The following is a 144,179-nucleotide window of genomic DNA, read 5'->3' on the forward strand; positions in this document are numbered from 1 at the left end:
TTGAAAAAAGATCTATTGAAAAAAGTCATTTTTCAAATTTCTTCATTAAATTAGCATAATCTTATGATGGAAATTCAGCATGCAATTATTTCTTCAGGGAGGTGTGGTAGCCAAGGGATTAGATTATTCAGTTTAACTCTGAAGGCCCAGACCTGATTCCTGATGACTTTGAAAAATTCCCAGCTTCACCATAATTCTATTATTTTTAGGGTACTCAACATATAAACCACAGGCAGCCCAAGGAAATGAGCTGCCTCATCTCTGTTAATTTTGGCATGATGCCCTAATTTGCCTAACACCTTTGAAGCCAAGCGTGAGGTATTCTGTCAAACTTTTTAATCCCACATGCCTTTGATGTGTGTGAGGTTAGCTGCACTCTCATATTTATAAAAATCAACCTTTGTGCACTGTGCACTGTGGTTACTCTTGTTTTATCATTTGGTTAGTTTGATTTTCAAATTTGACTTCAAGTATCATGGATTTTGGTCTCATCATATTATATACTAAGCTTATGCTGACTGGGATATTATTTTCATTTGGGTTATCCAACAACATTAATAAACTTGTAGGTTGTCTTTCACATACCTCACCTTGTACTATGCCGAATTTTAAGTGACATTCATGAATCAACAGGGTAATAATGGGGGCCAGTTCCTTTTCTCGTGCCACTTTGTGATTTCCCATCAAGATCTGTTACCCGAAAAATCCCACAGCATTGATGAAAGGCAAAGGGTCTCAAGAGGCATCACTCGGAATCAAATCCAGGCCCCCAGGGCAGTAAACCAACACGCTACCCATTGGACTACCACACCTCCTGCTTAGTTTGTGTGTAATATATTTTTAAATGAGTTAAGGTGAACCTAATTAAAAATGATTTCAGTAAAATCAGAATTAGCTTTAATTCCTCACCTTAATTTAACAAAAGTATTTTTAACCACAGTAAATTTTATGTCAACAACTTGATCAATTTCTGTAGGAGATAAATAAAACATTAAGAAAGCTAATGAAAATTTAAATTACTCTAAATAATGTGAAAGTGTCATGCTAGGGTTGGTCTTGTCATTCTTTCATCTTTTCTTTGTACTGAATAATGATTTCAATTACAATCACCTCTTGCCAGATGGATTAATTTTTGCTTAGTTCCTTCTTTAAAAAGGTATTTTGACAAAATTTCAATAGTAAAATAAATTAAATGACTAGAGGTTACTCAACTACGTAAATTGTTAACCTTTTCATTTTGGGTGCAACTATCAAAGTCTCAGCATACTTACATGTATATACTAGTTTTGCTAAAAGACACAGGTCCTTGCATTAAATCATGCAATATCGCAAAAGGATATTGATTTCAATCTTGGCAAGAAATAATTATACATACATTTAATACCAAGGTGTGCATGTTTAATAAACTGGTGCGTGGAATATTAATGTTAATAATGTGCTCTAAACCGTACACTTTGATGTAGTACACTATTTGGTTCCTGCATAAGTCTCTAGATGTATTAAAACTCGTGTAGCATTCTACTTTTTTCTCCAGGGGAATCATATGGAATAGTGTTCTGGGGATCATCTGTATGCATGTTGTAAAGAGTAATCTTCAATCATACAGGCCCTTATTAAAAAAATTTAACTTTTCTTACCATTCCTTCAATGTAATATATATTTGCCATATCCGTCTTTACCATAAATACATAATATTCATATATTTCACGATAATAGCAATATGCGCCCATTTTCTACTAAAATCATTACATCCACATAAGTTATCATAAATCAGCAATATGGGTTGGTAATGGGTGTAATAATTTAGAGCACCCTAGCAATCTCATTGAAAATGAGTGATAAATTATATGGTGTCAAATTGAAACTTGGGAAATTCCTTCTAATGAAGTGTTAGTTTTCCATTGAATCAATTTTTTAAATAATAAATAATTGTAATGCTTGTCTTTACATTTCCAAATTCTCCATCCATGTTGTTTGTCTTTTGGCGGCAACAGTTTTGCTGGCCATACTGCCTGCGTCTTCAGGTCGAAGGTATTTTTCAAAGCTTTCTGGTCCAAGAAAATCAAAGAAATATCAACATGGATGATGGATATCTATTAGACAGTGCTTGGAAAAGGACTATCCAATCAGGATGCAGTACTTGACTACCAGCTCTATATAAAGAGGACAAGAAAGCTTTGTACATGATATGTATGGTCTATGGACAGTAAAAATATTATTTGATCACTCATTCCTTTGGTTAATGTACGTGCAATTTCTTTGTTCAATTCTTTTCCTGTTTTTGAGGTAATATGTGGTTTCACCGAATGGTTAAAAAATTTCTCCCATGAATAATGTTTGTCCATGATGGAGATAATTTTAATCTTGTTGTTTACTAGGGGTTTTCCTCCTGTGATGTTCATTTGGTCATTTCTGTCAAAGCTGTGATGTTTACTGGGTGTCAGGTTTTCGACCACACAATTTTAACACCTATTTTCAATTTTATCCAAAGTATCAACTTGCTGTTTGCTCTGACTTTTAATCTAAAATGCCTTTAAATTAACTCATAAGCATTGGTTTCTTAAATTAATCGACAGTGGTGCAGAATGACTTTTGCTGTTGACACACCCTGAAAACATAAAATTTACTTCCTTCTACCTCAAATACCCAGCATTCTCCCTTCTATCACACACATTGATTTTTTTATTTCCAGTCAATACGCCCTGCCTAAACCAATAAATGTTTCCTTAGCCCTTTTGAACACACAAGTATTTATATTTTTGCTTAAAACCTCTTAAATGTAGTTTAAAATAACCACATTAACTTAAAATTCATTATCATATTAAAATTGTTTTCACTCAGCTGTTCAATTGGATACTTATGCCAGGTGAGAAAAGGAGCATCCATGGGAATCAAGGTTGATCAGGAAGCTTTCTCATCAAAGGATATAAAGAAATGCACTTTTACGTGGGCATTAACCTTAAATGAGGCCTCTGAATAGACTGCAACTGCATCACCGCTAACTTTGTGGATAATGGCTATGAGGGTGTTTCAGTAAAATATTTTGGTTAAAAAAGGAGGATATTTGAAATACTGATACAATTCCTAATGCACATTTATCTCAACAAATGTATTTATTTAAACAATAAAAGATGAAAGATGCAATTATGAATGTTGTCTAATTTTTAAATCTTTCTCTTTGAATAACTTTCGAGTGACTAATTATGCCTCAATATGCTGCTTAAGAATTAAAAAGAGAAATACAGGAATTCATCTAAAAAAATAAAGATATTTTTTTCTGAGGTTAACACTTTAAAAAGTGGATTTGAATTGCTACCTAAAGTACGGATAACTGTAAATGAATATATTCTAATAATCTCCAAAAATTAATAGCAGTCTGAATGTGTTTACACCCTCTGCCATACTCACATTCGGCCATGTTGGTTATTCAATTCGTTATGAATTAAAACCGAATTAAAAGTAGATACTATGATTATGAGTAGATAGTATTAGAACTTGAATGGAATGTCGGTATTTCCTGCAGATGCCTATTTGAAACAAATTGCTATGGAATTGACTTTTTAAAAGCCAGTAAGCTATAATTAGAAAAAAGAAGTAAGCTATAATTAATCATTGCTTTCCATGCAGACATGCGAGTTCCAGAAAACATCACATGAAAGACAAAACATCTTCTTCATTATAGATTACCTTTCAGTGAGATTATGCAGCAGGTGAACTGACTTTCTCGGACAATATGACCGAGCAAAACAAGGTAATAAAAAATAGGCTAGTGCAGGGAAAAAAGCTAAGATTTGAAAGGAAGATGTGGAGAGAGGGGATGGGGCTGATACAGAGGTAAGAAAATAGGTAACAGATGGGTTTAAGGTATTGAATTGCAGTATCAGATGGTTAGGCAATGACTGGGAAATGATGAATTAGTCATCCTGGGTTTCCACTGCTCTAGTCTAAAAGCAGTTTTGCAATTAATCAAAAGAATTTTATACTTGAAAACATCCCAGGAGGCATTTGCAAGGTGAAAAGTTAATGCAGCAAGTATTACATTGTCCATTCATACAGAACTCAACTGTCACTTGCAATAAAACAATGGAGACATTGAGAAAACAAACAATTATCTTGGTTGGTGATTCCATAATATACGTGAAGTGACCTTTACTCAACATATCATTTGAAGAGGCAAAATTAATGGCCATTGAAAGATGATTCTAACTTGAACTCGTAATAGAAGCCACGCAAATCATACGAATAAGCTAAGGGTATCAACAGAGGATGCCCACCAACTCATGGAAGTGAACATTAAAAGTCCAACTAATAGATTCTTACTTAGTACTGGGCTACGGACTGGAAGGCCTGGTTTCGATTTTGGGGAATGCATCAGCTTCACAAAAGTAGGGAAATTTGCCAAGTTAGTGCCTTATCTTCCTGGGAAGCAAAACTCTATCAGACTCTTTTGCAAAGTGCAAAAAAGGTGTGGATCCTGAGAAGAAGTTTGGAGTTTGTGCAATCTAGTGTTTTGAGTGTCACTAGTGTCTATGATGGGCAAACTGGCCACAATTTCAATATCAAGGCAAAGAGCACTTCCATCATAAAAATGAGAGAGACCAAGAAAGGAATTTTGTGAATCATGTCTTAAATAATGATTCAAAATGTTCAACTTGAGCTAAATGCAATAAAACAACTAGAAATTTTATTTTTTATTAATATATACCCTGCAAGCCACCCCCAGGGTGTGTGGCAGGGGGTGAATACACACCAGAATAATATTACCCGAAGATGTCCCTATGGCGGTCGAACAAGGTTATCATGATCCCCTATCGTTTATGGAAAAAATGACATCTTAAATCTATCTAATCTGCAATTAATTTCTATAATTGTATTAGTATGATGCCTCCTACCATAGTCTGATGGGGGTAATAATACATTTCCGCATCACTGCTAAAGAGACGTCCTTCCAATTTATGCAAAAGATTTAATCTATGCATAATTTAACCTTTCCTCTTCGAGTGATTTCCAGCCTAGCTGCTCTAATATTTTGCATATGCTACTAAGTTAATGTTTTACAAATTTTAAAAAGAATCCTTGACCATAAAGTCACTCTTGTGAATGAAGTCTTTGATTCTCCATCATCCATGCAATGATGAAATTACCCATTTTCCCTCTCCCCAACATTCTTTGTAAAAGGAAGACACTGCACGTTAAACACCTAATAATAATGTTTATTCCATGGAGTGAAATTTTATATAAATGGTCACTAAAACTTTCAACATGTAAATAAACTCTTAAATAGACATTCACAAAATTTCTGGAGATGGTATTGGTTGTACTTATTCGTGACTAATTAGCCTTTTGAAGTGAATTGCATGCATGGAAATGAGCAATCTATGTAATTTCCTTTTATTGCAGTTCACCATTAATTTGAGATATTGCTTATTGTATATTCAACTTCAACATTCCTCAATAAAATACATTAAAATTACTAATTCATTCTAATCTAATTCATTGGGGGGTCTGAAAAGTTTCTAACCTAACAAAGATACAAGACATTTTTTCTGAAATTTTCTGAGGTCGGAAACTATTCAGACCACCCTCGTATTGTTCACTTACCTGCTGAATTTGCAAGTCATATCCCATCAGCAAACTATGCTATAGGGTGGCCACAACTACCAAGTTAAAGTACATGAACAATATTTACAACACGACATGCAACCAAACATGCAACTATCAAGATTTTTTTTCAACAATTTTTGTCATAGAGATCTCATGAAAGCAAACCAATTACATTGCCTTTTTAATAATTAAAGTCAATATAGATTTTACTAGGAAATTTTTGAGAAAGAGTTTCTTTTGAACTGCCACAGTTCATTTAAAATTTCCTTTAATCTATGAAATACATTTGAAAATGGTTATGATAGCTAATTAGCCGTGATTTCAGTGCAACGGCTTGGCAATCAAGGTAATTCTCGTAATTCGAAGAAGCAAGTAATCACCCTTCATCACACACACATTTCAATGGCCCAATTTTAATTTAAGGCATTTCCAGTCATACGACCACCCTATACTGTCTTCATCAGCTTTACTCATTGATCAACATACTCCTCCAAGCTACAGCTTGGCCGGCCATCAAATCACAGTCCTGAACAAGCTTCCAAGATCATTAGTCTACAAATTGTGTACCTCTTTCAAGCATTCAAAAAAATATAATTGCTTTGTTTAGCTTTTTGGTCTGCAACAAGGTCATAAGAAATATAATAATTACATTAATAATGGTTAGAGTATTCTCAAAAAGAAATATAACTTGTTATGGTCATGAATTTTTCAGGAGGTAAGTTGGAAACTACTTCTGTAGCTGACCAATTAATAATTATATGCACCACCACTTGATTACATTCAGCTTGACTAGATTAGTTCAATGCTGTTTTATTGAGGATAAACCTAGGATCGACAATTTGAAATTGTTTAAAACAGATTAATTCTTTAATGAAGTATACTCAAACTGGGGGAACACTGAATGCCAAGATGGTTGCTATTTTGTGTAGCACAGCATAAATATATGCAAGATTAATTCAGCCAGCATGAAAGTAACTTAATTCATCATCAAATCTCTTCCTCCTGATTGAATGATTATGTGGAAAACCTTGGGATTGACTCAGACTAGACAAGAAAAAGACTGATTTCTTGGGTAATATCAGGATTCTATTTCTAGGATTGCCAGCCAATTCAAATTTAAAACCAAAAAAAACCTTAGTTTTGCCAAATTCTGTAGAAACCTACTTTTGTCTTCATCTGAGTCTAAAGTGTGTTACAGTATCAGAATATTGATGTAGGTTACAAGGGAATAAATTCAAAATAGTACTGAGAAAAGTGGTTTGGTGTAATTAAATAGATAATGAATTAGTTTTCCATATAGGGAGAAAGGAATACATTTGAGCAGGAGTACTCGCATTACATTGTTCATTCATCTACTTAAGGAAGTATTAAAATAATTTTTAGAAATTTTTTGAAATCAATATTCAACATAATTTGGGACTAAAAACTTCTTGGTCATTATTTCTAAAAATCAGACTTAGGTTCATTCGCTTTAATTGCTTTGTTTTCCCTTTCATCCAAACAACTCCGTTTAATTTTAAGAAGACCATATCCACTCTCATTATTGGCAGCAAGCATTTTTTTTGCACGGAACACCAGGATGTACACGTGGGTAACACGATAATAAAATCCACCATTCATCATGAAAATGTAATTTATTGATGTTGGTGCAATGACTTTTTATGATAATTGAAAATGGATAATGAACATGGGACATTCACTGTATTTACCACATAAACTGGTTTTCAACACAAAACTGTTCACAGAAAGTACAGAAACATTAGTTTTGAGAACACATCTTCACATTCTACACATCATCTGCATAAAACAAACCTTTTTCTGTGAGTTTTCAATCCAAAAAGTGAGGTAATATAATGTTGCTTGTACTTCAACATCAAAAAATTCTCCATTCGGCAACTGTCGACGGTTCCTTATTATTTTTTTTTTAATCTTTGACTGATGCACAAGCCATCAGTAGACACAAAAGCTATGCACATAATATTGATTCTATATATATATATATACCTCACTTGAAAACCCCAATGTATCCCAACTCAAACAAAAATGAGCCCAAATGATGCCTCCTAGTTTATGTCCCACTTAAATGCACCATCTCAACTATTTTTTACAAGCCACAAGTTCTCCACTAAAACTAAATAAGGTGGGAGACTGACTGGAGTAAATAAAAAAGGAAACGCATATCACAGAACATTTATGGCATGGGGCTTTGAGGGAGGTGATGATGGGAAGGGGTGTGGAGAGGGTGGGAACGGAAGGGGATGCTGATTAGGAAACACTTAGCAAATCGGATGATTGGGAGGGGAGCGAATGAATGGATCGATTTTCTCGGCAGGGTTTGAGGAGCCATGCGAGGACAAGAATGGACTCACAACAAGGGACAATGCAAATGGGACGAGAGGAGGGAGGCTGGAGGGAGGGAGCAGGAGGAGTCAGCATGGGGGGAGGAAGGGCGGGAGACACGAGGGGACGCTGGTGATTGGTAGCAATGTTTAAAGTGCATCTCAACAATTCCATGTTCAAACAATGTAACTTTTTTTAAACGATTAGATTCGAACTAAAATGACAGGAGCAAATCTTCTTTGTAATTTAAGTAAATTATTCGCAGAAATACTGATTGAATTTACTCTCCCCACAAGGGGCAATAATATGTTCTGAGGGGGGACTTACAAGGAATACAAAAACAAATTTGATTGAAACATTGCCACAGCAGTTCACCACTTTTGAATTAAAACTTCTGTAAGTACCATTCACTTGGCAAGATGACCTCAAATGACAATACTGTCACTTGGTCAGCAAGACAAGAGCCAAAACATGAGGTCTCCTCAGACAAAATCTTGGGAGTCAGCATGGACACATGAAAACATTAATAATGCAGACGTTATCTCTACATGATCTAGCTAACTACTTCTCACATTACATAAAAGAAAACATAATGAAACAAACAGAACCTGTCCTTGGCTAGAAAAATGCCTTGATTACCAGTATATCACATATGAATTTATTACAATGAACAGATCAGCCCCACCATGGCCGGTTATTCCATTGGCTCACTCTGGTCAACACAGATTAAATGCATTCTAAAACAGAGGGGATGAGCAAAAACTCATTCTGAGTACCCAGACACCCATGTCACAGAAGGAGAACTAACTTGACAAGGATCCCAAAGGCTTACACAGCATTAAAAACAAGCCGCTCAAACCCAATGGCAGACGCATGCTCTCAAGGAATGATGAGCCAATGCTAACACGACACAGTGAAAATGAAAAGTGCATTACACAACTGCCAGATCAGGAAGTGAAGAACAATGATCAAATGTTTGGAATAAATTATTTTCCCCAGTAGCACTTCTCAAATGGGGGAACCAAAACTATATAAAAAAAAAACAAAATGAAGATGAACAGAGATCGAAAGTGAATGATGCCAGGGGGGTTGCTTTGTTTAAGTCCATGGTCCAAATACTTGTTGCTCTGGATTCAACATGACCAACTTTCAATTTGAACTAATTTAACAGCAATACTTAAGGGTCATGACGAGAAATCCAAGCACATCCTGAAACAGCCCACCGATTGGGAGGACACACTCTTGTCTCCAAATTACCGGAGAATTCATTTTTACCAATTTTCAGATACAAACTGGACTTGGAAAATATGAAATCAGGACACACGAGACTATCTTTGTTACAATTCACCTGGCATCTTGGTGGGAGGATCACCTCCATCCACTCTGTGGAGGACTTTTGGGAAAAACTGGGATGTGAGGTCCTTGAGGCCTTCTTCAAACCACAAGCTAGAACACATTTTCAACTTAAATGGTAAAAAAAAGTCTTGGATCTCAACACTTAAATGTTTTGCACGGATATTCCAGCTCAAGGACGCTGGATCCCATGCCACCATTTTGTGGAGTCCACATTGCATACAATTGTACAATCCATGTAATACATGTCCACTCACAATGAAAACATTATCACCGTGATCACACACGCACACAGCTCACGTAAGCATCCACACAGTTCACTGTCACTGTGATTTCACAGCAATCATCTGCATTTTCTGCCCTCGGCGAGAGCAAAACTGAAACTAATTATTTTGGCATACTCTTCGGGAAAATTTTGGGATGGCCAATTAGGTCTCTCTTTTTCTAATTACTCCCACCCACTCCCCACCAATTGGTCACTTTTATTCTTGCCACACTCGGGCAAAAAAATTGGAGAGTTGATGGGGGGGGAGGGGGAGAAAATGGGCATCGTATGAAAGTAGGGAAGAAGATGGGGGTGGGAGGGGGAACAAAGAGAGAGAGAGAGAGATTGAGATAGAGAGAGAGAGAGATTATATAGAGGGAGAGATCGAGGCAGGCGAGAGCAATTCGTCCAACTTTCTAATGTGAGATCGACACCAAAGGCAACTGAGCCTGAAACCATTGGGGACCAGCCCCGTCATTTGTCCCAACAGAGATGTTGTAACCTGAGAGACGCACTTCTTCAAATTGGGGCACGCACTCTGGTGGCAATACAATTGACATAACCAGGGCACACAGACTGGGCCTTCCATCACTCCCAAGCAGACTTCCCAGTGCCATGACGACTTTTGTTCTTTAAGAGGTAGATGACATGAGGGGGGACGACTCTTGCCCTGAAAGACCACTGCATCTGCTGGACACAATCATCCCGGCAGGACCAGTCTGCAGCCAGTTTGAAGGCTTCCCCATTGTTCGAGTGTGCAAGCAATGGAATTATTCTGAGTCTGTCATGACCCATGGGATGAAATGCCACCACTCAACTGACCACACACCCCTCCAATGGAAGCAACGGCCACCCCCTGTCGGGTCAAAGGTTGCAGCAGGGCCTGCTTTGCACCCACTCAGCTCTGCTTCATCCGCTTGCGTGGTGGCCCAATGGGAGGGATCTGTTGGGTTGCCAGGGCCCGAAAGGCCTCCGCTATGAGGTGGGGGTGTGAGTGGATCATCGACTTCCAGCCAGCGGTCTCCATCACATCGGTGGCATGCCTGAAACCAAAGGGACAATTGGCTGTTAGTTGCCAGCAACGACTTCTGCACTGAATGATGCTTGTTTGTTTACTAAGAGGAACCTCTCCTCATCAACCACGTCCAAGCCATCACATCATCTTCAGATCACACCAAGACATGAAATTCTTACTAGTTTGATTTCCACCACTCAGAAGGTCATGGATTAAATAATTCAATCAGTGTGGATAGCAAGTTTAAATTTAATTTGAGATCATTTAAACAGAGTGACCTACTTTCAGTGATGAATTAAGAAAATGCTAAGTTGCAAGTGAACAAAAGTGCATACAACGAATACTTGGATATCCAATTGTCATGTGCATTAGACACCCATGGCAACTTCTTTTTCCAGTACTTCTAAAATCAACGAATACTTGTATATCCAATTGTCATGTGCATTAGACACTCATGGCAACTTCTTTTTCCAGTACTTCTAAAATCAACGAATACTTGTATATCCAATTGTCATGTGCATTAGACACTCATGGCAACTTCTTTTTCCAGTACTTCTAAAATCAACGAATACTTGTATATCCAATTGTCATGTGCATTAGACACTCATGGCAACTTCTTTTTCCAGTACTTCTAAAATCAACGAATACTTGTATATCCAATTGTCATGTGCTTTAGACACTCATGGCAATTTCTTTTTCCAGTACTTCTAAAATCAACGAATACTTGTATATCCAATTGTCATGTGCTTTAGACACTCATGGCAATTTCTTTTTCCAGTACTTCTAAAATCAACGAATACTTGTATATCCAATTGTCATGTGCATTAGACACTCATGGCAACTTCTTTTTCCAGTACTTCTAAAATCAACGAATACTTGTATATCCAATTGTCATGTGCATTAGACACCCATGGCAACTTCTTTTTTCAGTACTTCTAAAATCAACGAATACTTGTATATCCAATTGTCATGTGCATTAGACACTCATGGCAACTTCTTTTTCCAGTACTTCTAAAATCAACGAATACTTGTATATCCAATTGTCATGTGCATTAGACACTCATGGCAACTTCTTTTTCCAGTACTTCTAAAATCAACGAATACTTGTATATCCAATTGTCATGTGCATTAGACACTCATGGCAATTTCTTTTTTCAGTACTTCTAAAATCAACGAATACTTGTATATCCAATTGTCATGTGCATTAGACACCCATGGCAACTTCTTTTTCCAGTACTTCTAAAATCAACGAATACTTGTATATCCAATTGTCATGTGCATTAGACACTCATGGCAATTTCTTTTTTCAGTACTTCTAAAATCAACGAATACTTGTATATCCAATTGTCATGTGCATTAGACACCCATGGCAACTTCTTTTTCCAGTACTTCTAAAATCAACGAATACTTGTATATCCAATTGTCATGTGCATTAGACACTCATGGCAATTTCTTTTTTCAGTACTTCTAAAATCAACGAATACTTGTATATCCAATTGTCATGTGCATTAGACACCCATGGCAACTTCTTTTTCCAGTACTTCTAAAATCAACGAATACTTGTATATCCAATTGTCATGTGCATTAGACACCCATGGCAACTTCTTTTTTCAGTACTTCTAAAATCAACGAATACTTGTATATCCAATTGTCATGTGCATTAGACACTCATGGCAACTTCTTTTTCCAGTACTTCTAAAATCAACGAATACTTGTATATCCAATTGTCATGTGCATTAGACACTCATGGCAATTTCTTTTTCCAGTACTTCTAAAATCAACGAATACTTGTATATCCAATTGTCATGTGCATTAGACACTCATGGCAATTTCTTTTTCCAGTACTTCTCTAATCAACGAATACTTGTATATCCAATTGTCATGTGCATTAGACACTCATGGCAACTTCTTTTTCCAGTACTTCTAAAATCAACGAATACTTGTATATCCAATTGTCATGTGCATTAGACACTCATGGCAACTTCTTTTTCCAGTACTTCTAAAATCAACGAATACTTGTATATCCAATTGTCATGTGCATTAGACACCCATGGCAACTTCTTTTTCCAGTACTTCTAAAATCAACGAATACTTGTATATCCAATTGTCATGTGCATTAGACACTCATGGCAACTTCTTTTTTCAGTACTTCTAAAATCAACGAATACTTGTATATCCAATTATCATGTGCATTAGACACCCGTAGCAACTTCTTTTTTCAGTATTTCTAAAATTAAGGAGAACACAAAAGCAACCATGTTATATACAGGGCAACAAAAAGCTGACTATAAATCAACAGCATGCTAATTGGCAAAGGAAAAGGATTGCTCATTAGAAAATGAATGGCAACCCGCTTTGGCATCTATCAAACCAATTCTTGTGTGAGAGTGGATGATGGATCAGCAAGTCCTATTTAACAACAACAGCTATAATCAGACAAAATCCCCAATTGATCTCCTTTCTCTCATTAATTCCTGATTGGATGAAGCCTTTTGCACATCCCTTTCGCTTGTCTCTTGATATTGAGCAGAGATCGCAGTTTGAGCACTAGACATAAGGTTGGAAATCATCAGACCTCAAATTTGATGCTGATATTCTTACATTCAAGTTCCATCAATCAATGAATGATTATAATCATACTCTTACTAGTATCATTTGGGAATAACTTTGCACAAGCAGTGTGTGTTCAAAGAAGTGAGGGACATGGTACTTATCCACACTATCAAAAGAATATGCAAATATAACGCACAATGGGTGAAAATTAGCATTGTCAATAACTTCTTTGAATTATCATGTTCTCTGGGTTTGATTTCATACCCTAGTGCATAGTCTTCAGTAAAAAAGAATAATTCTTCTCAAAACCATGACATGAGCAAACACAAAAAGGCTGCCAATTGTGGATTCAGCTAGTTAACACATGTGTCAATACAGATTTATGTGCACCCTGAAAACAGAGAGTACATCAACTTCCACAGATTCTCCACCATGAAAGCATTTTTCATATTCATAGGATGTTAAGTAAGCTTACGTATTGATGAAGTCAACAGCTTGGGCCTTTAATTGGTCTGCACTATGTAAATCTGCAAGAATCAGGATATCCGCTGCATTCTCAATCGATAAATTGGTACAGAGTGCTTCTTCACACATAACTTTCAACCTCTCCAGGGCATACTGTCCATGAAAGAGAAATGAATTTGTTAGAAAAACATTTTTTTAAATGGACAAAAAAATAAATAAAACGATTTACATGCAAGGACTGATAAGCATCACTAACCCAATCGAAGAAATTAATAAAGTCAATGAATAAAGGAATAATTTCAGAGCGTAAAAATCATTCGCCTTGACTGGGACTCGAACCCAGATCCCTCAATATCCGGTCGAGTGCTTTAGCCACTTAAGCTACCGAGGCGTCCTCTTAAACTCTGAAATTTTTTTTTTTTTTAAGAGGACGCCTCGGTAGCTTAAGTGGCTAAAGCACTCGACCGGATATTGAGGGATCTGGGTTCGAGTCCCAGTCAAGGCGAATGATTTTTACGCTCTGAAATTGTTGCATTAAAATGCACATTAGCGGATGACTCCGTTAAAAGTTACTGTTGCGGCATCTCCCGCAGTTTCTTTGAAAGTCAATGAACTTGACTTCATTAATTTTGACCAAAAATTAAGACATCATTTGGATGATAGTTTTGTGTCTCTAGTTTCAGATTGAACAGAATTTCATGCAGGAGCCAAATTTAAAGAAATTGAGTGGAGTGATATTCTACTGCAAATCATAATCAAATGTAACACTATATGGTGTGAGAAAAACTAGGTCATCTCACCTTTTTAAATAATTCATGACAATAAGGAGACATTTAGAATTTAAATGAGTTTTTATTGTGATATTTATCCTTTTTGTGTCCAGTAAAATACTGTTAAAGACATTTGGCATTTATTTGCCTACTCAAGAAAGAAAGTTACAAAATCAAAGGTGCTTAATTTAGCAAGCATGTAATGCATAGTATAAAAAATTAACAGGAGAGTGATTGATGGCCTGCATCACATTTCACAATGCAAAATCAAGAATTAGATACCATTTCAGGTTTATTATATTTTGACCTTTTGCATAGTATGATCTGTATTTCACTTGGCTCTAAATTTGTACCAGTGATAAATAACAAAGTGATTAAAAATTAGGAATTGCTTCGCTGTTCGTCTTTTGAAAATGATAACACTTTTGACAATCTATGAAGATTTGCGACTGAAATTTATTAAAATCACAATAATACCTCAAGACATATATACACCCTGAATATCAGAAGAAGTCAGCAACATCTTTTTGACTAGTTATCATCTCACATTGTGAATACAAAATCAAATTACTATTCATATAGGTTCTTCGATTTCATCTCCATTGCATTGGTTATTTCTTTCAGTCTTAGGAACAGTTGAAAAACCGAGCACTTGACTGATATTTTGAAAGTATTTCAATGACATTTTTCCCCAGCCCCTTTGATTATCACATTCTTCGGGGTTCACTCATTCCCACAATTACCTTGTCAGCAGCGGCAAGAAGGTCATCGGCCATCTTTTCTAGATTTGCTGCTTTCCCGGTGTAGATGAAACGTAACATCTCTCGTAAAACCTCATGATCAACATCGGTGATTTCGACCCGATTATGCTTGCGCTCCTCCATTTCGTGCTCAAACATGGCAGCAAACACAGGACTTCTCGCTGGGATGAAAGAATACCATGGTATTTTTAGCATGTGCAAAAATGTGGAATCAGATGTTCAAGAGACAAAATTATAACGACAGCATAGACAAAATAGACTTCAACAGGTAAAATGGAGATATTTCAACAGTGAATACATGCACAACACTATTAGTTAAAATAATACTTCACGTGCCATAACCATTACAATATACACACTAATACCCGTACATTATTCTCACAGATGGATGCACACAAAACATCAAAAATTAATATCGTGGCAAGTATACCAACCTGCAAGGATTGCTTTATGTGCCTGGAATTCTCTCCCGCCAACCGCCAACGTAACATCACTAAATTTTTGATTTTCAAACAGCATGCCAAGGTCATCGGAAAGTCTACACTCAGGTACTTTGAATTGAATAGCATTTGACTGGCCTGAGATGTTTACACTGTCTGCAACCACACTCACCTGAAAACATTATGAATCAAATTAACAAAACGAAAATACCTTCCAGTTTTGTTTCACTAAACCCAATATCAGTGGTATACATACATAAATTCTCTTGAAAAAAATCACAAATATTCGCAGTTATACTAACCTCGCAGAATATTGTCAATTTGTCATCAGGCAGTAAACCATTTGCTTCATCTAGAAGAAAATCCCTGCGTATGAACTTCTTGAACCCCCAGTCTTTGCCCTGAACAAATCTGTAGGCTCGTTGACTCTCTGTAATCGAAAAAAAACATGCATACATATGCATAAGTGTATTCATATTCCTCTTCACTCAGTGCAAAATAGATATACAGAGTACTGTCACCCTCTCGACAACACCATTGCAAAAATATGCTTATGAGGTAAAAACTAATTGAAGCTTTAGGTTTGTTGCAACAACAATTCAGGAATCATATTCATTGAATTTGCTCTTCATTGCCATACTCTTGCATTCAATGGATAAGCTTGCGAGAGTCTTTAATTTTGGGCCTTTAAATAGGTTCCACAAGAGAATAAGTGACAGAATTGAATTCAGAATCAGGAATATTTCATGGAAATTAATAAAAAAAAGATATTTCAACTTACCCATTGCTTTGGTCTCTTCTCTTTTGGCATTAAGAATGGAAAATTTGAACTTAGCCCTGACTTCTGATTTGTTACAGGAGACTAGTAATAAATATAATGAGAGGTAATCCTTACTTTCTTCATCTAAGCCTTTGGGATTGACCCTAAGACACCTGTCAATCAATGAACAAAGACACTGGATTAGCAATCATCTCGAGAATTTCAAAGGAAAGCCACTACACTTTTTTATGCACCAATAACATTCATGTGCACCAATTGTTTTTGGTAATTTTCGGAAAGATATCTTAATATTTTTTATAAAGTTTTTGTTATTTCTCAAATTAATCAAAACTTGTGAAAATTTTTGAGCAAGCTTACTATGTAAATTTACTCACACATTGTTTTAACAGTTTACTTCCACTTTTAATAAGCTGTCATTACAGTAGAGCATGGGGAATAATGGAGAGTTTTGATTCAAACCTCCAATTCCTCCATGTATTACCATTGCTACTCTACTTCTGCAATTATGTATTTTATATTCACTAAGTAAAATCACATTCATTCCCTCGAAGAATGGTGAGAATTATCAGCCAAAAAAAGATCGGCTTCCTCCGAAAGCAAAATTACTCGGTTCAATGCATGCATCATTAATGCTTTGGTCGCCCCATAATGGGAGTTTAAAAACTGCTTCAAGCTTTTAGGTGGGAGAAAATATAATTCCTCCAATATTTGTCAGATCAAAGGAGTTATAATAAAAAGCGAAAAAACACACTGATTTTTCTTATTACTTGAAGTTAAAATGAAGTCTTGTAAATTACACACACTAAAGTACAAGAGACGCATTGCTTTGCCCATACGGCAAGAATACTTACCATTTTAGTTTATCGTTTGCCCCTGCGGAGAAAGTTGAAGATTTTAAGACTTCGCCCATCTCTTCTCGGCAAAAACTGAAGTTATTAATGGTCCACATGTAGCTGAATTTCACCACTTTCACCTGAAATCAAAAAGAAGGGCGCATTTTAGTACACGACATAACGAGGATTGGGTGACTTCAACACATGTGGACACACATGAACTCAACAAGAGGTTAATCTAATTGAGGTGGCGGTCCCAATGCATAAAAGTTGGTGGCTTGCTTTTAAGGGCGTGATTAAAATTCGAGCAATCATTACGGAGCGAGCGAGTGGATGCGAGCAGCACGGCACTCGATCGATCCCCGCCCAAGCGACGTCCCATGCCATTCCAAACGCATACAATGCCAAAATGAAATCATTCGGAGTAATGCCAAATCATTAGGTGTCTAATAATAATTTATGCCATAATCTATAACCGGTAAACAAAAGTTACGCATGCAATACTATCAAAAATGCGTTCCCACCCAATGTAAATCATTTACGCGATTCGAGCGACAATCTTTCTTCCATCTCTTACCCATTAAGGTAGTAAAATCAAAACCCTTTGGGGATACTGATGTCCATTGATCACCCATAGATGGTGTCTCAAGCCTCAAGATGGAATCGACTTCAAAGCTAATTAAATTGACGTGAATCGTCGCTGGTTGCATGAGCAAAGGTTTATTGAGCACGAGATTCAAAGTCTTAAAAATCACAAGGCGATTTGAGTTTTCCTCATAAATAATCGCAGCAAGTGCTTCCCGGGTGCCGCCTTGCGGGCATCCTATTGACACAAACCCGGTGATATATCACGCACGTCCAGTGGCGGCCCTGGTAATTTAAAGACGACCCTGATGGAAGCGTACCGCTCTTGGACTTGCTCCCAGACTTGCGACCCTCTAATGAGAGATACGTTGAGGTAAAAACGTTGATGCGACTTAATTTTCTTCTAAGAAACCGGAAAATTAGACTGAACCATAGCAATGCGTATGATAGAGCGAAACCATTACGTATCATGTTCAAATTACTCGGTCGAACTACTCCGCACGAGAATATCACCCGAGACCCTATACAAGATTGCAACAAAAAAATAAAAAATCGATCATATTTTTCCATTTTTCATTCAATGTGAGAATGGAGTGGTTCAGCATTCCAGGAGATTCCAGGGACTCTCCTGTAGCTTCGGACGAGGCGTTCTGAACACACCGACCGACGACAGCCGCGGCCTTCGTATCTTAAGAGGCGCATGTTACCAAAGCATCCATTTCTTTTTAGTACTTAGAGCAAGTTTAAACGCATCACAGACATAATATTTCAACTACAGAACTCGTGGTTCACGAGGAATTTTTTTTTAACTTTTAAACGATTTATCAGAATTGGGAAAAACCAGTCCAATAGATTCTGCTTGGCGTATTTGTCCAGGCTGTCCAGTATAAATATTTAGACGATGAGTTTATGACGGCAGGGCCCTCTTTAGAGTAGCGCGGATCATGGACCAAAAGCAGTCGTCGTCTCCTCCACCTGCCCTCCACCTCCTCCTCCCTTGCAGGGTAGGGAGGGGCGTGGGAGTTGGGGGCGGGGGAGGAAGGGAGAGGCGGTGGCACGGTCGGCTGAGGGAGGGGGAGGTCGGAAGGAAGGACAACGCAGGGCGGCGGGAGCATGTATCATCAGAGGGAGCGTAGAGGGGGGGAGAGGAGGAAGAGGGGTATTGGGGGGGTTGAGGCATAATGGGGAGGAGAGGGGAAAGAGGAGGGAGGGAGGGGGAAGCGGAGGACGGACGGACACACACACAAACGGATCGAGTCGGGAGTCACTGTCCTCACGGTCAACGCCCCTCCCCGTGCTGAAGAACAACAGTCGTTCACCCCAACGCACGCACGCACGCGCGCAGAAACAAAAGAGAAGCTCTCAGCGATGAGAGTCAACCCTTCCCTCCCGATGGCGCCGAAGAGCGTAGGGGAGAGAGAGGGAGAGAGGGAGTGCGTGTGTGTGTGTGTGTGTGTGAGTGTGTTCGCCTCGTGGCCGAAGCATCACCCACGCATTCTCTCATCCATGTTCTCGCAAGAGTCGAAGTAGCCGAAACAGTATTGTGGCAGAAGATAAATAACGCCGAAAAGAGGGCAACCGCATTCGCCATGCTCCTGCCGCGGGGAACTAATGCACCACGGTCGGCAAATATTACTATCGGTTATCCACTGGTTAAGGTGCGTTTTGATGGACAAAAGCTACCAACCGGTACAGAGACCATTTCCTTGCCTCTCTTAACAAAAAAACGCATAACCAGATATCAGACCCCCTCTTCAATTCTAAACACTTCCTCCCTTCATCCCGCCCAGCATCCCTATCCTCCTTTCCTCGTTTGCCTAACACTCTCTCCTACATCAAAGTCTTCAACATCCCCACTGCCAATCAATATGCTCTGAATCCAACCTTTTTGTCTCTTTTTGACTTCTCCCAACAATCCTCTCTCCCACCATGCCAATTCACTCCCTCATTTTGTTTCTTTTCTGTCCAGTTAAACTTTTCCGTCCTCCTCCACATCCACATCTCAAAAGCTCCGATCTACGTCTATTATCATCCCACTTCCATTAACATTTTGTCCACACCGCACGCACAGCTGCGCTCCCCATCAAGGTTTTCACGAGTCCTTTATTAACACACTTACACCAAGTGCCCGTCATCTACTCCCTCCTCCTGGTATCTTGAGATGAATGTACATGACAAAGTCAATTCTAGCCTAAATCTCTTATTTTTTAAAAGTCCGGAGAAAGTCAATCAAAGGTTCGACCGGCAACCTTTAAGAGTCGGCCTCGCATCGCATGGTTTGGCGTCTTCTCTATCGGCAGAGAGCAGAGGATAGAAAGAGGGCTCAAATAGTGGACAAAGGTCGAATCAATAGAGGACGACACCGGACGATGCGAAAAAAAATCCCCCTCGCCCTCGGGGCGATAGCATTCGGCCCGTTTCGTCGCGTACTTGTCATCTTGAAATGACCCCTGGCCCAAATCCCACGTCTTTCCCGAAGGTTTCCGAAACATACTATAATTTTCATCACGCTACTGCTCCTTCAATCGTAACCATTACTCGGAAAGGGTAGACAGCAGAACAGGAAGGTTTACAATGTCACGTTTCCGCAGACTACCTCACCGTACACTATGCCTAATAGTCTCCTAAGTGTGTCCTTTGGCATGGCCGCAAAAACATTCTCAAATGATTTAATGCACACGTGTTAAGTGATGCATACCATTTGAGGTCTTAAGAAAAAAAGACGAATCTAAAAATAATAAATTAAAATGAAGAGTAGAGAAGCAGGTCAACTTGGACAAGAAATTGAGAAATGAGGGGCGAGAGGGAAGGAAACTGCTACGCGGCGTGTCAGGTGCGTGGTATGTGGTCTACCTCGTACGGAAAAATAATGTGCAGCGTTAAACTTATGCGCTTTAGGTTGACATATTTGAACGCGCAATCGGTCTGCCCCGGGGTCGACCGGAATGGTACACTCCGTGTCTCGGAAATTCGGCAACCACAGTTAAGCGGTAAAAGATTTTATTTTTATGGCGCACCACTATTTTCACTTCCGGCTTTTCCCTGAGCCCAGAGGGAGGAGGGTGTGCCCGCAAAGATTCGCGTGTTGCGGAAGGGAAGAGGAGTGAATGAATTCGCGAAGACCAAACACGGTCGTCGTCCGCCCACCTTTCCCCGCGAATCGAGTCGTCCGATGTCGGCGAAGTGCCGTCCCGTCCGCGGATAGAGAGATGGATGCTCTCGGCCCCCTTAATCCGCCCCCCCCCTCTCCAGACGCAACCGAATTCCCATTTCCCGCTAGGGGCGCGCGCGGCGCGGCCGACGGGCGGGCGAGGACTTGAGAATTGGATTTTGAGGGCGGCGGGAAGGCCGACTTTCCTCCAATCTCAAAAGAGGCGATCCCCCTCTTCTCTCCCCCCCCCCCCCCCCAAGAGAGAACGGCGCCCGCGAGTGGAGTGGTGGGCGAGGGGCAATGGAAAGGCGGACACCCCACGGGGGGAAGACGCACACACACACGCAACACTTAAAACACTGGAGGTGTGCAGGGAGATGAGGGAGAGAAATGGATCGAGGTTGAGTTCAAATACTTTCATTATGAACGAAGAATCAGAATAAAATAACTAGCCACACACCGAAGTACAATACAACTAGGTTTGGTTTAGGTCCACCATTCCATTGACGTCGAGCACGTGTGTGTCAGGTCTGGTTAAACACGAATACGTATGACTTCGAGAATTGTCATCACCTTATTCGCTACATCCAAATGACAAGCTCCAGGCTTTCTTTACCCCATTTTCCCTACGATAGCGATAAAACGCCTAGTTCATAGCAAGAAAGCAAAAAATATACTTTCACCCGACGCGAGTGAGACACTATCCCACGAAAGACAATCAATGCATATTTCACCACTCGGCCGACGAAATTAATTTAGTAAAGAAAAACGGACCACTAGAATGATGATCTTATTCGAAAAAAATCTATAACTGTGTTTTTATATATTTGTGCGTCGCCGAAGAGCGTTCTATTTCGAAGATATACTCGTACTTTCCCGACATGAGTAGCATTACCACCCATTTAACGGAGCAATAACCTAGGATTGATAAATAGATCAATTTTTTTTCAACTCGGCCACAAATAAGGCTTTATCATCAGTTCATCACGGCGGTTGTCTCTCATGTGGCATCTGCCAGGAAAAAATATGCTTTCACCCGACGCGAGTGAGACACTATCCCACGAAAGACAATCAATGCATATTTCACCACTCGGCCGACGAAATTAATTTAGTCCAGATAAACGGACCACTAGAATGATGATCTTATTCGAAAAAAAACATTGAATAAGTCGGATTGATGAAATTATAGGTTAAATCTAAAATATTTTGTTCAATAGCGTTCCCAAAACCAGAATAAAGGCCTCCGGGACAACTAATGATTCCCCGACGCTTTTGAGAGGTTTGCGACAAAAAAAGAGAGGATTGCAGAAGCAGTCCATCGCCCCTTTATGTGAACACGGAGAGAAGATTGCATGCGTATGAGCCATCGCATCGAAGGCGGACTCACCACCCCCAGGTAACAGGCTTAGACGCCAATCCAATGAATCGAAAGGTCGCTGAAACCAGCCTCCGGCCGTCGGATCTGTTCCATCTGGGGCTGGGGTGGTGAGGGAGGAGGCTAGGGGGCTGGTCGGGGGCGGGGGAGAGGAAGGGGGGGGGCGACAGAATGACAGACTTAAATTTACAGGAACAATAAAACCCATCTCCAAGCGATCAAATATGAGAATTGAGTAAAAACAATGGCGAATTAAATTCTGGGCAGGAAGGGAGAGAAAAATGCCTCTGGATTTAATCATTTAGGAAAGAGAGAAGAAGAAAACAAATAAATCGGACCCATTATGAGTCAAGAGCAGTCCACGGAATAATATAACAGGAAAGGGCCACGGATAAACCATGCGAAGTAGGTAAATGAATGTCAGTGCAAGGAACTTAAGGGAATGAAGAGATTGGAAAGTTAATGAACAGTTTGAAGAACTGCATTCCAATGGAGGCGTTTATATATATATATATATATATATATATATATATATATATATAGGCGTTTATATATATATATATATATATATATATGTGTGTGTGTGTGTGTGTTGTGTGTGTATATATGTATATATATGTGTGTGTGTATATATACACATATATATTAAGATTACTTCTATTTCTTCCGATGAAGACGGAGCCGAATTCCGGCGAAATGATCAAGACATAACGTGAGAGTGATCTTTTTATGTGTTCTTGTATTTTATGTGTTATTGTTCTTGCGGGTGATATATATATATATATATATATATATATATATATATATATATATATATATATATATATATATATATATCACCCGCAAATTAAGCACTAAACGATCGGATTCAATGTGACTTTTTTACAGTCTCGAGGGCTAGTACACGCAACAAACATTGTACACATAAACGGCGGGAAAGATCCGAGATTAGAAATACTCCAATGGGAAAGAGGAGAAGGAAGATTTGCATTGGCAAGTAAAATAAACTAACGCTTAATTATCTGCCCGGATTAGTCGGGAGGCGAGAACTACGAAGGACATCTCAGCCAAAACAAACGTGCATCACTTTTATCGACACGAATGGGCGTGTGACTAAGACCAGTGCATCCGATTCTGTATCAGAAAAATGTAATTCCATCACTGGATAATCCGCAACTTTCAAAATGAGTGCAACAATTTCAGAGTGTAAAAATCACTCGCCTTGACCGGGATCATTGCGCCTATCCCGGTCAAGGCGAATGATTTTTACACTCTGAAATTGTCGCATTGAAATGCACATTAGAAGATGACTCCGTCCGAAAAAGTTACTGTTGCGGCATCTCCCGCATTTCCTTGGAATTTGTCAAAATGAAGTTGAATCTACCTCAAAGTGGCGAGTCATCAACGCAGTCACCAACCGATTTCACCCGTTCCTGCACAGTTTTCACTCGAGGGATGTCGTCCCACATCCACTAACACTGGCTTACAAGTCAAACAGTGTCGAGTTAAAACGGCTAGTCTCTCCTTTTCTCTCCTTGGGGTTCTCAGCTAGGATCTTCTTAGAAATGTAGACGGGAAGCTAAGCTTAGCTACTAACCTACATTATGACTTTAGTCCCCATTTAAAAATAAACTGGATCGACGTTATTAACTGCATAATTAACCAGGTTCATGGAACTCTCCGAATTACTTCAATATCTTCTACACCAAGATGGTGTGTTGAATCCGACAGAGGCCCTACCGTAATCTTAGGTCCTCTGTTTTCATGAAAAAAATCATTATTTTTCAACTCCTTATAGCCTCACAACTCGGAGAATAATCGACATTGCACTCTGAAGTCCATTATTACACGGATAATATCGACGCAAACGCAAGAAAAAAACATGATGAATAAATATGAATCTCGAACTACGCCCAAGATTTCCTCATTCATTTGGCCGCTGATTAAGCAATCAAAGCCAATTTCAACGATTGAAATGCAAAAGCGTACGTAAGCCTTCTTAAGCACGCAGATGACGTTTCGCACGATTATCTTCCCCATATCAACACAAAAAAAATGAAAACTGCTCGCCAGCACTGGTCTACATAGTAGCGCTCAACTGAACTGAGTTCATTGCCCTCCATACTTGCGAGGATTCAGGCAAGAAGATTTTTAAACTCTCGAGTTTTGTGTGCTATCTTATTGGCTGAACATCTACTTCCCGCAGGGTGACTTCTTTGACCCGATAGTTGGGCGCAATAATATACACAGTTGACGGATGTGAAATGTGGAAGTTATTTAAGAAATTTATGTCGAGCCCATGACGATGATGGGAGAAATATCATCGCGGCTTCCCAACTATGCCCATTTCGGAAACGACTGGTTTGGGCGTGGATGCAATATTGTTTTCTGGACACTGACAGACAGGGTGGCATAGGCACACGGCGGCTGGCAACCAACCCTCCGGGTTCAAGACGGAAAACGAGCAGCAGGACATTGGGCGAGGAGAGAAGTAAAGGGGGGGGAGGGGTTTGAGAGTGCGCATATCGCCGTAGAGGGGTATCGCCACGTGTCCTTTCTCCCACACGAACCAATGAAGGGGTGAAACGGCGGAAAGGAATTTCTCGTGACTACTTACGACAACGCCATCGCTGATGTTTGCTTGCTCGCGAAAATCCTCCCCGGGAGTTCAATGACCGGCGATATTGTGCGAACGCCTCGCACACGGAAACTGATCTGGTCAGCGCGAATGCCTAATTAATACCGCCCACACGTTGGCTCGAGCTCCATCCGTCGCTCCCCCCCCCTCTTTAGGCCCCACCCCTACCCTCTCACCCTCCCCCTTCTCCCACGAGTAGTATCTCGCCCCCTCGGGAGAGAAACCTCGACCCCGCGGACCACCGACAGACAACACAACTGGAAGTCTATTGTCATCAATAAGACACGCCTGCCAAGCGCAGTCTAATGTTCCAGTCAGTCCTCCCAGCCTCACACGAGGGAAGGGCCAGTCACATTCCCTCCAAGATACGTTAAGTTCAAAACAACTCCGGAGTTCATTAATTAGAACATTTCCATGTTACTTTGGCGGCCATTCATCTCTTGGAAAATGTTATCATAGAGAAACCACAGTAATGAACGAGAGGATTGGTTTGATTGGGCAGATCTCACCTAGTACTAGGGCCAACGTAGTGAGAAATCTACTCATCCAAGGGCAATTCCTTTCTATACATTAGTATCATAAAGAGTGCCCAAAGTTTCACGACGATTTTCGATTAACTGAACCACAGCGATATAAGTATAGACCTAGTGAACGCATCGATATCTCTTGAGTGATTCATTCATTATGGTAGTAGCACTTCCGTTAAGTTCACAATTTCATTTGTCTACGGAAAAACGTTTATGTTTATTCATGATCACCCAAAAGTTGACCAAACGGGCATTTTTCTTTGATATGTCGATCACTACGCGCCGTTTTCTCTTCTCTAGGGCTTTATTAAAGTAAACCTTAAGTCAATATTTTTGTGCGATGTATTTGGCGCATGCATGAAGATTTCAGAATCCATCGAATAATTAATTAGCTCTACGACTAAGGTCACGGGAATGGAACCCTCTCGAACTCTCCCCCCCCCCCTCTCTCTACAACGGCAAGTCCATCCCCCAGCAACGGACCATTGTAGGGAATAAATAATACCGTAGCCGAAGCAGTCCTGAGGTGGTGAAAAACTCTTAAGCACATGATAAACCTATCAATCAAACACCACAAATTGCAAAAGTGGTGATGTTCCATGCTCTGGGAAGCACCAAAAAATAAAACTCACCAGGGAGAGTGATTGTTTTGGGTGTCGCAGCAGGATTTGTACGTAATGGCCGGTGTTGTAACCCGGAAATTAGTTCCAAATAATAAACAACAAGGAATGAACAAAACCGTCCCAACTAACTAACTAAGCAAGGGCTTTGATTTGTATAAAGATACGCGATGTGACCTTCCGATCAATACTAATGGTAATGGTTGCACAGGCCATTAGGAAGTCTCCCTGCAAATAGATAAGTCAACCCGGAAGCCCTCATCATCCCTTACGGGCTCTTCCACTCCGCAACTGTTCGAAGGACAGCCCTCAGGAGGGAGGAAGGGAGGGAGAGGAGACATGGGAACCATCTGCAGTGCACGCACGCCGAATGGCCAGCCACTCGGCCTTCGCGATCGCCATAAACTCTCAATTCTGAATCCGTTGGCCGCCGCAACCCGCCCCACCCTTCACCCTCCCCGTTTCGCGCCAAATTCTCCACAAGGCCTCTCGTCCCTCACTTTGCTGAAATCGGACAACATTTGCCACAATCACCACCCTCCGACAAGTACCTCGACACACACTCTCTCTATGCGCCTTCGGCCGCACGCCTTCGGCCGCACGCCTTCGATGAAATCCTTGCTCCTCGGGTTTCTTTTCCCAGAGACCCACCCACCCGACCCCCACCAACCCAAAACAGCTTTCATTTCGCATTAACACTACGCAAAACATTTCACGCGTGAAAAAAATTAGACATTGGTACCTCCTCCTCTTTGAGTTTATCCGAAACAATTGGGCTTTGTGCCCAATTATCATTCGTCAACCTTGTGCCCAATCAGTTTGTGTGTCAGGTCAACGCGAAAGTTTTTGAACGCCTGTCATTCGTACGAACTATTTCTTCTTCAAGTCGACGGTTATTAATTTAATCTCCGTGCGTCTTGAGGTAGTTTCTCGAGTACTTCAAGACTTTCGATTGTAATTTTTTTCATCAATGTAATTTCGTGCCCAATATTAGAGCATGCCGAATCACTAAACTCTTAATGCACTCGGATATACGCCCGCGGAAGACACACGTTAAATCATGTAAATCACGTGACTCTTGTCAAATTCAAACGACGATCAACGTACGTACAACTGCCCCTTGAACGTGAATGAGCACAAGCACCCAACCGTGAATGGGGAAGAGGAGCCGTTGAGGAACGTGCAGCGGAAGGGGGTGCGGCATCACCTCCCCCCTCCCCCCGAGGTCATACCCAACCTAAAGGGTGCCCGCCTCCCCCAAAGACACCCCCGCGGAAGATGAGGGGGTACTAGGGGAGGCCGCGCGGCCCACGGCCCCTTGGAAAACGTCGCGTTCCCTCCCGGGGCGGGGGGGGGGGAGTATGTGGAGAAGGGTGTTGGGGGGAGGGAGGGTGAGGCGGCCTCGACCGCCTTCCGCGCCGGAAGCAAGGGGTGGGGGTGAGGAGAGGCTCGGCAACCTTCCTCCCTCCGCCCCGAGGGAGGAGGAGGAGGGGCAAGGCGCGACGAGAGGGGCGGGTAATCCACCTTTACCCCTCCCAGATCGCCTTGGAAGAACGCGACCCAAAAATACACATCTGAGGCGAGGGTGGGGCGGAGTTGGGTGGCGGGGACGACACTTCAAGCAGCGGAGGGAGCAGTGGTGAGCGCGGAGACTAGAATTACGCCCATGGATGGGGAATTATCGTTCGCCTCCTGCTTCCGACTGGGAATTGAACGACACAAGCCACGCTCTGCCGTGCCACCGGACGGGTCAAAGGAAAAAAACTACCAATGGAGCGCAGAGAAACTGCTGACGTCGATGGCCATCCCATTCTCGGTTCTTCATCGGTCGAATCTTGTCCAGATTGGATGCGGTCGAACCAACGGAAACAATGCGCCCGACGCCCAAAGTGTCTCTCGAATCATTGAATTAGTTTCAGTTGAACTTTTAACGAGTTTAAAAGGAAATTCAAATGCACACGCGCTCCTCCTCTAAAACCTTCATTCTCACCGACACAAAGAGTTCACACAGCAAGTGTGCGCAAGCTCAGAAAAGAATCGCGGATGAGCGGAGACAAGTCGTGGGTAGGGGGTCACGAGCAAGGCGCTGTTTGACTTTTCACAGACGCCGCCATAAGGTGACACCGCACTGTTTGTGATCCGTTAGAGCAGATCACCCGTAAAAATACCAGCCTCATCTCTTTCTGCTACAGACCTTGTAAATGTAATAGCATTACTATATCACAATTTCCCGAGGTGAAATCAAATATCAAGAGTTCGCAGCGGCAACGCGAGCCGCAGGACGCACGCGATTAATGCCGGGGCGGGATTAGAGCACGGAGGCTGGAAAAGGAAGGTCAAAAAGATTATGCCACTACTCTAATAAATCCTGCTGGCGAACCGTAAGAAAAGAGAGTAACTGCCGTTGCAGCTAAAGCCCACCCTCTTTCGAGATTAACTGAATTTTACCTCGGTCCTCTTTCCGACGACCTCGGCAGGCAATTCCACCCGTTTCAATACTTCCCCTCCCCACATGTCCGTCATCCTGACCCGCTTTTCCCCCCTCCCCCCCCTGCGGAAGCTTTCACGGTGACATCTCAAGTCCGGATTTGCCCTTATACCCTCCGTCAACTTCGCTAACACCGGCAGCAGGAAGCGTTTTGAAAAATGGTCGGCATTGTTACATCCCGCGAGTGGGAGGAACTCGGAAGAACGATAAGAGCCAAAACATATGATTTCATCTTGACAGACATGCGAACGGTTATTTCTGTGCTCCTGCTTGGCGAAAGAAGGGACTAAGTCTCAAGTCTCTATCTCGCACCAATAACGTCGTTAAATGAATAATTTAAAATATCCGCGGGTGGTCCTTTCCTCGATTTTGAATTAATCATCTCTTCGATTTGCTGGGATGCTGACGCGACCCCCGGGGGCGCAAGGCTCGCCCTCAGCTGGTCACGGGTGAGTCGTCCCATGCCGCGTGTGTAGTTAAACGCTCCACTTCCTGAACACCTAGCGCGGTCTCTCATGTCAAATATCATTCCCCGCACCTCCAAGTTTATAGCGAGCGTCGACAATCAGCGAAGGAGGAAATGGGGGCAGGTCATAAATGACGCCTGCGTAATTTCCTCGTCCTCCAGGACTTCCGGTTGCTCACGTCACCCTGACGAGAGAGCCTTTACCGAGTGCTTGGAATATTTCGCTTCGTTACCAGAGAACAAGAAGTGATTTCATATCCTACTTCGGTGTATTTTTTCAACAAGGAGATTACATCGCCGTGGAGATTATCAATCGGTCGACATGCTCGTCAAACGGCTAAATTCGCTCCGAATAAGTCTAAAATTAAATCCGAGATCATATCTTTGCCTGAATTTTAAAGTTTCAGAGAAAACCTTATTATTTAATCTAGAAGAAGGCAATGGGGAGATACTCACTAACCTATTATCTCTTCCAGGCAAATATGTTAACAGAAAAAAATCCACATCTCAAACCCGAAAGTATAACCCCGCTTGTCAAACACGAGGACATTGGAGTAGCAATAGTGGGGAGAATGATTAGGAGTATCAATCTATAATCACAGTTTAAAATTTTTGATTTCAATACATTAACAAGTTTGTCATTCTGTGTATTCATTCGCTATAACGTTAGGGGAAGAGAGAGACACAGTAGGGCGAGGAAGTTGATGAATTAACATAATACCAAGTATTTGAGACCTCTTGGTACGATTTATATATCACTCATAAAAATTAAACGTTAAATTTATGGTAAAAATAACCATATTTGCCCCCGATAATGGATGGACGGTGCGATATAAACTGAGCTTTAATAATTGAGCACGGTTGCAACGAACGTATTTAAAATCGGTACTCTGGGTTATTTCAGAAGACTAATGCTCTTTTTTTTTAACGGAATGGATGCGGGATTTTGCGAAATGTATGTCGAATGGCGAATTAGTATAGAAGCAATTGATACAATGCGAAAGTAAACTGAATTCCATTATTTCAACGGACTCGAATAAAAATATCGAGACATAAAAAGGGTCATTAGTTTGCGTTCAGTTACCCACTAAGCGTGAAGGTAATCATCTACCTCATGTTGATCCCTAGGAAACCGCCAATGCCATGAAATCAGTGAATTCGCTAAATTATTATGACAATTTATGTCACCAATAGAAATGAGCACTGGTTCCTATATGTAAAACGCACGGAAACATCAATTACGCTGATTATATACATACCGGGGATCGAGTATATTATATATATATATATATATATATATATATATATATATATATATATATATATATATATATATATATACACACACACATACATATACACATACATACATACATACATACACACACACACTCACAAGAACGTATATGAGAGCGTGCATGGCAGGATATATTATAAAGGAAATTTTCGGCGCGACCATTAATTTCGTTTCCCTGTTCGAAAAAATTCCAATGAACTAAAACGCATTCAACATGGACATAACATTTCTATATTGATTGAGATTAGGCTACCTTACATCTACAGAGAAACGACAGAAATGCATAAACGCACCGCTCTGCTCTACCGCCAACAGCACTTCCAGGAGAACACGAGTTGAAGCTTTTTTTTTGGATTTTCAAGTGATAAACTCAAAGAGTAGAATGGGTGGGCGGGGTCCGGTGGAAAGTTGGGAGGGGGGGGAAAGGGGATTTGACGGACCTCTCTTGATTTCAGTGCCGAAATAGCGAGGAAGGAGAGTCGACGCGAAAGGAGGGCGGTGGGTGGGTCAGACTCCAGTTGCGTCAATCGCGCAATCTCCCGTCGAGGGGGCAGGGCGATCGCCGCCTCCCCCCCCTCCGCTATTTACGGAAAGGCAGTCCCAATTTCGCCGAGCGGACCCCATCCTCGCCGCCCGCGTCGGGTCCACCCCGATCCGAACGCAGTCCTGGTGACGGAGTCGTCGTCGCCAACCCGCCCGGCATCCCCCTCATTCATCGGCCGACCGGTCGCCTATCACGCGCCCGCTCATCCCTCGCATCCCCGGGATTGATTTCCCCTCCAGCACGCCGTGTTCCACACCCATAAGGCTCGACTGACCGAGTTCGGACCCGTGGATTTGGTGAGCGGGGAGACGCGCTTCTTCTCCCCGCGGACACCTGCGGCCCGACATCAGGGAAGGGGCTAAGGTTAGCACGGTCACCACCACCGAAGAGTGCTGCTTTCGTCATCAAGAGGAGGAGGTCACGCCGCCTTTTGGGGTCATCGGTGCGTGGACTCCACACAAAATATTGGTTAACGTTGGCCGCGATGGTTCAATCGAGGATGCCCCTGTTCCCAACTGTAGTTTAAGGTGCGAGGGGTCTAAAAAAGGAATACGGGCTACAACCCCCCCGAGTCGCCTCTGGTTTCACACTCCTGGTGCTCGAAATCCGAACTGCTTTGATGTTCTTGGACTCGCAAGCGGCGTCGCCCCACTCCCGGATCCCTCGGCCATCGGTCCGATTGGCTCCGGATTACTCGGCCGCCCTCTCGCGGACTGTCTCGATCCCCTCTCCTCTCCCGCATAATCTTTTCTTTCGTTCACATTCATTCTCATCCCATACACATGGCACCGACTTTTCGATTGGATCCTCATATCGTATCGACTCTCTTCGTTGGTGGTGCGCGCTGTTGTTACCACCAACCCGTTGATCATCGAGACGACTGTTGCACTCCATCCTCACGGGAAATGCATCAGCGCCGTCCGCATGACGACACGACACGTGCGCCGACCACGGGAGAGATCTTCGAATTCTCGAACGAAGTGATTCCCGCTGAGCGACCCCATAACGCCCAAGACATACACCCGAAATAACGCCTTTTCCAATGACACTCGCTCAGGAATATCGGCCTACGTGGGACCACCACCAATTTCTACTTTCATTCCCACTATATCCGGAGAATGCGTCAACGGACTAGCCTCTGCCCCACACGCACCCCCTGCCACACAATCGCCCACCCCTCGTGGAAAGAACGGCGAAGGCAAAGAAGTAAAAAGAAGTTCGCTTCTAACCTACTTGGGCGAAAGCATACGCAAAGCGAGATGAGCAATTGCAATGATCAACCTTCTTCACCCGGAGGACTCTCTCATGTTTTTTTTTTCATCTTTTGCATCTCATATTTTTTCCATTTGACATTTTGAAACATTTGATAGGATTTCAGGAGAGAAATCCCTGTAATTATTTTTTTCCAATACAAGAAAATAGAGAATTTTTAATTCAGAGCGTAAAAATCATTCACCTTGACCGGGATTCGAGCCCGGACCCCAGGAATGTCCGGCCGGTCCAGTAAAGCTAACGAGGCGTCCTCTTAAACTCTGACATTTTTATTTTTTTGAAATTTTCGCATTGAAATACATATTAGCGGATGCCTCCGTTAAAAGTTACTGCTGCGGCATCTCCCGCAGTTTCTTTGGAATTTAGAGAATTTTTGTTCGGAATGATGACATCTCGTTTTAATTTAAATATGCTGTTTATTGACGCCGCTATATACATTATAGCTAGATTACCACAGACAGACATTTTGAGTTCGAAGTTCTAAGCACTTGCACCTAACTTTCCGTTAAACAGAGCATCCATTGGCAAGATACTATACCAGACAATTATATTACGAGAACGGTTTCGCTCGATTGATAGTTCTCCACAAACAAAAAAGGATGCGAATGTTGTGATCCAATTTCTCCTTCGCTACCAGCATCACCTCAGCCTAATATAATTATAACATAGGCCCACCTCTTGAGTACACGAAAACACGCACAAATGAAATTCATTATCAGTAGCACTACGCGAAAATAACATTGAATGGGCACAACAGGATGGGTCCAACAAAACCATCAAAGATAGTATCCTTGAACAAAAAAAAAAGAGTGAAGGATACTCAAAGTTCAAGATTATCGTGTTTATCAATGCTGATACAACTATCACCACATCAGCACTGCACGAAGGAAATGCATTATTAAAACGGTATTTCTAACAACGTAATTAATTCACAATCCATCCATGCCCTCTCTTAAATCAAGACCTTAAAGTGGTCCCAGCCTGGTTCTTTGGGAGGCAAACAAATTAGTAACCGCTCGGTAAAAATGTTATTTTTTAACCCTTGACACACATGCCAGTCGATTGAAAGTCAACTACGTTGAAGGTACACGCTTAAGGCTTTCCTGCGAGGATGCAAAGCATTAAAAAGAAAAGGGAAAAATTTTCTCAAAATCGGTTACTAATTCCTTCAACAGGAAATCCTCGAAATAACCAGAACTGGACCACCCAACCAGCGGCGGTTTTCATGATAAACATGCAGGGATTCTGTCGAAGGAGGTTTTTGCCCAGCAAGGCCGAGCAACATCAATGTAAATTTGGAGTGGACCCCTTTTTTTTAAATTAATCTCGAGGAAGTAGATGGCATTGACGTCAGACAGAGGCCAGCAATCTGCACTTTAAAACGCACTCGTCCCCACCCAGTGCCCACTCCCTCGAGTTGACCAAAAAAAGGTCAGGCCCACGGTGTTGCAGGCTCCGCCTGGGGTCGGGCGACCACTGGGGCGTGCATAAGAAAGAAGTAAGTCCTTACCTGCGTGTAGCACCAGTTCTCGGCGACGGGCGTGTTGGCCTCCGGGGGCGGCGGACTGGGCACCCGAGAGACGGCCATCCCGCTTCCGGTCGAGTGGCTGGCGGCAGACGAGGCCCTCGCCGCCGACTGCGGGGGCGTGGTGCAGTCGCTCACCACGGGTAGCCTGCGGGCGGAGGAGGGTGGGGGGCAGGCGTGAGACGGCGCGGGAGGCGACGAGGAGGAAGACGGGGGGGGAGGGGGAGGCGCCTGCTGTGGGGGCGCCACCTGCTGCTGCTGCTGCTGAGGAGAGGGGGGAGGAGGAGGCAGCTGGGGAGGGGGGCACGACGGCTGCCGCGACGACGGTTGCCGGAGCTGGAGGAGCAGCGATGGGTCCCACAAAGATTCTCTGGGGTCGCTGCTACAAAGAGAGAGATTGGCGTGTGGCAGGAGGTGTGTTCGTTTAGGGAGCGGGGTGGGGAAGGGGAGAGAGAGAGGGGGGTGGGAGCCATGAGTGCGTGTTCACGATTGATTGGCGGATTTTGATTGTCTAAGCAAACAAAATAATACCAACAAAAAAAAACAACAAAAAAAGGAAACAGTCTACCAGCTTGTGAGTTTTACACAAAAAAAAGAACAAACAAAAAAGTCAAATGAAAGCGTGACCAAAAAAAAACATAAAATGTGCAAAAAGAAAAAAAAGATATAACCGATGTCAGGGATTAAAAAAATAAAGTGTCAGTCCACCCAACCAAACCATTTAATGGTAAAAGGTTTTTTTTTATAAAAAATGTCAATTTGTGGATAGATTGTTGTTTTGGGAATTTGGGAGTAATTCAGGGTGACTTATTTTCTCCTAGCACTTAAAAAGAATCAAAAGTCTAACGAGACAGGATAGTTGGGAGGACGAGGCCCACGACGCCGACTAATGCAATGACCATTGATTCTTTCCAAGTGATCCGAGGTCGAATCCCACCTTCCCCAACTCCACAACATCCAGGGCGAGACGGCACAACATGAATTCCTCAGAAGTGATTCGAACGGGGTATGCAAGCTCAATCATGTATGGTTCTGAAGTGCTTGTAAAGGGTACGATTCGAGGGAAACGCAACGATTCGGAAGTAGTCACTCCAAACAAACCAGGAGTGATTTAAAGAATGAAGCAACCGCAGGTATTTGAAGTCTGACGGGAAAAGAAATGGTATTTATACGGAGTATTACCAAAAACTGTAGATACCACCGTCTGACAAAAAATGTTGATACACTAAGTATGGTTCGCATAAAATCACAAGTAATATAGAAATCTGCGGTGAAAACAATTTGTTTGCCATTTTTATACTTTCCTTTTGGAAATTAACAAGAATAAACATAAGTTTCCATCTCATTCCTCAAGAGTTATACAATGCTAATATGCCTACCATACACAGTGAAATGATCATATATATGAGTCATGAATTTTTCGTACAATCGCCCAGCTCCTACGCCAGTTTTAGCTGTCACCTGTTTCGTACGCAGAACACGCACAAAACAAGGCAAGGGGTCGCAAAACAAGATTATGTTTGTGCGTATTCATTTTGGTAATTGAAATTAGGAACGGGAAAACTTGTGTTACTTATGCAGCTTATAAGTTTAAGTTCCCTGGTAAGGAACCCGAGATTCGCTTTCCTCACGCAACAATTCCGATAGAACTGAGTGTGAAGAATTAGAAAGTAGATAAGCCGAAGGAAAGTACCCGTTAGTTTAAGGAGCCAAGAGAAATAACGCCACCGTTGTCTTCGACGCGAGGGAGAAAACGAATTCTCCACGAACAAGACTTCGCTCTCAGTAGAAATTTTGATGACCACGCTACGAAGTTTCACTTTGTCTGTCCCTCTGTCAGATCGACGGACACACACTCAAGTTCTCTCAAGTCAGTACGAAAACCTCGCGATGTGGAAATGGGCACGACGGTTAAGTGGCGCGAGGCTGGAATCGTATCGAACAGTAATTACCCGAACGATGAAGTGAAAAAAAAACTAAACCGGTCACCCGAAATACCACAGGGACAAAAAAATGATCAAATGCCCCCACAGGGACATCGCGGACTGAAAAATATAAGTAAGTTTCGGAGAATCAATATAGGGTTTTTAAACACCCGAGGATTCGCGGTGGACGGAGAGGAGGAGGAGGAGACGCGGATGAATCATTCCCTGCGCTAATGTCGCCGCCGGCGGATGATTCAAATGACGAACGCCGTCCGCACACACAAATTAAAAAAAAAGAAACTCGCAATCCGAGGCAGGCGATGGGGCAACGAGAGTAGAGGAAACACTATTTTTAAAAGTTCCCGGCCACCGCGGTAATCGCAGCTTAAATTCTCGCTTCTGATAGTCGAATCAATTTCTCAGGGCATTTCCGCAATTGGTAACCTCTCGGCGCTTCCCTAAACCGCCACTTATGCATTCCCTGCAATCCACCTAGGGCAAATGCGGTGTGTACGTGCACCAAAGAAAATGATGGGGAAGGGGAGAAAGTGTGTCTAATGAATTAATTAGGAATGCCATCTAATTGCTATCACGCTCAACCTCACACCAAAACTATCGCAGAGTTCCTTCTTGTTTAAGACATAACTTTCTTCTTCATTGGATATTTCTCCATACATTTTTCGAAAATCCCGAGATATCCAAATTCGACAGTGAACTAGAAAATTATTAGGGAAATCAGGCGAACTTTGCCACCCCCTGACAAAATTTATCAACCCGAAGATGACTTTGGCAGGCGATGGTGGTAGAGTTCACCCAATAATAAGACCAAAGGCGAATGAAATTCACACATCGGTAAAGGAGGGCAGATCCATTCCCTCTGCAGGCGAAACCTATGACAACTATTGAGGAGAAACACCCGTCACAACAAAAATACCACGATTTATTTCTACAAGAACCACTCTTTCGCACTGATCGGTTAATATATATTTTACTTCGTTTATCTCAAAAATGGCTCACGCCAAGCTTCCGTGATTCGCTGGTTTCCCAGTCCGCCGTTGTAAACATTTGAGCCGAAGCGATAGAAACAAACAGACATGTCCAATGTGCCCGTGTGAGTGGCGAGACCCTGAGAAGAAAAAAGAGAGTTGGGAGACTCCACCGAGATCACGTTCCGTGTTCTCCTCGTTCACTGGACTCGCGCACACATTGGACACAACTCGACGTCCTTCTAAAAACTGATCCATTCTCTTCTTGGATATCAACATTCTCAGACGAAAATATTCGTGGGAGCACGAAGGCCCCTCGCCCCTTTCACTATTACGCTAATAAAAATTCCGGAAATTTCAAGTCCGAGTTAATCTGCCTGACACCACCCTCCCAGAGATAACCTTTTGAACAAAAAGTCAATTACTATGTACATGCACTTTCATTTTCTCATTGATACGTATCCCTAAATGAGAGAGATAAAATAGGATTTTTTTAAACCTCATGAAATCGAATGATCCCGAACACATGGGTATGAATGAAACCAACTTCGATCAAGAGCAGTCCCTCGTTACGGGGCGTGGTCCAAAGCAGGCACAGAGACGTGCGTACACACACCTTGCTACTATTCAACGGTATAAGCGTACCATCCGACGTTTTTAAGGGTGGACCGCCGATTGAAAGGTCTCAAACCTGACCGAAATGGTACGACGTACGGAGGCTAATTCAATTAGGAATGGGGAACTTTAGATGATGAGACATTAAAAAAAAATACGGACTAGATAACGAGCGATGTATCTACAGAACAACAAACACCCTTACCGACAATAAAACCCTCAAACTTAATACAGATTGAGCCGTTTAAACGGCCGGCGTCGTCGATGACCAATCAATGAATGCCCAAGTCTCGCACACTCCGACCGACGATTTCAAATTAGTGGAAAGGAACGAACGAACGCGAGATATTTTAAAATGCCGTGGCCTTCGAGGGTCAGGAACGCAATTCTTTCAGGATGGAGAGGGGGGGCGCGACTGCTGCTAGGAGCAACAGACCACGCAGCCAACCCAACGCATAGGGGTTGGTGCCCCTGGATGGGGCTAAAATTAGAGGGGGGAAGAGAGATACAAGGGCGGCGGGAGGGAGGGCGAAAGAAAAGGGGAGAGAGAGGATTTGACGGGGGTGCGTGGGGTGAAGGAGGGGAGGAAAGAGAAGGGAGGGAGACGGGCACGTGCTGGTTGGGGGGGAGTGGGTGGGAGGGGATGGGTGGGAGAAGGGAGGACGCCACGCCAGCGGTCGGGGGAGCGGGGGAAGAATTATCATCCGGGTAGGAAGGGGGGGGGGGGCGATGAGGATCTCGAAGGAAAAGATCGATTCACGACGGGCTGAATACCGGGCAGAGAGCCTCGATTCATCGAAAACGCCCCGAGGAGTCGAAAGTGAAACCATTAGTTAGGCGGATTGCCGTAATATTCTCAATAGTTAGCCCTTTTTATCCTTCGACGGGATTCGAGTGAAATGGAATGCGTCGATGTGGCACTTACACCACGCACACAATGAACAGAGACAAAAACGAGAGGAGAAGCGAAATTTCGATTGCGGATTTGACTGGGCGGAAGTGGGGGGGGGTCATGAAAACGTCGATTACACAAAAAAGGAACAGCAATATTTCACTAACAAAAGATGGGTGAGGAGGATGAAGTTACAGGTTCGGCGATGGGCAAGAGTGAAACGAAGATTTGAGGAGGAGAGACGATACACGGGATTAATGTATTGTTTACAATTCAATTAGTTAGTTTTTCCAAAAGGAATTGACAGGTGAAAAAAACAATCATAGTCCGTCAAAAATATAAAGACGAATTATGCAACGCAGGGACTACGGCGGAACGTAACATTGAACGTGACTCAATGACCTTCGTGCACCTAATCAATATGGTTACACTCCCCTCCTCCCATAGAGGAATTTGATATGCGAAAAAACTACATCCGCTGGCTCAAAGCAGTGACGAGACGTGCTGGCGGAAAGAAAGTGAGGCGATCATCCACGGTGTTTACAATTACAACGCCTTTGTGCAGTCTACAGAGAAGCTTCACAGTGGAAGGTAGGAAATATTTTAATTCTAGACATCCTATAAAATTATTATTCTGAAGAGAGTTATTTTTTTTTCAACCCGTCATTAAAGTTATCCAATGAACTTTGGAATCCCTCATCAAAATTGTTTACGGTTGCTCTTAATTTCCGACGAGCACTCACTCAAAATCAAGCCAACCGATGATATATGCTACGCAGCAGGATGGCTAATCGGCTGCATCAGCCCCGACGGTCGTCGGCCCCTTCCCTGCCCCGCACCGACTAAGGGGCAAAGGGCTCTCCACCTCTTCTTGCGGGACAACTGGCCAACACGGGAGCCATCTGCAAACTACTGAGGTCAAAAGGGTGCGAGGAGACTGGGGCTCCAAGTACACCACCAATATTATAATGCTGCTTCCGTTGGCCGAAACCTTTCTCGCACTAAAATAAAATATGCTCACCAAACAGCACTCCTGACTTCGAGAAGACTTTCAATAATTCTTAAATAATAATAAATAAGAATAAACGGGCAAGCTGATTCCAACTGATTTATATTCACGACCACGGGTTACCCAATCCGACAATATGGTTAATATTGTACCTATGAACTTCCCTTACTCTTCTTGAGACATGCCTTAGTTATCAACTCGGATGTATATTGAAAACAAACTTAAATACGAACATCACACCAAAAACCAATCGCAAGGAAATGACAGGACATTTAAACCGTTAAATGCGCCTTTTATAACTGCTCCGGACATTTAAACCGTTAAATGCACCTTTTATAACTGCTCCGTTTCGACCACCCGTCCGCCGGACAGTAATCCGACAAAAAGACCACGGCAGGGATGCGGGGAAATTAAATTAATAATGCAGTTAAATATTTGGCTTCCAGGGAGGGCATGCTTTAACGCGTCCTCCTGTCTAAATGGCCTACACCTCAGACTCAATAACCAACAAACCCTACTCCTCGGCAATATACGCTCATGGGTGTTCCAATTTATGAACAAAATCATTTTATTAATGGAAAAGGTATTCATAACAAAATATTGCTTAAATAAGCAAGTTTAATAAAAATGATTTGCAAACAAACCCTCACGCGCACACTTTTTCTTTCAGCTAAATGATACGCTAAGCTAGAAGAGAATTAAGGAGATATTTTAACTGCGAATAATGTGAAATATAGTAGAGTCCCGATTTGACTGCACATACAAATCGTGTCCTTAATTCACTTAATTAATTTTTTCATACACCAAAGCTGAAAACAAACTGACCGGTCGCATTGAAACTAGGAGAAAGATAACGACAGTGATTAAAAGGGTGTGCAACAACTCCCATTTTAAAATAACACGAACATAAAAAATAATTCATTTCACCAGGATGTTAATCGAACCGTCAAACGGCGTGTTTTAGTTCTTCCAGTTGATCCCTCCGATGCCTTTGGGGATGCGACTAGCTGGAAGGATCGCAATATAAATTGACGCTAACAGTATGGAAAGTAAATAAGAAATCTCATACCAAGTCGTATCCACCGCCATCATTTCTGCTCTTCTCTCGGTCGGATTAAATGTGCAAGGAGGTAAAAACTCGTAACACCGAACAGCAAAAAACAAGATCAACTCATTCGCCAATAAAAAAATCAAGAAACAGCTGTCCAATTCCTACGCCACAATAACAAAAACGAGTGCATACTAACGATATATAATAGGAATCAACAACTCCCGTTGCTGGGGCAACTGCATGTTCCAAGCGTAAGGTGAACTAGTTACGAATCATCCAACGCACGACGTACATAAACATCCCAATAGAGATAGTAGAGGCCGAAACTTTGCGGCACTCCACTCATCATGCTATAAAAAGTAACAGAGTTATAAATTTGCGTCTTACAGTAAATATAATTATTCCTCAAGTGGTTCCCGCTCGATTGCAGCATCTCCAGGATTGAATGGATCTATTCTTACAAGATGAAAAATGACATCTTCGGTGAAGCTGAGGATGCCCTGAGGCGAGAATCGGGGGTCCAGGGGTCTATCAAATCGACTGCCAATCCTCTATAAACGAAAAACGAAGAGGAACTCACTCCAGAAGAGGAACTTACTGGAAGGGGAACTTAAAATTGGATAAGTAAGCGAATTGCTGCTCGGAGAGGTCCACACATACACACACAACCAAGCCCAAAGGCAATATCTCAATTCCCTCGCTTTTGAACAAACGCGCAACCTCAAACACCACAGAGAACGGACAACGCTGTAACCAACGAAATCTCCGGCCGATGAAAAAAAGGCGAACTGGTTTCATCGGGGATATATTTAGCTTAATTTTGAAATCATTAATCCGTCGTCGGTCAATGATTAAGATCACTCATTCACATCTGAATTGATAATTATACGCCGGTTGGATAGTTTCAACGACAACAACAACAATGGCAACCCTTAAGGTCAACAAATGACGTCTAGGACACCATTGATGGCACACCTCAAAATCAAAGGATCTTTTAAGCGCGATGGTCCGGAAGGGCACATATTGGAGGAAAGGGTAGGGTTACATTCTCATGATAAAAAAAGAAGATAAATTCGAGAGGAGAGGCGATGAAGGGGAAGAGAGGAGAAAAGGGCTCTCGGTCTCTCTCTCTTTCTCGTGCCTTCGAGGCGGTGACGAGTAGGAAGCCAGCCCGTGGACTGTGCGAGAAGGGGAGGGAAAGGTGGGGGTTGGGGGCAGAGAGTAGTGTCCCTTGAGGGAGAGATAGAAGGGGGGAGAGAGGGTGGATGGAGATAGGCGATAGAAAGGACGGAGGGAGGTTGGACGTGGTGGCGGAGGAGTGGGATCAAGGGAGGGAGACCTTGAGAATAAGACAAAGAGGGGAGGTGGGTGGGTGGGTGCGGGGAGGGGTGGAGTGGGGGGAGAGGGTGTAGAGAGAGGAGAGATGAGCGCAAGGTCGGAGTCGACGACTTGTGAGAGAAAGAGAGAGGGAGGGAGAGATGGCTGGAACGGGTTGTGCTGGGAGGAAGGGCGTCACTAAGGGGGGGGGTTCCGTAGGACAGCGTGTGGTGGGTGTGGGAGAGAGGGGGTGGAGGGGGTTGGGGTGTAGAGCAAAGATCAATAAATATGTGCGGGTGTGTTTCACGTTAAGGCTTTGCGACAAACGCCGACGTTCAAAACTCGTTCCTCCTCTTCCGACGGGTCAATCGGGAGAGCGGACGAAATATTCGAACTCGGGAACCCAAAGACCGGGGATCAACTCCGGGGGTGGGATCCCATTCTGGAGATTGAAGGGTTGAACAATTAAAAAAAATCAGCGTAGCCATTTAGGGGAGGCGCCTGGGCACACCACTACACTACCAGCGCAGAGGGGAGACCGAAAACGATGTGGACCCTACGGGTGGTGTGACCTTGGGTTCTTTTGAGGGCAGGCTGACCCATCCTCACTCCCACAGAGCGCCCACGCTGCCCCAAGTTCCCCGGGGGACGATGGACGGCCTCGACGAAAACTCTAGACACTACGCTCGAGCTCTTGTCTCTCTCTCTCCTCTCGGCAAGTAGCTACTGGAAAAATTGCAACGGTCCAATACACGCAAGAATATATAGACTCGCTCATTCTTTCGCTCTTAGGCGACCCCCCCCCCCCCACATTCATTAACTGACCTTTTTAATTTACTCGCATCGACTCGGCCCGCTCTCTAGGATGGCGTCAAAATGAATTAATGCTTCGCCTGCAGCGTCAACCTTCTTTGACCTCTCTCGTTCGTTCAGACCCCCGCCTGCCCGGGGGCTTCGAAATACAGGTGGAGGATTGATTAGTGGGGGGTAGGGGTGGGGGGAGAAGGGCATTCCCGTCACCTCCTTAGCTCTACCGTTCAATAGAGGAACGGTTTTTTTACGGCGTAAACATAAAAAAATGCACAAATTCGCTTTAAAACAACGGAGAAAGTGCATCAATATGCATTAAAAACCTTTTGTTTAAGACTAACAAATGGAATTCATATCTCGCAAACAACTCCCTTTGGCCTATTCGGTCAAGCAGACAAAACAGAACAATCGAGCCATTTCAAAGAAAATTATCATCCTTTGAATGTTTTCTCATCATGAATATTCAAAATTTTCACCGAGCGAAAGCTGAAACAGCTGAGTTCAACTCTCTCTCCATTTCCCAAGCAACCAGAGACAAATTCAAACATTTCTTTCAGATTCGCAAAACACATATTTAGATCTGGGGGTAAATAAGTTCGACTTGCCGCTAAAGAGAAAGGAGAAGCAGGAAGTGCATCTGCACTGTACTGCGCTCAAAGGAGAGGGCGAGGACGTGTGAGTAAAAAGGTACATACTCGATTGGGGAAAACATGTGTGCTGCCCTCAAACAAAATGGCCAAGCGTGTTAATACCGAACCACGTCGTCAACTACTCAGTCCCGTGCGTCGTATCCGACCGAAAAATCGACCAAGAGGACACTGCTGAAGGGATCTATCTCCTTCACAGGAAGAAACAACGAGGTCAAACGATCCCTCATCACAACTGAAGAATCAAACTCGGCGATTGAGTCGCTCCAAGATGAGGATACATCATGTATTTATTAGACCAAACGGCACCACGCCCAAGTGGGAGAAACATTAAATACAGGCGGCGTAATCTACGGCATTCCTGAATGTGACGACGGTTCCGAACTAATTATCCCATTAAAACATTAATCGAGGAAGGAAGGTTGTTGGATATGACCGAACAAAATAATAAGCAAGTGGGAATAATAGTAGATAGGAGGAGGGTTTTGATATGTAGACTTGAAGGACGGAGAAAGCAAACGAAGTGGCTGGGTGAGGAGGGGAAGAGGAAAAATGCAAAGAGAGGAGAAGTTGACGCAGTGTGATTTCGAGTCACCGTGGAATGCTGCTGAAGGTTGCGGCAAAAGGGAGAATGATGTTGGATCCGCGAGTCGGAGAGAAGCGCAATAAATACACATGTTGGATTTGAACGAAGGAAAGCAGGAAGCATGTAAATGGAGTTGAAGATTGGCTCAGTGAAATTCCGCGTTTTGAGATATCCAAGGCAGTAGCAGCGTTGATGCATATATTAAAGTACTTAATTATCCCTTTGTCCATCAAAAAACGACCTCCACCGATTGGTTTACTACTAATACTGATCGCAAGCCCTATAGCATGTACCAGTGCACACCTATTTCCGTTTTTAGTTCGATGGCATGTACGCGGTTAGTTGGTGCATATTAATCGGGTTTAATCTAAGGATTCGCGCCATCTAGTGCCATGGTAGATACTGCTTGACAGGCGAGCTAGCCGACATAAATACCCAAGGGCGAGAATCGTTTGGGAGGGGGAGGGGAGCGAGGGAGAGAGAGAGAGAGAGAAGCTGATTGCGGGTCAGATAAAAACAGCGATGGAGAAGGAGGGCAGCAGATACCTGCGAAGCAAGTCCGAGGAATCAATTTCGAGGCCTACTTACGTCAGACCTTTTGCCTCACCGGTAAACACGGAAAATATTTGGCGTTGAGAACTCACCCAGAGAGCACAATAACACACACCGTTATCGATTGGGAACCTATTCTTTTCTCGAGGATGACATTGGACATACTTCAATTCCCACACCTTCTATCCCCGACGACTTAATTTACCTATTTATTCTTCACATAATAGTATAGAGTAATCGCAACAGACATCCATCCTCATGAGAGAATTCATGGCCTTCAAGCCGTCTTTCTAACGATTATTTCGTAGCGTTTGTCGGCATTCTAATTCTCTGATTCCCCAATTTCCCCCGAGGGGAGGGAGGGGCGACGGAAAAATGATTTTCTTGGCAACGGAATTTTTTTTAATCGAATAAAAAAATGTGTCAATGTCCGCCTCTGGGCGCACACAGCATTGTCGCAATCCACAATCCAATCAGAGTCGGCAGTTCGCACGGAAATGTGTCATCCGATTGACCGCTTTAATACTGAGTTTTCGGATTAATTAAAAAAAAAAGACTAGTCCCCCGAGAACGCGACTGAAGATAAGGAAGAACCACGGGGAAACGGGCCGCTTCGAGATAAGATCGCGCGCCACCACGAGCTAAACGTGCCCGATCTCATTACTCCCATCGCGTTTCATTTCACACATTCTCCTTTCCTTTTTGAATCCCACGGACGACGAAATTAAAACTCCTGGAACCAAAAAAATGCGAAAGACTTATATGCGAAACTCTTTCGACTCATTATATGTTATGTTGCAACCTGAAATGTACGTAAAGAGACTACTACCTGACTTCCCCCCTTTACCCGCCGCAAGAGCCGTGTCACCATATCCATCACTTGATCTATTGCAAAAATGTAAAAAAAAATACAGCATCACCTTCGACGGTGTGATTATGTCACCCCGGCATTGCTCGGTGAAAGCAAACAATTCCGTCCGCCATGAACAAATTGAACACAACACGCATAATATTTTTTTTACAAAATATTCGATCGTAAAAATATAACAAAAGGTGTTTTAATAAAATGCCATGAGTTTTAACAATATTCGCGACGGCCCTGAATTCAAATCTTTTGACCAAAAGGATGGGATGCGCGCGATTGTAACAAGGAAAATCCACTACTGTATCGCCGCTGGGTATCTTTCATATAAGATGGAACCCAGACTAGAGCAGACCGCGTCTCACTTCCAGAATTCCCAACGCCGTGGGTCTTTCCGGGAGAGCTTGGTCGATTGTGCAAAGACGACGCCCGACACTGGAAAACTTGGGAAGGAGGCGAAAGCCTCTTGGCGTTGGGTCGCGGTGAAGACGCGCCCGGGAGCGCTCCGAATTTTCCACTCCTGGACATTGAGTGCAGGAGGAACTCTCCACCAACTCTTCCTTCCCTCCCTGTATCCACTCCCCACATTACATTACATTGCTCTCCCCCCTCCCGTTACAACCCTGCACCCTTAAACCTCAAGCACCCATCCATATCTTTTCATTTCAATTATGAACTCGGCAAAATCGTTCTAATTTGTCAGGTGACAATGTTGCTTCAATTTCTTAGAACAATATGACGGACCAGCTAGTTTAGCGTGAAACTTAAAAAAATGCCAAAAAGGAGAGAAAAGTATTCTCCCATATCGGCAATGCCTTCCGGTTGTACAGCTGTTGCTCATATACTTTGTAATATAGTAGTTTAGTCGGGCCATGCCTTTCTCTCACCCCTACGACCTCCCACCCAACCACCCGACCCTCTCATCGGGACGTCGTCACCTAGAACACGCAGCGGCGAGTCCCAGGAAGTCAATTAATCACCGAAAATTTAGAGAAGTTCCGCAGCATAAAAATCATCCGTTTGCTCAGGTATTCGAACTCGGGATCCTTAGGGGTTTCTGGCTACAGTTGAAGAGGTCGTCTCGGTGACTTAACTGATTGAGTTCATTGGCAACACCCGCGGATGGCTTGTGAATTGGTCGGGCTCTCTTCTTAATGCGAGTTAAGCAGAAGTCGAAAATAAGAGCACGACCCATTCCACCCTTCGACACTGGACTCAAAAGAAATATAGGAGTGAAAACCTGGCAATTGCTAGGCGCCGAAAATTTAAATCACGCTTTTGAAACGAGCTCGAATGAGAGGATAAACATAATGCTGCCGAAGAGTCAAACGATCGTCGCTGATGAGAGAAGATTTTTCGAATGAATAGGCAACGTGACTCACAAGCTTGGCGTGACTTCACGATGGACCAGAACAGTTTAAACTTTTGTGGGTACAACACATAACTAATTTATCCACGACTACCGACACCGGAGTAGACGAGCTAGGAAGGGCAGGACACAGCAATGACCATAACAAGATGACGCACGAACCCAACCTACGCTTTTGTTGCGTGAGCGACCATTTCCGCCGCAGGGGAATTTACGCCATCCCTTCGATTGGCAACCGCCCCCCCCCCCCGCCCTTCTTTCCCTCCCCCCCAACCTATAGGCGCGGGGAGGCCACGCGCTCATATTGTTTCCAGTTTCGCCGATAACTCGGCGCTGCGGTGGCCGCCAGCTGCCTCGGCAGCGTCCCAGTCTCTCCTCCTATTCCTCTCGCCTCGACCCCTCGGCCCGCAACCTGCCAACTCCCCGCGAGAGAGACCTTGGCGTGTCCGTGGCACACTTGGTCGCGGGCCGTTTGAATAGACTTGATCCAGGAATGGGATTAAGCGTCGTCGAGTCCAAAATGCCCCAAGCTGCCCTTATCGCCGCCGCACGAGCGAAACGAGGCGAAAGAAGTTAGCGGAAGGGGAAGGCGGGGTATATTCGCACGGCGGAGTACCCCACGACCATCTCCGACTGAAACATTCCCGATCACGATGAGGTTTTGCGTCCAATCCTTTCATCAAACAACGCATACAAGACGAACTTCATGGCTCATGCTGCAGGATTTGGTATATCCTCCGCGCCCTCCTATAGAGTTTGCGAAGTTTTTTTCGCACCATTATCTTGCCTTTTGCGTAGTATACAAACAAAATCAGCTGAAATATGGTGGGCCGCCTTGGGAGTTAGCTCTCGTCAATTTGCGTCAGTAATGGTAAAGCGCTCAATAACGACGAGAAGAAAATACCTATAAGAGTGGTGGGGTTTTCATTGGACCGCGAATATTAAACCTCATCACGGAAGCGCCCATTTCCCCACGACTGGTCCACTGAAATAATAGTGTACGTGTCACACCACGCCATCTCCGAGAATGTGTAATCGGAGCCGTGGCAGCATTTCCTTCGCCCATCCTTCGAAATGAGACGATATGGGGCGTGGGAAATACTACAAGGGGGACGGAGGGGGAGGGGCGAAAGGCGAGCGTGGGACACCCTCGAGAGGCACAGGCGGGTACCAAATGCGCGCGGACGCGTGACCAGGGATCAAAAAATATTTGGTCGCATCGGGAGAATGCCGGAAATATCAATTTCATCTCGAGGGAGGAAACCGCACGCTCTCCGCCAATCCAAATCCACCATCGTCGTCGCCTTGAGAGGCAAGGGGGGAGTGGGGTGGGAGTGGTCAGATTCATGTGGAAGGGTTGCGGTGGTGGACGAGAGGGAAGAGCGTGCATGGGAGAGGAAGAAGGGTGGCCGAGGGGCCCTGGGAGCGAGCTGGGGGACTCATCCAAGGAGACACCGAGAAGAAAACAGTGTGCATGTGGGAAGGGGGAGGAAGGGTGGCTGGGATATTGACTGGTGGGGTGGAGAGAGAGAGAGAGAGAAAGCGAGGGTGCCCATGGCCCCAAAACCGAGAAGGGAAGAGAGAGGAAACGAGTGCGGAAGGAGACGGATGTGGCGGCGGTCCGAAGGATGCTCCCGGGAGACAACACCAGCGGTTGGTCGGCAAAAGACCTCCCTCTCCTCTCCTATACCACCCACCGCCAAAACCAACCGAGGAAGGATCACACGTATGCCTTACAATTAAAACTTTTTTCGGGCCTGGACGGAGTGTGGAATTGTGATTTTTCGATTTTCAAAAACTTCCGACGAAGGCCACACTGGCACAAACATATCCTTATCCGATGCGAAGCCTTCGAGCGACCACTTCGACCGTGGTATATCAAGTTTCTGGGGGAGATTGGAAAGTGTTCGCCGAAGGAAAGGCAGGAAATGGGGAGGAAGGGATAGGTTTAACTATGACTGTCCTGTTGCGATTGCGAATTTAGCGAAGGAAGGACTACTTTTCAAATATAATAGTTAAGGAGACTTTTTTTCTCCCATTTTATTGGATTGGTTTAATATGCATGAAGAACGTAATTCCATTCTCTTTGTCACGCGAACACTAGACAGCAGCGTGGATTTCTAAAAGAGTCGCATTTTCTTCACTTTTTTTCTTATCTGGATGAGCTCCAGTCTTGTATCTCCAATCAACTCGTCAAAAATCTAATGGAGCGCAATCGGAGATTTGAAAAAAAAATTCTACTCCCGCTGATACCACGCCCTCTACACATATGAAACTCGCAGATTTCAGTGCGATTTGAAACCTTAAAATTTCGCTTTATGCCCCTAAATCGTTATATAACTCTCACGCACCGATGATTGTTGCAAACTAGGGCTATTCGCGGATTCGCCTGACCCTCGTACCCACCCTTCTTTGGCACGGCTTTCTTCTGTGTAGGAAGTATTTCCTCAGATATTCCCAATCTCATTGACCCAAATGAAAACAACATCAGCCGAACAACTCTTACGCTTATTCCTTATAAATAATTCACGAGAAGGTCTAAAAGATCCAAAATACCACGGAAAGAATGTAAAACAATGGTGCTTCGAAGAGAGAAAACTTGCGGCATTTCTATCCGAAAAGATCTTTCAAATGCAGGTGTACTATGTCGAGGACATGGGGTGTCGCGCGGCATGGGTCTGAGGTTCGTTCGCATGTCGCCCCTTGGTCTGGACGCATGGGGGAGCCCTCGGTTGCATTTCTCACCGAAATTGGGCGAAATCTACGAACACTTACATACATACCGAAATATACTTGTGTCGATAAAATCAAAAAAAAAACAAAGGTACGGAAATGTGTCCAGACATTGCATCAACAAAAGATTGGTGCATACAGAACGAGGTTCAGACAGAGTTTTAAGCTTAGTGAGGGTGGTGGAATTTATTCAGGATAATTGAAAATTATCAAAAAGTAACCTTTGTTTCGGCTCACTAACGAATCAGGTCGAAAAAAATAGGCGTGTTTATTAAGTGTACACACACACACACACAAAATAAGTCATACGGTTTTGCATCTTCCTTGTACCTGTGAACGGCTCGGAGCGCCGAATCGCTCGTCGCAGCAGTAAAGCCGCTCATTAAGTGGGAGAGGCCAACATATATTTTTTTTATATCTCCAACGCCAGAACGAGGTGAGAACACCTTCGGTTACGCCACAAAACCTCGGTCCTGACTCAAGGAACGAGATGAAAGGTAGGTTTTACTTCCTCGACCTCTGGACACCTCCTAAAGCCTTGGTGGCAGGAAGGGGAGATTGGGACAGGGTTGAAGCTCCACACGCAAATCCTCCCAAGGGCGAACGTGGGAAGTTTTGAGGCAAAGGAAAAAAAATACGCATGGCGCTCAAACGAGGGAGGCAGCTTCGAAAGTTTCCACCCCAAACCCCCTTTTTTTACAACCCCCGATACGAGATACTTTCATTTCAGTCCGCCCACCCCCACCCCTCTCCTCTTTATTGCCCTAAAACCGAACGTCATTCGCCGCCGCCGACCCAATCGTCCACGGCCATAGATGGCGGGGGGGGGGGGGGAGAGGCTCTCTATTCCCCCACATGGCCACCGGTCCAAGACCTTTTTCTTTCAACCCTCACGACCGACCGGAAGTCTGCGCTCACCGCCGATCACGGGAGAGCCAAGGGGGAGGAGAATGGGGAGGGCGAAGGCAACCAACCCCCCTCCCATCCACCTTTCCCGACCCCCCCCCCTATAGCCGCGGCCGCCTCCGTCAAAGCGCGCTAAAGATGTCACAGATGAAAAAAATGACAATCCTGGGCGATGATGCTCAATTAATCACGGTGGAAAAATGGACGCTGCGAGGGGGTTCAATGGCATAAAGCATTCAATGTCATTGAGCTGAAGTCGCTAGAGTAAGTTCTTGCGTACGATACGTCAGTCACCACCGGTGCGAGAGACAAATGAACGCGAGACAGAAGCCGCAAATTCACCGACTACAATAGTGAAATTCATATTTTGTTGAACATTGAAGCAGCAAGTCACACTAAAAACTGAAAGAACTACTACGATGGGAACTTAATAATTAGCCATTAATTTCCCCAGCGCTACATGGGGATTAAAAGACTTATGAAACACATTAAGACGAATTACGCTCCAATTATTATTATTATTATTGCTATGATTAATAATATGCACATCCCAACTCTAAAAAAATGTCATGACTTACATTCTACCCATTTAACCCACTACGTAACAAAATATGACCGATTTCCAAAGTTTTTTTTAATTTTTAAGTTCTCTTTTCACATGCAAATTACTACACGACAACATTTTGCCCAAGGATCAAAAAACCACGTTCCTACCTCACAGATATCCAATATGCAAACTTTTACATAATATTAATAAAATCATAAATCTAATCAATCCTCTTGGGAGCTAAACTGATGGTTACAGAACTTAAGAATCTGTTAATGGGCCAAGTAAATTTGAAAGTGACGAATTGCACACACATCTACTTCAAATCGTAAAGGATCCTCCGCCCTCTGAAAAGACCTCCAGGGAAGATAAATACGTAGTCGCCTCAGGCAGCCGGAGCAGGAGAGGAGGGACGACACCTGGGGGATTATTGATTTCGTCTTTAAGAGATTGCCATGGAGCAAAATGAACGTAGCGCGATCGATGTCCGCGTACGACAATAGGAGACCGGACTCGCGACAATCACAAGCAGGTGGGAGAGTGGAAGAGCACGGGGGAGCGGGGTGGATGGGGGAGGTAAGTAACCCCCGCCCCCCCACACACGCCCGTTTCTCCACCGAGGCATCAAATCGAAGGATAATTGGACCGCAAGGACGAACTCCGGAGAGAGATGTCGCGAGGGAGTGCGTGCGGGAGGGTCTTAAGGAAAGGCAGAGAGAGAGAGAGATTGGCAAAGGTTGGAGGGCGGCGGGGAAAAGGCGTAGATGAAGGACGGCAAACATCTCGTGTGAAAAAGCCATCTTCTCACCCTTCGGCTTAGAGGAATTCCCAACAAGGACTGAGATGCCAGGGTTCTGGAGAAGGCAACCGAGCATTTGGCGGAATCGGCAGTAAAATAAATATCAAAGTTGATATCAAGAGAGAGCTCTTTAACTGTTCCGTAAATGCGGAGAACCTCATGTGAATATTTAAAAAAAAACAACAGGCGATTGCTTCAATATTTTTACGAGTTATGAAGTATTCTGCAAAATAGTCGTGGAGACGGGGGCATCGCCGTTCGATATAAGCTCGGAGGGCGCCTGGGTGCGGTGGGAGGAAGCATTTACTCTCTCCCGGGTACATCCCCGAGAGCCTTCTGCCCCCTCTCGACCATTGCCAGCCGAGCAGGGAGTGATCTCGGAGGGGGGAAGCGGGAAGAAGGGACAGGAAACGACACCACCTGCTGGTGAGGGGGTGGTGGTGGTCACCCCGGCCGGACTAGAGTGCACCGACAACACCGCCACCTACAAGCAGCCTCCACCCCCCACCACACACCCTGTCACGGTGTCGCAGTTCCCAGATGAAAGCTCCTTTCCCGTCCCCGGGGAAAGACAGCGATATGTATTGCTGTGGCGAAGCCTTCCACCTTACATTTCTCTGGCCTCTCCATGTTTACTCTATTATTAACTACATAAGCAGAGAAACTTGATCAATATATTTATTTGAAAAAGATACTATTTTTTTGCTTCATACTTTAGTAGGAGTGTATTATATACATATAACTCGTAGGACTTGCATTGGAAGTGGGAAGCCGAGAGCAGCTCGTCGCGTACGCGGGAATCCGTCCATTCGTCCTTACACGCGTGCGACGACTAATCTCCGAAGGAAGGAAACCTCGGAGCCTGGCCGAGCACGCGCGGAATGCATTCCATGGGCAGGGAGGACACTTTATTGTGGAGCGACGTGACCACAGCGGCGAAGGAAGACCTTCGGGCAGGAGGGAAATCATTCTGCTCGGGAGATGGTGGTAATTGCAGGATTGAGCAACCTGCACCCGGGAAATTCAAGAACTGCTGACGGAGGATGAATCCCGAAGCGATAAGGCCACACCAGTACTAGCGGGGGTGAGGACGACAGCCTGCCTTCCAAGCTTTCCTAGCAAAAACGGGGCCGGGAATCAAAATGATTTGAGCTTCCCTAGATAAATGTTTAGCTCGTGTCTAGGTTTAAATAAGCGGCACAAGGAAGTAAATCGTTACCGGACTACTCATCCCTGCGGGATTCATATCCCAAATTCCCTTAAAAGGAAAATATTTCAGTGTGTGCGTATGTATGTGTGTGTATACATACATACATATATATATATACATATACATATATATATATACATATATATACATATACATATATATACATATATATATACATATATATATACATATATACATACATATATACATATATATATACATATATACATACATATATACATACATATATATATATACATATATATATATACACACACACATATACATATATACACACACACACATATATACATATATAAACACACACATACATACATACATGTATATACATACATGTATATACATACATGTATATACATACATGTATATACATACATGTATATACATACATGTATATACATACATGTATATACATACATGTATATACATACATGTATATACATACATGTATATACATACATGTATATACATACATGTATATACATACATGTATATACATACATGTATATACATACATGTATATACATACATGTATATACATACATGTATATACATACATGTATATACATACATGTATATACATACATGTATATACATACATGTATATACATACATGTATATACATACATGTATATACATACATGTATATACATACATGTATATACATACATGTATATACATACATGTATATACATACATGTATATACATACATTTATATACATACATGTATATACATACATTTATATACATATACATATTATATACATGCATCGGAATGCAAAGAAAAATTGCCACTTTGTATTCGCGAATGAAATAACCATAACACAATAAAATCATTTATTTCGCTTGAGATTCCATCCTATTGCTCCACGAGAACATTGACTTTTTGTTCAATTTCAAGAACGTGCCACAGGTAAATGATGGAGCGTGTCAACTCGAGATAAAAAGATGGAACCGCATGACCTTGACAAGGAATCTCATCGCCGGCTCTCCCCATGAAACGAAAATGTCTGAGTATTTTCTTCTCTCGCTACCGACAAACCCGCATGCATACATGACGTACGACATGCGTGCTTCTATGTGTGAGAGAGAGAAGAGAACCATCGCGCGCCGCCCATTCCCACCGCCATCCACGAGCGAGGGAAGGGAGCCATTCTGAGGATAGGTAGGCGTGTGTGTGCGTGTGTACCTGCATGCGTGCGAGCTCGCATCTGCTGAAAAAGAAGAATGCCCCCCACTCGCCCCGCACATCCCAGTCTACCGACCTTGAGAGAGGGGCGAAGGAGGTGCCCTCCCTCGCAGGTAGAGGGACGATTGGCTTTATCCCCGACGTGGGTGGGCAACATGACAGCGTTGAAAATGGGAGCCCGTCTAGGGAACATGACGTCCCAAGGAAAGGGAGGATCTAGGAGAGAGAGGAATGTCCTTAAGGGTGTCTAAGGTTGGGAGGGTCAAAGGACTGACTGACTCCCTAACGACGACCGGGAAAGGTACCTACCCAACGTCCTATGTTCCTTGGAGAAAGACGGTTCGGGTGCGGAGCGCACCGAATGGGGGACGCCAGTCAATCACTCATTTTGGAAGATGTGAAATCCCTTCGAATGAACCAGCGGTCCCCAACCACGACAAACTTGGAACCCTAGTCAGGCGGGGAGGGAACCGAAACTACTTCAGCGAGGGTCCCGAATGAGGGGAAGAAGTCTCGAACTTGACTCTTCGTCACGGCTTCCCTACAAGTACCAATTAGTCCGATGTTCACGAGCCCACTACCTGGATAAATTTAGTAGAGAGGGGTGGGATAAGGTGGGGTGGAGAACCAACCGCCTTATTTAGATCGCTCATTGAAGCGAACCGTGGGTGAAGCGGCAGGATTGAACTTAAAATGAGGAATTCAACGGCAGGATAATGTTAAACACGGTATCGACCGAGTCACTCAATCGTCGAGACCAACTCGGGAGGGTTTCTCGAAGGACGAGGGTCCGGTGCGACAGAGCAGTCGGTAGGTGCCAGGAGGATTGGAGCCGCGACCTCCGGCTCGGCAGTCTTTCGCCTGACTCACGAAGACGAACATTGCGATACTCCTAAATTCCTCAATGGAGGGAGAGATTTCAGACCCGAAAATTTGACATCCCCAGATAAATTTATCGAGAAAAATATTTTGTTTAGAAAAGAAGATCGCGATTCCAATTGCAAACAATTGTTATGCTCATAGTTTCCGCTCGAAGAAAAAAAAATAGGGCTCGAACTATCCGCAGCGTGTGGTGCGAGATAGCGGAAGAAAATGTTATTTTTTCAGTTTCCTTACATTAAAAATAAATGTGCCCCTTTGTGACCGAAGGATTAAAAAATTACGGAACAAAAAACCGAATCCACATAGAGACCCCATGTATTTACGGCATCTTACAATTGTAAAAAACATCAACAGTAGAGCAGCAAGGTTGTTTTTTTTTCTTTCTCTACGCACATGACGACCGCCTCGTCAAGTAGATTAATTCGCAGGATCAGCATTTCGCGTGGATATGCCATTATGCATCTGGAAACCTCATCTGTGTGCAGGAATACATCCAAATTTCAACTTTTTCCCGTTCCATTTGTTCTTAAGTGGGGGGTGGAAGGTAAACTGCCCGGGTTTATCCAAATACTTCGGCAAACACCTTGCGCACTCAAGGTCGATCACAAGTGGAGACGAGACGAGGAGAGAGAGAGAGAGCTAAGGGGAAAAAAGGATGGTGGGGAGGGTGTGTAGGCGAGGCGGTGTGGGGGGGAGGAGGAGGTAACGAGACAACGGGGACTACGGCGCTGAGACGACGTTCGGAGAAAATAGATAGAATCGAAAACAAAGGCGGGGAGACGCAGAGTCATCCTCAAGTAGGCCACGGATGGGGAGGCGAGGCGAGGCGCGCGGAACAGTCTGTCGCCGGGGGGAACTCACTCCGTGTCACTTGGGACAAATGGGAGGGATTCCCAGAGAAAGTTTCCATGCGGGGGGAAAAAAAGCCGATAAGACCACGTATGCCTAACCTTTTAAAACGTTTAACATACGAAAAAATCAACAATCAACCATTCGAAAACGATTACTAAGAACCGACATACATATATCAATGTACACGCTTGTTTTTTTTTGAAGTAGTTGTAGTTTATCAGATGGTTAGATGGCTACTGATCCGAAGATTTCGGATTCAAAACCAGGCCAGTTAATACCAGCGAGAGATATCTTGATCTTTTTTCGTTAGAAAAGGAACGGAAGGAAATGGAAAGTCAAGAGGTATTTCGCATTCTTTGGAATGAAATTCTAAGTAGCACACTAGTCTCCTAACAAAAGACGACTACACCAGACACTGCTTCGTGCCCCTCCCCCCCCCCCCGTGCTTGCTATAATGCTCACAAGTATATAAATAGTTGCATTTGAGTAATTTTGGTAGGCTGCAATATGTTTAAATTATAATTTCTGGGAAATTAACAGTTTTTTCAAATCAGAATAATTTAATGCGTAGAGTGAAAAGGTTCACATTCAGAAAAATTATCTAAAATCTTATTCATCCCCAAGCATTCCGAAAGTTAATATTTAAGAAAGAATGGTGTAAGGTGTAGCGAAAGAGTTAAGAAATTGGTCCGTGGGCGTAGTCGGTCCTGTAGTTACGCGTTGCGAGGTGCGTCAAGTGCATTCCTCCAGCGCAGGGCGAGGAAAGGGGAGCGCGCGCGCCCATGGCGACGGAGTTGGGAGGGGATCGATGGAGGGTGGCCATGACACCTGGCACCCTCTTCTCCCCCCCCCTCCCCTCGTTAATCTTATGAAAATTTCAGGGAGAGAGAAACGGCTCACTTTTCCATTATTGGCTTCATTCCCCCTCGGTGAGGAATCCTCGGAACGCCCTTTCATTCATTAATTACGGTAATCCAAGGAGTTCATATCCTTAACGCACTGGAATTGGACTAGGACTTACCGGGTTCGTACGAACCCGGGAAAAGGGTGAGACCTTATGTAAACTATTTATACTGAAAGGATTGGTTCGTTACACCCTTCATAGAAACAAACTTCTTTCTTAAGTGTGTGTGTGTGCGTGTGTGTATGTATGTATGTATGTATGTATGTATGTATATATATATATATATATATATATATATATATATATATATATATGTGTGTGTGTGTGTGTGTGTGTGTGTGTGTGTGTGTGTGTGTGTGTGTGTGTGTGAATCTTGGAATAGAGCAGTACGCCACGGAGATGACTCGGCAGGCGGGCGAGGCTGTGCCTGAAGGAGCGAGGGCGTCGGGAAGGAATTGGGAGGAGAGGGTAGGGTGGGGGGTTGGGGGAAGGAACTCGGGGGCTGCCGCAGGACGTTTGGCCACGGTCCAATCCAAGTTCTTCCCGCCCTTCTCCACTCGACGACCCTCGGGTCTCATAAGAACCCTTTAAAAACGGGAAGCCCAAAAATATCCCAAATCCTGAGTGCCTTTCCTATCAATAGGGGCCCATTCCATTGATACCCGAGGGTTTCGTTTTTTTTAATTTCTAAGGGACCATAGAGAGGAGGCGGCAGCGGCGGTGGGAGAGGGAGGATTGGAAGCACGGCCACCCGCTCTGTCCCTCTCCCTCTTTCATCGACGAAATCCAACGGATACCGACGCCATTTCCAACGGACACGCCATCGTTTCTCTGCACGGGAGGAAGGGTGAGGCGGATGGGGAAAAAGAGAGAGACACCGCTAGGCACCCCCCGCCCCCCAAACCCTCGCCCCCTTAGGGTAGGAGGAGGAGCTGAGAAGACCATAGAGAGGGCGCGGCTTGAGGTTAGCCACCCATCACATCTTTTGGACCAATCAATGAACTTCATCGATCAACTCTGTTGCAGGCAATAGCAATTTAAATATATATAAATAAATAAATAAATAAATAAATAAATAAATAAATAAATAAATAAATAAATAAATAAATAAATATATATATATATATATATATATATATATATATATATGTGATGGTAGAGTTGGTTTGGTAGGTGATGGCAGAGTTCACCCAGTACTAAGCCCGACGCCGTGTGAAATTCACACATCAGGGTAGGGGGCCTGCTCCTTTCCCTATGCCGGTTATGGATTCCCAGGATGATCTGGTACCCGAAAAATCACTTAGCTCGGGTGGAGCTGCAGGTGACCAGTGTCGAACCTGTGATCCTCCGATTAGTAGTCCAACGCTCTATCCCCTGGACTACCGCGACCCACACATAATAGCTAAAATAAACGTCACCATGACGAGGTAAACGACATTTTCGATATAAAATACCCATGAAATAGTCGTCATCGAACGATGAACATACTAAGTACATAAAGATTCTACGGTCTCACGTTCGGTCTCGTGGTATTCGAGACCTAATATTTTTTTCGATTGAAAAGTATTCGTAGATTTCAGGAAAACGTGTTGACAAGATATAACCTGGTTCATTCACATGGGTACCGGAAATAGTCCGGTATAGTGTTATAAAATCGATCGTACCATATTTAATAAATCAACACAGTTTTTTTTCTCCTTCCATTTTCACGCTCCTGAATTATTTCCGTTGGAAACCGTAAGTGGAGCCACCCCTGGGCACAGCATTAGTCGCGACGGATGAGCGGCGTTGAGCGACACTGTGTGTGTGCCGGGGAGAACACGAGGTCCAACCTTGCCACCAAGTTGAGCGCGTCCCCCCCCCCCCCACTTCCCCCGGCCCTCCGCCCGCGACCTCGAGCGTCTGCGTCCTCCAATTCACCCCCGAAAGCCCTCCCCCAACCCCTCCCACCCCCACCACTCCGAATCTCCCTCCTTCCGCTCTTCCCCAATCTCCTACCCCCCCCTTCCCCGTCTCTCTCCATCTCTTAAAAAAATGCGCGTGTATGTATGCATGCATGCGTTTATATATATATATATATATATATATATATATATATATATATATATATATATATATATATATATGTATATATATGTTCGTATATGTGTTCGTCCTTTATACGTGTTCCTATCCCTTTTCCTTATATATGTTTCTGTATATATGAGTATTTATTCGCCGTTTGGCGGGATTTCGTGTTTGAATGTGTATATATATATATATATATATATATATATATATATATATATATATATATATATCGCGCGCTTAAACGTCGTACCTTGTCACGCGTATTCTCACAACGTATGTAAACGTGGCTGGAGCTAACGAAAACTCTCTCAGAAATGCTGGCAGCCCTTTTCTTTTTGGGCACTTTTGTTTATTTTCAACGTTTTGTAGATTTTCAGATAAAATATTACTTTCGCACATGGCCACTCGTGTAGTAATAGCCTTCCATAACCGATAACGTTGTTCAAATCATTAATCGAAGAGAAGTATTTCCCGAAATTCGGTCGTCTTCAGTTTCTTTCATAACTCTAGCGAGTGTTCTTGTTTATCTCCTCTTATATTTACCGACAAATATTCATTCAAATGTACGCATGAACATGTATTCATATATACCATGCATGCACACTCACAGACAAACCTATATATCCACATTTATTTATTTATTTCTGTTTCCCCACTCTCGCATGGAGAGAGATCCACACCATGGCGCCCCCTCCCCGCCCCTCCTACAACCCCCCCCCCTGCCGGGGCAGACAGACAAGAGGGGAAGATGGTAGCGCGCCCCTCCGACGGCGAAGGCCAAACCCCTACACCCTCCCCGCCCCTCCCAATGGTGCCCTCCACACCCCACCTCTCTTCACACCAAACAGAAATAATAATAATAAAAAAATACCCCATCTCCCTCTTTATCCCTCTCTCTCTCTCCCCCTTCCCCTCGCACACAACTACCCACCAGGGGGCGCGGAGGTCGTAAAGGAGACGGGACACACACACACAAGAGGGCGCCTGGTTCATATCTCTCCCTGTGCTAGGATGGAGGGGGCGTCAGGGCATCCCGGGGTAAGAAGGACCCTGTCTCCCCCTCCGACTGAAAATGGGGGGAGGATAGATCAGGGGGGACAGGGGAGGGCGTCTATTCAGACGGGAAGGGGGGGACGAAGACGAGTAAAGCCATCGGATGGAGGAGGCAAGAACACGGGTGTCGTGCCCACAGCACCCAGGTAGGACACCCTTCTCCCTCCTTTTAAGGGTGTCGCCGTCAAATCCATGGTTATCCCGGAATCGCATTCTTGCTGTGATGCGAGTGTGGTGGAGGTAAGCACTGCCTGTCGCCAGGCTATATTTTTTTAACGCACACAGCCCCTTGAAAACCAAAGTATCGAACCCTGGAGAGGAGGTAAGGAATATTACCACCCAGTCGCCAAGATTTCACTCGAACGACCTGAGCACCTGGATGTCCAGCCCCCCCCCCCCCCCGGGTGGGCACAAAATGGCGGGTCCCAAAGATGACAAGTCTCCTCGAAAGTCCGTTTGGAACTGTACCATGAGGCCTCATATGAAAATACAAGATACCCTTTGATGGGAGAAATTAAAAACGTAGGACCCAAGTGCACCAACGGGCCAGGATTACAACGGGGCCTTCGAAGAAATTACTTCGCTGACGGGAGAGGCCCTGATCTGATAAGATTGCCATTGCTGGTTGGCTAAAGGGTCAGAGCGAGTCAAAAGGACTTTTCCACGACAGGCGGAAAATCGAGAAACTAGAGTCAAGGCATATACTACATGTACTTGGACGGAAGGAAGTCGGGACGAGCCAAGGAGGACGCCATTTAAAATGAGCATTGAGGATTCATCACGGAAGTTTGAAGGTCTGCTGGCGACAACTTTCGAATCGAATCACGTTGCCAATGACAGAAAGCTAATTATAAAACATCATATGGCTCGAGGGAAATAAAAATTAAAACGACTCCCAAGCAAATGTAAAATTTCTCCGCGGATTTCCGAAGGGTGCATCCATCTCTTTAGTAGCATTGATTTTGCCCTGACTAATTAATACGAGAACGACATAACATAGCAATATACAAGTCCGTACGAGAGATTACGAGTGGTTTTTCAGTCTTGACACCTTTTATTCGTCCTTTGACGAGATAGGGCATCACGCCACCAGGGCTAGAGCGATTTACCAAGATAATAATCTTACGTGGTGTGAAGTGTTGAGTCAGTCGGGGAGGCTAAATGAATGCCCTTTCCATTAGCAAAGAAAGATACTTGGACCAGAACAAACATAAATTATCATATTAAGGCAGTTGATTAACACTTAAGGGACATTATCATACGTAAATCTCGCCAACAAATATATAGTATGCCAACGGCTTTAAAAGTTCCCACGCAAATGCGAGGGCATTTCCCATTGACAATCGAGAAGTCTCTATGACAAATGAGATTTTTTTCATTTCACATCTCGCGCTTCTTCGTAATGGCCAATATAATATTTTGAGGACAGCGCTGTCTGCTTTAACCACGCGGTTGAGTGTTTTAATCGAACGAGGAGTTTGAAGCAAATGTAATGATTTAAAGCACATATAATGCGCTAATACTATTCAAACGAGTGTGCCGTAATGAGGCCGATCGACACACACACACAATCGAGGAAGTCGAGAGGTTTTTAATGTTTACTCGCCTTGGCGGCGGCAGCAATCAATGTCTTCCTTCTCGCAATCAAAATAGTATCCGCAGCCGTGAACGCCGCTGCGCAAGCGCGAGTGGCCTTGTAACACATGCAGGACAAATTAGATGGACTAAGTGGAGGCCGGTGGCCGAATAAAAATAAAAGGGGCCACGTTCCCGACATTGGAATGTCCCAAAACGCGAAACTTTCCCCTCGCGCGACATAGGCGGAATAACATCTGATATCTCAAGGCGCAGACATCCAGTTAAAGGCTGAACGATGTGCACATGAGGCCAGCAGGTAGCAAGCAGCCACTGCTAGCTAGCCGGGACGACGACGGCGGCTAACAGGCCGGGCCGACGGTACGAGAAAGCTGGACAAACCTTGGAAGCACACGCGAGAGGCAATGGATGGTCTGGCACCCCAGAAGAAGAGAGGAGGGCGGAGAATGACGAGAGAGGCTTCCCTCCTCCTGGGCAAATGCACACACACACACTATGCATCTATGCTTCAGATCATAACCTATCCGGGTCGAATTTCGCCAATGGCTTTCTAGCACGAATCGCAAAGGCAAAAAAAATATTCTGGCAGAAGAGGAATTTGACGCGACCCTTCCCAAGGAAAGGATTGGTCTCAGAAGAGGCTTTCCAGATTTCATTTAGGCGCTCTGATTATGAGTCAAAGTGGCAACGGGAATGAGGTTACGCGGGACAGATTATACGGGAAAGGCCATGATTTGAATGTCGATGGTGCAAAATAAATCCTACGACGGATTATGAAGTGATTGTGAAGAAACGATTGTGTGTGCGAGTACTTTAATTTTGTATTGGAATGCCGCAATTTTTTTATATGCTTCGATTTTCTTCCGTTACGGAATTTACATATATGTATACGTATATGTATACATATATATAAATATGTATGCATATATATATACATACATATATATATACATACATACACACACATTTAAACACGAAATAAAAAGTCGTCGCCATTGTTATCAACTTCCTCACCTCAAGGCTTTCCAATGGGTGGAAAAAAGTCATCGCTTGGGATGTAAATGGGGCAACATTGGACTCCATTTCGGCAGATAGCTGTCGAACCAAACCTAAACCAGATAGGCTAATGGAAATCTTAACTTAAAATCGGTGCACATTTACCCTCGGAATGTGGAGAGACCAAAATACGAAGCATAAACAAGGTCACTCACTCCCTGGGAACTGAGTCCGATGGGAACAGGAAAGAATTAAAGGAAGCTTAACTGTATCGAATGGATTATATTCACTCGATCGACGACGTCATCCATTATGGAGCGACAAGCAAATGACAAACTCTCTCAATGATAAACACGAGCACATGTCGAACAGTTCTAGCGTCTTCTGGGTTGTAATTACTCAAGGACTAATCCGTCGATCATATGAATGCAAAAAAGAAATAATACGCTATTAAACCTTAATGTGTGATTCGGCACAAGGGAGGAAGAGAGATAAATGCGAGCCTATTTCCAACAGCGATCGGTTTATCCGTCACGTTACCCTGGGCGAGGGCGTAGGGAGATAGGGATGTGGGGATGGAGACTTGTGCTCCGTCGAACGGATAAGGCCGTAAGTTCACGGATCAAGTGTGAGGCGAGGAAATAAATGCATATCACTCACTCACTCGCTGTTCGAGGCAGCAGTGTGTCTTGGGTAAGATCGTGCAGATTACAGGAAAGGAGGTCATGGGCCGAAGAGAACAACAAAGGCTGGAGGTCGAACGCAATGCCCTCTGCCTACCATTCGAGCAATAATCATTTTAAAAGTCCCGACGAGGGCAAATGGTAGGGGCGGGGGGTCGGGACGAAGGTGGCCCGGTCCCGAAGACAGCATGCAGCAGGACGCTTAATGGAATCAGGAAAAAAACTGAAACGGAGTCGCTGGTGGCGTTGGTGGGGTGGATCGGAGGAGAGAAAGACAAAGGTCACGACGCAAGTGGTATGTTTTCGGCTCGCCTCCTTCCAGATGCCCTCCTCCCCCCCCACACCCTCCCCCACAAACGTCTTCTCCCCGCACACGAACGAAAGAGAGTTAGTTCCTTGAACGACAAAAAAAAATAACCGTCCCTCCTGACAAGCGAGACTTGCTTGCATCACACACGGCGGTCGTGGTGTAACATTTCGAGAAATCAATGAATGGGCTTGCACCCCAAGGACTCTCGATCTCGTCACCCTGAGCGACCCTCCTCCAACATCCCACAAGGCAATGCGCGGGCCCCACTGCACCCATTGCTCTCCAGCGCCCACCCGAAGTCGTGGGGCGCCATTTTTCTCCGGAGTGACAGTACGAGGGTAGGTTGAAAACTAATGCACACATGATTGTAAACCACAAACAAAATGATCTTCAGAAGCACTCCTGGTGGCAAATGGAAGTGGCTGGTGACATGTGGAAGTAACATTCCCCCCTCAACACGCATGCGCAGGTTTGAGGTCGTTACATTCATCCAGTGTATTTTGAGAAGCGGAAGTATGGAGACGCGTTCCAGTGCCATGTCAACGAGAGTTAAACAACGTGCTGTTTTCGAATTTTTGACTTCACCTACGTAATTCATCTCGTCGGAACTGAACGGCGAAATGTTTTCTTTTTCAAATTTGACTCGCGTGTTTCGGTGTCGTCATCTAAATCTTATGGTGGGCGCACATATTCACTGGTGCATCAAGACACGTCAGCGCCGAACCATTCCAACGCAACCCTTTGCAAACGTCTCCTAAGAGTGTCAAGCGTGGTTTGAATCACATACGATTTTCATTTGTTATCGGATCGACTGTGACCGACGGTTGCACTTCACTGACGACACAACGCCCTTGGAGAAACTCAGCCCGATTCCTTTTTTTTAAATAAAATTAAAATAAGTAAATAAATTGATAAATTAATATCCCACTCACGATTCCAAACTCAAGTTCTCCAGCATATTTGCTGTACGCCTCGATTCTCATATTTCCTCCTTTCGTGTCCCCCCTGGCTTCCTCATGTTGGCCTCGAACGCGGTTCTTTTCTCTTGATCGGATTATAGTTATTCGAGCATGCGAACTTTTCCCCGACCTCCAACACTTTGTCACGGTGTCCAAAAAGGACGCATGGCCTTGCCCTTTCACTTGGCATGCAAAGATCAGATGAGGCAGCCGGTGAATTCCTGTCTCCACGTAACCCTTGCATACTCCCGACATTCAAATGACTGGCGCTCTCCTTTCCATTTATTGTTTCCGAGTGACACCTGAAAGGCTGTCGTATCCTTCACCACGCGCAGAGATGGAACAAAACGCGTAGAAAACGTTCAGGCGCAGTTGCCGAACCGTGATAACGCCACAACGCACACGACGGAGGGGTTGAGGCGAGTGGAAATGAGCCAGCCATCCGTGCTGGGATAATCAATACAGATACGTGCTGGGTATAATTGAACTAGGAGGGATTCTTTAAACCCGATAGCGGCCACATGGCTCTCTCTCTCTCTCTGGAGGCCTACTTCATGTAGGAATGTAATGCTGGATTCTGCAAATGCGGAATTTTGTTCTACATTTTACGAATTACTACCAAACGGTTCGAAAGTTTCACAGCGGAATAGAAACTTGATTGAAAACATGTAATTATTGACAGTTCATCAGTTCCGCAAGTCCTTCAACTGGTAAGACAAGAAGGTACTAACAGAACTGAATCCACGAACAGCCATTTGCAAATTAGCGCAATACAGCTGTGGCAGATGATGTAAATAAACATATATATATATATATATATATATATATATATATATATATATATATATACACACACACACACACATAAACATACACATACATATACATATATAATTTGTACATTAATTAACAGCGATAAAAGGCTATTATTTTCCTTATGTTGGGGAATTGATAGTGCTCGCAGTATTCAAACGCGAGCCATGCTTTTATGAGTTTTACCCACCCATTTCCAGTTGGGACTAACCTGAGAGTAACACGGTGTCTCTCTTCTTCAAAGGGTCCGATTGCAAACTATAACTCTACCATTTTCCTAAGCGAATAGCAATTTTACACACCAAAAATTACTAGCACATGCAAGTGTCGAGACGTTTAAGCAAGGGATCACACACAATCACGTCGGCACGATCACGGACGTGACCAATTCGCTCGCGTGCTCGGTAGCCGCCGCAAGTGACTGATTACACGCACGGAGCATGCTAACCGCGCGACCTCCACTTTGCCCCCCCCCCCATGTGTCTCCGGTGGGGGGGGGATGAGATGCGGTTCATATCCATATTCGATCCTCCGTGAGGCGAGCAGAGGAATAGAGTCCAACTGAACGTCGAAACCGCGTAATGACTCAACCGGCATTCGGCCGCAAAGACGACTGACTTCCTGCACCGAGGCGGCGCGATAAAGAATCTCTCCCTGTCCCTCCCCCCCTCCCGCCGTGATTAAACGTTTCAGCCACCAGGTCGGGGGACCAGTTCTCTCTCATAACCGTGTTATTCCGTGCCTCTTCCCCGCGCGCAAAATGAAAGCTCCCGGTTTGGCGGGGCAAACGCATGCCGACGAGGAGAAGGTAGCCACGCGGTTCGGGGGGCCTATACGAGATACCAAAACCATGGGCACCGTTCCGAGATCATGAGACAGGAAGTTACTTAGAAATATATGGGTACACCTTCATCCTACAAGTCCCAACGTGGGCGTTTTTTTTGCAATGAAAGTCATCTGCCGACAAGACGAAAGTTCAAATAAATCCCTTATACCGTAATATCCCATCGATAACGCTCGCGTTATCCATAGAAAAATGTTCAGATGATCGAAAATATGGCGATGCGCGTAATGCAATGAAAAATGAAAAAATCAATACAGACGTAATTTTAAACACACTATATATCAATAATTTTTGCCCGCATATATATATATATATATATATATATATATATATATATATATATATATATATATATATATATATATATATATATATATATATATGTACATACTGATGCGCGGCATATATAAACGTTCAAGATAACTATAAAGCCCTGGGCGTGCAGTACGTATACAAATTCATGATAACTCCCAAGTTCTGGGTGCGAGTCATTGATGGGAGAATACGGTAATTCCGAGTGAAACACGCAATGATTCGAATTTCATGGAAGAAATCCAAGAGCTTCTCCGGCGAATCATACTTTTTTTTCTTACGGTGGGCGGATATACTTCCAGGTAGGCGTTCACGAGTGCCCATCCTATTTGGGGGAAAGAAATCACGTTGGGTGATACACACACGACGACGAAGACCCCGCATCGGCCTCCATAAAGACCTCTCTGGACCCTCTCGGAAAGACGGAGCGGGCATCTACACCTCAAGTTAAAAAACTTTCTAAAATCCACAATGGCGGTCTACGAAAAGGGGGGAGACTCCCCCAAATCCCATAATAGTTCCCCAAATGACCTGTCGTCCCCCACCCACTGCTTCCCTCCGCCCACCTCCTCAACCTCCATAAGGGTTTGCCCCACACGCCCCTCATCAAGGTCACGACAGGAGAGAAAACAGGGCCGCCGCCGATGCCTTTCAACCGCCGTCGCTCCCACAAAAAGTGGGACGCGCCGAGGGTTTCTTCTCCCTCCCCCCTTCCTTCCTTCCTCCCTCCTTTCCCGATCCAGAAGAAAAGTCCCAGTTCCCGATGGAGAGTAGGGAAACCTGGAATCCCCGTGAGAGTGTGTCTGTAACCTTCCCCGAGGGTTTTTGGGGGCGAAGGAGGGAGGAGAGAAAAGTGGAAGAGAGAGGGCCCAAAAGCCCTTTACCTGAGAAATCCCGCCGACCGAAAGGCGGTCAAGTGGGCATAGGTACTGTCAGACGGATTTCAAAGCACCCACCCCACCCTGCCACCCCCACATCAACCGCCTCCAGGGCCCTAGCAACAGCACTGTAGGAACATAATATAAATGCTCTGCCGTTCGTCCCGCCCTCCTGTACAAAAAGGACATACCTGCAACACTGACTCTCTCTCTCTCTACTACGCTCTTCGGGAACGAAAATAGCGACCAATGTCTCTCACCGGAAACCATTCCGTGGCAGCGACAGCCAATCGTTGCATTCGGGTGTGACAAACATTCCATTAAGTTTCGATTATCAATGAGCTGGTTATCGTTGCCAACCAAACAGCCAGCTACCAAATCATTAAGAAAAATGCCGAACTGAAAAATTTCACCTATTTACCTACTACATGCTACCTGTATCTTCATCTATATACTAATACCCTGCAAACCACCGGCAAGGTGTGTGTTAGGGGGGTGTATGCTATGGGTTAAGTCATAGCTTTACCCGGGTGGGGAGGGGGGAGGATTTACATCAAGGACTCAAAAATTCACGAACCACGACAGTGACGTATTGCTAACTTCACGACGAAGGCATTTCTTGAAATTTTATGCACTAAAGTCCGATATTATTCATCGGTATTGCCGAGGAACAATTACTTTCAAACCTTACTGACGTAGATCCTAACGTGCACTGTAGAGAGGACCTTTCGAGGGAGGGCCCTTCTGCGGGCAAGTGTGTGAGGCTCGTTCCATCACAAACGTGATTTGTTTTCACCGTTGAACATCGAGCTAGATACCCCCCCCCGCAAACAAGCCAACTTTAAGAAGGGGGTGAAGAGAGTCATAACCTTAACGGTCATTTGAATTAAATGAAATTCCCCCGGGGCCATGTTCTGCTTACAGATATATCTTACCGCCTCTTGGAACTTCTTTAATATAATAATACAGGGGAATGTCGTCATTGCTGTTGGAGTTCGTTGTTCGAAGGAAAAGGAATCACTGGCGACGTTCACCGAGACTCCCCCCCCCCCGGTCCCCTCTCCTCTCCCCCTCCCCCCTGGCGACCACGGCCTCCAACCCTCCGCGATGGATATGAAAAAGTTCTCCTTAGACACAGACAACAGTCCTGGCGGGGTCGAGGGATGTTTGTGGGGTGGGAGGAGGAGGGATTCGGAGGAGAAACCGGGGGGTGGGGAGGAGGGGGGAGGGTTACGAGAGGGGGGAGGGTCCCTCTTTTTGGGCCGACTGGCCCAATCGAGCGCAGCCTAGTTTCGTTTTGGGTCGACCTCATCTCCCCCCTCTCACTCGCCCAGAGGGAGGGAGAGAGAGAGAGAGGTGCTTCCTCCAAGCCACCGCGGCGAGAAGAGAGCGTTTATTCGTGCGTTTTGTGGCCCAAAAAACGAAAACGGCACGGATTCCCCCCCCCCCCTCCCCCCCCCCTTCGTTAGGTTGAGTAAGAAAAGAGAGCTCGCGCGGAGTGAGAAAGAGAGATACGGGAGGAGGCCAGAATGATGATTGGCTGCGGAACTCCGAACAAGAGGTATTGTCGACTCCGAGCGTGGGCCACGGAGCATTATAATAATGGCACTGTAATTACGGCACGATTCGACAATTACGCGGTAATAAGCACCACCGCAGTTATCAACCCCCTCCCGCCCCAAGGCTGGATTGATAGGTGAGGGTATAGAGAGCTCACAAAGTCCAACGGCGTGTGAAATACACACTTCAGGGTAAGGGAGTGGGGAGTATTTCCTTTCCCCTGCACCGTCTGTGTATGGTTTCTCAGGATGTTCTGGTACGAACTCTTAGGGCACGCGTGTCAAACGTTGAGGGGCTTTTGGTTCCCCTTTCGTCCCCGTACTCGAGATCAGAAGTAGTTGGGCCAATGATTTGGCAAGAGTTCTGGAAAATTCCGATCAAATATTTCGAACGTCGTCGTCCTCCCTCATCTCTCGCCGAGTTTCCTCGAGGTTCTCAAGAAACTGATAAGGAATTCAAAATTTCCACTCCCGACCGTTGGGAGAAAGCTTAGTCGTCATTCGCCCACAGCCATCGAACGATCCACTCCTAGTCAGTTGATTCCCGCAACTATTCACAGAATGAAATGTTCTCCGTCACCATATCAGTCGGTTCGGACTGTCGAGATGGAAAGCGTTTCCTGTCACAACTCTGTAATCTGTCAATTTAAGTACTTGTTTGTTCGATCCCAAAGGATCAGTACAGTACTAAAGAATCCCACCTGCGATTTTTTCCATAGGGCGATGGCAAATCGTTGCCCGGCGAGAGAGAGAAGGAGCTTTCCGATCACTAACATGCGTTGGGCGGCGACACGCAAGGCTGAAAAGGTCTGCCAACATATTGCCCCACATACTCATGGGATGGATTTATAAAGCGTGACCGCGGAACTCGAGGAATTTGGTCCGTCGCTAGCGTTCAACCCGGTTTAAATGCATCAGTTTACCCGGCTGATTAGAGCAAATAATGTCAAGCATATTAACCGCTTTCAAACGAATCCAAGGATGTACACTGCTCGCACTTCATGGACCTATTACGTACGAAGGGGTTCGCACGCACGCACGCGCGAGACCGGCGCCAACAGTTCGCATGGGACGATCAACCCGTTGTGTCATCGTGTTAATCTTCAAAATTACGGAAAAACACAAGTTGGTCAGTCACTAAACCTGAGATAGCATTAACTTGTTCAATATGGACCACAATAACTTTGATCCCACTTTCGAACTAAGAAAAGAGAAAGCACGTGGAATTTAACACTCTTGTAGACTATATCGTTCGTTCTTCCGAAGATACCGTCATCTGAACATCGTCCAAGGCATCATCAGATATTGATGGATTATTCATCATAATGATAGCACCAAGGAGATATTTTTTTCTTCGGGTTTTTCTTTTAGTTTTAGTCAAAACTTAAAATACGGAGCGAACCACTCCATGTGTCTGGATCTTGGCCGTTGATGCTGGAGGTAAGCGAAGATTTTAGGGTTTTGAGATATTATTAGCGCGAAGGAGGAACTGGATTCAGTGAAATGGACGAAAAGACATAAGTTTTACGGAAGATATGGGAGGATAATATCGTTGAGAGTAATTCAAAGAATATAGGAAAAATGGATGCGGGGCATACTGTTGGACCTTACAATGTTGAAGACTTAGGGAACAGAGTGAATGTTGGGTCAGCTGAGTAGAGGCAGGAAAATATAAGGAGGAATGGTGGACGGAATGAAGAGATAAAGCAAGAAACGATTAGGGGAAATGTTGGTCGGATTGAAGAGAGGCAACAGATATGTGGAGTGGAAGGATGGTTTTGAATTGTCGGGCAGGTTTTTCGTAGCATTGATGAACAATACGAGTATCTTGACCACTATCCCAGAGGTGTCTTGACCACTATCCTGTAACGTTAGTGATTTGTAAGAAATGAAAAATGAGGAGACTGTTTGATTATTATGACGAAATGGTGAAATCTTGAGAAACTATGGACGTTTGCACATCAAGAGGTCGCAGTTATTACATTATATAGTACCCTGCAAGCCACCGCTAAGGTGTGTAGCAGGGGGTGATTGCATACCGGAGTACTGTTGACTCAAAATACTCCTTCCCCTAAGCACGGTCGGACAACATTAATTCCGATCCCTCATTATTCTCACGCTAAAATAACATCTAAAAAAATAAATATAAATATATATATATATATATATAAATAAATAAATATATATATATAAATAAATAAATATATATATATATATATATATATATATATATATATATATATATTTCCTGCTCTGAACTTTATTCCTCCGAGTTTATTAACATGATCTTCACTGACATTTTCAACATCATCGCTAAAGAGACCTACTTCCAATTTATGCAAGAATATTCATTCTGTAATTTAAACCTTCGCTCCTTGGGTTATTCCCAACTTAGATCGTCTAATAATTTTGATAAGCAACTCATTTCATCATTGAACCTTTTTACAAATCTAGCTATCCGGCGTATGCATCACATAGAGCGATCATCAAAAAACATTTAAGCGACCGCCAGGAACTCCTCCCGACCTGGGGGCAGAGCGCGTGCAAGACTTTCGAAGTGGCGCAGGCCTCCATGCACTGCGGTAGTGTCCGTCCTCCGAGACCATGGGCGGATCTCGCACTTCGTTTTGTTCTGCGCGGAGAGGGGAAGAGAAAACGACGCTATTATGACAGCGGAGGGGGAGGGAAAATAAGAGAGAGAGGAGGAGGAGTGCATGTGTGTGAGTGAGAGGGAGAGAGAGATAATTCCTTTCTAAGGCCGCGCGTAATTGGAACCCATCGTACTCACGAGGGCTGAACTCTTTAGAGCGAATAGTCCTTGACACCTTCGATTTCCCTCCTGGCCAATGAAACGAGCTCCACGGAGCGCACGCACTCAAAAAGAAAAGGGTTGGGCGAAGAGGGGAGGGGGAGTGAGGGGAGGGGTGGGGTGGAAGGCTGACTGTTTGGGAACGACCGCTGGCTCGGAATGCGGGGGCGGGGTGTGGGGAAAGTGGGGGGTCGCGGGAGGTGCCCAACTATCGCCGGGTGGGAGTGACCCAGAAGAATTGAAGTCAGGATAATCTCCCTCGCCCTGCACACAGGAAACGTTTGTTTTTTTTCCGTCAAACATGTTGGGAGAATTTTTTTTTCACCCGCCTCGACTCGTGGAGCATATTCGAGGGGTGATTCACGGAAGCGGAAGTGTCATGTGTACGCGGCGGTTAGCCTCTTCCTCGGAGACACCGCGAGGATCCATAATTCACCTCGGGAAGACATATCCAAATGACCGGGGAACGAACGATAAGACCCGACGTTCCAGGGAGAGGGGTGGACTACTGTAATCTTGGGTCTCGGGCAGGGTTTCACATTTCAGCCGACTGGTAAGGAATGAATTGGGCGCACGGAGGAGGCAGGGTAAAAAAAACACCTTGTGGCAGACCCCTATCACGAATTATTCTTGCGAAAATGTCTACATGAAATGGTTAAGGTTAACACTCATTTAACTTAAACTTTTAATGGAAAATGTAATTAGTCTGACGGCAAATTCTCGAAGACTTTTCACGGATCTCTTTACTTTCAGGTAATCAATCATCCGCCAACCTGAAATGTTGGAAGCCTAGCATTGAGACACCGCTAAGAAGTCACAGGAAAGCACCACATCCTTTCAACTCCAATGATGTTCCTCCGACGGCGGAGTCCAGGGGGAAAATATTAATTAGATCTTTACTACGCCAACATGCTACAATGCCAGCGATCGCGTTACTATGTTTCCCACGCCAGAGATCGTAACCATGCCAACACGAAAGTAAGTAAGGTCGCGGAGAAGAACTCGCAGACGGCCGCAGTCCGAAAGTCCATAAGGAGACAAGCGAGAAAAGGGCCAGCAGTCAGTCCCCACGTCTCTCCCTCGCCGAGAAAACGAACGACCAGCGCAAAGCGTTTCCGTCTCGAGCAGAGCATATGAATTTCACATCTGAGAATCGAGGGGAAATTTCGAAACGCTAAATATCCCACTTTTACAACGAGGTTAGACTTTTTGGCACGGATGAAAGTGACAAACATTGTGCAATTCGAAAAACGACCACAGTCGATCGGAATGAGACGATGACGTTGAGGAGGTCGGCCAGCCGCACGTCCCATCTCTGCCCCCCCTCTCTCTCTCTCTCCCCCCCCCACACCCCTGCATTTGCCCCCCCCGTCTCCCCCATCTCCCGCTGAGATTCCAAAATGATCCGAGTCAACCCGATGAACCTTTCAGAATTTAAGCATCGCCAGCACATCATGCTCGAATCTTAAGCGTCCAAGGAGAGAGACTACGCCGAAATTGTTTTTTTCTCGATTTAAACAATAACTTTTTTTCTTTTTAATTTTTTCACCTTTTCCGAAATTTTCGGTAGGTTCGTACCTGAACTTTCTTCAATCATTTCACACCCTGGGTGAGAGAACTCAATTTAGTTTCCTGACATGCTCTCATACAAAATTACGTAATTTCCTCGTTTGCTTGGTATCTGACAACGCGCTTCGGACGGACGCTTGTATTGTATTCACGTGCTGGTTTTCTCTCAGCCATCTTCAACATCGGCAAACCGCAACCGCTGTTATACTTTTTTTTATTTATATTTCTTCATACATACTCTGAAAGCAACCGCCATGGTGTGTGGCAGGGGATGAATACACTCACCATTATGTTTATAAGGAGTAATGCAGTCAGACCTATTTGGATATTTCCTAGGTACTTAGTTCTAAATAATAATCAATTTCTTGTTTTAATTACTGAAATGACAAAAATGGATTCGCCTAAAAAAAGTTCCAACATCTCTCGCCAATTTTTTGTCGTACGTCTATTACAAAGGTGTGAGTGCGACCATATCCGCGCGTCCATCTAGTCGATGGCTACGGCAGGGAAGAGGGGAGGAGGAAGAGAAGGGTAAAATTACTCACTACGGTCACATTGCTCTAATGTCTTTGTTTGCTCCCAATCCCACCTGGGCATTCCCTTGGCAAAGGTAGAATTCCCTCGGAGGAGGAAAGAGAACAATTGTTCCGCCCTAAATGTCCCGCAAAGTGGAAATGTATCTCGCGAATCGATAACCGCAGATCCGCCGAGAGCAAATAGGAATCGAGCACGGCATCGGAGCCGAAGGTCCCGCGAACCCTCGCGGCACAGGGAAGGAGGCGGGTGGTTGGGTGTGGGGGGGAAAGAAGAAGGGTGTTCTCGCTAGATTCCCGTCGGTCGCCCCACACCGCCGTAGGTGGTCATCACGTGGGAATCGACCGGGTGTCCGTTCGCTAGGGAACCACAAACCACACACACACGAACCTTTATCAGCGATGATGGCATTCCGCCAAAAGTGCCTCGAGAATCCGGGAAGTGGTGGGACGGGCGAGCCGATGATTGCGAGAGAAAGGTCCGCCCCTCTCTCCTCGAAGAAGTCGTCGGTTCGATCGACGAGAATTGTCGATATTGAGCCGAGCGGAGATGAAACTCGATTTGTGATACGCTGTCGCGAAGGAACTCTACACACATTGGCGATCGAGATTATCAGAAGAACTTGTCGGGAATCACGTATCGACAGGAGGTTACCATCTAAACTGCATATTTAAATCTCTTCACACATATACAAAAGCAAGTTTCTCTAGTCGTACCATTAAAATATATCATTAGCGCCGTTCAACAACTGTAGGAGAGCTACCCAAAATATCAATAGAGGAGAAACTGAAGAACTAGTGTTGTCATTTTTTTCAGCGAATCTTAACGGATTAGAATAACTGCCTAAGATTGACACAATGTTTTACGCCAAACAGCCTAGTTTTTATTGCCATTATTTTATCTCTTCGTTTGAACCGCTGCTAGCACCCCGTCCCACATGTGTTACGTTTAAATACTTTAAACCTAAGATACCGCAGTTCGTGTAAGCCGAATTTAAATACTATTTTCATAGTTGGAATTGCATTACGTCTCCATTGGCGACCGAATATTTGACTGACACGTAAGTATAATGCCGAATACGCCTGCCGCGGAATCCCCTCCCGCCCGATCCCCCCCTCCCATTTACTTGCCTCAAACGCGGGAAAAGGGTTTGTCAGTGCACAAATGCAATCCCGTCCGGACCAGGGAGTGGACACCCCTTCCCTTCCCGGGCCTGAGATGTGAGCGACGCACAGCGCTCGTGCCATCGATGAATGAATGAGGTCACCGGCGTTGCACGACTCCGGGAGATCCCGCCCGAGCCGCCGCTCCTGCACCCCGAAATGGGTCACGTGCGCCAAGTGAGGCACTAATGAAGTGGGAAAATCGAGCTGCCCCCCCCCCCTCAATCGCTCTCTTTCTCTCCGCGATACAGAATCGACCGTAGCGGAGAGAGAGAGCCACGGCAATAAAGGGAAGGGCCTATTACATACGTGTCCACATACATAATATATACATATATATGTATATATTATATACATATACATACATACACACATGGACATATAGTGGGTCGTGGTGGTCCAGAGGTAGAGCGTTGGACTACTGACCGGAGAGCCCGGGTGATTTTTGTATTTTTTCGGGTACCAGATCTTCCTGGGAAACCATAACTGGCGCAGGGTAAGGAACTGGCCCCCCTACCCCGATGTGTGCATTTCACACGCCGCGCCGTATAGGGCTTAGTACTGGGGGAACTCTACCATTACCTACCAAACCAACCTTCGGGTTGATTACTGTGTTTATGGTTTATATATATATATATATATATATATATATATATATATATATATATATATATATATAACTAGCGAGTTAGTGCTAGCGAACAAACTAACACAGGCAAACACATTGGGACATATGGGAACACGTCTCGGTGCGGAAGGAATGGAATTCCTTCTTTCCCCAGAGGAAGGTGGTTTGGCCACCGAAAATTCGGAATACGTGCTAGTTTCATTTAAATGTGTTTTTCTGTGTTTTGTTAATTGCCGCTATCTCGCTTCTCCAATTAAATTATTATTCAAATCCGTGAGACTTTCCTTCAAGGTGAATACACACATACAGACATGCATACGAATAATCATCATCAGTATTTCAACCCTAGGATTGGTTTGCTGCAGCTGCATTCTACTCTTATTCACCAGGAGATGATGACAAGCAGGTCACCTTTTGGCGGGCATCTTCACTCTCCCTCCCATTTCCCATTGGCGCGCAGAAACCTTTCCCGAGGGCCCTCAGGAGAAAAATATGAAGACACGCACGGACGACAGAGAATAGCGCATCGTCGCGAGAAATCAAATGGCAGTAAGAAAAGAAACGCAGAGAGATAAGAGGATGATGACGACGGGAACTACTCGTACAAATGGCGGCGGTGGGGATAACCTTATCTGCACAACCATAAGCAATAAGAGCACGGCCATTATTTTGACCTCACCCTTTTATTTTATTGATCCCCTTACCCTCGCCCCTGTCTTACATGCATACGGAGGTGTGGTCAAATTCTGAGACCGCAGTGCATTCCACGTCGTTCTGTAAAAATTATTTCCATAATTTGAATTTTTTTAAACATTCCTAATAAATAACAAAATATTAATGGCCTGGCGTGGTGGAATCACCCTTCCACCACACACCCTAGGGGTGGGTCGCAAAAGGGTGGGGTGCCGTGTATGTACGTGTGGGTAGGTCGAGGGGCGACCGGCCCCGTGCATGCTTTGCGGGCACTCTTTTGCTCCCGCGAGAGCCGTCCTTGTGGCCGCGTGCGCTACAGTTGTGAAACTGCAAAAACGCTTACGGATCGTTTGGCGACATGCGCAGGAGCTCCACGGGTTGAGAGAGGGGGGAGGACGGCGGGGAGGGGTGGGTAGGAGGAGGGAGGGGAGACTGGGGGAGGGGGGGCGAGGGAATTGCTCAACAGGTCACCGCGGGGACTCCGCAGAGGGCGACGGGAGGAGAGAGAGGGAGGGGATGAAAGGGGGCGCGCCCTTTTTCGCACGCGGAAGTTGTCGTCCTCGCGGGGGCCGATGGGAAGCGAGCAAGTTCACATATCGGACCCGTCGCACCACCGCGGGCGATGCGCGCTCCTGGAGAGGGGTGCGCGATTGAGATCGGATGGTGCACCGGCCGAGAAGAAGAGTGGGAAGCATTACTTTAAGCGTCCTCTCTCTCCTCTCTTTCTCCCTGAGGCCTTACCATGGATCGGGTGAAGATCACTTCAGTCGGAACACTGACACGAACTGTCTGCAGAATAAACAATCGCCAGGGAAATCGCAACATCCAAATCGACAGAACAAATATATTATCGGAAGAAAATCGTTATTTTTTCCCCAGAGTTATACGCAAAGCTATCGAAATGAGACATATGACCGTACAATTTCGACAGGTACGATATTATCGTGAGCATAGAATTGAATGGAATCGAGAAAAATTTGACAGTTACATGAAGTATTTAGTATGAGCGAATACGAGAGTAAGCTGAAAGCTAAAGCACCCATTGGTTGTAGACCACAAACACAATTACCTTAAGAAGCACTCCCACAGGCATGTGGAAGTAACATTCCCCCTCAGCATACGCATGCGCAGGTTTGATGTCGTCACATTCATCCAATGTGTTTCGCGAATCGAAAGTACGGAGACGTGTTCTAGTGCTATGTCAACGCGAGTTAAACCGCGTGCTGCTATCGAATTTTTGCCTTCACCTCATCGTCCGAGGTCTACTCTTGAGGTGTTTTTTCAATTGAGGAAAAAAATTAAAATCGCAAGGTATGTGTGAATTCGTTTTCAGCCTACCCTCGTACTTCAGGGTCCTATTATTATTATTATCACTATTGCTGAGGAGTCAAGTGCCTGAAAACAATTTCTTTGCACGAACGACTAAAAAAAACTTTAAGTAACATACATATATCATTCAAGTTTAAGTGTTGATACAGAAGAATGAGAATACTTCACATGCATTTACAATACATGCGAGGTCACGGTGGGCCAAAAAACCGACTGGCGAAGGGATCAACTTTTTTTCGTCTCATAAATCGTGGCCGCAGGAAACAAAAATACCAAAATTTGGACGTAAACAATGCCTTTAATCACCGATAACCAAGTACTAATTCCAATAGCAGGTGTGACACACGCTCTCGTGGTAGCTTTCAGGCTAGCCAGCTCCATAGACCCCGCACGCACCCTTGAGGCAGTCTGAACGGGCCAGTGCGAGTCGTCCAATCGACTAATTTCTTAATTCAGCCTGGATATCAATGAGACCCCATTTTTATCTCTGCTCTTTGATAAGCGTGACTGAATAACATTTACCCGGCGTCTTTTTAGGACGCGGAGATATTGACTCGAGCTTTCGCTTGGATGAGGAGGTGTTTTGGCCTCGAAAAATCCGCGCGAACTTTTAAAAATGCCAGGACCGTTATATACGGTTGTGCTCTAAAACATAAGTCAGCAATTGGACGCTGATTCGAAAGGTAATAGGATCAATATCAAATGAATTACATGCTACAATAGTAGATATATATATATATATATATATATATATATATATATATATATATATATATATATATATATATATATATATATATATATATAATATATATTCCATCCACCAATGTGTCTCACGGAAGGGAAACTGAAATCGTAAAGAGTAAGAATAGAAATCACATTGATGTTCCCGCTAAACTGACAAGGGATAGCAAGCGAATGCTTAAAAAGAACAAGCCATCGGGGACTTCCTCCTCCAAGAAAAAAACAACGAAGAGCACAACAGTTGGACAAGGCGGCTGAATATATATATATATATATATATATATATATATATATATATATATATATATATATATATATATATATATATATATATAGACGAGGTTGGAGGTCATTTTGCGGCCTAGAGCGTGTTTAACTCTCACAATAATGGGGTCAGTCCATCTCCTCTGCGATTTCCAACAGAGATCTTTTGGATATCCATAAAAGTCAAGGTTTCAGTTTTCGGATTGCCCAGGGTCATCACCCGGATTTAAACGAGTAATTCTCCGCTTGGGGACCAAGTAACTGACACGTCGAATAATACGGGACTGCCAATAATGGATGAGAATGAGGAAAATAGCGAAAATGTATGCGTGAGGCGTCATAGGAAGGAGGTCGCAGTGAAGAGAAACTATGGAGGAAAGGGAATAGACTTCGAGGTTTTTGAGGCGCTGTTGTGGAGAAGAACGGAAAAAGTTAAATGGAAGAAAATAAACAAAAAACGGATAAGTTGGAAGTGGAGGAGGGAAGAAGGTTGGTGGGAGAAATTAAACGAAGGCAAAAAAAATGAAAATAGAAATAAAGTGTATGGGGGGTTAAATAATGGGTTTGCTAGGTCCGGGACTTTTTATGGTTTTTTTAATATCGCGTTAGGCTGGGGTGCGGGAGATGATGTGTGATTAAGAATGTTTCAGGGTCCAACAAAAACCTAATTTCAGCGATGGATTAATGATAAGGATGTCGGACTCTAATGTTATTAGGATTTGCAACGTTCCCCGCCGTTAGCATCGCTGAGACGGTGGGCAATTCGGAGCGTGCGGGCCTTCGGGGGCATTGCGAGGAGGGGAGGGGAGGGCGAGACGCTACATTTCAACAGCCATGACATCCTTCCGAGCTCTCTCCCTCCCTCCTCCGTTTCCCTTTCTCGCCCCGTCCCATTCAAAAGGAATCTCTCTCTCTCTCCCACAGTGAGCCACGGTGGGATAGGATCGCGGATGGAAATGCCCAAACTGTTGCCAATGCAGTCCAAAACTCCCCGTGGATATTATGAACCTCTTCAACAACTCACGTCTCCCTACAACAGGTATCCTACAAGCCACTCAACGGCCCATCATATTTTGATCTCAGAAAGCAATCTCAGTGAATGCAAATTATCAATTTTCGAACAATACACAACTCTTACTGGAGAGATTCGGGAACAATTTTCACGTATCACTCTTTTAACCAATTCGTTTGAAACAAACAAAGGTTAGCCTGGTTTAAAATTATAAAGTAATTCATTTTAAGTTGCCTCAGCTCTTCAGAGGTTTCTTCTTTCTTGTGTAGACAAAAGACATGCCTCATTCATTTATTTGGCGAATACATTCTTTGTCCAGGAGTTAATTATCCATACTTCCTTTTCTCTCGTCACTATATTTTGTCTTTCTACGGTTCGTGGCTTTTAACTTCTTTTGTTCTGAGCTCTTGTAAAACTGCTCGATACCCGACTACCAAAAAATCATCCCTTTTCACCCCTTCTCCCTCTGATCACGTTTTGTTAACTGCGTGCTTGTGAGGAGAGCTATTGACCTATTTGGCTGCTCGAGGGTTTAGCCGAGCTGACCACATCATGGAGACCAGTACGCCTGCATTTCGGCTCTCTTTTTCAAACTTCACCGTCGAAACGTACGAGAAGTGAAATCCAGAATGCCTTGCCCTCGAGAGAATACCTAGCGAAAAAAATATAAACATACGTATATTATGTATGTATGTATATATATGTGTGTGTAGACATATATATATATATATATATATATATATATATATATATATATATATATATATATATATATAGTTCAAAGTTTCGATTCACGAGGCACATATTAGAAAAGAGATGGCGGACGATGAGAGTTCCGAGGACACAGGAATGAGAGCTTACGTCTCAAAATGTAGGTGAGCACGAGAGGCATTCGTGGATTTGACTCGTAACGAAAAAAAAAACGACAGTGCGATATCTGCAGATACATGAGAGAACTGCTTTTCTTTCCCCCCACTGATTGCGTCGTGAGATTTCACGTGCTTACGTCCAATCAGAAGTACGGCAACTCCCACCCAGAACAGCACAACCGAAACGAAAAAAAATGCAGTTCTCCGAATTAAGTTGCGACTGACGTGGGGATACCAACCGCTTCGTGAAGTTTACCGAATACTCGCAATAGAGGAGGAACAGTTTGCAGGTAGTCAAAAACAAACTTGTAAAAATATCTTATAAGCGTTTTTAACTGAATTTTTTAAGTATAAAAGGCGTCCACTGTAATCAAGTTGATTACCACTGAGGTCTTCGTTCGAGAATTGGATCAATGCTTTCGACAGAAATGTCAAAAACGTGACCATCTTCGGACCGGAGAAATTAATTACGTCAAGTTCGTTCATTTACACTATTCGAGGAATTCTCAATTTGGCGAAATTCCAAATAGAGGACAAACAAAAAAATAGCAAATTTCCACCAACAGCGTCATCATGAAAAATTTTCGCATCACCCTTCGGCCTTCAATGTATCCGCCAATTTGAATAGGTACGCGCGTTTTATTTCGACAAAAGCGGTGACCATCCGAAGAAACAACGTGCTGGGTTAAGGCGGAGACTTGTCACCAATTTCGAGATGACGAAGAAGGCTAACACTATGCTCAAAGACGAGTGGGTCCCGATGAGGCGCCAATTAGCGCCTAACCCGAAACAACTTTCCCTCCTGACAGCCCCCCGCCACCTCCCTCTCCGTCCCTCAAAGCACACGCAAGGACCGAGGGAGGATCCCCCAAGTAGGGGAGAGGAAAGGGGTTGGGAGGAGGAAGAAACAGAGGACCGACTCTCACTCAGAGAGTGGGGGGGATGGAGGGGTTAGTCCCAATACACCTCCCCTCCTGCCGCGGCGTCGCCGGGTTGTGGAATGGCTGGCTCGCGGGTCGCGTTCCCATTGAAGTTTCGAGGTGACCCTAATCCCCCCCTCCCCTCCTCGACACTCTCTCTCTCTCCCTCCCACTATACCTCCTTCCCCCCTCGAGCCGGCCGCCCCCATTTACGCCGGTCTACATTGCCCCGCTCCACCCGATAGGTAACGCCACCGCCGCCGTTTTTCACGCCCCCTCACGAGGAAGGGGGGGGGGAGTGGGAGAATAACAAAAATCAGAATGGTTTCCGAGTTCGTTTGTTCTCGTGCCCAGTTCGCGGAAACCATTCGAGGAAACACCGAAACACAAGTGTTCCTTCCCCGGATGAATGCTAAATGGCAAATACGTACTTCCATGAACGTTTTGGTCAAACACAATACAGTGTACAAATGTCCCCTTTTAGTTAATGATTAAACGAACTAGCTCCCAGGAAGACCTCGGGGACGCGAGAGGAAATAAATGTTTTCGAGTATCGCTATAGAGATGAAAACTCTTGCGATAAAACACTGCTAATGTATTCAATACTTCCTATACGTCAACGGGACAATTTTGCAGAAGACCATTTTTTAAAAGTGAAATACGAAAATTTAAAGAACACATTCATAAGAGCTCGATCAAAACTTAAAAAAACTGCATTGTCTGTAGACGATTTGGAGTTTTCCCAAGTTCCAGTCATCGTTTGGATCAATCGAAATCTTCCTACCAGGCTCGTCGTAGCCTAGGAAAACTTTCGTTGCAGTCATCCTATTTGATGTTGCCCGGACGTATTTGCAGATGACTCTATTGGATCCGATTATTTCGCATTCGGTTCGAGATGTCCTCCACGACAAATTTTCCATATGAAATGTTTTTTTTTATGTGCAGAGGCATCCGATGTTGAAATTTAATGCCACGTGACCTTCGTTCCGGGTAACTTTGTTTACGATAAAAGTGCGACAAAAATGGACGCAATTTTAGACAAAACCTATCGAACAAAAATGATTCCGCACAATACGCCCAAACGATAACCACGAATAACTACGCCGTTTATCCCGAAAATATGACGATCGCAAAGGATTACATTTCGGGGCGAAATTCACAAAACTGTATTTCATACAATGTTAAACGCAGAGAAACCCAACAAGACTGCGATTGAGAATTGGGAGGGGGGGGGGCGCCATATCGTCAAATGAGTCTAAAGAGCGGAAGTTTGAAAATCTTTTTTCCGAAGAAATCGATTTCCGGACCATTTTCGTCGGTTTTTTATGAAACTATTGCAAGCACTAAAAAAAAAGGATTGTGCTTCGGACAAAAAAAGTCGATCAACTCATAAAAATATGCATGGACCCAAGTCCCCCCCCCCCTCCCCACACAACACACGCCTCAACCGCCCCGCAGACATCCACCTGTCCCACTTGTCGTGGTAGCAGAGGCTGAGGGCAGTGTCCTCCCAAAAAAAAACAACAGGTGCGAGTGTGTCGGCCGCCATTCGTGGATGGACGCGCACTCAACAGCGGATACCGCTCAATTCAGATTTATCGATACTTTAACGAAAATTAGGCGACTTCACCGCGGTCAGTCATGGTGCGACCCGCTCCCTCGAAAGGACACGCCTAGGGACACAAGGTCGAACGAGAAGGAGATTTGGCTCCGGTGGAAAAACTATCATCAGGCATAATTCAACACACAGGAATCGATCATTATTTCCGAGGCTTATGCAAAAGTCCCTGGAACCGTCGCAGAGTAATGATTTAAACTAGATGAAGATGAAACACTACGAAGAGGCAATTACCGGTTCTCACAAGGTAATAAAAACCCGAGTGACTATGACGATGGACGACAAACCCATGATTTTTACTGTGGTGCGGGCCGTAGAACAACAAACATAAGTTTCCGCTGCAGTCTGTCCTCTCAACATCTACATCTCACCCAGCCAACCGTCACCAGGCGGTGTGGCAAGGGGTGCTTGGACAACAGCCATTGAAGTAATCCATGATTAATTGCATTCGAGAAGCTAAATACATAATGAGTCGTGCTTATATTGCAATTGTATTGAACTTTGAGGGAGAAAAATCTCCATAACCATCGGTCAATGTTAATTTCCACTAACCAATCAATGTGTCTCACGTAAAATTTTACTGCGGTTCTAGGATTATTCCTTCCGTTTTGAAGTAAAACTGGAATTGGTTTATAAACTTATAAAACTTAAAATCACGGAATGTAACCAGCTTCCCAAAACTATGATGTCTCCCAAACTTAACTATCCAGTTAAATAGTACGACCCTTTTGTTCGCACACCCTGGACCTTCACGTAACAGACGTCTGTTTTTTTCTTTGCATTCTGTTCAATTCCAATTTTAAGTCTTCCTGAGAACGAACCTTGTCAGCTTCTAACTTCGATCAGAAGCAGGAGGAAACATTTCGAAACGAGTCCTCCTATCACGATGGGCTCATGTCCAAAGGTCGCTCATGATCCAAATCCGGTTAGAAATGAGATAACGCTTGCCCAAAAGTACTTGCTTCTAGTATAATTATTATTCCAACAAGACGCACAAAACCTCGTCCGATCATTTGAGGTCCACTTTTTAACAATCATTCCGTGTCCCTAATTTATCCCTCCTGAAAATCCAACATTATTTTTCATTGACTCAGCTAGAAAACTAAATAGGGTATTTCATTTCTCCACTGAAAACGCGACATATTCCTACCTATTAATTTTAAGACAGTTAGTTATTTCCGGTAGCTTTGGATACAGTTTACATCAACGAGCTCATCAATATTTCTGTTCGGATAAGCATATCTGCATTGTAAAATCGAAGTATAACACGTCGTGGTCCATCAGTCTACCTGCCCTAAAAGAGTCGACACTGGTTTAGCCAACCAACTTTTTCTCTGCCCGGGGCGCCCTAGAAACTCCCCGGGGAATGGCTGGAGATCCACCCGCTAGCCGCTCTCTTCTCATCCGCGGAGAATGAAAAAGAAAAGAATCGAGGCAAGTGTGGCGGGGAACAGAAGCAGAGCACCGGGTGCGAAAGGGGGGTGGTGTGGGAACAAAACCCTCGCGGTGCGCCCTCAAACCACCCCTGACATCCATCCATCGACGCCACGCCGTTCGTTGAGTTCTCTCAGTCGAGAGAAGAGCGGGGGCGCACTGCGATGACATAGTTTTCACGTACCCGCGCGTTCACAGAGACCTCCCCTTCCCTCCCCCCCTCCACCTGCCACTCGATCCGATTTTCGCTCCGGATTAACTGTGCATTTAAACCAGAGCAGAGAGATACTCTCCCCACCCCACTCCTCCCCCCCTCGCAACCAACACAACACGGATAATAATAAAACGCCGGCGAGGGACGGAGGAGGTCGAGAGGCTCATCCGAGAGCAAAGGAAACTATCGCCGGGCGTGTCGGCGAAGAAGGCGCGCAGTGGGTGCGTGCACCAAACACCAGGGAATCACCAATATTCACGCAGGACAGGGAAAACGACATCCCACCCCCACACGTACACCGCATGAGGATTTGACTCGATGAATATTAGCTCCCACGATACAGAAAAACTACCTTTGGTTTTGAAAAGAATTGAAAGAAAAATTTGGAAGCTTTTATAATTAAATTTTGGATTAATTACTGTGGGAAATGTAAGCAATATTGTCCACCGTGACGTAACTTCTATATCAAACAAACTTAATGTCTTCTAGATGAAAAAGAATTGCTATACTGCAACTGTAAATCGCTTCGACGATTCCGATCAAACTGGATTTGAAACGACTACATGTCAACAAAGAAAACCTTTGAATTTTTTTTCTCGTTAAATGAGAATACGGCGCGCCTTCTAATCCCCAACATTTTCGGTAAGATTTCTCCAGCTACATAACCTGATAGAGGACGTGATGAAGTAGCAGCGATCCCGAAGTGGCGCGGAGGGGGGGGGGAGATCCAACGACACGAAAGAGCGGAGGAAATGAATATTTCGGGCCGTGGTTAAGAAGGGGGGAGGCAATTGCCCTGGATCAAAAGGGCAATTGGGAGAGAACGAAGTATGTTGGCAGAAAAGAAGCAATAATACGCACTCTGCTCATGAAAAACATCGCCTACGAAACTGAAGGAGGCGCGAACCGCATGCAAATACCTCTTTTTTGCAAATTTCGGTCGGAACACAATTATAATTCCAATTGGAGAGAGGACACCCGGCGAGTTCTTTCGACGTCAAATGTCATTTTTTCCAAGAAAGATAAGAGACCAGAATTCATGTAATCGAAATCCCCCAGTAGTCAGTTGGACACAATAAGTATTAACCTACAATGTAGGGACTGCGCATGGTTGTAGATATATATTCTTTTGTTGGTGTTTTACTTAGGTGGTTGGTACTTCTAGTGCTACACCCCCTGCCCACACACCCTTTTGGTGGTTCATAGGTGTATTGATGTTGATGTAGAGACGTTTGTCTTACTCCAAGAACATCCTACGATCCAAAGCAGGCAAAAAACCGTTTGAAGCTCAAAATCAACCGAGCACATGTCATAAGGGATCTACGTAAATAGTATTGAAGGGAGGATGATGGGAGGAGGACCGACTTCCCTCCAGTGTCAACACCACGCGACCGTTACTTTCTCCCAGATGAAGTGCCTTTGACACGCGGGAGGGGGGTGCATATGAAAGTGGGGAGAAAGACTGGGGAGAGAGAGAGAAAGAGGCACCAAGCACACCACCTCGCCCAGCAGAATGAGGACATCCTGCCTTTCGACCTCTTACCGCCGGCATGAAAAATCAAGTGACCCCACCCCCCACCTACCCCGCCCTTCCCCCCCCCCCCACCCGGAGAGCCGAGCATGGAACACGGAGGTAAAATGAGAGCACGAGAAAAACTACCTCGCCGGAAAAGGTGAAACATTATAAATGGGAACGATCAAGCCAACGGCGGCGAAGAATGGTGCCATCAACAGCGACCATCAATACTACACACACCGCCGATTGATGGGAAGAACACGGTACCAGCACGATGGAATGCTCGGATGGCGGACGGAGAGAGGCGGGCATCAACCTGCTAGCGCATATTCCAAAAATCCTCATGAGAAAACATTTCGAGGGGGAAAACGCAGCGAATTCTTTTTTTTTTAATTTCAAACCTTCCGGCTCCTCTTGGCTCGCAGGTAATTTAAGTGCTCGCGGATAAACTCGGCAGCAATGGACGGCAAATCCACTTGATAGCCATCGAAATGAATAAATGCCACGGTGGCTCGTTTCTCAAAGCTACATGTAGATTTACTGCAAGTCTCCGAAAAAAAGTCTTCAATGTCATATCGAACGTTCAAAATTTTCATTCTACGCGGGGCGCGTCAAGTAACAAGTTTTGCACCAATTATGTCAACCTTCCAAGTTAAAGATCACAAAGACTTACTAAAGAGAGAGAGGAGGGAGAGGAATATGAGAAGATCGGGAGTAGATGTGCAACTAACCGGAAGGGGACAATGAGAATCGCTCAAAGCCCATCCTCCCAAATTTCCTCTTCCCACCCCCCTTCGTCACTAAATGGCCCGGATTCGGTCCATCCCGTTCCGAGGACTCCATCCACCCCAGCTCCCCCGAAACCCCCGCCTACACCTAGGCTACAAGCCACAAAAATAAATAAAAAATTAATATACAAAAAAACTGAAAAAAAAAATTTCGGATACAGACACATCGTCGTAGAGTTTCATCAATGATTATTTTTCTATGTATGCTTTTAAATTAGCGTTAGAAGAACACTTTTTTAAGTGCCTGTATTGGAACAACCTGTGTCGACACAAACCAGGAAACAATTCATGACGATACTATGCTTACTAAACCCACTTAGAATATACACGAAACAATTCACAATGATACTTATAAATGACGAGAATATACTTGTCAAAACTCCATGACGATTTAGAAGGATTGGCGAATGCCAATGAAAATATGTGGCAAAGGATAATAATTCAACTGAAAGAGACGTCATTGGGAACACTGATCTGAACTTATGTTTCAATAACTGCTAACTTAATTACGAAGATCTCTTTGAGGAAATCCCTTACGAAACACGCAATCCCTTTTGAAAATTCACGGTTCAGTGAAAGTTAACTCTTCGACGAATGGTGAGAAAGTAACCTCGCGGTACTCGACCCGCCCCACCCTCGAATCAACCCTTTCGACTGAAATCAAGGGAAAAGCCCAGAATACAAAGCGAGATAAAAAAATGGTACATGGGCACAAACGCCCACGAGGATTATTTATTTTTTATTCATTTATTTATCGACTTAATTGGGCGAGGTTGAGACTAATAGTCCCTTCTTTCACCTAACCCTACATTACAGACATTATATTGAAGACAACCACATACAACCAAGCCCTAGATGGTGGGAAATCCGCCTAGGCGGGAATCGAACCCGCGGCCTTTGGCACGGTAGGCGAGGACGTTACCCCGCCGCCACCGAGAACGGCATGATTATTGACCGGGAATGAAATTTCTGTCCGGTAACGATTCCGATAAGCTATCGCAGTTTTCTTATGTACCCTTGTAATCGCAGACAAACGCCCATGTTTTTTATCCCACTTCAAGCGGATCTAGAATCCACGAATGGACCGAACACGTGGGCAACCACAGCGGACGAAGAAATTAGGCGACCGTTCGCGCGATCGATCTAAGAGCAGTGTCCGACGAATTAGCTCGTATACTATTGAATCCATGCCATCCAGTGTCTCGCGCCACAGGTCAATTAGACAGGAAAAGACACCACGTTCTTGATTAGCGAAATCAGCATCACACCACGACATCCCCAAAAACCCCTCAAGACAAATGAGGCATCGGGTGAAATAAGGAACCCGTGCGGACATACGAGAGAAAAGGGGTAAAGGAAATTCGTCCTTCACTTTTCTAAGACGATGAAATATGTGAGACGTCTTTTTACGTATTGTGTTTACGCTTCGAAGAACTTACTTTTATTTCCATGAATACGTAAGCAGTCAAAATGGGATTAGGAAAATCGTTTATGCTAGTATTCAACGTCTAGAGCGACGGGCACGAACGGGGATAGTTTTTAACATCGCTCCGAAAGATGTGCATGAAAACCAAAAATGAACGCCAACATGCATGCTTTTTTTTATCTTTCACAAAATCCCCGCGCGTCGGTGACGGAGACTCTTGAAAACACTTGTAGAAATCAATGAGCTTACGATTTAAAAATTTAAAATAAATGGATCCAGCTGAATTTTCCTCTTCGCGCTAGTGCTGCGTAAACCTTCTCAATGCAAACTACGACCCTACGAGCCCCCGGGTCATTTTCCACAAAAAAATGAAACCTGCACGTCACGCTCTTGACGAGGGGGCACCCACCCCTCACTGCTGTCCTCTCATCCTCCCTCCCCCTCCCCTTAAGTTGTCAGCGCCCCAGAGGGTCACCACCCGAAAGGAAGCGAAAGCGACAGATGACGACGCTTACATGCGGTGGCAGCCGGTCCAAGCGCGTCGCCGATTCCGAGATGGAGACCATTGGGTCGGTCGCGATAAACAGTGATGAGTGGACCCAAGTGAAAAACATCATTGCGGGCAATGAAAAAATAATAATATAGTCTTCACCGCGAAAGATAAAAAGTGCTCGCGTTGGTATAAAATAATCCTTTCCTTAAGGCGACAAGGGAGTTGATAGCTACACGACATATTCATCTCGCTTGGAAATGTTTCATAGATTAATTACTAAGATTTTAAATGAGATAGTCACTCCGGAATAATATTTTTTGAACCACAAAAAACCGCGCATTTACTGCAAGACAACGAGGCCAGAAAATTTTTAAGAAAGAACCCAAAATTAATAATTTCAGTGAAAAAATGTCTAATGCTAAAATTGTATTTCCTTCGACATCGATCATGATTCTGATCGAATTGTATCCAAAATATCAATTAATACTTTTTTTTTAAAGTTAAGTTTTCTAACACAGCACATTTTTTTAACATCCGTACTTAATTGTCGCTAAACATTTTGAACGGGTCTTCTTCGTGTTGTATTTCGAATGTCCTCTTGATAAGTCCTAAAAAACCCCTAGAGAGGGCTGGGAAGGGTGAAATGGGGAGGAGGGAAGGGGGCATTGCACCCGTCCGGTGGAATACAAAACTTTGACAGAGGCGCTCGGCAAACGCGGGCCCCTCAACGGAGACGTACGTATGAGCAAAGACGGACGCACGAACCCGCCACGAAACGCAAAACAAAAGGGGTCCCATTGCAAATAATAAATCACTGGAGTTTGAGGGCTGGGTGCGTTGGTTGGGGGGGGGGGTAGTCGGGGGTTGGTTAGAGCATGCTACGCTGTGCGGGAATTATTGGGATGACGGACGGAGGCCGTATGCATACACGCACGGGGAAGGGGAAATGGAAGAGGGGAGGCTGGATGAGGAGGGGGTGGGAAACGGGGACAGAGGGAGAGAGCGCTCCCTACTGCGACCGACAAAACTAAATCCGCGAAATGGAGGGGGTTCCGAGACTCCCATCCCCCGCGAGACCCCCCCCTTTCGAGGGCCACCGAATGGAGTACTCGGGAGAAACATTTGGTTTTAAAACGCCTTAGGTATCGGCCGGTTTTTCCCGCCACACCAAATAATGACGACTAATCGACAAATTCAACCTTTTAGTTGGCGTCAATAGTATAACATGAGGATGGAGTTTGACTCATACCCGTATTTGTGTACACGACTAAATAATTAATATGGTAACAATATTTAAAAAAAAGTACATTGCAATAATTAACAACTCGTACACTAAAATATGCGCATTTACTGGCATCGAGAAGACTTAACTCAGTTAGTGAAGAAAGCAAAATTATCTACGAAAAAAAACTGGAGCGTTAAATCTTCAAGGACGAATGTGTATACGCATATATACGTGCATATTTACATGTCTACAACGCCCTATTTGTCGTTAACCACGAAAATTGTTTCAAGATAATTTAGGCCTGCAATTATTCCCGCGCCGAGATAGAATTTTATTTTACGCTGTAACAAACCCTGACTAACTTATTTGAAAATGTTTATTGAACCATAATCTGAAATGAAAATCTCATTTATCTCGCTACGAATGAAACTATGCTGCCAAACTGAACGCCGTCCTTTCCACATAAAGAATCCGTTTCGGGTTCCGCGAATGAGACGTGGCAACGCAGCGCGGGCGCCGTGCGTTTTTAGCACATCAGCGTGGAGAGCAGTTATGAGGCGCCCACTCTTCCGAGGCGCCTTAAATAGGAATAAATACATTCCTACATTATCTTCTGCGGGTTGGTCACCGAGAAGAGTTCTGTCTCATTCCTTCGCGAGTTTATTGCAGGTTTAACAGTCATTTGAAAAAATATAGAGGAAACATATTTTCACCAGTGTGTGTTTATGTTATATATATATATATATATAAATATAATATATATATATTTCATACATAAATACACCCATACGTAGTCAACGATCTAGTCCCAAAAATATTTGTAGGAATGGATCTCTTATGAGTTGCCCCGACAGTAAACTATTTTCTCCTACAACATACGAGGGTCATCCGGAAAGTAGTACCCGTTCGTGCCGCATGAAGTGCTGACGACGCGAGTAGCCGCTGGACGAGGTCAGATAGCTTCAGTGGCTTGTCTGCCTTCTCTGAGCCAAGTTGCGTGACGCTAGCATTGCCTGTGTTGTTTCTGTGATTGTTTACAATGTTTAAAAAAATTGAGAACGCCGCCAGTTGTGAAGTGAGGGCAGTGATTAAATTCCTCAATGCAAGAAACGTTCGCCCATGTGATATTCATCGCCAATTAAAGGAGGTGTATGGAGACAATGTAATGGACGAGTCGTCTGTTCGGCGGTGGTGTCGCAACTTCAACATGGGGAGGGGGAACACACCACGACGATGAGCGTTCGGAGAGACCGTCTGTCATTACAGACCAACTGGTGAGCTCAGTTGACGAATACGTGAGGAACGATCGGCGCGTCACAATTGATGACATCTGTGAGCATTTTCCCAATGTTTCTCGAACAATTGTTCATGAAATTGTTAAACACCATCTGCATTATGCAAAAATTTGTGCAAGATGGGTCCCTCGCGATCTCAATGAGCTGGCGGCGAAGGACTATGCAGCAGGAATACAGAAACTTGTCACACGTTATGACAAATGCCTTAATTTGCTTGGAGATTATGTTGAGAAGTAGTTTAAAGTATCCTCTTTCAAATAAAATTTTTTATGTTTGTTAATATTTACTTTTGTGTCTTTATTTCACGAACGGGTACTACTTTCCGGATGACCCTCGTAAAAAGTCAAGTTCCTCGCAGCTAGGGTGTTAAGTATTCAGCAAACGATCTTCGAAAAGCAGCTCCCAAACGATCCCGTGGAGAGTGAGCACCAACTCGCCCGAATGTGAAACACAGTGCTAACCCTTGACGAAGTTGGAACGGCTGTGGGAGTAAGGAGACAGGGGCGGCGCCAAGCGACCGCCGCCGGAACGGCCAGAGCGCGCGCATTCTTCCCTGCTGCCAGTCGACAAGCGGTTGACGACCGTGAAATTAGGGACCGAATTTCGGAAAAGAAAAAAAAAGGCGCTTCCCCCATTCTCTCTCTCTCTCGCTACACACACCCAGGGATGCACACGGAATACGAAAAAATTGCAGAACAATGGTGTCCATTGTTTCCTTTACTTTTCAATCAGTCCTCGTAGGTAGGAGATCACGATCCTTTGGTGAGAACCGTATAAAACATTTGAAATGTCCAACACCGCGGCCGCCAAATATCAAGGACGGCGGGCGCCCAGTTGCCAGACTCCGTCTCCTCCCCCTACGGGCGGATTACCACTACACCAACGAAACACTCGGATGCGGTCATTTTCATACACTGGTCGTTAATATCCGTCAAAATGATCGCCAATTTTACATGTTGTTTTTTTCAGCCAGCCATGAAATGCTTTCGACGTCGCATAATAACTCAGAAGGCTATCGAAAACGAGGAGAGGCCATTACGGAGACCAGCGATTACCATACTTCACTGACCTCTCGAGGCAGTAATGACTCTAATAAAGAGAGTTTCTAACAAAAAAAGCAAAACAGCGATTAGGTAAATTCTAACTTAATTTCTATTTAACTAATGCGAAAAGGTATGCCACTTCTTCAATTTTTACAGTATTATTAGTGTGGTTATTATTTGTCGTTGCTGGATCGGAATTATTCCATGTACGACCAAAATTCGACCAGGAGTACCAATGATCAGTAGACGATCTACTTCGGCTCTGGACCCGAAAATTAAACCAAATGAGCGGGAAATAAGGTCAATAGACGACGGAGAGTCAGTTTGAAGCGCAGAAGGAGAGAGATTATCTAGTATACCCCTCTGATGCATAGGCGCATGTGTATGTTAGTCGATAATATGCGAGTCCATATTAAACGAGTTTGTAAATTGGACATCAAACAATGTCACGAAGTGAAGCATAAAAGTGTAAGGTGTAGATAGTATACGAATATTAAATGAAGAACACAATGTATTTTACCACTGTTCTTTATTTTATTTTCGCACTAATAGTTACAACTCTTAGGCGTCATCATCAGGTACAAATTAGTACATCAGGTACAAGTTGACGCCTAAGGGTTGAAACTAGTCGTAAGAAAATAAATAACAGTGGAAAAATACATTGTGCTCTTCATTAAATGAACATGAACTTCCACAAAGTTGATCCAGAAACCATATAACACATAGTATATGTATTTGAATGCATGTATGGTACGTAAAAAGGTTTTTGCACGAATATAACCGCCTCTATGGGTGTAGTTGATTGGCATTTGCTTTGTTTTGCCGTTGGTTTTATTCTCTTTTACTGTTGGTTGACCTATCACCCCCCCCCCCACGCCACACGCCCTTACGTTGGCTCACGTAAATATCGTGCAACGGACAAAAGGATGCCGAGGATAGAGAACAAGCGGAATGCCATTTCCTATTATTCCCCATCGCGCGAAATCCTACCCCCCACCCCATTTGAGAATTCTCTCGCTTGGTCTACTGCCGAACTGCCTCCTCTTGAGCGGGGGGGGGGGGGCAAACACATCCACGGGGGCCGAGCCCGCAAGAAGAACAGCATTCCGCCGCCCCCGGAGGTGACGGGGGGGTAGGGATGGAGGGGTAGTCACGGGAGGCAAGCAGGCCACGGGAACAGAGCACGGGGAGGGGGGGCTAAGGGAGGGCAGTAACAGGGCCACCACGGCGAGCAGTGGGAGGGGGGGTGGAGGAGGGAGGCGCCACTATGGAGGCCACGTGAAGCACTCGACCGAACGAGGGTCGCCAATATTCGCGACCTAAACTAATACACACTCGCTACTGTTTCCCTTCTCCGATTTTTTAACTGGTTGGTCGAGATGGACGATTTTTCTGAATGCGAACACGTTTTTCTTCTCCTCAGTTTTTGCAAGAGCGCTTTGTACATAAATGATGACGCAAAACGCCACATTAACATAATTCTTTCCGCATGACCGCTTTAGGATGCCATTAAATAATGTGGTGTTCTTTAGAGTATTGTTTGCTCAGCCTTTTCTGTTTTTAAGTTTCCCCTTTCATCCCTCGTCTCTATCTCTCTGTGGGGGGGGACCCTCCCGCTACCTGCAGTGCTTCGTCACATTCCCCTATCTGCGTCCTTTGGGAAGGAGATCATTGTCTGTTCCATGACCATGTGGCAGTGGAATTTGGCCTTATTGCTTTTCAAATTCTAGCTTGCACTTTATCAAATAATTGATCATTAAATAATAAATTTCTCACTGCATCCTAGAGTGCAATTATTTGTTAGATGATAGAATATGTATTTGCATGCGTGAAAAATGAAACGATTTTCGCATGAATGTATGCGTAACTGTGGGTATGGGTTTGCATGTATGTATGTGTCGGTTTTGAATGTGGTTTTGTTCCCTTGTACGGGTGGTGACCTAACACCCCCCGCCACCCGTCTTTGCGGTGGCTTGCGGGGTATTATGTGGAAGTAGATTAATTGTTTTTGGAAAAATTCCATCAGTTACTACTTCGTAAAAAAAATGAGTATTTACCGTGTACCTATTGCTCACATTTGTACACTCCCGATTGAAGGTCCAGGCGTTAACTAACGATTAACCTTTCCCTAGGCTAACCAAAAGAAAGGTACTATGTGTAATGTAATCTCAATACGATAGAATTCGCATTTCATTTTCTAATCTCGCGTACGTCCATTTAAGACAAAAAAATGATTTAATGTAAACTGTTCTTAATAATCTCCGGCGTGCTTTGCGTTTACAAAAGAGATGTGGAACTGAATATGCTCGAATGGAAAACAGTTGTGATCACGCTCGCGAGACTTAGTTATCGTGAAAACGATCCAAGGTTCCAACCATTTTCGAGACGACCCCAGTCAGCGGTGCGAGCATCCTCCAGAAAGCAAATAGACATCACGAGCATTCATTGACCCCTTTCCCCAGGAAAGGGGCCAATGAAAACGTTTAAGACACGATGCATCCCCGGGGAACAGTGAACGAACGTCAGCAGTGCTCACGTCGAAACTGCTACTCCACTGACTGACCAGAAACACCGCTCACACATTTAGGTGCATTCATTTTTGGATTACGAACAAAAATCAAGTTTCCTTCATTTTTTTCCCAATCCGATGCACTCGATTGAAGACGCAAATTCGCCGCACACCACCATTTCCTTCCTCTGAGGTGCAAAGGTGTGGTACCCAACAGCGCTAAACCACTCATCTACCCCACACCCTCCCCGACGGACGTAATACTCAATTGGGGCACAACAATTAAGAGGATTAATCGTCCCCGCAACAGGATTGCCGAGCGAAGGGCGATGGAAACCCAGTGCTTACCACAAACGTACGTGCGCCCTCCCCAGAACCCCCTCCCCCCGGTCACACCTCGAGAGTATTAACAACGTGCTTGGACCGCAAGGTCGCGACGGGGAAGGGTGCCGAGGAAAGAAAAGCGAGGGTCGGAGGGGTTGAGAGGAGGGAAGGAGGAAGGGCAGGGGTTGCGAGATAGGCGGAGCGAGGGGCGGCAGTGTCTCCTCCTCACCCTCCCCTCCCCCAGCAACCTGTTTGACCTCCAGAGTTCATCATGCGCCTTCCCGGAGTCCACACACAGCCGGGAGTGCGAAAGGAATTGAGGCACGGGGCTGTGTGAGGGGTTAGGGGGGGGGAGGAGGGTGATCACACACCCCCTTCCCTACGCAGCCAACACCCGCGGGACGCACTTCGGCTCGCGAAACTCCTCCCCATCCCACTACCACCGTCAGCGTTCCCGACGCTCCGGGTGCGAGGAGGGAAAATCGGCGGGAGGCGTTGGTGGCAGACGGCCGAGGGTGCTAAGTGGGGGGGGGGGATGAAGGGGGGTGGGGGGAGGAAGGCGTCAGATCGATGCATGGCAACGTCGCTTCCAACGCGCGCACGCACCGACACAACCGAGATCTAATGCCGAGAGGAAGGCCGACGAGAAGCAACGAAATGGAGGGAGAGAGAGAAAGGGCATATTCGGTGTGCATCAAATATCCTACGCGTGTTTTCATAAATAAATATAATCAATATTTCAATCCTAAGATCGATTCACTGAAGTCATCCATTCTTCTCTATTCAAATTCCCTCACCCCCTGATTAACCATTCCGTTTAAAGCAATTCTTCATCCGTCATAAAATGTAACTCGTATCTCTTTGTCTTCCACGCGGGATCTTCCCTTCACACGTCCACATTTGTGTGTATAAATGTATATACAACCACCAAAAAGGCAACTAAGAGTTTTGTAGGGAAGGGAGAATCGGAATTGGCGTTGAAGGCAAAAGGACACGTTTGGGGAGGTGTGGAGTGGGTAAGGATATACGTGCGGTGGAGATAACGACACGAGACGAGTCAAGGCTGGGAGAAGAATTGAGAAGAAATGTGAGTGGGGGGGGGGGGAGGAAAACCCGCGTGCTCTCCCAAAATTGTCACGGAAACCACCACCCGCTCCGACCCTTTCACCCACCGGTCACGTGACGGCGAGAGGGAGGCGGGGCAGGTTGAGCGAAGGGCGAATCGTCCAACGAGTCGAAGGGCGATCGATGGTGGAGGTTGAGGGACACTTGTCGCCGGCCCCGGGACTACGATACACTACTCTTTATCTCCCGACTGCCCGCCAGAGACCACTCGGATGGCCCACGTGCGAAAGGGCCCACGCACGCTGGATCGCGCGAGATATGCAAAAGAAAAAAAAGTGTACTCGCAAGAGAGAGAGAGAGAAGATGATGACCTTCCCTTCGTTGATCACATCGCGCTCCTTTCGGTGTTCGTCATCCAACTCGACAAGAAAAAACGACTCGTTCTCCGAAAGAACTCGCTACTTCACTTCCTCTTTAACACGATCGCATCTCGTTTCTTTTGAGTTTAACCAACTCATAATGCACTGCGTTGCAAAATGAAACCGTGAGCTTACATCGGCCATCTATTGTACATAGTTTTCGTGGACCTAGCTTACCGAAACGAAATCTTCTACGAATGATTTCAGGCATATCATCAAAAGCCACGGACGGAAACAGATTTTCAAATTAAAACAAATATAGTTTTTTCAAAATTCAAGCGGATTAAGAAGGACGAAACAATTGATGGACTAAACTCCCGAGCACCGCCAACATTTACTTAAAAATGCCATGTCCTCGTTTTTTTAATCCCATTTCGGACGATCCATGAGAAATTTTAAAAAAAGCCTCGGACATTAAAAAACTCCCCGCAGTGAAATGTTTTTTTCGTCATTATCACTTGACAAGTTAATGTACCTTCGAACGAGATTTTTCGCTCTGTTAATTTAAGTTAAACAAAACTAAAACAAAACTCGAGGTCGAGACTAAGGAAATGAGGTCGAGACTGGACATATCATTGCGTAAAGTTGTGTAATGGTCGACAGAGCAAACGGGACTTAACCAGGTATGTATGGCTCAGGGCATCTAGCAACAATGCAAGTCACTTATGCCAAAACAGTACCATTCCAAGGCCCAAGATAGCCAAAATTGTCATAGGGGGTCATACGACACGGAACGCAAAAAAAATATCCCCGCAGGTGATAACCGCTCATTGACTGAAATTTACCTTTCCAATATTTTTATTTTTGACACGAAATTAATAAAAGTAGAAGAAGAAGAAATACTTTCGAGCAAATAATTAAGGAGATAAAAATAAAATCATAAAAAGGGTTTTTCATGTAATATGACTGACTCCATTTTGGATGTCCTTCCGCTCCACCTCCACTCACTTTGCGATGAAATGCGCCACAAAAAAATAATCCAGGGACAGTATTTATTTTTTGTCAGTCAAAATGTCCTCGAATTACCAGAAACCAGACGCATTTGTGCGTCATATAACACACGTCCACCTCGATTGTCCGGAGGTCAGTCGCTCCTTTGGAAGGATGCTGGTGGACTGAGAGATTTTGCGTCTTCCCACCGACCAAGCCTCTTCCACCGCCTTCACTCTTTCTGCACATGGAACTAGGAAATGCGAATACCTCACCTTATATCATAATTTCAAAATTTAGAGAACACCTTGAGATAATTTAACATTCCACATCCCGTTCAAATCTTTCCAAATCCAATGTTATCGCGTGAAATTTTAAAATGTAATTTCATTTGTTTCAAGCAAAACTTTTTAAGCTGGGAATGGTCAGCTATTTTTTTTTAACTAAATATGATCACTTGACTGAAAAATATCTCGCATTGAATTTCAGTAAAAACAGACACGTTAAGGAATTTAATATCAAAATGATCGCTCGAATATCGCATTGCCCGTAAAATGCCTCGTTGTTGAGCTCTTTTATCAAAAAATAACCTCCAATGGCTATAAATAACACGACAGAGATATACATTTTTCCTTGCTAGTGACAATCGAATTTGCCGTAGTTTCAAAGACATCGCCAGGCAAAAATGAACCCACACACCTTAGCAGAAGAAGAATTAAAAAAACGAGCACCGTGCCCGTAATGAGAAAAAAAAGAACAAATTTTGCACTTTCCCACAAGTTTATATTGGTAACGCACGACGCGTTTCGGTTCACAGAAAGGTCATTAGGTACTAGATCATCTTCTAGTACCCGATGACGGTTCTCTGTGTCCTAATAAACGGGTTATTAACTAGTGGAAAAGTGCATAATTTGTTTTATTTTTTTCTCATAATAATGACGAACTTCCACTGCAGATTCTGTTGAATGTATACCGTTCTCGTGTTCGATCCAATGCGCATGTCCGTCCAACGAGTTTGTCCGTACACACTCGTAGACACTGTCGCGGGCCACCGACCTCGGGAAAGCAGCTGAACAAAATGGCCGATAGAAAGGGAAGGGAGAGGAGTAGACGGGTGTCCTCCCTTCCCTTCTCACTTCCTCCTCCCTTCCGTCAAGGTCGACGGTTAAATATCGATTCCCTTCGCACACGGGGGAAAGGGTGAGAGGAGGAGGGGGGTCTGGAGGGGGGGGGGGGATGATTGAAAGAGAGCGGGGGGGGGGGGGGAAGCGGTTGGTGTTGACAGGAAAAGATGAATTTGCAACAGCGGCGAAGACTAGGCTGTGTTAAAAGGCGATACACTTTTACACACGCCAATTGAACCAATGAAGAATCAACTAAGGCTTATAAATCGGCAGCAACATACGGGTATTCAAATTAGAAATGCAAAATTTACCAATTACCAATAATGGTATCGCCACGATAGGCAGGCATTGATAAACTTACCTAACTAATTTTTCCTTTCGGCCATACACCCGGGATCGAAATTAAATTTATCGGAAGAACTATCTGAAGTAATAACGCCGAATTCAATAATTATTCAAACGAATTCACCGATGACGATGGTGGTTCGGAGTATATTACTCTTTATTATTTTGTCTTGCAGTGTTTTATTTGCAAGTGTCATGCCTGCCTAACTGACATGGCCAAAGAATTAAAAAAATACGAGGCATAAACAAAACTACATCGAAGAAATCACTGTTCCAGTCGAAAAGGTGATCCTTTGAAAAAATACACTCGTATCGAGAGCCGCTGAGAATGCTAGAGTCCGTCGTTAATCTTCGCCAGGAAAAAACCCTGGACGTTCTTAAAAATATAAATAAAAACCACCCTTGTTGTTCAAAGGACAGGGTCATGCTTGCCTGGCAATGGTGGAGCTTTAATAAATGAAGGAACGACTCAAGAGAGCCGGGACTTATGCAAGGCGCATGAAGAATGTGTGACAATCCCGCTATGAATGACAGTGAATTCCCCCTCCCTCTCCTTTACGCTCTCCATAGCTTTTCCCACAAACCTCATTCTTTGTTTAGACTTAACTTATTTCATTGTTCTCTTTATTCACTGTCATTTAATTTGAGTATTTGTGTAGGTGTATGCTTAATTTATGTATGTGCGTATGTGTGTATATATATATAATATATATGTATATATATATATAATATATATGTATATATATAATATAATATATATGTATATATATAATATAATATATATGTATATATATATAATATATATTATATATATATATAATATATATAATATATAATATATATAATATATATTATATATATATATATAATATATATTATATATATATATAGTATATATATATATGCATATATATTTTCCCTTTTCTTTCCGATGTGCAAATCTGGGCTAAATGAATTTGTCTGACTTTATGTATTTACGTGTACGTGTGAATGTAACCGTAGTTTAAATCCTAATATAGTATGTGTATGACGATGGGTTAAATGGAAGAAGAGACCATTAGGTCTCAATTTCGCCCAAATAAAGACCTTTATCTATCTATCTCTCTCCCGCTGGCGCTTAGGAGCGCCCTGCGAGTGATGCGCCAACCTTTCGAGTTTACGCAGAAGGTGATTGCTAATAATGCAACGAGGCACACACTCCCTCGACATACACGACATTTCGCCACTCGCCGACGAACACACGCACACAAATTCGAAAGTCTTCTTCCAAAACCAACCACATTTTTTGGGACGTCACGGATCGGCATTTACATTGAAATACTACGGTTTCAAAAAGTGTACAATTTACGAGAAAATTATTCAACCTAATTCTCGTTCACAGTGAAAAGAACAAAAAAAATAGTTTCGTAGTGATGATGCAGGGACTTGAATTCAACCCCTAAGAACGAAACGTGACTCGCTAAAACGCCAGTTCACACTATTCGACTTACTTGAGCGAATAGTAACGTAGTAAGTGTAAGTGTGCAAAAATGGTGTAAAAAAATTATGACCAAGGAAGATCCAATTTTTTTTATTTGGTAGATAAGTGTCCAAAAGAACAAAAGACGAACATTAACTTTCTCTTGCGAAAGAAAAATCATTACACTGACCGGATTCGAAACATTATTCACAGCCTCCTGTAGAGTATTGCGAAAAGAAATCCAGGAATACATCAGACGCTAAAAAATATTTTTTTGAACTACCAGCGATACACACAGTACGTAAATCATAAAGTAATGCACAATGCAAAAGCAATGAGTAGTTAGTTGAGCGCACACAGGCGAACAATGCTTCTCCTGGGAGTGCGCCAGAGAGAGAGACAGGTCTTAGAAATGGTGGCGCTGATAGGTGCACCAGAAACTTTTAAATAAACTCTACAAAGAGTCTTGTCTCTCTACGAGCATAAACCAAAACCAGTATCCGGTCCGAAGGTCGGTTCGATGATACGCGAGGGCAGGATCCACCGTCGAACAAAGGCCTGCGGTGTTCGAAAATCTCCCATTCTAGTTCGCGAGACGAGTTAAGGGTTCCCGCGGACGACCAACTAATGCTGCCCCCCCGGCATACCCAAAAACTGGCACCGAACGTAGCATACTACGCAGACCTTTCAGCTGGGAACTTTCAAATTGAACTAGGATAGGAACCCTTTCAGTCACAAGGGGAGAGGAAACACGACTTTAGACTTTTAGAACAGACAAGAGGGTAATTTACTTCCAACATCGAAGAGGACATCAAGTTGACAAAATAAAGAGAAACAGAAGCCATGATGGAAGAGACTTTAAAACTATCGTTCTTCCGTCTCAAAAATATCGCTATCACGACCAAAACACAAGGTTTATAAACCAGAAAATATTGAATTCTACGTCTCATACGAGCCACATTCTAACAGTCCTTACACGGCCTCTACACGTCTACTTGTACGATTACGTCCGAACGTTCAAAAGAGGGGAGATTTCGGATTCGGTACTCCTCCCCAAAGTTAGGATTTCCCCAATGTCCAAAGTCTCCGTATGGCGTTGAGTTTACTTCGCTATCGCGCGTAATTTGGCTACCCTCCCACCCCAACACAGCCACCCTTCCAGGCATATATAAGTCCTCCGATGGAGGGACTATGGGGGGGAAGAGGGGAGAATGAGCGAGGGGCAGTAAGGGGGGGTCCCCGGTCGCGCGTATCCGGGGGGGGGGGGGGTGCGCGCGCGCTAAACGAGGGAGGCCAACTAACAGGTCACGCAGGGATCCACCGCGTGATCCTACCTCGTAAGCGTGCACAAAGGAGAGGCGAGCCACGCTAATCCACGACACGGGGACCGCATCCCCCAAAATCCCCAACACCCACCCACCCCTCGGCTACCCCCACATGAGGATATCGCGAGGGGATACGGACGGACGGGACTGGAGGACACAGTCCACCCACACGTCAACTCTCAAACGATGCCTTCAAGTGTTATTAATTACGACGAACGCTTCACAAAAAGTCGCTCAGCCCAATGAATAGACTGAAGAACAACTTACCGGTAAGGAACATCACGCGAAAACGAAAAGATACACTTTGTTTCACCATCACGCATTGTCACGTGAATGGGTTTCATTCATCAAGGATCGATTAAAACATACTCTTAAACAAAATCAGCTGTCGGTCAATGAGATACTGCTTTAAGTGATTCACAAACGCCCATCACCGCCACTCGCAAAAGGGGAAAAATAATATTGCAATATTAAAGCGGTTTAAAAACCTGAAAACCTTGTATTAAACCCTTGACCCCGAACGGATGTGTTTTTTAATTTCACCATCGAAAATGAGAATAATCTCGCACATCACGTAATTCCTCCTTATTGTGACGTCAAATAGAATTAATAGGTCGTCGCCGGGGGCATCCCGTCGGAAGGCATTTTAAAAGATTCACCTGATGCACCCCGACCATAGGAATCATTTCGCTATCCTTCGACAAAGACTCCTCTCAACGGCCTAAAGATGAGCACGGTACTGTTTGAGACTTCGAAAGGTCGACAGCGGGAGACCTGGACGGGTATAGAAATCCACCGAAGGAGACTACTTCAAATCCCAGCACTCCAGGCACGAGAGAAGACCATATCCTTCGACGTGAGATGGCACAGTGAAGAAGATCGCGCGCTGACGACATTCCTTCCCACGCGCACGTGTTCGGGTGCGTGAGCCGTTCGACATTCGAGCAGCGGAACAACTGACGATCATCGCGAAACACGCGGCCGGTCGTCAAGGAGAACCGATCGCAGAGTATGTCTCGCAAAGACGGAAGCACATTCTACAAAGCTCACTATTTCTCGGGAAGCGTCCTCGTCCTTTCGAAAAATGAAAGTCTTAAGAAAAATTGTCAGGAGCTAACTTTCCATACCTAATGGAAAAACACCAACGGACATTGGGAAATGTGGAGGAGGAGGCGGGAATTTTTTTGTCAAAATTTCATTGTTCATTAAAGCAATGTGCCCTATTTTTTTGCAATTACAGAATACAATACTATTGCATACGCATTGAGAGTTCCTATGCATGCTTATCTCTCTTACTCTATGTCCACAGTTACATTTATATTGTAATTTTATCTTTGTTGCTCTGGTATCAGTTTATGGATTGCTAATTATTTATTTTCTCTATGTCAACTACGTACTCACCGTTACATTAATCATCCTCTTTTCATTTACACTGATTACATTGGTGAACATTTATTACATTTATTGCCCTTTATTTCTACACTTACTGCTGATTACAGGTAGGAGGAGGAGGAGGCAGAAGAACTACATTATTTAACAAACTTATTTTGGGACGGTGGTAACTCAGTCTTTTGACAGCATTAAGACTTCGAGGGAATCTATTGCCCGGTAAATGTAATTCTTACGAGGAATATTTGACGGCTGATCTGGATCGCGTCTAACGCAAAGGAACTACCGTTGAAATTTGTACATCATTGGCAAATCTTAGTAGGGGGAAGGAGTCCATTAGATTGACAGGAGTAGGAATTACTCATAAGACGAGGATTGATATAAATTACGGAAAAAATCATATCTCTAGAGGTAAACCTGACGCACATTAATTTCATCAATATTATAAAACAGTAGAAATCCACATCGTTTGGCGATGATCTGCATTGCATGTACAATCTCCGAGAGACAGAAGAGAGAGTAGAAAGTGATCTAGAAATCAGGGTATCTTTTACCCGAGTGAGGCGTAAGGTTTAGCTTTGTTTTCGCCAACGAGTTAATTCACCTTACGGTTTCCTAGTTCGTGGCCATTTCAGATAATAGCCATCATTTTCAAAACAATATAGTTGACTTGAATACACGAAGCAATTAATTTATAATTCTAGGACACTTGCCCATGTCATGATATTTTTTTTCACGCCAATAATTCCTATCGACTTGAGCGCCTTTTAAAACTTCGCTGTAAGCTCCAAAATTTTTTCAGCGACTTTACAGGCAGCGCATTCCGAGGGGGGAAGAGCCACTACAGCCGTTATCCCCTCTCCGTCCCACCCATTACCCCCCCCTCGCACGCACCTATGCCGTCGGTAGGTCGCTTGCCCAGAGTAGGGGTGGGTGCACGCACCATTCAGACGCAATCGAAATATCCCATCAGCAGCATATCTTACGACAGTTTCCGTTCACGCTAAATGGACACACGCGCACTCAGTGCATCGCCGAGGGGGGCATTTCGTGATCCGGGGGGGGGGGGGGGAGGAGGAGGAATGTGTGCGCGGCAACAATTCGTCACTGCGGAAGCGGACAGTGACGAAGAGGTTCGCGTGCTCGGCAAGAGAGATGGGGGGGGAAGGGTTTGGCGGGAGGGATGGAGGGAGAGCGGGAATGAGTGCACTGCGGGTATGAGGGGGGAGGAAGAGACGAGCTCCTCTCTCGCTTCCGCCTCGGCCGCAGCAGACATAAAAAGAGCAAGAACCGCGATAATAACGTGTGTATACATATATATACATACACATATATACACACACACACATATATATATATATATATATATATATATATATATATATATATATATATATATACATATATTTATTTATATATATACATATATATACATATATATATATACATATATTTATTTATATATATACACATATATACATATATTTATTCATTTATATATATATACACACATATATATATATATACACACATTATATATATATATATACATATATATATAAAATAAGGGTTTAAGGGTCTTCGCCGGGGCCTTTTAAACGCGATTAACCCACATACACGGTCTAGCCCCCCCCCCCAGATGAGTGGATGGGGGGTTAATGGTGTAGGGTGGACGGGGGAGTGATTCGAGATATCTCTAGGCGAGAGATAAGACCCAGCCTCCGAAAGTGTGATAGAAAGAGTACCTAAATACTCGACTTTTGGGGTCCAAGGGATCCGCTCACGAAACAAAAACGCATACGCCTCCTTGCTCGCTTTCGACGGCATTTCTTTCATCCTCCGCCGTCAAAGTTTCTCGGACCTCAATTTTTAACACAACCGACCCTCGGATTTAAAATGCAAAGACAACTAACTTTGACGTGGACACATTCACCATCCTTCCTTTTCTCTCTCTCTCTCTAAACGCTGACAAGTAAATCAAAATCTTATCGTCCCGAGGACGTCATTCACTCTTGCACTCACACAGAGATGAGACATTTTAATGACCACAACAGCTGCTGACCCAAACAGAAAAACTCCCAACTCGAGAAGAGGCCAAAGATATCGTTCCTCAGGTGTCGCTTCGTGTACAATTTCAATCGCTTCTTTTACGGGAAATAAAAAACGAACAGTTCCAAGGAATTGGGAAACACGAGGTTAAAAAAAATTCACGCGAGACGTCACTCTTCGACTATATCGAATAGCACGCCATCGATTCTATTCGGAGGCACGTCGAAGTTGGGGGTTTGAATACAGGTTAAATTTACCTCAGGTTACTTATCTGTGGACGTTAAAAGACATGTTACAGGTACCGACTTACTACGGTAGATCAGATCACGTACGTAATATATCAGGGAGATAGTAAAACGGCTATATTGAAAATTTCGATTTTTTCCTCGTACCATTAGATGTCAAAATTGACAAGACAGCAACCGCGTAGTAGATGATTAGAAAATGGCAGTTTAAACATTTTCTGTCCACACCCTGCATGTATTTTTATTTCATGCATTCTTTCAACAGTTCTACAGAGTATGATTCGAATACACGTATCCTTACTTGGAATATTTTGCATATAAGTACTTTATTTCGTGTGATTTACATTTTTCGAGGGCATGATCAAACTAAAATTTGCATAGAGGTGAAATGATGGGGATTTTCCATGAACGGGTTGGTGGTGACCTATCACACCCCGCCACACACCCTTGTGGGGTATTATCGTGTAGATGTAAGAGGGGGGGGGTCGCTCACGTCCCTCCCCTTAGGAGGACAATGTGATGTCTTATGATACCCGCAAGGTGACTGCCGTCTAATTCGAATCGAACAGAAGATTCTCTCCGTCCCGTTAGAAAGGAATCCCCTATCACACACGGATATTAAGAAGCGGGAGGGAAGAGATTCGGGATGAGAAGAAGGCAAAAGCTCTTTTCAGCCGGGTCGGTGAAATCCTGAAAGATTACGTTCAAACTTTCACCCATAAAATACCCCTTTTTTTCTTCTTTCTAGACCGTTGAAAATTCTTCCAATAAAAATAGCCTCTCTCCCAGACCCCGGAAACAGGTTAGTAATGAATGGACCACGAGGTTTCAATTGTACGGCATGGATGCACACACCACAATTGTTGCGTTCGTAATTCTCTCGCTACAAACTAATAGTCCTGGAGGGAGATTGCACGCGGACGTCACCCGAAGTAGGCCGGTCCGGTGGTGGCAGAGAGGGGGTGGGATGGGGGGTCGGGAGAGTCGTCCTATACCTAACACTAAACACCCCCCCTCACTTTCTCCTCCGCCTTCGCACGAGCCGGGAGGGACACACACTGCGTTTCGTTTCCAGAGGTACCCCACCCACCTCTCCCTCCTTCCCGGAGAGATATTCCCTTTCGACGCGCGCGCACATACGTACACACTCTCTCCCGGGCACCGTCCTACCTACCCTCCTCCGCCCCCGCTCCTACCCCGCATGAATCTCCCGCGAGTAGGGCGATGTCGTCGTCGGATCGAAGCGCGCTTTTCACCGAAATCGGGACGAGGAGACCGATAAGGGGGGAGGCAGCATCGCCGCCGTGCCGTTCAGCCATCAAATGAATCCCCAATCGACCTGTGGTTTCTCTCCCGCAGCGGTAACCGTCGTCCTCAATCTCCCAAGGCCCGTTTCCCAACGGTGCAAGCCAATTTACAAGTCCTTGTAATCTTTCCATACCGAGGGTGACGACAGTTTCCACACAATTCAATAAGGCTGCTTCGCTAAAGCAAAGTCACTTATTTGAGAAGTCACCCGCGTAAAATATCACCGGAGGATACCTCAAATGCACTAAGCTAATTCGATAAAGAAGTTGAAAGGAGGAGTTTTGTTTCCCACTTAAGAAGAAGAAGAAAGAAGATTCTAACCGGTTTCGGTGTGCTTCTACACATAGTTAAAGATGATTGATTTTGGGAAAGTGATGGGTTGTGGCAGTAACACAGCTGTGAGGTAGTAACATCGATTGTCACTGCTTAACCACCAACAATTTTCTTTTTATTATTGTTATTATTACTATTGCCGACGTCGACAGCAAATATTTAGATTTACCGATGATAATTTGACAACGATGCAGCAACCAGGCTAACATCATCTTAGGACAGCTCTGACTTAGGACAACTCTGACTTAGGACAGCTCTAAAAAACCTGCGAATTAATATTGAATGCGAGGTCTCATTCTTCAAAACTAAACAACCCTTTGGGAAAGGAGAATAGCAACGTCAAACACAACATGCGATATGATCGAATTTGCAAGACCAATTTGAACGTGGGAATTCTTTTTTTTTTCTCTTTTTGATCCGGGACAATTTATTCAGCAGAGGGTGGGGGGAAGAGAGAGGGAGGGAGCAAACGGTACCCCTTTCCCCTGTGGGACACGAGTGCGCGCGCCGCCGCCCCCGTTTCCACCGTAACCCCTCCCTCGCCCCTCCCCACGTGTCCGTACCCCCAGCTCTCACCGACAACTTTCTATTCTTCGCTCTGAATCCGATCTCGCTTTTCTCCAAACCCCTCCGAAATTCAAAACCCAGACGCCCGGAACATCCCATCTCCGTCTATCCTCTCACGTCGAAGCACCAACCCCCCACCGCTCTAACCCACACCCCCCCCTTCCCCCGACACCCCCAGAGACCCTCAACCTCCACAACACTCTCTTTCGAAAGTCGGCCCCAACAATTAAAAAAAATACAGTTCAAGGCATCTGAAAAATTCGCATTAATGACATAAGACTTTAATCTACATCTGTCTAAGTCGAAAATGAAATTTCTTCTCTATTTTATTTTTAGTTTTTGAAAGATCGCGAGACCTTCTTTTTTCGTCGTTTTTCTCATTACCAAAGCCACATAATGAATGAGGGTAGAAAAAGAAAATTTGCACTTCCACAAAAAGATTTAAAATACTTCACACGACCATGGTTTCATTAGAAATTAGAAACGCATTTATTTTAATTGTAAAAAAGTAATCAAACACAAACATCAAACACACACACACGTGTGGACCACCTCTTGTGTCTCCCATAGTATGCTTGGCAACTTCGTTGAAAATTATTTGGACAGTGATATCGTGAGCATTGTGAATTGCATATGTGGGTTCAAGCGACTCGAAATTATTCCCAACTTCCAAATGCCTCCCCCCCCCCCTTCACCGTCTCTCTCGTCTTCCTCGCTTCCGCCTTGGGCCGCTGCAGCAACAGCACAGCAGTCCAGCCAGAGCCGTTTTCCCTCGCACTTCGGTGATCGCCTAGACTTTCGGACATATTTCGAATGCGACCCAGTTTTTGAGTCGACGCGACACCCGCGAATGGAAGCTTTCCCGGAGAGAGAGAGAGAGAGAGAGAGAGAGAGAGAGAGAGAGAGAGAGAGAGAGAGAGAGAGGGTTTCCGTTCCGCGCGAGGATAACACGGGGTGGACGGGAATAGGAAAGAAGGTTGGAGAGCGATGCATCCAAATGGGAGAGACATTCCACCGTCTCGAGAGATCGACACACCTCTCCCAAGTCGAGCCGCCTGGAAGGATGACGCCTCTTCCTTCTTCACTTGACAACGAGCCACGCGAGAGGGCATCGATGTCACGACCGGTGCGGGCACAAAACTTGTCAAGACGAATCAATTCCAGCGTCTCCTGTCTGGTAAGAAAGCAAAGAGCCCATTCGGAAAGTGGAGATTTTTATCACGGAGCGAGAAAGCCAAACTGGGCCTCCCATGACGCAACGGACGGACGGACGCCTCCGGGACCATTTCACTTAATTGCCATGACACTTAAGAGAGAACAACTTCTTGCAATAATAACAAACACGAAATAAGTGCTGAGGGAAACTTCCTAGAGGGTACCCAATTACCTGAAATAATAATTATGACCAATATAACTAACCACTAGATTCAAAGTAAGGAGGGCACTGTGTGTAGAGTACGCTTAGCATTTGCATTTGAAAATAAACCTACAGCCGACGCAATCCATCCTTTTCAGACTGATTATCCAGGTTGCGGACCGAAAGTGAAAAGAAATTAAATTTTAAACAATTCGTTGCACAGCCTCCCTCTCTCTCTCTATCTGATTTAATATTTGTGATGCAAAACTACCGCAGTGTGAATGGAGGGCATGTAACATGTTGTTTTAACACTACGGGTATGTAGTATGTCTCGGACGGACGCGATAAGAGTCGCCCGGTATTGTTCAAATTCTGTCTCCCCGAGTGGATAACAAGAAAGTCGAAAACTGCGAAATTTAAAACTAATGGCCGCACCAATGTTCTTTATTTGATAGTACTGATAAATGCCTCAATGTGAATGGCGACTATGTAGAAATATAGTCCTGAAATGTATCTTTCAAACGAATATAATTAAACTTTATCTTGTCACTAGTTTGATATTTTATTTCAAAACGTTTGTTACTATCTGTACAGCCCTCGCGCATGTAGTAGTATTAACCTGCGTTTGGATGGTCAAGTGGCAAGCGTGCCAAGAGGGAAGAGGAGCGCGAGACTGTGCCCTCACGGCCTCGCAGCCCTGGGCGCGGCGCGCCGGGAATGCCCCCGACTGCGAGGGTATCCGAGGCGGCTGAGAAAAGGGTCCCCGCCCCCTCCCGTCTCTATCTCGGAGGGGCTTTCCCGATCGCGCCAGGGTGCGGCCAGGGCAAACAGTGCGCAGACTCCTCCTTGCAGGTGATCCGGGGTCTAGAAGGGGAGGCGGGGGGGGGGTGATTCCCAGCGGCACACCACGCCCCCAAACTACCCTACAGTCCTCACGGGCGAGGAACCACTGCCGGGGTGAATGCAGACACCCCTCATCCCCCGGCGAAGGGTCGACCGAGACGTCGCCTATTCCCTTTTACCCAGGATCTGACCCTTTTAGGTTGAAGGGAGCGCAATCCTAAAAGAGGAACACCAAAGTTCCTTTTCTGAATAGCCTCTCGCACATCTATTAGCACACCCCAGGGTTTCCACGCGGAAGGAGGAAACGAGGTGCGGGCAAGACGGGCGAAGGTATACTTATCGGTGAGTGCACAAAGACGTGGGCGAGGGTATACTTATCGGTGAGTGCACAAAGACGTGAACCTGACAATCTGGGTCCGTACGATATGACGATAGATCCGACGCCACGTCGATGCTATTTTATTTGCAAATCGGAAAATATTTCGCGGGCCAATTTCAATTTCCCGAGTAATAGACGAGGAGCGAGGACACTACTATCGACAATATCTTTACTATCGACTTCCTAACGATTAACACAAGTATCGTTTAGTCTATAATGATCGCAGGCACACTTCCAAAATAAGTCGGGAGTAACTCACAAAATGTCTCATTCCTAACTTTTTTCCAGCAATAATAAATGATATTCCGCTGCTGAGAATCGCTCTGACTCGTGAAATAACTGTTCACGGCCAGATGAGCGCAGTGTGTGTTATCTTCGATCCGACGTCAAAAAGGGCATTTAATCACCACCGGTGATTCACTCTTTAAATAAGTCCACACACATGGCTAAGTTGGTATTATCACCGCGGACGCCATACACATAGTAGAGATTCGATCAGAATGACTCGTCAGTGCATATCCGAGGGCAGCAGCCAGTTGCTGAAGTAAAAGGAAATGACAACGCCACCAACGGTATTGCCTCCCCATAAACGTGAATCTATAAACTCACAGCGCGCAATACGGCTTCCACATTTTAAAATCACATATCAAGATGGTTGGTTGTAAGTCCAATTGGAGCAAACTTCGACGATATATAATATTTAATTAGCGCTACGCACTTATGCATGCCACTGCGGATAAATTCAAACTCCGAACCTAATTTGACTTAAATTATCGATTAAACAAAGCGACGCACGCACAACCCGTCAAACTTGAAAAAATATGAAGTATTTTTTTAACCCAAAGAGCATCGAACGAGCACACGCCGGATTAAAGCACAAACGCCACATATGTAATACCCAGGAGGTATATGTTATACCTACCTCCGGAAGGTCAGTCTACGGGCAACGAAGTCTGCGCCAATGGAAAACCATACGGAACGCCTTCGGAGAAAAGGAGAGGGAGTTGGGGGGCGGGATGAGGGGTCGGAAAGGGGCGGAGGAAGGAAGAACTTATCCGCCCCGACCTTGAGGCCGGGATTCGAGGTGGGGGGAGGAAGGGAGCGATGGCAAGGGGCGGGAGGAGAGGTGGAGGACTCGTGGAGATGGAGGGGAAAGAGATGGAAAGGGGGGAGGGGAGAGGGGAAGGGAGGAAAGGGAGGGGGTGTGTGGAGAGGAGGGGGGGACCCCGATTTAAGTGACCTTCGCCTGTCGGGGGGGGGGGTCCTGGGATGCCATGCCCAAACTCACGGGAGGAGCGGGCAAGCTATTTCTATTCACAGGAGCCCAACTATCTATTCTATTGAAAAAAATCCTCCCGCACATTCGTGAATCGAAAGTTTCCACTTTCACCTCGTACCAGAACCAAAGCGCCCCTCCGCATCAAAGGAATGATGAGTCGCGGCATTGAAAACACACTACGGGGTTGGCACATACGCCCTCTGAAACTCTTACAAAAATCCAAAACCCTAGTTCCCTAAAATACCCATTACGATAATGAGTTCCACAGTTAAAAAAAACTTGGGCAATGTGACTACTGAAATGTTTTCGAATATGTGAAAGCTATGGAAATGTACATGGTGCGGCGATTAAATCCGGACAAACATGCGTTTCCTCGAATGAGATTTCCTCACCGGGTTATCGAAACCTCCCCCAGCAGACTTCTCCGAAGCATAATTATACTTAGCCAAAATATCGTAAACAGTTGATCTGGGGTACAACACGAAGAATCGAAACAATAATCGAAATATGACGACGTCCAGAGCGAACGCTTTCGATTATAGCGTCTCTTCGATTGTACTCCGCACTTGTACGTAACTTCTCGGCCATTTTGAGGTTACGACTGTTTACTAGATGACCATAGCTTTCAAGAACGCCAATCGCGACCTCCAGTACGAACTACGATGTGGCGGGAAATTCAAATTGAAATTCGTCCGGATTTAAAAGCGCTGAACCCGGTGTTAACAACGATATTGACGAGGGCACACGCATGCATACATACCAGTGCATGTATTTTTTAAATTTACACGCGCGGAACCGAAACGAGCACATAACAGAAAGTGGAGACTCTTCGCCCGGAGCCCGGACTACTTGTCCAATCAAGAAAATCCGTCGGCGAAAGCATTCGTCGAACGACGGACGGGAAGGACTGAAACGTTAACTATTTCGGACACGCACTACGGAGAATACAACGCGATAATATTACGGAGAGATACGACAGTGCGATTGCATTGACGAAGTACTTACTGTAGACGTGCCACACTGAACATTGCCATTGGGTTTCTCGTCGTTCAGGCAAAACGAGTGTAGGGATGAAGAATTAGACGGGGGGGGGCGAAACTGAAGGGTTATGTGGGAGAGAGAGAGAAGAGTTGTCGGCTCCTGCCGCAAAAAAAGACCGGGCGCCACAAAGGGACACGGGGGGTGGGGGGGGGGCGCAATTCGTGGGGACAGTGAGTGGGGACCACGGGAGGCATCACCATTCATTCCGCTCTGGCGGCGAATGGCGAAGACGAAGTATCTCAATAGAACTATCGTCGGGCGTTCAACGCATGGAAAATTTCCCATGATACGTTTTTCTCAGCAAATACGAATTCCTGCGATAGGTATCTTACGTCAAGTATTCCGAGGGATTGGTTGGACTGACATTGATTGTTGGACTTAAATAAGACTATCGTCAACACGGGCGCCAAAGACGTTTTCAATAAAGGCTATAAATGGAAGTAAACTGTTAACAAGCGATAATCTAAATGTATTCTCGCCAAAATGTCGCGATAAAATCCCACACCGATCCCCCCGGATGAAAAGCGTGTAACTAGATTACGACCGAGGGATAATTAAAAAAACAGTGAGGTGGAATTCGTAAAGAGAAAAATAAGAGGAAGGGTAAATTACGCTAGTAACAATGATCGAGGAACTTGGCTGTGATCTGTCATGTATTCCCAATACTAACGCGTCTAAATCCGCATAGCATGTGCTCGCGTTCAAACGCAGCCAGCCTTATAAGCACCCGCTACGCCACACGCAGGGAACAGATTACATCTACATAATGCCCCGCAAGTCGCCGCTAGGGCGTGTGGCGGGGGTAGTGCCACACCTATAGATCCTACCCTGTAGGTAGGTAACTCGCACTTGTCGACAAAGAAGATCTTCACAAAAGGAGATATCTTGCTGGAGAGGATGCAAAACATTAAAAAAAAAAACTATGAACCCCATCCAATATCCCTTTAAAAAAAATAAGGGCTGCCACGAGTGTGAATTAAATCGTGGGTCAGCCAACATTTTCCGCAGTGATAACTGAACTCGGGAAAGGTAACAACATGATGCACTAGGCAATAATGACAGAATTAAACACATTCACAAATCAGACCTCTGCAACATTCCACACGACGAATCCTTACTTCCTAAACGCAAATATCGACCAGAAAAGGAAAATTACATGCGACAAAGCGAACATCCGGACGATAAAAATTGTTCCAGATCCCAACATTTAAAAAAAACCCAAATTATTCCATTTGCCATTGCCCCGACTCTTATCCTTGACACCCCCTGCCACAATGCCATCGCTCTACTGGCGGATTGTAGGACGCAGAGATATGAATGAAATTTAATAGGACTCAACACATTCCTACATGCATGAAGTGGTTCATTTATCGTGACAGAACACCCGAGGAATGCAAAAAAGCAAGAATAGAAGAGAAGAACAACACAAAGAGATGATTCAATTGAAACATTGCGCATTTGCAAATCTTCCATCCACACGTGCGACGAATTTTTCGTGACACGTCCGCGCGTTTTGAGAACGGATTCATAATGAACAGGACGACGGCAACTGGCGAAACACCTTGTGCGGACTTTCCGCCATTCCGTGGATTCGATCCATACACTACTACTACCACACCCGGATTGAGATCATTTGATTCGAGAAAACAAAATCCATTCCATACAGGGTGTGGCTGGCTAGTACAATACAATATCCACCCTTATACGTACGTACAACTGAAAACGTTCGCTCCTGTCGCCAATTAAAACTGACGATGATCCGAGACTCGATTCGTAGTAAAAAAAATTATGGGTGATAAAAAACCGAAGGAGTTATGTGCGGTGGAATTTCCCCCAGAGTGCCTTTCACCGATTCCATACAGACAAAACGCTCTCGGCTCTCAAGAGGGCATCATCAAACTTAGAAAGTTCTTTCTTCCGGGGCGGGGGGGTTTGAGAGAGGCGGCGAATGTCTCCGCGAAGCACGGCCATCGCGTCGCGTCGTCCCCGTGTGTTTCACGGCTCGGGAGAGACGGAGGCCTCTCCCGGCCGTGTGTGTGGGGGAGCGGGGGGAAGGGGGCAGGGATTCTTACCCGAGACACGCCCTCGCAGGGTTCCCCGGGCTGGGGAGGGGTGCGGTGGATTTGTTGGGGGGGGGGGGAGGGGTTTTGGTCGACCCTGCAGCAGCAATTCCAGGGACCCCTCCCGCGCCGCGTTATTACGCCCAGTACTGCGATCTACCGGCTACCGTCTTATCCCGATATTTGTCACCACTCCGTTGGGACTCCCCAACTGATACAAAAATGAACCGAATTCATTCGCAAACGCAGATGAATTAATTTCTGCCGTGAACAAATTCGTGACTACGAAACTGAGAAATACAGGTATACCTGTATTTCACAGTCACAAATACCTGTATATATATAACGCAAGATATTTCGAACTTCCAAATAAATGAACGTTTGGCGTGGAACATAAATAATCTCCGATTACTCACGAGAATTCTTAAACGTAAAATAAAATACAATGTATTTCTTTCAAATTTGCTTCCCTCATCCACGATGTCAAATTGAACAAGCGTACAAAATTAAGTGAAACGTCAATGATTCCCCAACCGTGACTTCCCTCATTTCTTCAACGAAGGAAGATTGGTAACCCCTAGACGTCGGGTCCTAAAACCGAGGGTTCGGAAAGAGAGGCGTCGAGGGGGTGGCTGGGGTGGATTGGGAAGAGGGGAGTTGGCTTGCGGGGATCGGGATGGAGGAGGAACGCGGGCGGCGGCGGGCCCTCCCGCCCGCCGGCGAGACCACCGCCGCCGCCCCTCTCGGCCGAGAGGCAGGATATTTTCCCGAAGGGGGGTGGAGCAAAAAGGGACCATTGCTGGCTGCTGTGCTGCAGCCATGCAGACACACACACTGAACCAGGGTTTGACACGGGGGAGGGGAAGAATGGATGGAGGGGACTGTCGACCCCCTGCATATCCCTCGCAGGGGGACCGAGGGCAGCAGCCTCTCAAACCCCCCTTGTGTGCTCTCCCCCTAACTGGGGTCGGTCTGTGGAATTTTACCGGGGGGGGGGGGGGAGGAGGGGACCGGAGGGACTTAACCAAGGGAGGGCTTTCGGAAGAGACAGCTGTGTGCTCCCCCTTTTTCGAATATCCTCTCTCCCTTCGCACACGCCCGCCCTCGCCTATGCCTCGCCGGCTAACGTGGGGAGGAGTGTGTGTGTGTATTGTGGGCAGGCCGAGGTGGGGGGGGGTCTACACATCATGCGAGCGTGCGTGTACCCCTCTTTAACTGCGTGCACGTAGCGTACGTTGCTGTAGTCTGCGCGCATGTATGCCTCGCTCCCAAACGCTCTCTACTAATAAAGCGTTTCTATACCCAATTTCAGTCGAGTAACGTGAGAGGTGTATGTAGAGTTCAGCGAGTCACTCCAATAATTTCATTACATTTTCTCAAGGTGATCGTCGCCACCAATGGACACACTTGAGAAATGTCCTTCTCACTAATTTCGTTTACCCTGGGGAAATGTATCGAAATACCGCGCGAACGAACGGGTTTCGTAAAGAGCGGCGATATGAACAGATGAGATGGGAGCCAAACGAATCGTTTTCGACAAGCCGACAATGTTGTTACGATTAAATCTCCCTTTGTCTACAACAGCGGCGAGAAAACTATTCTTTAATAACAATGCCGTCCGTTAACAATTTCTCGTCTGTTATTGTAATGTTGTTTTCAAAATTGCACTTCGTTCGTGGGCTGTGATTACGACGAAAACGGAACAAACGCAGTAGACGACCGAGTTAGCTTGCGACAAAGGGAATTATTATGCTATGAAATTATATTGGTGGATTCGACCACCGGGTTAAAATAAAGAGAGGCGGACACCGTCACAGTTCGAGCATTCAAATATTCGCTCTCCCCTCGCACGAGACGCAAACAAGAAAATCGAACAAACTTGAAAGTCTAATTCTTATGAAAATTAGAACTTGATGAATAGGTCAAGCGCAACAATTATTGCATGCCCTCCACAGGCATGAAAGAACGTGCGAGAGAGTTGTACTGCAATGAGCTAACACGTATTCAAGTGTATGCACGAACTCATATTTCTTTGTACATGTATGGCTGGCGTCCTGAGACGCCCTTGCGGCAGCTTACGGGGAATTGTGTAGATGTAGGTGACAAATGCGAATATCTACGCCGAATTGCACTTGGAATGGAAATGGTTTTTTTCGAATGCGCGACTTGACTATACGGCAGGGATTAATACCTAGCGCAAAGACAACAGCGAGTGAAAGGGAGGGGACATACGCCACCAGCGCATGCTGTACGACCGAGCCTGTACACACACACACGAAGTACATTTAAATTACGTATGTCTCCCTCACTACATTAGTGACTGACGAATCGAGATAATAAATACCACAAACTAGATAAGAAATCGAAAGTTATTCTATTCTTCAACAAAATATTTTCATGAGAGCACAGTGATAACATGAACTTGACAGACAATATGGGGAAACACTTGATAAGCAACCCGTAAAATGAGCATCAAATGAGCACCATCCATAGGACACCAAAAACCATATTTATTTCCCCGAAGGAAAAGCATTTCACTGTTTTTCTACAGGAAATGTCGAAAACGAGCGCCACTGCAGAGCGACTCGCCGACTTCGATCGAAACTCACCTCGCCAAGGCCATGCTTCTGGAAATGATGACCCGTGAATCACCAGGTCCCCCTGAGGTCACGCGGTGGATCACTTTTTGTAATTTTTGGTAAACTCCGAGAAGCACAAAATTCCGTGGAACAAATCGCTGGCGATGCACACCCCGCGAAAGCCGGCGAGGCGCGATTCCTTATTCACTTTTAATTTTGGCTTTTTCACACGTCACACGGTTCCTCTCCCATGGGACGAAAAAAATACAGATTCCTGCTCCTCGTGGATGAAAAAAATCACACAACAACGAGGGTAACACACGGCCGTCGCTGTCAAACACGAAAGACGACCGCGACGGACATCAACATCATGGCCAACCAATTCACGGGGGCTGACGATTCCGAAAGTCTTACAAAAATATGCATGCGAGTCGTCTATTTCCTCCCTATCTACTCTTCCCTCCGAGAGGGCTCGAACCACGTCGTTATTACGAACGATCAATTAACAAAAAACAACTTCTACACGCCAACTTCGATTCAGCACTTGAGGTTTCAAGATTCATAATCTGAGAAAACAAACTTGATTTTGAGTCGAACAATTTGCGTTTGCAAATCACCACCGCTGCCCTCCTTAAATCCCAACGTAAAAAAATGATCAGGAGAGCAGCAGCAAAAACACCAACTGGGAGATCACCAATGAGCGGCGATGAAACGGTGCAAGAGAGGAAGATGATGAGAAGTGTTTCAGCAGAGGAGATCCACGGTGGCACGAAGAAAATACGATTCACTTTCCTCCCGCGCAGTCGAAGACCACGACTCACTGTCGCATCGAGCTATACTGACGTTGGACGCTCCCCTCAACACACTTGGCACACACTTGAACACACACGCGCAAGGCCTCTCGATATGGTGTCTCAAGGGGAAAATCGGCGAGGATACCTCCCTCTCCCGTGCAGTCAGACGCTCCCCTCAATATATCCTCTTGCTCTGTCCCGATCGGCTAGCGCGCGCGTAACGTCCCTCTCTCACCTTCGGTCGTGAGCGAATGGCGATACGACCTCGGCTCGGGAACTGGAAGAGGAGCGGAGGTAGGGGAGGGTGGAAAGAGGGAGGGGAGAGTTGAGCACGGGAGGGAGGGTGGGAGAAAGCGGGGAGAGGGGAGGGAGAGAGCTGCGGGAAGGAGGGAGGGAGAGAAAGAGAGGACACCCGGAACGAACACTCCGAAAGCGGAGACCAGGGAGGACGACGCCGAGGGTGATGCGTACGTAAAGCGGGCGATCGAGCCAATTCCGCCTTTCGTGCGCGATCCGCGACGGGGAGAAGCCTCGGCCCTCTCGGCTACGACCCACTCGATCAAGCCCACACACCGAGGACGTCCTCCGATTTTCGTTCCGTCTCAAAAACGACAGGTCTCTCCTCCTCTTTGTGTTGTCTCATATCCTCGGAGCGAAATTGGCGCAGAAAAGGCGGAAAGGAGGGCGGATGGGGGCGCTTTGACCAAGCACGGCGCACGTCCCGTTCAAAAAAAGTAAAAGAGAGGTGTGCGCGTCTATTCTCTCCCGGCTATGCCCCCCCTCACTCGATATGAAGTCCGTCCTTGCAGCGAGGTGATGTGGGCGGCTGCGCAACAGAAACGAGACTAAGCGTGCACACGCACCGCCTGCCGGCGCCCGACTGCGCCCTTCGCCTCCACCTCAGAGACATCTGTCGGCGACCCTGGCTGCCGGAGCCGATGCGGTCGGGAAAAACGGCTGCGGAGGAGGGAGGGGGGTGGGGTAGATGGGAGGGAGGGGAATGGTTTGAGGAGGGAGAGAGCGGGGAGGGCGGAGGAGGGGAAGGGAAGGATGATGCTGTCGAGGAGGGGAAAGGGGCAGGTGCGGAGGGGGCGGGAGGGGTGTGTTTGGGATGGGAAGTGTTCGGGAGAGAGGAGGGCGGGGAGAGAGAAGAGAGAGGAGAAAGTAGCACACGAGCGAACAGATACATTCACTGCGGAATCGGTGTTTGTGTAATTGTTACTACAATATGAGTGAGGTTGTAAATTATCGTATAGCATTTTCATTGATGAATAGGTGCATAAATATATATATATATATATATATATATATATATATATATATATATGCACCTATATGCATATATATATACATACATATATATATTTATTTATTTATTTATATATGTATGTATGTATGTATGTATATATATATATATATATATATATATTTATATATGTATATATATATATATATATATATATATATATATATATATATATATATATATATATATATATATATATATATATATATACGCACCTATCCCGGTCTAGGAAATATTTAACACTCGTGATCTGCTTGATTCCGCCTTCCCCACCTCTCCTGTGTTCGTCCTTTATGTGTGTTCCTATCCCTTTTCCTTATATCTGTTTATACCTGTATTTTTTTTTAGGTAATCTACCGGTTAAGGTAGGTTTTTGGATGGACACAACTAACCACCAAACAGATATTTTATTACTCCTAACAAAACACAAAATCCATCATCCTACTCTATATTAGGTCCCTCTTCATCTCTGAGTATTTTCTTCCTCCCTTCATCCCGTACAACATCCCTATCCTGTTCCTTCCCTTTCCTCTTTTGCCCAACATTCTACCCTCTATCACAGTCTTCAACATCCCACTGCCGGTCAACACCCCCTTCATCCACTTTTCCTGCCTCCATAGGATTGCTCCCAACAAACCCCTGCCCTCACCCACCATACCAAGTACTTCCTCATTTGTTTTCTTCTCTGTCCATTTCACCTTCTCCATTCTTCTCCACACCCACATTTCAAAAGCCTCCAATCTACGTCTATCCTCCTGCTTCAATGACCACGTTTCCGCGCCGTACATAGCCACGCTCCATATCAAAGTTTTTACGAGTCTTTTCTTAATATCCTTACTCAACGTCCCTGTCATCAACTCCCTCCTCCTTTTGAAAGCCTCCTTGCCTAGCGCAATTCTTCTCCTTACGTCCCTACTACTTTGACCGTGTTGGTCCAAAACACTACCGAGATACGTAAACTGTTCTACCTGCTCTAGTTTTTGCCCTCCTATTTTAATGTTAAGCTTGGCCTTTTTCTTTCTAGAAAATCGCATAACCTTTGTTTTATTAATATTGATTCTCATCCCATACCTGTCGCACTGAATTTCCAATTCACTCAGCAATGCTTGAAGCCCCTTGGCTGACTGACAAACTAAAGCTTGGTCATCAGCAAACCTAACTGATTTTACGAATTCCTCGCCCACTTTCATTCCTACCTCGAGTTCTTCCCATGCCTCTTTGATCATTTCCTCTGCATACAGGTTGAACAGCAACGGTGATAATGGGCAACCCTGCCTTACACCCCTTCCTAACACTGCCCATCCTGACTCCCCGTTTCCCACCCGCACCTGTGCAGTCTGAGACAAGTACAGGTTGCGGATTAGCCTCCTTTCCCTCCAATCTATTCCTATTTTCTGCAGAATACTCATTAGTTTTTCCCAATTCACTCTATCAAACGCTTTTTCGAAATCTACGAAACAGGCAAATACCTCCTGGTTGTGTTCTATATTCCTCTCGATTAAGAATCTCATTACTGCAATGGCATCACGCGTACCTCTCCCCTTCCTAAACCCAAACTGATCATCCCCTAAGTAATCATTTGCCCTACTCTCTATCCTTTTGTTTATGATCCTGAGAACAACTTTAGCTGCGTGGGATATCAAACTAATTGTCCTATAGTCCTCACATGACGTGGCCTTTACCTTTTTCGGAATAGGAACTAAAACTGATCTCACAAAGTCTTCCGGCCAGATTCCCTCCTCATAAATACTACGGATCAGCCCATATAGCCTCTTCCTCCCACATTTTCCTAAGCATTTTAAAAGTTCCACGGGAATGTTATCTACCCCCACGGCCTTATTTAGTTTCATCTCCCTTAATGCCCTTTCTATCTCATTGTCTAGTGTGCCTGGACCTAAGCTGTCTTCCTCTACGTCATTTTCTTTTTCAATGTCTAACTTTGTTGGCCTGAGTTCTTTACTATACAGTTCTTCTATATACTCCTTCCATCTCTCTTGGATCTTTCCGGCGTCAACTATTACCTTACCCGCCTTATCTCTAACTGTTAGCATAGCTCTTCCTTTCTTACTTCCCGATAACGATTTAACTTTGCTGTACAGCGCACCGATTCCACCCTTCCTCTGCAGACTTTCCATAACCTCGCACTGCGTCTTCCACCATGCTTCCTTTGCTTTATTTGTTGCCCGCCTCAGTTTATTGTTCAATTCTTTGTACTTCATTTTGCCTAATTCTGTATTTATATTCTTCCATTTTCGCCGCTCATCCATCTTTGTAATCATCTCATCCGTGATCCATGGTTTCCTAGTCTTTTTAGCGTTAACGGTTCCAATAGTGTCTTTTGCGGCTTTAGACAACCCTTTCTTGATCATTTCCCATTTTTCTTCGATAGTACTAAGCCCTTTACCATCCTCCATGATTTTCTCTACCGCCTGTTTGTATTCCTTCTTTTTCAACCCATTTAATGCTTCTACATTCCATTTTCTAACTCGCCGCCCCTGCCTTATCTTTTTGAAACGTACGCTACATTTCAAAACAACTAAATTGTGGTCTGAGTCCGCATCCGCTCCCGGGAAGCTGTGGGAATTTATCACACTGTTCCTAAACCTGTGTCTAACCAGGATATAATCTAGCTGATATCTTCCTGAGTCACCTGGCATTTTCCATGTATACCTGCGTCTTTTGTGGTGTCTAAACCAAGTGTTGGTGATGACTAACCCCTGTCTCCTGCAGAACTCAACTGCTTTCTCCCCGCGGTCATTCCTCGTGCCTAAACCGTAGTCCCCCACCTCATCACCATCTCTTCCTTCGCCTACCGTCGCATTCAAATCCCCCATCACTATCAAATGTTTCCCCGCAGGAACACACGCGATCATGTTCTCTAACTGATCGTATATCCTATCGACCTCTTCTTCCTTATGGTTGCTCGGTGGCATGTATACCTGAATAATAACTAAGTTCGTCGGTTCTGCTTTTATCTCCACTAGTAGTATTCTATCTGTTACCTGCTCTATGTTGACTACGCTTCTTCCTACCTCTTCATTTAATACTATGGCAACCCCTCGTTGGCTCTCGTCCCCACCGCTGTATATTATTCTATACTTATCACTCCAGTAATCCCCGATATCTTTCCATCTCACCTCGCATAGACCTAAAATATCTATATTTCCCCTTTCCATCTCTCGCTTAACATTCTCCAATTTCCCTGCCCTCATCATTGTCCTAACATTCCACGTTCCTATTCTAACTAATTTGGTCTTCTTCTCCAGCGTCTTTTGTCCTGCTGCTGCTGGTTTTCCCTTGCAAGGGTTTCGTGGGATGACGACCGCGGAAGCCTTGCCTCCCCCGCTGCCGGGCACGACACACGGCCGATTGGGCCGAGCCCCGTGGTTGCCAGGACTCAAAATATCTCTATTGTCCATCATATTTTTCTAGGGAATGATAATTGAGGTGGTTTCCCGTTGCCTTCCTCAATAGTGTTTTTAACGTGACACCATCACTTACTGGCCGCCCCACTGGGGTCAGACGCCATTGCAGCCGCCTCACTGAGGAACAGACGCTGCGTGGACTACCTTTCGTCTGGCTCCTAACCTTCGACCTATCTGGCATGGGTGACCCTACCAGGAGCAATAATTATTACTCCCGCCAGCACAGCTCTAGGGGTCATCGGAACGCACAAGCCCTTCCACCACGTCAAGGTTGTAGTCCGGGGAGGGTATACCTGTATATTAATGAGTATTTGTTCGCCGTTTGGCGGGATTTCGTGTTTGAATGTGTGTGTAACCATAAACACAGTCATCAACCCGAAGGTCGGTTTGGTAGGTGATGGCGGAGTTCACCCAGTACTAAGCCCTATACGGCATGTGAAATTCACACATCAGGGTAGGGGAGCCAGTTCCTTTCCCTGTGCCGGTTATGCTTTCCCAGGAAGACCTGGTACCCGAAAATCACATAGCTTGGGTGGAGCTGCAGGTGCCCAGAGTGCCTTGCCCGGGTATCGAACCCGGGGTCCTCCGATCAGTAGTCCAACGCTCTACCCCCTGGACTACCGCGACCCCCCCACACACACACACACACACACACACATATATATATATATATATATATATATATATATATATATATATATATATATATATATATATATATATATATACTCATATATACAGAAACAGATATAAGGAAAAGGGATAGGAACACATATAAAGGACGAACACAATAGAGGTGGGGAAGGCGGAATCGAACCGATCACAAGAGTAAAAATATTTCCTCAACCGGGACTCGAACACCGGATCTTTCCACTTGCCGGGCGGATGCTCTTAACCACTTGAGCTATCGAGGATAGTCAATTTACCCTGAGATCCGTGGGTCTAATATGTCGCCAAGCGCCCCGATTCTTTCAGCCAAGAGATGGCGTCAGGGGGCTGTTTCACCCACCAAAGGAGAAATAGACAATACACAAGGAAAGGAAAGGACAGTGGGTTAGAATTCATACAACATCATACAGGAAAGGAACAGTGCGTTTCGTGGCACGCATAGCCAGAAGAAAGAGATGAGCCACATTGGCCAAATACACATTCAAACACGAAATCCCGCCAAACGGCGAATAAATACTCATATATACAGAAACAGATATAAGGAAAAGGGATAGGAACACATATAAAGGACGAACACAATAGAGGTGGGGAAGGCGGAATCGAACCGATCACAAGAGTAAAAATATTTCCTCAACCGGGACTCGAACACCGGATCTTTCCACTTGCCGGGCGGATGCTCTTAACCACTTGAGCTATCGAGGATAGTCAATTTACCCTGAGATCCGTGGGTCTAATATGTCGCCAAGCGCCCCGATTCTTTCAGCCAAGAGATGGCGTCAGGGGGCTGTTTCACCCACCAAAGGAGAAATAGACAATACACAAGGAAAGGAAAGGACAGTGGGTTAGAATTCATACAACATCTTACAGGAAAGGAACAGTGCGTTTCGTGGCACGCATAGCCAGAAGAAAGAGATGAGCCACATTGGCCAAATACACATTCAAACACGAAATCCCGCCAAACGGCGAATAAATACTCATATATACAGAAACAGATATAAGGAAAAGGGATAGGAACACATATAAAGGACGAACACAATAGAGGTGGGGAAGGCGGAATCGAACCGATCACAAGAGTAAAAATATTTCCTCAACCGGGACTCGAACACCGGATCTTTCCACTTGCCGGGCGGATGCTCTTAACCACTTGAGCTATCGAGGATAGTCAATTTACCCTGAGATCCGTGGGTCTAATATGTCGCCAAGCGCCCCGATTCTTTCAGCCAAGAGATGGCGTCAGGGGGCTGTTTCACCCACCAAAGGAGAAATAGACAATACACAAGGAAAGGAAAGGACAGTGGGTTAGAATTCATACAACATCTTACAGGAAAGGAACAGTGCGTTTCGTGGCACGCATAGCCAGAAGAAAGAGATGATATATACGAGGGTCATCCGGAAAGTAGTACCCGTTCGTGAAATAAAGACACAAAAGTAAATATTAACAAACATAAAAAATTTTATTTGAAAGAGGATACTTTAAACTACTTCTCAACATAATCTCCAAGCAAATTAAGGCATTTGTCATAACGTGTGACAAGTTTCTGTATTCCTGCTGCATAGTCCTTCGCCGCCAGCTCATTGAGATACGCGAGGGACCCATCTTGCACAAATTTTTGCATAATGCAGATGGTGTTTAACAATTTCATGAACAATTGTTCGAGAAACATTGGGAAAATGCTCACAGATGTCATCAATTGTGACGCGCCGATCGTTCCTCACGAATTCGTCAACTGAGCTCACCAGTTGGTCTGTAATGACAGACGGTCTCTCCGAACGCTCATCGTCGTGTGTGTTCCCCCTCCCCATGTTGAAGTTGCGACACCACCGCCGAACAGACGACTCGTCCATTACATTGTCTCCATACACCTCCTTTAATTGGCGATGAATATCACATGGGCGAACGTTTCTTGCATTGAGGAATTTAATCACTGCCCTCACTTCACAACTGGCGGCGTTCTCATTTTTTTTAAACATTGTAAACAATCACAGAAACAACACAGGCAATGCTAGCGTCACGCAACTTGGCTCAGAGAAGGCAGACAAGCCACTGAAGCTATCTGACCTCGTCCAGCGGCTACTCGCGTCGTCAGCACTTCATGCGGCACGAACGGGTACTACTTTCCGGATGACCCTCGTATATATATATATATATATATATATATATATATATATATATATATATATATATATATATATATATATATATATCGATGGTAAAAGGAACACTCACACGAGCAGTATAATATTTGGACGGCCCAATAGAACACAAATATAATAGATAACACTTGAAGGACACTCACCTTGTAGATGGTTTGAGCTTTCGGCCTTCTTCGAGGCCTTCTTCAAGTAAGACTGAGGCTTACTATCCATAATACATCATACAGATATAGGAGATCCATCTATTCATACGAACAAAAAAAAAAGAAAAGAAACTCACTAGTTTTCGAATTTTCGGTGGTCCAAGCAACCTCTCTTAAGGCAGAGAAGGCATGCTCCACTAGATATTTTTCCTTTTCTCAAAAATAACATGTTCATCTCTACAGATTTGCTTATACATCTACACGTATACCCTGAAATCCACCAAAAAGGTGTGTGGCAGGGGGGGTGCAAGCACTAGGTGGGATGGGTGAGGGATAAGAACGAGGAAGGGTGTTTATAAAGGGTTATGAAAAGGTGAAAAAAAAAATTCACCAAAAATCCCAAAAATACGTCCAAATCCATTACACGAATGTACATGCTAGCGGAAAACTCCAAACAAGTGAAAAATGTTCACGTAAAAAGCCCACGGTGGTGGGTAGCACTGCCGGAAGAGTTTTAAATACTCACTTTTGGTGCACCAAGATGAATCTCTCAATTTTTCCAGTCATTTTGGTCAATGAATATATTGTTTTGACATCATCAAGATCCAAAACCAACTACAATACTCGATGAGCCTTTCTGCTCTTGGAAATTTCAAATCACATCCCCTCACATTTGTTCGGATGTACCGAATTGAGACAGGTGAACCTACATCAGCGTCGTCTTAGGGCGTAATGTTGATCGAGTGTCGCAAGACTGCAATACCGTGTGAACTACACCCTTCTAAACAACTCCCCACCCCCATGACTTGCTGGGTGCCAGTGCAGTTCAGAAGGGTGAGTCACGTGATGAAAAGGAACAATTACGAGGGTAGGCTGAAAATTAATGCGCTCATGCGTGTAGACCACAAACAAAATGACCTTTAGAAGCACTCCTGGTGGCATGTGGAAGTAACATTTGATAAACAAGTTTGATGGGGGGTGTTTCTTCATCAGCCAATAGTAAACCAGTAAATGACGACTTACCGTATTCCGTATAAAGTCAATTTCGGAAGTTAGGATTGGGGTTAAAATCATTCTCTTTGAATTGAATTTATGATCAAATGATTCCTATTTATCTAACGTCGTTTAAACCCAGCGTGCGACCAACTTGGTTTCAGTTGATCCCCGAATCAGGCAATTCAACCATAATAAGGCGACGCTTTCTGTTTGTTCCTGGTGGTGGTTCCTTGTGGTCGGCCTATTTTCTCTGTTTTCCTGTTCAATTCCGGTGTTGGGTCCGACCACCCTGCATTGATCTCAGCCGCGCCCGAAGCGTCGAGATCTGACAAACGAGAAATACGACCAATACATACTATACTAATCCCCAAGGATGCCTCAATCTCACGATAAGTCACATGACGATCTTTATTTCCAGTTCTGGAGACAGCATCAATGTTTTCTGGCACAACAACTGATTTTGGACGACCTTCACGACTTTCGTCGCTGAGCAAACGGCGGCCATGATGGAATTCGTTATACCAGCGATTCACAGCAGCAAAGGATGGGATTCATCGCCAAAAGTGGGAGTAAGTTGATCAATGCACTCCTGTCTTGATAATCCACGTCGAAAGTCGTAAAAAATCATTGCAAGGAAGTGTTTACGAGTAACTCCATTTTTTCACTGAGATAAAATTTTCGAGTCACCGTAAACAATACAAGTTATGATCAAACGACAAATTGTTTTGAAGAAGGTTAGCGTTAAAAGGGTCAAACTTTCAGATGGAAACATCAGATGGCACCCAAAGCACTTAGTGTTGTCAAGGCTCAAAATATAAATAGCAACCCTCGCAGTGCGCCTCCCTTTGACGCTTCAATTCGAATGTTTGGAGGCAAGTAGGGAATGCGCGCATTGTGCATCAGGGGCGGAGCACGTCGCGGGGGGAGACGCCATCCCCTGACTGGGATGGTGAAGCAGGCTCTCCCCACCCGGACGCCCTCCTTCATCCCCCTTCCCGAGAGAACGGGAAGATTTCACCCCAACGGATGGACCCCAAAAGAACGGCCGAGTCTCTCGCGAGGGAACGGGCGCACTCGCTTTCACGAGTTCAGCCGTGACACGAAAATGGACCGAGGGTGTGGAGCGGGGGGGGGGTGTGTGGGGGAAGGGTGGCTGGGAATCCGTGCCCGATCGGGGGTCGGGAAGGAAGACCCCCCACGCGCCCCCCCCCCCGCATCGCCTCCTCCAGGGTCCCCTATCACGCCCAACCGACCGCCCTCGTGTGCCCAGGGGCCAGCTACTTGTTTCCCATTGACTAAAATGGGATTAGGCTAACAAAATCAATATTTACAACAGCCAACCAAATCATACGTGAGTCTTGCTTGCACCCAACAAACTACTGCCCAATTGCAAATACGTATTAAATATAAAAACTCAATTCAACTCCAACTATTTCCTTCCAATTCTCGTGTCATGTCCAAAATTCTCCTCACCTGTTCCTCCCCTTACCCTAAGTCCTGTGTCCCTGTATAATTTTTCAATATGCCATATTCTTTCAATACGTGGTCTGTGCAATAAATGCGCGAATTGGTGCAATCTGGCGGCCATGACGCGGACTATAGCGGCGCTAGTTGCCTGAGACTCAATGAGCAATCTATGCTTGGCGGATCGTCGAGCTGTGCGCATGTTGCCAGTTATGTTAGTTTCTCTTATCCTTGTTTTTACTGTTCGTCTAAAATGGAAATTGACGAAATCACGGAGCAACGAATCAACATCAAGTTAATTGTTGAAGTGCGGTTAAAGTTATCAAGAAATTACTGAAATTTTGACGCTGTTTACGGTGATAATGCGCTGAAGAAAACATCCGTTTTCAAGTGGATTAAGCGTTTTAAAGTTGGCTGACAAAACGCCACGGATGATGCAAGGCCGCGACGACCTCCAACCACCTGGGTTGGGGACAACATTGATCGTGTGCGGTCCCTTGTCCTCACCGATCGTCGAAAAACTGTCCGATTGATAGCTGATGAGCTGAATTTAGGAAAATCAACAGTGCACACCTTTTTTACCGAACATGATGGATGGATCCATCACAAAGACAATGCACCTGCACATTCAGCGTTGATTGTTCGGCAGGTTCTGGCAATAAACTCGATCATTATCCTTGATCCTTATTCGCCAGATACTTACTATCCCCCTGCGACTTTTTCCTATTCCCACAATGCAAAAATGTGATGAGGGGAAATATCACTGGGAAGATGTGGAGGACACAATAAAGCAAGATACGACGAGGAAACTAAAAAGCCCAACTGCCAGGGAGGACTTCCAAGGGTGCTTTATTAACAGTGTATGAAAAGAAGATGGAATAAGTGCACACTAGCAACGAACGGAGGGCACTTTGGAGAAGGGAACAAAATGGATGTAGACTAAATTTTGGAAAATAATGTTTTTATGGCCTTAGTTCGCGCATTTATTGGACATGGTATGTCCTCCTCTGTGCGCTTCTTTTGCCCTCGAATCTCCCGCTGCGCCCATTTTCTCCTCTCCCCATATCGCGCCCAGCTCATCTTTCGTTTTTATCTCTGTCCATTTTATTTTCGACATTCTTCCATAAATACGATATCTACGCTCATTTTCTTTCCTCAAAACGACTTAGTTTGGGAACAATTAAAATACCTCGCTCCCCACCAAAGCTATAAATAATCATCCCTTCGTCTCCGCTTCCTGCCTCTGCCATTAATTCTCTCCTCTTCTTAAGCCCTTCGTTATATGACGTAATTATTTTCAATTGTCGCCCTTACCATATTATTAAATTGAGCATTTCCATCTAAAATTATTCCCAAACCGATTTGATTTTGAGCTTAACAAAAATAAATCTGTGGTTATTAATTCCGTGGAATAGGAGTAATTCTCCTTCAAATGCATGCCGCATCAAAATACCGAAATAGCAAGTCTAGCACTCCATTAAATATGTGACTCTAAAATACTCCGATACTCGCAAATACGTACTCTTTCACGTGAACTCAAATGAGGGACACGTGAATGGAAGATATTGAGCACGCGCCTACAATGAACATTTGGATTTAATGACCTTTCCTGACCATACCCACGGATCAACTTAGTACTTTGTGAAAATCCAGGGTTCCTATCGCTAACCGTGCTGCTTCATAAGTAACAAACTTATGCTTACCGAATGTGCGAAAAATGCGTGTGACCTAATTGGTCCTAAGAGGCCTTCAATATTGTGCGAGTTTATTTCAAGGGTTTAGAAAGTCAGGCCCCACTCAGAGTAAGTGTGCTGCCAGCATATGGGTGGGATCCTCTTAAGAGATAAATTTCATTTTGGAATTAGATCGAGTTCAGAGGAGGGGGACTAGATTTTGTCAAACATTGTTATGACCAACGCAGTGGCGTAACTACTTTGCTAGAAAATTTAGGATGGGATTCCCTTAAACAGCGGCGTTTACAATATAGATTTAACTTTTTAAAAACATTTAAAGATGGGTCCTTTTCCGATGACATCCAAAAGATAATACGAACCCCAACGTATTACGGGCGGAGGATCACGAATATAAGATTAGAGAGATAGACTGCAAGACTGACTGGTTTAAAATGTCATTTTTTCCAAGAACAATAAGAGACCAGAATGCTTGTAATCGAAATCCCCCAGGAGTCGGCTCGACACAATAAATATTAACCTACAAGGCAGGGACTGCGCACGGTTACACTGGTATATTTATATATTTGTTTTGCAGGTTCCCCCCATCTTTCCCTATCCATTTGAAATACCTTAACCCCCTCATCCCTTACCCTTTCCTCCTGTTGCTGCACCCCCAGCCACACTCCTTTTTGGTGGCTCGCAGGGTATTGATGTAGATGTAGATGAACGTTTATGGGTAGCTGCATTGAACACATTTGACTTCACCTAAAGAAGGATTTCGAGGTAAAATATTCGGAGGAAAAATTTATTGAAAAAGGAAGGACACGTTATTTCGTATTAGTTGGGCCTCATCTCCAGCCAATACGCGTCGAGCATTTCGGACAGAGCGCCGGAGTATTTGATTTCCGGATTGTGCGAAATCGGATGGAAATCAAACCGATTCGTTTAAAATGTTATCGGATTGAACGGAACGAACGCACGCGATTATTGGGAAACCCATTTTGGGATTCGCTCGAGTCACGACGAAGCTTCCGTGAACGACTTCGACGAACGGAAGTGGAAATATCAGCGCATAGGAACTCTTAAGAGTCGGAACGTGGTAAGAGTATAAAAAAAGTTGGTATTCCAAGGACTTATTCCGAGTCTACAATGTTTGAATCGCTTAGCGAGGAGACCAAAGAGAGAATGAAGCGCAGAAAGAGGCTCTTCGGACTAGCAGGACATATTTTCCTTCCCCCCGAATCATTTTCACAGCTGCAGTAAGTAAGTAAACCAAAAATGAATCGCATATCAAATTCCCACCTCGTTGACTCCAAATTTCCAAGATCATAAAATTGCAATTTTCCCTCAACTCCGGTCACGATTCACGTCACCCACAGATTGACTGTCGAACATGGGCGGCAGGCAGGGTGGCACGGAATTTAAACTAAGTAAAAGTACGAAACGGAGTATTCCTTTGGTTATGATATGGTACGAAGGTTTTTATCACTTACTCGTACTAGTTCTAAGTGACTATTTCGTAAAATTGACCTACCAAACCTATTTACTCCATCAAATTGTGGAAAAAAATCAAAATTCACGGACGAGGAAAAACAAAGATAAGTTTTTCAGTTTCTCTTTGGATCACCTGTTCTTCTAAATCTCTTCTTAATCTAAGGTGTTTATCAAAATACGTACCCATTAGACTACGAATTACGCAAAAGTATAACATAGATTGATATATCTCTCGAAAGTCGAGGTACAGAATAGTGCCACGAATTTATGGGCATTGGGGTGATATAGAAAGTTAAGTCAAAGTGGGATAAAAAATACGGTATGATTTCAAGGCTGTTGGTAACAGTTCTAACGGACGCAGTTTTGGTAATACTCTCACCCGGATCTTCTCTCAGCACTGACTACGAGCAGTGGTTGTCAGATTTAAACTATTTGGGCGGCTGTGTGAGGAAGGGAGTGTTTTAAGTTATCCAATGTGTACGATGTCTGTCCAATAAATACGCGAACTGAGGCCATTAAAAACTTTATTTTGCAAAATTTAGTCTACACCCATTCTGTCCCCTTCTTCAAAGTACTATCCATTCGTTGACTATGCACTTATCCCATCTTCTTCTTTTCCACTGTTTATAAAGCAGCTTTGGAAGTCCTCCCCGGCAGTTAGGCGTTTTGGTTTTCTCGTCATTTCTTGCTCTATTGTGTCCTCCACATCTTCCCAGTGATAAGTCCCCTCAGCACATTTTTGCATTGTGGGAATAGGAAAAAGTCCCAGGGGGATAGTAAGTATCTGGCGAATAAGGAGGATGATCAAGGATCAAGGTGATTGAATTTTTTGCCAGAAACTGGCGATCAATCAATGCTGAATGTGCAGGTGCATTTCACATGGTGAAGGATACGTAAATGTAGATGTGGTCTTGTGCTAATGAAATTTTAAATTCTTATTTGTAATTAATTATGTGTAAAATATATGGGATCGGCATTGCTGTGTACGGTGGGGAGTGAATGAGAAGGCATTGGAAGACTTGAATAATTCTTATCTGGTTCCGAGGGCATATGGAAGGGAGGCATTCGGGAATTTATCGCCTTTGAGACATTTCCGGCCGCCAAGTGATTAGGAGATAAACTTTCTTGCGTGCGATTGGAGGAGGTTTAGGGGCCAGGGAGGAGTGAGAAATAGAGAGAGAGAGAGGGCGGGCAGGTGGGCGAGTAATTCTGGAAGTCCTGATGGGAAATATTTCGCTGGATGTTCACATTTTAAGGGGTTTGTGGAAAATAATGATGAGCAGTTGAGAATGGCTTAGGCTGCTTTAAATTTACGATCAATATAAAGGTTCCAGAGAACGGATAAAAAATGATTTGGGCGGCGCTTAAAAGAGTTCTACAGGGTCGCACCCAAAGGTGGTAGGACTGATTTTCTCTGGCGCGAACGGAGCGGTGAAGGGGGGTCTGCCTGGCAGGGCAAGGGGGAGGGGGCTCTTAGCAACAGACCAACACCAACCTCAGTCGCCTGGGGGCTGTCGTTGAGTGAGGACACCGTTTTTAGTGAAGCAAGTTTTTTGTCCGCGTCGAAAAACAAAATTAATCTGAATTTAGAGCAACGTTATTCCGTGAAGTTTTGTGCGAAACTCGGGAAGACGGCTACTGAGACCCTCGATATGATCAAGCAGGCTTATGGGGATACTACCTTAAACCGTTCCACAGTATTTGAGTGGCACAAGTTGTTTAAAGAGGGTAGGGAGCTCGTTGAAGACGACCATCGCTCCGGACGGCCGTCGACGGCAAGAACCGACACGAATGTGGACAGAGTGAGGACACTGCTGAACACAGACCGACGCTTAACCAGTGAATAAATTGCAGACCAGTTGGGTCTGTCTGCATCCAACGTCCAACGCATTATTTCACAGGATTTGGCCATGCGAAAGGTGTGCACCAAGATGGTGCCGAAAATTCTGAGTGTCGACCGACAGCTCCTGGCCAAATACGGCGTTGCCACGTTGCCGCACCCGCCCTATTCTCCCGATCTGGCACCACCGGACTTCTTCTTGTTCCCCCTGATGAAAAGACAGCTCAAGGGACGACGTTTTGACTCGATAAAGGCCGTTCAAGAGGCTTCGACGAGGGTCATCAACGGCATCCCCAAAGAAAATTTCCAGCGGGCGTACGGGGAATGGGAGCAACGTTAAACTAAGTGTGTAGCAGCTCAAGGAGCATACTTTGAAGATTATTAAGTCGATGTAAGTATATCGTCAATAAAATTCTTGTAAAAAAATCAGTCCTACCACTTTTGGGTGCGACCCTGTACATCTACATGAATACACCGCGATACACCGTAAAAGTGTATGGCAGGGGGGTGCAAACAAGCACGAGGTGGGATGGATAGGTTATAAGGGAGAGGAAGGGTGGTTAAGGATTTAAGAAAAGAGATAAAACATTCATTAAAATAAAACGCAAAAAAATAAGTGCAAATCCATATGCATGCTTGCGGAAAACCTGTGTCAAAACAATCAATAATTCCCCCCCCCCGTAAAAGTTGTTTTGTGTGCGAAAACGGAGGAAATAAAAATGAATCACGACCACTCGATACGAGTACGATAGGCGTGTTCGCCATATTATGGAGTTACGGAATCACTTGGCCTGGATGATAAGGGAAATCGTCATGAGAGTAGACGCTCATCATGAAGCTCTTTATCTCTGTGAAACACTCAATCTCAAAGCTTCAACTAATCTTTTCTTCATGTCTTTAACTGAATCCCTCTGTCTCAACTCTCCTCTCTTCGTCAATGCTGATTTAGCTGACGTAATTTAACTCTGTGTCCTTCCGGAAATAGTAATTATTTTCGGTAATACTTCCCAAATATGTTTTCGTACATTTTATTCAAATAATTCCTCATTTTTTCCCTAGATGCGATATACTGCTGTGATCTGCCAAAATTAATGCATTGCAGCTTCCCAATTCGATGAGGTAAAACAAATACGCCCTGATCTCTCAACCAGAGTCGGTTTTTTGGGATGTGCGTGGAATAGTAATTTTCATTGTCTATCTTGGAAAGGAAAAAACTATCGATGGTGAGTATTATGCAAACTTATTGCAACGTTTGAGCGACGAAATCAAGGAAAAGCGGCCGAATTTGGCTTAGAAGAAAGTGTTGTTTAAACGAGACAATGCACCAGCTCATGAATCCGTTATTGCAATGGCCAAAATTCATGAATTAAAGTTTGTATTGCTACCTCATGCACCCTATTCGCCAGATTTAGCCCCCTCGGATTATTTTCTGTACGCAAACTTGAAAAAATAGTATGGTGGTCAAAGATTTTTCAACAGTGAAGAAGTGGTTTTGGCAGTTAATGGCATTTTTTGAGGAGCAAGACAGTTCTTATTATAAAAAGGGCATCGAACTTATTGAACACCGCTGGGAAGAGTGTATAGGGAGCTGAAAGGAGATTATTTTGAAAAATAAATACTTTTTCCAAAATTTTTTTTTTTTTTTTTTTTTATTCGGTCGGGTACTTCTGGGATTAACCCTCGTAAAATCTGCTCGCTCTCGTGTGCTTTCATTGTGCACCTTTCCGAGTTCTTCCTCTTCAGCAAGAGGCGGACTCGCGGACTTGCCATATAAAATTCCATTTGCGGGACGAAATAGGGGAACTAACACACCGCACCGCCCTGCAATCTCTCCGCGCCCTAGCGACGTGAGCATTGGATTGGTGGAAACACTTCCTTCGGCCGACGGTAAAAAAAAACCTCGAACAGCAAGGGACGCCGTGGAGCAGTGACAAGGGAGGAGGGAAAGCCGATGCGCGCACGTGTTGGCCTTCGGCCTGATGTTTGGGCAGGGTGACCCCTTTAGGAGCGAGCATCACTCGGCCGGAGGGAGGGCGTGGGCGGCTGGATATGTCCCCGCGCCTCGCCCCCTCCCGAGGTGCTAAGAGCCCTAGTTTCCCCCGGCCCCTCCAACCTCCCGGCGGTCGCCTTGGACGAGTCGGACGGAAGCGGTCCAGGCGATGGAGAGGAGGCCGGGGGGGGGGGGGATGGTTTGATGGGCGGCTGGGGAGCCGGCGCTAGAAGAGGACTCGCCCGCCGGGAACATTCGCGTCTTCCCCGCGACGCCCTCCTCTCTTCACCGACTGCCTTCCGAATGCCCCGATTGCGTCTTCCGCCACCAGCTCACGCCCTGAATAACGAAGGGCCGTGCGCTATTAAACCCTGTTGCTTCGGCGGCACACCATTAGGACGACTATTACCCTGCGTGGCACAACACAAGTCCCTTTTCTTGGTACTGTTTTGGTCGGTTTGAGTGGAATACCGACTCATTGACCAGATGTCCTGGGTTTGATTCACAGTGACTCGAATGGTCACGCAAGCCGCGTGATTTTCCTTGTCTCGAGACAAGAGGATGATCGTGGATCAGCGGATTGTGGAATGTGGGTCTGGAGAAGGAAGTGGGTATTAAATAAGTTGATGAACAGAGAGAACGGTTAATGATGACGCTTTTTAACGTGGTGGGAGGAGAGAGGTGGGAAATTATTTAGGTGAAAACTCAAGAAAAACAGAAAACCTGAGTGGAGGAAATGTAGTGGGTTTTTGAAGGTCGTGATTGTCGGGAGAATGCAAAGAAAGCAGAGGAAAGGGAAGGAAGCAGGGAAGAGCATACATATAAATATGATTTCTAGAAGGCTAGAAGGCAGGTCGAAGTTACCCAGGAATTTTCTTTTGGTCTTTCGGACGTATCTGGTGACTGTCCCTGGCACAAGTAACTATGGGGCTTGTCTTCAAGTGTCCCAGGGTCGAGAGACATGGGAGTGCCCATGCCCAGGGGGGGGAGGGGGTGACGCGAATACGTTGAATGGAGAAGGTAACAGAGTAGAGAAAACAAAGGGAAGTTCGCACCATACGTAGAAAAAAAGGGTCATCAGGGTCCTTTCAAATGTGATCGTAATTATGTGGGTTACCATAACTGTAAACAAAATGATCTTCCCAACATACCGCAGACGGCAAATGGAAAGGGACTCTTCTCTTATTCAATACCATGATGGGTGAATTACCGGTTGCGTTCCGAAAGTAATGCAATTGAATTGCCCGCGTCGCTCCCATTGGTTGGAGTGGAGTCGAAGCACTTGGAGTAGGTGACATGACGCTAAGCTTTGCCGCGAAATCGGTCTCAGTGCTCTTCAAGCTGTGGAAGCGGCAGGAAGTCAGTTATTGTAAACCACAGCGTGCTGACCGTATCACAAAAAAAATGGAATCGACGATCGAGCAACGTCACGCGATTAAGTTTTGTGCTAAACTGAAAAAAACTCCACCCTCACCCATCAAATCAACCCACGAGTTGATCAGTCGGTTACCCATCCCAACACAAAATGTATTTGTGTGTAGGATATGATATCAGGCTTCATTATTTGCAAATACCTTATGTTCATTGCTAAATGACTTGACAAAATTCCACACGTATACAGGGCACTCCCCTTACCCTTCCACAAAGTGCGAGTCACAGTACTAACGTCGGAAGAAATTCCACGGTAGACCTGTGAGTGAGTGAGTGAGTTTTGCAAGGGATAAGGCGTCTTCGCATACCCAAGCAAGCGAGTGATTGGCGGGCCACTGCCGCAGAGGGAAACCTCTCGTAAGCCCTGATAGAGTGTGAGTGCGTGCGACTAGCAAGGATCAATGATGCTTAGTACATCCAAGCTAGAGAGTGTGTGATAATTTTGCTTGTATTATTATATTACGTGTGACTGATGGGCCACTGGCGCAGAGGGAACCTCTCCTAAGCCCTGATTGAAGGTGAGTGCTTGTGACTAGCAAGGATCAATGCTATATAGTACATCCGAGCTAGAGAGTGCGTGATTATTTTTCATTTATCATAATTTTTAACTTTATTTCACTACGTGTGATTGGTGGGCCCCTGACGCAGAGGGAAACCTCTCGTAAGCCCTGATAGCGTGGGAGTGCATGCGACTAGCAAGGATCAATGCTGCATAGTACATCCAAGCCAAAGAGTGCGCGATTAATTTTCATATATTATTATTCTAATTTTTTTTATTTTTTTATTACGTGCGTTTGCGTGCTTGAGACTAGCAAGGATCAATGCTGTATAGTATATCCAAGCTAAATAGTACGTGATTTATTTGCAGTCTTCCATTTCAGTGTTCTAACCATTTGCGGTATCTTATTATTTCAATTATTTTCTTCCCATTATAAAAATGCCACACTTTTATCACTTAACCTAGCTACAATGCTTCAGCACCATATGGTATTATCAACGTGTGGGGTCAGATGAGTGGTCTAATATGTATGGGTGTCAGGCGGTGGGAGGTAGGCAAACTGAAATACCCCCACTTAAAACTTCCCTTGACCCTATAAAACCCACCTTAAAAGAGCCAAAGAAAACAAAATAAACACGTTCCCTCCCACTCTCCGCTACTTGCACCTTCCAAATCTGCAACTTCCCTACCCACCCTTCTCCTCACACGAATCCTCAGAACCCAGCCAAGCCATTCTATGTAATATCCTCACAAAGTCCAACCACTATCCATCCCCCCCAAACCTGATAGTACCCCGCATTGAATTATGTCAATCTTCAGCCAAAGCAACCCGACCAACCCTGTTCACACCCCTATTTCCTGTTTCAATATTATTCAGCACTCAACAACTCTTAACGGTGAAATCTTCTCCTGGCATAGTTCCCATAAACCTACTCCCATTAAAAATGTATACGAGTGGTTGTGTATTGGCTTCCCACCCTGAGGGCGTGGGTTCAAATCCCGGCGGTGTTGAATATTTTTCAGAGGTATCTCGATCCCTACTTTAGGTGCTTTGTGGAGGGCACTTTGAGTGAGTACGCCGTCCGTCGGATGGGACGTTAAACTGCGGACCCCTTGGCGCCTTTCGTAAAGAGTAGGCTAATGCCGACGCCGGGTTTCTCTCCACCCTTCATCCTTTCCTGTCCATCCCCTATGGCGCAAATGACCTTAGCTGTCGGTCGCCTCCCCTCAAAACTACTGTGGTTGTGTATACACATACGTATACTTGTACACATGCATAGATACATTTTTGATTAATTGATTAATGAGTATATACAAGTAATATAGGAGGATAACGTCTCTACATTTTTACACTATAATAATTTCACAATGACCAAGAGAAAATATTTAAAAAAATAAAACAACGAAATTATTACTGAATAAATAATAAATTAAATGGTTATACTCTGTTTCGAAGATAAAAATCTTTTCAAAAACATTTTCAGATTTCCTTAAGTAATCGCCATGGCGATTCATACATTGTAGCGTAATACAATTCATCATTTGTCAACTTCGCCAAAGATTTTGGATTTCTTTTGAAATTTATATTTTTCAATATTTATACGTGATTATTAATGTGTGATAATTTCCTCGATTGCTAATAAAGTGTGGGTCAATGCTGCTAATTTGTAAACTCATAATACTTTATCTTTTGTGATAGAGGATTATCTCAAAATTTAAATAATTTCCTTGCTTGTTGATAAGTAGGTTTAAGAACAGAAATGTTCCCTTGACATGAATGCAAATAGAAATGTAACCATATTACTCGAGTAACTATCTGGAATTTGTTTCGATTCTTACTTCAATCGTTTTCCTGCATTGTGATCGGTAGCCGCCATGCGTGTGACCGCCATTTATGGTTCCTGCAGAAGAAAAAAAAATGACTGCGTTTAAATCGGTTATATGGCAGTGTTAACTCTCTGCCATTAGATCTGCGTCCAGTTTCGTTAGGCAATAGGGCACATGCTTTTAGGTGCCTAAAATGTTCGGTGATAAGGCAGCTTGAGTTTGGACACCTTATGCAGTAGTACTGCCGTCTATGTATGTAGACAAGAATGAGGAATAACAAACAGATAATGTCCGAATGTATATATTTTGATTAATTCCAAAATAATTGCGGGAGATACCACAACAGTAACTTTTTAACGTAGTCATCCCCTAATATTTGCAATTTTTATTTCAATGCAACAATTTCAAAGTGTAAAAATAATTCGATTTTTGGTACTAGTTTCGTAATTATTTTCTCATATTGCACTATATTTAACTCTATAGATTAGCCGCGTTTTATGTTTTTCTTTAATTATTTGGTCAGATAATATTACATTTCATTCATTTAAAACCTTATATCTTATTAATATGCTATTTTACTCCAGGGTAATTTTACAGTCAATAATCCTTGTCAGTAATTGTTTTAGGATATTCTTTGCGTCGTGTGTGCGTTACACGCAATTTCCTTGCTAAATGTTTCATTTTTTTTATTTATGCTTATTGTCAATTAAATATTTGTCGTACAATTAGTACTCGTCTGCGCTTTGACATTTTCGTTGGTTTTGTTACTTTGTGGGCTTACGTTATGAAACGGTGACTTCTTTTGCGAAGATTTGGTGAAAGGCCCGATTAAATTTATGCAGACAGCTATATTTTTACTGAGGAACTTACTGAATACATACACCCCTTAAACAGAACATTCCGCTTGGAGGTCATTTTCCATAATGTTTATATACCAAAATATAATTTAACAAGCATACAAACGAAGCATGGATACAAAGACGATGTTCTCAGTCATGAAATAAAGCACCAAACAAAAAAATATGTTCTTACCTCCGCATTACAAATACACGTATCCAATAACTTGATAAAATAAAGTTATTATAAGAAGTAAACAACATTCATGCGGAAGACGCCAAATGTCTCTTGTCTAAGGAAAGCTCCACCTTTTTTCCAACATCGTATTTATGAAGCCCATGGTATTTTCAACGAGTAAAATTGTACTCTTTCGAAGAAATAACCAATATAGTTGTATCCAAAATATATTATACACTCCCACAATGGCGATTCGGCTAGTTGTCTCGCCTCTAGTACCTGGAATTATTATTATTATTATAAGGTAATCTATCGGTAAAGGTAGGTTTTGGATGAACACAGCTACCAAATAAAACATTTTGTGACTCCTAACAAAACACGATCCAGCAACCTAGTCTACATCAAGGCCCTCGTCATCTCTAAGTATTTTCTTCCTCCCTTCATCCCGTCCAACATCCCTACCCTGTTACTATCCTTTCCTCATTTGCCTAACATTCTCCACTCTATCACAGTCTTCAACATCCCACTGCCGGTCAATACCCCCTTCATCCATTTTTCCTGCCTCCATAGGATTTCTCCAAACAAACCCCTTTCTTCACCCACCATAACAAGTACTTCCTCATTTGTTTTCTTCTCTGTCCATTTTACCTTCTCCATTCTTCTCCACACCCACATTTCAAAAGCCTCCAATCTACGTCTATCCTCCTGCTTCAATGACCACATTTCCACGCCGTACATAGCCACGCTCCATATCAAAGTTTTTACGAGTATTTTCTTAATGTCCTTACTCAACGTCCCTCTTATCAACTCCCTCCTCCTTGTGAGGAGGGAGTTGAGGGTACTTTGACCGTGTTGGTCCAAAACACTTCCGAGATACGTAAACTGTTCTACCTGCTCTAGTTTTTGCCCTCCTATTTTAATGTTTAGCTTAGCCTTTTTCTTTCTGGACAATCGCATAACCTTTGTTTTATTAATATTGATTCTCATTCCATATCTGTCGCACTGAGTTTTCAATTCACTCAGCAATGGTTGCAACCCCTTGGCTGACTGATAAACCGACAAACTTGGAATTATGGGGTCGTAATATGGTCTATGTAGGATACACTTCTTGTGTCCTAAATCCGGGGGCCTAAATAGGCGCCTAAATATGCGCTCTCTCGCCGCCTAACGAGTTTGGACACCCTTCAATATGGCATCCAACCTAAATCTGATTGACTTAGGCGCCTAAATGACGAGTCTGGACACAACATAGGTGATTCGGGTGGCCGTCTTTTGAGGAAACACTGGAACCACCGACAGGGCGAAATTGAGAAAAGGGGAGGGGGTAGTACTTCTCCATTCTTTTTTTGAAGCACACTCGAACCCTTGGACAGAGAGGAGGCACATACGAAAGGTAAGTAATGGGTAGTAGGGCTTTGTTTTTTTTAAATTCCCGTTAACCAGTCCCTAGGTGGGGGGCTGCACACGCAAGAAGACATTTATCCTTGGTGCTTCGGACGAGGGGGCTGGGGTGGGGTGGGTTGAGGGGTTGGGCGTTATTCCCACAAGGGGAAGAGAGGAATTAGCGCCTTTTTCCTCCGATGAAGACCGAAATGGTCGCCGGGAACAACCTGTCGCCGACCCCCCAGACTCACCCACGGCTGGGGGATGGAGCTGGCTCGAGGAAACGCGATGGATGAGGGGGCGTGGATATCAAATGGCATGCGGAAAAAAGCGATTGAATTACGGTCACTACCCGCGTAATAGGAGCCGGTGATAGTTACATAAGCATGCGGTCCACGGAGGTATCGACTAGGCAAGTCTATGGGATACTAGGTAGGTGCATGGGACATTCCATTTCCACTATTTGGGGCATCGATGAATAAAATGAGGAGATGGGGATTTGCCGCACATATTAGAAGTATTGAAAGATGCCAACAATATTCAGATATCGGCAAATAAATCGTCCCTAGTAAACTATATATTAATGACCCAACTTTAATCGTGTAATATTCTCCAGCCGAGGCCCAGTACAATCCCAAATTCAAGATGAATTCCTGTTTTCTTTTACACACAATATGTAAGAAAATTCGATCCGCAAGCTTTAGCTTGATATTCTTACTGCAATACTTACTGCGAATGCCTACTCCAAAGGACTAGTTTGCTCCAAATTTGGAAACCAAGTCCGGCGAAGATATACATACGTATCTATTCCTCATCGAAAAAAAATTAGAGAAAGCTGCATCAAAAATTTAATCTACCTCTTGCCAATCATAAAAAAAAAGGCAAAGGAACCCGCCTAAATTCATTAATTAGAATCATATATAACCCTTCTTATTTATCCAAAGTGTATCTTCAAAAATCATCAATTATTGACAATCGCTAAAATACAAGAAATTTCCTCTGTTGACTCATAGAAGAAATATAAGAGAAATAGCTACACACGTCCTTCTTTCTTAGTCATCAGAGACACCGAGGATTTACTAAACAGTGATAATAATAATAATAATCTTAGTTTAGGGCTTTAAATTGAATGAATATTTTCCTAAGACCCAGCAGCGAGAGGACGCAGGTGTTCGGCGCCTTCTCCCAGCCTCTCCAAGACAGGAGCCTTTGCAGGGAAGACAAGCCACCCGCGACGCATTCACCACCCCACCTAGCCACAACCATCGCCGACGCCCGCTGTGACGTTTCTTACGATTTGTATTGAGCAGTATTACTTAAATAATTATTTAAAGGACTTCTGTTTCTTCCGAGGAAGACGGAGCTGAATTCCGTCGAAATTATTTAGAAATAACGTGTGAGTGTTCTTGTATTGTTTGTTGCTGTCCAAGTTATATATATATATATATATATATATATATATATATATATATATATATATACACATACACACACACATGGGTGGTCTGATAGGTTTATTTAGAAAAAAGGTCTTGTATCTTTGTTAGGTCGGTAACTTTTTAGACCACCCTCGTGTTTATATATATATATATATATATATATATATATATATATATATATATATATATATATATATATATATATATATAAAGACTCCTTAGTAGTAATTCTGAGCACGAATGATTATATTTCCAAAGCCCTCGGTCACCTCAATGATACATCCACCTATACCACTCTCACCAACAACCCGACACCAACTTTCCACGAACAGTAATTCGGGCTTTCCTCCTCCAATCTGGACCAGAAGAAGGCCTCACCTCCACAGACGATTCCCTAACCTCACCCCAAACCCCAGAACACCCTAGTTTTTTCTCCTTCCAAAAATACACAAACCTCACATCCCCTGTCGCCCTATAGTTTCCAGTTTCAACTCTCCCACCGAAAGAATCTCCGCATTCCTTGACTACTGCCTACAACCTCTTGTACTTTCCTTGCCCTCCTTCACGAAAGACACACATCACCTCCTCCGCCGTTTAAATTCCCTACTTATGGCCACCATCGACGTTACTTCCCTCTATACCTCTATTCCACATGCAGAAGGCTTATTCTCCCTCCGACATTAGATTTCTCTACGCCGCCATAATTTTACTTGAGGCACATGGTACAATGCGTTATTATTTCTTTATTTGCATGTTTACATAGCACCCTACAAGCCACAGCTAGGGTGTGTGGCAGGGGATGATTACACCCCAGACTACTTTCGACCCAAAATAGGTTTCCTTCCTAATCACGGTCGGACAACCATATTCTTATCCCTTTTCGCTCGTGGGAGAAGTGACATCTTGAATCTATCTGTTCTATACTTAATCTCTCTAATTTAACCCTTACTCGTTTCACACGTAGCACACAGGATATAGCGTGGAGAGGAAACCACTATGCTATTTTTCAATTGTGAATATCTGTACAACATTCGTAAGGGAGTCTAATTCGTGAAGTCGCCGGAATCGCTGGAAAAATCAATATGGAGAGGCCTCCTTTCTATTTCGCGCAATTTTTGATCACGAGGGCGGATTAAATCGAAAAAATTAGGTTGCCAAATATGTGAACAAATCACTAAATATTTTCTAAAGACTGCTGACTTAACACTATCTGCCACACGCCCTATCTGAGTAATGGTTTCGAGGGTAAATGTAAGTATGAGTGAAACCAATGATGGCATTAACGACGATGTCTACTAAATTTCCAGTGTAGACGTGGAATATATGGAAGTATTGACGACTCATAGTCATATATATATATATAAAGTTTATATTTGGCAAAATATTGATATCTTCATTCGTCGCTATGTGGATATATCTTGCTCAAAAGGAGCAATAAATCAACGATTCCTACCGGCCAAGGTTGGACATGGGTAGTTTCGAAACAAGTATTCAAGGCCCTCCGCTCAAAGAAAGAGCCTGTTTGAAACGCACGCATTCAGATAAATACGATACGTTTATATGGTACCTTGAAGATTAGTACAGATAAAAGCTTTGTTTATGCGTAGTCGGCCCAATAAATACGCGAACTGGTGCAATCTGGCCCCCATGTCGCGGGCTATATAGCCCCGCTCACTAGCGGCGCTAGTTGCCTGAGTCCAAATGAGCCGTATGTGCT

The 144,179-nt window shown here is 44.5% G+C and overlaps 1 protein-coding gene across 1 annotated transcript; it reads right to left on the reverse strand.

Moving 5' to 3' along the window:
• Positions 1-7,219: 7,219 nt before the first annotated feature.
• On the reverse strand, positions 7,220-118,577 carry rdx (BTB/POZ and MATH domain-containing protein rdx). The gene is made up of 9 exons (XM_071587350.1): positions 116,952-118,577; positions 33,654-33,816; positions 17,199-17,320; positions 16,348-16,499; positions 15,869-15,996; positions 15,561-15,738; positions 15,109-15,287; positions 13,606-13,748; positions 7,220-10,605 (listed from the first exon to the last, which is right to left on the reverse strand). The coding sequence occupies exons 1-9, from the start codon at positions 116,963-116,965 to the stop codon at positions 10,461-10,463; spliced, it is 1,224 nt and encodes a 407-aa protein (XP_071443451.1). The 5' UTR covers positions 116,966-118,577; the 3' UTR covers positions 7,220-10,460.
• Between the last annotated feature and the right edge of the window lie 25,602 nt (positions 118,578-144,179).

Source organism: Hetaerina americana, unplaced genomic scaffold (assembly GCF_022747635.1).
Source record: "Hetaerina americana unplaced genomic scaffold, ioHetAmer1.1.p SCAF_3, whole genome shotgun sequence".
NCBI lineage: Eukaryota > Metazoa > Arthropoda > Insecta > Odonata > Calopterygidae > Hetaerina > Hetaerina americana.

Bases quoted from the DNA above. Each gene is read 5' to 3' on its own strand.
- rdx (XM_071587350.1), bottom strand. The intron at 15,739-15,868 runs GTTAGTATAACT...TAATGTTTTCAG, and splicing joins AATTGACAATATTCTGCGAG to GTGAGTGTGGTTGCAGACAG. The intron at 13,749-15,108 runs GTAATTGTGGGA...TTTCATGGACAG, and splicing joins TTCTTGCCGCTGCTGACAAG to TATGCCCTGGAGAGGTTGAA.